Source organism: Sorex araneus, chromosome X (assembly GCF_027595985.1).
Source record: "Sorex araneus isolate mSorAra2 chromosome X, mSorAra2.pri, whole genome shotgun sequence".
NCBI lineage: Eukaryota > Metazoa > Chordata > Mammalia > Eulipotyphla > Soricidae > Sorex > Sorex araneus.
In genome coordinates this window covers 313043748-313187926 of record NC_073313.1, presented here as the reverse complement: position 1 = coordinate 313187926, position 144179 = coordinate 313043748, and the positions used below count along the sequence as shown (strand labels likewise).

Below are 144179 nucleotides of genomic sequence, written 5' to 3'. Positions count from 1 at the left end.
CATGGCGTATACAATATGCCTAAAACAGTAACTCCAAGTCTCACAATGAGCGACGTTACTGGTGCCCGCTTGAGCAAATCGATGAGCAATGGGATGACAGTGACAGTGATAGTGACAGTGACAGTGATTCACAAATAGTCTTATATCTGTATCTCAGTGGAGAAGAAGAGAACCAGAAAACTTTTTGTTGTTTTGGAATCACAGTAAATTAAAAAGTTATAAAGTTATAAACGGGGACGTCTCGTGTCTCTCTGGGCGCTTCGGCCTGTGCCCTCCTAGGGACCACGCAACGCGCTGTTCTGCATGGCCAACCCCCTCCAGCCACACGGAAGGTTTGCCTGAGTAAGTTCCATTTTCTGCTCAGGGCAGGCTGCCTGGGAGCGAGCACCAGGTTTGGTGTCCGAGGAAGAGGTCCTGCATGTAGCTTCCTCAGTACCAGGAGGTGACTGGCAGCTCCGCCAGGTCGAGGGGCAGGTATGTGAGCCCAGAGGGTTCAGGCTCTAGCTCCTGACAGGGCCCCTATAACACCTCACCCCTGGCCTCCCTTTTCAGGGGTCAGAAATGCCACAGAGGCAGCGCCATCTGGTGCCAGGATTGGGGATGACCGCAGGCCTCAGGGACCAGAGGCCCAAAGGCAGCAAGTGAGAAAGTGTGTGACTGTGAGCGGGTGAGAGAGTGTGGGAGCGTGTGTAAGAATTTGTGTGAAGGGGTGAGAGGGTGAGTGGGAGTGAGTGTACAAAAGTGTGTGGGGTATGAGAGTGTGTGAAAGGGTATGAGAGAGCCTGGGAGTGCGTGGTGTATTAATCTGTGAGAGGATATGCAGGAATGAGTGTGTTAGAGTGTGTGAGTGTGGTGTATGAGAGTGTGTAGTGTATGTATTTGTGGCGTGTGTGGTAATGTGTGGGCTGGAGCAATAGCACAGCGGCAGGGCGTTTGCCTTGCACACGGCCAACCTGGATTCAATTCCGCCACTCCTCTCGGAGAGCCTGGAAAGCTACCGAGAGTATTTCGCTCGCACAGCAGAGCCTGGCAAGCTACCTGTGGCGTATTCGATATGCCGAAAACAGTAACAAGTCTCACAATGGAGACGTTACTGGTGCCCGCTCGAGCAAATCAATGAGCAATGGGATGACAGTGACAGTGACCGTGAAAGTTATTTATAGCAACAGACTTGAAAAGCCTGGGGAAGATTTAGGACTGAGTTTGCTTTCCTGCCAAGAGCAATTCCTCAGTCAAGCTTGGGTTCCATGACCCCCCAAGAAATCTAGTGGCGAGGATCATCTCCGGTGCCAAGCAGGGCAAGTGGAATCCAGTTGCAGTTTAATGAGGAAAGCCTGGAGGGGCTGGTGAGGTGTGTGTCTGGTGAGGTGTAGGTGTATGATAATGTCTGTATCATGCAGGAGCTCATTTCAAACTTTCTTCAGTCTGAAATTTCCCTGAGATTTCCCCATTGAGATGAGGAGGGGAAGCAGTAGATTTCCTTCTCAAAGCCAGTTTCGAGAACTTCCCACGTCACATAAGCCACCCAGGAACCCGTGCACCTCTGCTGGTGGGGGTCAAGTCTCCCAAGGGTTCCCTACTCACTTTAATATCATGTAAAGGAATCTTATTTTGAGTTGTTGGAACTGGAAGTGCTTTGAGCTCACAGAACCAAAATTCAGTCTATTTTTGGTTTTAGACTTTGGTCTTTTTCTCGGACTAACTGTTGTCTCTCTACGGATCACTTATTTTTTCCATGCCTATGCTTATTGATCACCAAAAGAAAACTTGATACATGCAGCAGTCACTCTGGGTTAAAGGAGTTCAATTAAATCTCTTTATATTTCCTCAAAGAAATGACTATGTGAGTACAAATATGATTGATATAAAATATTAAATGAGATAGAAATTTTCTCAGTTTCTTTTTTGGACATCCAAATGTACCATAATCCTGTGCTATTTGAACTATTAGCTCTTAGGAATAATTACTAATTTTTTCTTTAATCACTTACTTATGTAACATCATAATTTCGAACATTTTCCTTGCACATAGTCACAAGTGCAACACTTTAAATTAAGAAATAATAAGCTTTGGGGGCTGGAGGGGTAGTACAGTGCATGGGGCACTTACCTTTCAGCCAGCCCAGGTTCAGCTCCCTACACCCCAAAATGTCCTAGCTCAGCAAAAGGTAATTCCTGACTGTAGAGCCAGGATAAAACCCTGAGCATAACTGGGTGTGGTTCAAAAGCCCAAAAGCAAAAAAAACCACAATAAATATAAAATTATTTTATTTATAAATATTAAGATCATTAATTTTGTATTAGAAATAAAAAGTCACCATCTTTTATTTATTGTCCAAAACTGAGGGAGGTCCTTTTCTCCTAGATATTGAAGATTTTTAGGGGAAAATACTAAATCTTAAAATTTCATATATAATTGACTATGAAAAATATAAACTCTAAAAGACTTATTGTCACGATTAATCTGATGACATTGTTTAATTATATACAAAATCCCTTTGCTATTTAATACTTGAAACAAAGCTAATATACATAATTCTATGAAACAAATGTCTATTTTTAAATAAAAGTTTCCCAGTGCTATAGGTGGGGAAATTTGAATTTAAACTTACATTTTCTATTCAGTTACTATAATTATTTACAGCTTAGTGTCTTTTCATGACGAACAAAGAGTCTTTTATTTCCCTTTAGATTAAACTATTCTTAAAAACCCTCTCATAAAAATCTTATATTTATCAGAAAAACATGTTCGTTTGTTTCTATAGAGGGATTATAGAAAATCAAATTCTGCTTGGCATTAAGTATGAACATTAATTTGGGCTTAATTATACCCAATTTCATCTTACCTTAAAGAACTTTGGTGTTTAGTTTATAAAATGAACCTTCTTATATTTGATGTATTTGATGTGTCTGAGATATAGAAAATACCTTATCATCCATATTAACACAAAGAAATGTGCAATGACTTTTTATCCTTGATAAAATGCTGCCTACCTTTGACAATTTTGTTTACTTTCATTTCACTTAGAAGATAATTATTTTCAGTCTTGACAAACCAATTCTTATGACAAACCATGAACTCTATTCCCATCTCTAGAGTCAATTCATTTTACACTGAGATTTGTTAAGTTTTATCCTCATATTTTCATTCACCGTTCTCTAGTTTCTCAGACTAACATTAATTAACTATACAGATTAGTTAATCTGTATAGTTAATTAATCAACTATACAGATTCTTTTAAGAGCTGCCATATGACTTTTTATAATTTTGAAATAATTTTGAATAAAGTCACCATAAAATTCACTCAAAATATAGCAACTAATGTGAAAAGAAATTTGCAGAACTTTAGCTCCATTATCATATTAAAAAATTTAGGTTAAAGTTCTATTCAATATACTTCTGGAAGTACTTGCAATAGCAATTAGGCAAGTAAAAGATACCAAGAGCATCCAGATCAGAAAGAAGAGTTCAAGCTCTCACTATTTGTGGATCACATAATATTATAATTAGAAAATCCTAAATAAAAAATAATCCTAGAAACAATAGATTTGTATAGCAAAGTAGCAGCCTTAAAAATTAATACATAAAAGTCCATGGCTTTTCTATACACAAATAATGAAAGAGCTATTTTAAAAGAATCCCATTCACAATTATGTTTTTGGAAATCAAGTGCACAGAATCAACTTAACTAAAGAGTTGAAAGATCTACACAAAGAAAACTGTATAACACTACTCGAAGAAATAAAGAGGACACGAGGAAATAGAAGCATATCTCCTGCTCATGAATTGGGAGGATTAATATCATCAAAATGACAATACTCCCAAATCATTGCACAGATTCAAAGCAGTTTCTCTAAGGAAAAATATCCATGAAAATTTTCAAATAAATAAATCAAACACTCCTGAAATTCCCCCACTCGACTGAATAGCTGAAGCAATACTTGGGAAAAAGAAGATGGAAGGCATCATTTTTTCAACCTGAAACTGTACTACAAAGTGGTACTAATTAAAACAGTATGGTAGTGGAATAAAGACAAACCCTCACCCCCTCACTCATCTGAAAGATATAATTTAAAAATATATATAGTATAGGAATATAACAGCCAAAGACAGAGACACAAGGGTCCAGGTGGACTGGTCAATCGTAGGAAGCATGCCACCAGGAAAAGGGGGTGTGCAGTTAGGACAGAGAAGAGACCACTATAATAACAATGATAGTTGGAAATATCATTCTAGATATAGACTGAGTGCTGAAAGGTGATAAAGTGATATGCATGATACTCTTCCAGTAACAGTATTGCAAACCACAGTGTCTAATAAGAAAATGAGAGAGGGGGTGAAAGAGAAAGGGAGGGAGAGAAGGATGGATGAAGAAGAGAGAGAGAGGGTGGGAGAGGGAGGGAGGGAGAGAAGGATGGAGGGAGGGAGAGAGAGACAGAGAGACAGAGAGAGAGAGAAAAGAAAGGTGTCTGCCATAGAGGTAGATTGTGGGGGCGGGGCAAGAGGGAGGAAAACTGGGGATATTGGTGGTGAGAAATGTTCAGAGTGCTGGAACAATGTATAACTGAAGCTAAGTCATGAATAATTTTGTTACTGTTTATCTCACAGTGATCCAATTAAAAAAAAAGACAAACTTCAGATCAATGTAATAGAGTTTTAATATCCTGAGTCAGATCTGCAGATGAGTTAATCTTCTATCAAGGAGCAAAATATATGAAGCAAGTTAAACAAATGATGTTGGAAAAAATGGTCAACTACATGAATAAAAAGAAAATAAAAGAAAGAAAAATAACTCAGACCTTTTCTAATGCTATGAGAAAAGTCAAATCAAAATGGATTGATATCAGGCCCAAATCCATAGGCATATAGAGGAAGACATAGGCAGGACTCTTTTTGACTTTGAAACTAAAGGCATCTTTAAAGGTAGAGCACTACCGACCAAGCAAGTGGAAATAAAGATAAGCAAATAGAAATGCATTCAATTAAGAAGCTGCAGCATTTTTTTGATGCTCAGGAATTTCTCCTCACTTTGTACGCAGGAATTAATCCTGTTTGTGCTCGGGGGATCATATAGGATGCTGGGAATCAAACCCAGGTTGGCTGCTTGCCAAGCAAACACTGTACCCATTTTGATTTGACTCGACCAAATTGATGAACAACAGGACAACAATGCTACAGGCAAATATTATAAACAGACTGATGAGAATAATACTATTACATGATTTCCTTAATAATAAAATGGCAGCATATTGAAGAATGCTTAAAAAGAAAGTTATGGTCTGCAGATGAAGTCTAAATTCATGACTTAAAAATTAGGATTATTGCTTATGTCAGTAGTGGGCAAATGAAAATTTGTAATTATAAATATGATTAAAGTATGTCATTATTCCTATTCCAAGTTATCAAATATTTTATATATTTTTAGAGAGTAAACTCATATACGGGCTGGAGCGATAGCACAGCAGGTAGAGAGTTTGCCTTGTACTTGCTGGGTTTGATTGCTCCGTCCCTCTCGGAGAGCCTGGCAAGCTACCCATGGTGTATTCAATATGCCAAAACCAGTAACAAGTCTCACAATGGAGACATTACTGGTGCCCGCTTGAGCAAATCGATGAGCAATGGGATGACAGTGATAGAGTGATACGGTGAAACTCATATACTAATGATAATAAGTCCTGAGGAGCATTTAAAGTATGCTTCAAAATTTTTAATAAAATACATTTAAATATCCAGACAATATTAAGTCCAGGGGGAGTCTATTCAGAGGAAACAGAAAAAACTTTCTATGTTGTGCTTAAAATTTTCCTTCTTTTCCTTACCTGTTAGGGAAATAACTATATTCGTATAGGCTGATCTTTGCCAGCTTTCTTGACCTCTAAAATGATACTCTCTTATCACTGTCACTGTATCACTGTCATCCCATTGTTCATCAATTTGCTCAAGCAGGCACCAGTAACGTCTCCATTGTGAGACTTGCTACTGATTTTGGCATATTGAATACACCACGGGCAGCTTGCCAGGCTCTGCCATGAGGGCAAGATACTCTCGAAAGCTTGCCGGGCTCTCTGAGAGGGGCAGAGGAATCAAACCCGGGTCGGGTTTATGCAAGGCAAATGCCCTATCCCCTGAGCTATCGCTCCAGCCCTCTCATACTCACAAATAAATCTTGGAAGAGAGTAACACACTGCAGAGATATTTCTCACTATGAGCTAGGCTGACTTCATCAAGGGCACCTTGGAGGGGGGCGGGTAAGTCCACCACCTGTCCCAACAGAGCCCTAGGAGGCAAAAACCTCTAGGCAACAATCAATCACCACCATGCTCATGGTCAATCGTAACAGGCTTGAGAATGAATCCACTGAAAAACCCAATTATGCGGGTTTTGTGACTGAAATTTCCAGGCTTGCATGGAGTTGGGCATGGGCACCCTCTCTGCATTTCCCTGTGCTTCTGGGAGACTGGCAGCCCAGTCACACACTGTTTCTGGGCATATAAACTCATGAATGGTCATGATACAGAGAGTCACAAATAATATTGGAAGAGAGGAACACACTGTAGAGATGCCTCTGCATCCCGAAATCACCATCCAGTTAAAAATTTTACTCCGGGTCTATCACCTATTTAAAATTTTAGAATCCTTTACTATGTAGCTGTTAGGAGAGATGAAGTCATGATATTTGCTTATAAATGGATAGACATGGAGAGTATCATGCTAAGTGAAATGAGTCAGAAAAAGAGGGACAGACATAGAAGGACTGCACTCATTTGTGGAGTATAGAATAGCATCACATGAGGCTGACACCCAAGCACAGTAGATATAAGGGCCAGGAGGATTGCCCCGTAGCTGGAAGACTGCTTCATGAGCGGAGGGGAGAAGGCAGATGCAATGGAGAAGGGATCACTAAGAAAATGATGGCTGGAGGAATCAGTTGGGATGGGAGATGTGTGCCGAAAGTAGATAATGGACCAAACATGATGACCTCTCATTGTCTGTGTTGCAAGACATAATACCCCAAAATAGAGAGAGAGTATGGGGAATATTGTATGCCATGGAGGCAGAGGGAGAGTGGGAAAGTGGGAGTATACCGGGATATTGGTGGTGGGGAATGTGCACTGGTGGAGGGATGGGTGTTTGATCATTGTGTGATTATAACCTAAACATGAAAGCTTATAACTATCTGATGGTGATTCAATAAAATTTTTAAAAAAGATCTTTCGGATTGTTTTTTTGGTTTCGATGTCATTAATTTCTGCACAAGACAAGGATGCCCACTCTCACCACTCCTCTTCAATATAGTACTGGAAGTAATTGCGATAGCTATTAGACAAGAAAAAGAGATTAAGGGCATCCAGATAGGAAAGGAAGAAATCAAACTCTCACTATTTGCAGACGACATGATACTATATCTAGAGAAGCCTAAAACCTCTACTAAGAAACTCTTAGAAACAATAGACTTATACAGTAAAGTTGCAGGCTACAAAATCAATACCCAAAAATCCATGGCCTTCATATATGCAAACAATGAGGCAGAGGAAAGGGACATGAAAAAAGCAATCCCATTCACAATCGTGCCCCAGAAAATCAAGTACCTCGGAATCAGCTTAACCAAGGAAGTAAAAGACCTTTACAAAGAAAACTACAAAACGCTACTCCATGAAATCAAAGAGAACATGAGGAAATGGAAACATATATCCTGCTCGTGGATAGGGAGAATCAATGTTGTCAAAATGGCAATACTCCCTAAAGCATTATACAGATTCAATGCGATCCCTATAAGTATACCCATGACATTCTTCAAAGAAATGGATCAAGCAATCCTAAAATTCATATGGAATAACAAACGTCCAAGGATAGCTAAAACAATTCTTGGGAAAAAGATGATGGGAGGCATCACCCTCCCCAACCTCAATCTTTACTACAAAGCAGTAACAATTAAAACAGCATGGTACTGGAACAAAGGCAGAGCCGTAGACCAATGGAACAGGGTGGAATATCCCTACACACAACCCCAAATGTATGATCATCTAATCTTTGATAAGGGAGCAAGAGATGTGAAGTGGAGCAAGGAAAGCCTCTTTAACAAATGGTGCTGGCACAACTGGACAACCACATGCAAAAAAATGGGTTTAGACCTTGACCTGACACCATGCACAAAAGTCAGATCAAAATGGATTAAAGACCTCAACATTAGACCACAAACCATAAGGTACATTGAAGACAAGGTCGGCGAAACCCTCCACGATATTGAAGATAAAGGTATCTTCAAAGGTGACACGGAACTAAGCAATCTAGTAAAAACAGAGATCAACAAATGGGACTACATTAAACTAAAAAGCTTCTGCACCGCAAGATATACAGTGACCAGAATACAAAGACTATCCACAGAATGGGAAAGGATATTTACACAATACCCATCAGATAAGGGGTTGATATCAATGGTATATAAAGCACTGGTTGAACTCTACAAAAAGAAAACATCCAACCCCATCAAAAAATGGGGCGAAGAACTGAACAGAAACTTTACCAAGGAAGAAATACGAATGGCCAAAAGGCACATGAAAAAGTGCTCTGAATCACTAATCATCAGAGAGATGCAGATCAAAACAACCATGAGATACCACCTCACACCACAGAGACTGGCACACATCCAAAAGAACAAAAGCAACCGCTGTTGGAGAGGATGTGGGGAGAAAGGGACCCTTCTACACTGCTGGTGGGAATGCCGGCTAGTTCAGCCCTTTTGGAAAACAGTATGGACGATTCTCAGAAAACTAGAGGTTGAGCTCCCATTTGACCCAGCAATACCACTGCTGGGAATATATCCCAGAGAGGCAAAAAAGTACAATCGAAACAACATCTGCACATGTATGTTCATCGCAGCACTGTTTACAATAGCCAGAATCTGGAAAAAAAACCCGAATGCCCCAAAACGGATGACTGGTTGAGGAAACTTTGGTACATCTATACAATGGAATACTATGCAGCTGTTAGAAAAAAGGAAGTCAAGAATTTTGTAGTTAAGTGGATGGGCATGAAAAGTTTCATGCTGAGTGAAATGAGTCAGAAAGAGAGAGACAGACATAGAAAGACTGCACTCATCTATGGTATATAGAATATCAGAGTGGGAGACTAATACCCAAGAACTGTAGAAATAAGTACCAGGAGGTTGACCCCATGGCTTCGCGGCTGGCCTCACGTTCCGGGGAAAGGGCAACTCAAAAGCGATCACCAACTACATTGTAGTTGAAGGCCATGTGGGGGAAGGGAGTTGCGGGCTGAATGAGGGCTAGAGACTGAGCACAGAGGCCACTCAACACCTTTATTGCAAACCACAACAGCTAATTAGAGAGAGAGAACAGAAGGGAATGCCCTGCCACAGTGGCAGGGTGGGGTGGGGGGGAGATGGGATTGGGGAGGGTGGGAGGGACACTGGGTTTACGGGTGGTGGAGAATGGGCACTGGTGAAGGGATGGGTTCCCGAACTTTGTATGAGGGAAGTATAAGCACAAAAGTGTATAAATCTGTAACTGTACCCTCACGGTGATTCTCTAATTAAAAATAAATAAATTATAAAAAAAAATTTAAAAAAGAAATAAAATATCATAGGCACTCCAAATTAAATAAAAAATAAAAAATTAGAATTCCTATAGCTGCATCTCATACTTTATGCCACTGATGTATCTAGAGTAGCACACTACATTTGATAGGGTGTAAAGTAGAAAGCAACCAATCTTGATTTTATATATTTATATATATACAATCATATATATATATATATATATAAACACAAGGCTCACCTGCATCTTATACAGGGGCTTAATGGCTCCAAGGTGAGATATAACAATTTTCACACACTTTCCTCTGAGAAAAAAAAATTAGATAACTTTTAGAGGATTATTTATAACAAGTAACACAAAAATAAATTATTTAGGATCTCTCACTGGGGCAGGCTTGGGTGGTGGTGGGAAAATTCAAAATAAAGGTGGTGGGAAGTTGTAATGGTTGTGGCATTGGTGTTGGAATATTGAATGTAATAAATTATTGTGAACAACTTTATAAAGATAAATGTCTTAAAAATGATCCTCTCTAGTTTTTTTCATGACTCATTACAATGTATTTTAGCTAAAAGCAAATTTCTTAGGGATTCTAAGAATCCACACTTTATTACTGTAAGGGGTTAAGGTAGAAGTGGGTACATATGAAAAACATGTCAAAACATTGAGAGGCTAATACATAACACTCGTTTTTGAGAATGTCTCAAAAAGAAAAATATATGTACTATATCTGAGAAGATAGACTTTGCTTCCCTACAGAGAAAAACTTCCCTACAAACATCACTTGCAGGGAGCCATTGTCCTGGGATCTGATGAGTAAACAGACACACAGAGATGCTCCAGTGGGTGGTCCAGCAGCTCATCCCATCCTCGAATCAATTCTGAAGACTTCTCAGAAGCATGATCTGTAGTTGCTTCTTCTTGCTTTGAATTTTTAAATCCATCAATTTATATACTAAGTTAAAGGTATGTCTGAGACACCAAAGACATTCTGTTTCTGAATTGTGATGTCTACACAAATGAACATTAAAATTGTGATAACGATAGACTGGACTCTAGCATAGATATATATTCTATAATTGTTATAGTCACTGAAGAGTAGTGAGCGCCAAGCCCTGCGCAGGCACTGAAGCGACCCGCTGCTCCCTGCACAGGTGAGGCGGCTGGTGGGAGTGCTCGGCGACCAGATCTAGGACCCTGAAGGTCCCCTTCCCAGCCAAGGCCCTTGTGGAGCACTTAATCGGGAGAAACTCCGCAAGCCCCAGGAAATCCAGAAGTGAGTGTCAAGTCCCGAGCAGGCACTGAAGTGACCTGCCGCTCCCTGCACAAGTAAAGTGGCCAGTAGCTGCAGTTATTTTTCCCTTTCCCAGCATTTTTACTCACAGTTCAGCCTCCATTACCTGATTCTGAAGAGGACATCCTGGCTATCCCAACCAAATTAGGCCAATAGTTCATTAGCCTATTCCAATCAAAATATTCCCCCAAAACATCAAAATAACAGTGAACACAAAGAATTGAACAATCCTAATGAAAAAGAACATATCCTCTGAAGCTACACTAATGCCCCACATAAGGCACAGAGGAGCATCGAAGAGGTAAAATTCTTAAAGGGGAAAAATGAGACTACCATTGATCTAGGCCATCTAGAATCCTCCCTTGCATCAAGAGGTGGTCACTAATAGTGAACTAAAGGGACCCACATTCATACTACAACAACAACAAGAAGAAATAGCACAGATCCCCTTCACAAGGAATTCACACAAATAAAATCTCTCAGACAAAGAATTCAGAGATGAAATGTTGAGGATGTTCAATAAACTCAAAGAAACGGTGGAACAGACATCCAGTAAATTAAAGGAGGACATGAAAGAAATAATGAAACGGACAGCCAAGAAAATACAGGAATAAATGCGAGCAGAAATATGAAAGCTACAAACAGAAGTGTCACTATAAAAGGATTCGGTAGATGAAATAAAAAAAAACCTCTCAACAGTAGAATGACTACAGCTGAAGACAGAACCAGTGAGCTTGAAGATGAGCTGCAGAAAGCATACAGGCAACAACATACAATGGGAAACCTCAAAATAGCTCTAGGGCAAGTCAGAGACCCAGGGGATGAACTCAAGAGAAACAACATAAGAATCATCAGAGTACCAGGAGGACAGGGAGACAACCCCAGTGAAAAAGCAACAGTTAAAGATATTGTGGAAACATTCACAGAGCTGAAGAATGCAGGCATCCAGATATAAGGACCAAAAGGGTACCAGCTAAAAGAGACCCTAATAAAAAGACTCCAAGACATATAATAATCAGAATGATGGATACCACGGATAGAGACACAATACTGAAAGCAGCAAGATCAAAGAAAGAAATCACATACAAAGGAGCACCTCTTGGATTTATAGCAGACTTATCAGAGGAAACCATTCAAGCCCAAAGTTAATGGTGGGATATAGTGAAAAAGCTCAATGAAATGAAGGTCTCACCAAGAATACTTTATTCAGCTGAACTGTCACTCGAGCTCAAAGGAATGATACACTATTTCATGGATAAACAACAACTCAGGAACTTCATAGGCTCAAAACCAAACTTAAAAGAAGGGCTAAAGGGCTACTGTAAGACAAGAAAAACCTCTACAAGCACAAAATCCTCTACAGAAAGATAGCACAAAACCCCATGACAACAATCTTTCTCAATGTCAATGATCTAAATGCACCAATTAAGAGACACAGAGTGTCAAAATGGATTGAAAAACTCAACCCAACATTCTGCTTCCTACAAGAAATGCATATGAAGATTCAGAGCAAAAACAGACTCAAAGTCAAAGGATGGAAAACAATCCTTCAAGCAAACAACTCCCTGAAAAGATCCGGGATAACCATACTAGTATCCAACAACATAGATTTCAGGCTGTAAAAGATTATATAGGACAGGAAAGCCATTTTTCAATAATAAGAGGATACGTACAACAGAAAGAAATCACACTCCTAACCATATATGCACCCAGTGAGGGACCAGCTAAATACTCAAAGTGACTACTAATAGACTTCAATGAGGACAGTGGTGGCAACACAATAGTAGTCAGAGACTTCAACACCTCCCTATCACCTCTTGATAGATCAACCAGACTAAAACTCAGCAAGGAAGTACCGGCTTTGAAGAAAGAAATGCAAGAGAGAAGGCTAATAGATGTATTCAGAGCCTTTCATTCCCCCCAAAACCTCCAGTGCACATGGAACATTCTTCAAGATAGAGCATGGGCTGGGTCACAAAACATACCTTAATAGAATCAGAATAATATAAATTGTATCAACTCTTTTTTTTGAACACGATGCACTGAAGATAGAAGTTAATCACACACAGAACAGAGAATCAAATAAAACACCTGGAAATTAAACAGTGCAATTTAATTTAACAATGAGTGGGTCAAAGAGGAAATCAAGAAAGAAATAAAAAGATACCTGGAAACAAATGAGAATGAAGACAGGAGCTACCAGAACTTATGGGATGCAGCTAAAGCTAAAGCAGTGTTGAAGGGAAAATTTATAGCTCTGCAAGAGTTTTTTAGGAAGGAAAAAAGGGCCCAAATAAATAACCTGACTTCACAGCTCAATATCTTAGAAAAAGCCTAAGAAAAGGAGACCAAACAAGCAGAAGGAAGGAAATAATAAAACTTACAGCAGAAATTAATGACATGGAAACCCAAAAAACTATCCAAAAAATCAATGAAACCAAGAGCTGGTTCTTAGAGAAAATAAACAAGGTTGATAAACCACTAGCAGGACTCACAAAGAAAGAGAAAGAGAACCCTAATAAACCAAATCAGAAATGAAAAAGGGGACATCACAACAGAAATCAAAGACATTCAAAAGATCATCAGAGATTATTTTGAAAGTCTGTATGCCACAAAACAAGAGAACCTAGAAGAAATGAAAAAATTTCTGGATTCCTATAACCTCCCAAGGCTGAGCCAAGAAGATCTGGAGTACCTGAATAGACCTATCACCATCAAGGAAATTAAAACAATAATTAAAAATCTTCCCAAAAATTAAATCTCAGGTCCAGATGGATTCACTAGCAAATACCTCCAAACATTTAAAGAGGACCTATTGCTAGTCCTTTTCAAGTTTTCCAGGAAATTGAAGAAATATAGACTAGCCAGTTTCTATCTAATACCAAAAGCAAACAGACACACCACCAAAAAAGAAAATTATAGGCTGATATCCCTGATGAACATGAATGCAAAGATCCTCAACAAAATATTAGCAAATAGAATCCAGCAATTCATCAAAAATTTCATACACCATTACCAAGTGGGATCAGCCCGGGGATGCAAGGACGGTTTAACATTCACAAATCAGTCAACATAAACCATCATATCAATAAAAGTAAGACAAAAGACCATATGTTTATATCAATAGATGCAGTGAAAGCATTTTACAATTCTTTCCAAATTCTCACTAAAATGCGAATTGAAGGAACTTTTCTCAATATAGTCAAAGCCATCTACCACAAACCCATGAGAAGCATTATCCTCAATGGGAAAAAAACTAAGAGCCTTCTCTCTAAGATCTGGGACAAGGCAAGGAGGCCCACTCTCACCACTACTATTCAATATAGTACTGAAAGTACTTGCCAAGGCAGTTAGGCAAGAAAAAGATATTAAGGACATCCAAATAGGAAAGGAAGAAATAAAACTCTCACTATCTGTAGATCACATGATATTATATTTGAAGAACTCTAAAGCCTCTACCTAGGAACTCTTAGAAACAGCAAACTTGTATATTAAAGACACATGTTATAAAAGAAATACCCAACAGTTCATGGCTTTCCTATACACAAATCATGAGAGAGAAGAAAGTGATAGGAAAAAGGAAATCCTGTTAACAATTATGCCTCAGAAAGTCTAGTACCTTGGAATCAGCTTAAAAGGAGGTAAAGGACTTGTACATAAAAAACTACAAAACACTACTTTAAGAAATAAAAGAGGACATGAGGAAATGGAAAAACATTCCCTGCTTATGAATTGGGAGAGTTAACATTGTTAAAATGGGAATACTCCCCAACATATTATACAGATTCAAATCGATTCCTACAAGGGTACCATGAAATTCTTCAAAGAAATGGATCAAACACTTCTGAAATTCATATGGAATAACAAACCCCCATGGATAGCTAAAGCAATTCTTGGGAAAAGGAGGATGGAAGGCAACACCTTCCCTAACCTCAAATGCTACAACGAAGCGCTAATAATTGAAACACCATGGTATTGGAACAAGGGCAGAGATGCAGACAAATGGAACAGGTTGAATATCCTTATATACACCCTCAAACACATGATCGTCTAATCTTTGATAAGGGAGCAAGAAATATGAAGTGGAGCAAGGAAAGCCTATTTAACAAATGGTGCTGGCAAAACTGGACAGCTACATCCAAAAAAATGGACCCAATCTCTATGTAACACAATGCACAAAAAATGGATTAAAGACCTTAACATAAGACCAGAATCCATAAATTGTGTTGAAGAAAAGATTGGTAAAACCCTCCATGTTATTGAAGCTAAAGTTATCTTCAAAGATGAATGCCACTGACCAAGCAAGTGAAACAGTGATAAACAAATGGGACTATCTTAAACAAAGAAGCTTCTGTACCTTTAAAGAAAACAGTGACCAGAATACAGGACAATCTTCAGAATGAGAAAGGATATTCACCCAATACCCATCTGATAAGGGGTTAATATCAAGGATATACAAGGTCCTGGTTGAACTCTGCAAGAATATAACATACAATCCCATTAGAAAATGTGGCAATGAAATGAACAGAAGCTTTCTCAAAGAAGAAAATTGAATGGCCAAAAGACACATGAAAAAATGCTCTTCATCACTAATCATCAGGGAGATGCAGATCAAAACAACAATGAGATATCATCTCACTCCACAGAGACTGGCACACATCCAAAAGAACAAAAGCAACTGGTGTTGGCGCGGATGTGTGGACAAGAAGACTCTCCTTCACTGCTGGTAGGAATGCCGACTGGTTCATCCTTTTTGGAAAACAATATGGATGTTTCTCAAAAAACTATAAATTGAGCTCCCATTTGACCCAGCAATATCACTTCTGGGAATATATCCCAGAGATGCAAAAAAGTACAGTAGAAATGACATGCACTGTATGTTTATTTCAGCACTATTTACAATAGCCAGAATTTGGAAAAAACCCGAGTCCTGAGAACAGATGACTGGTTAAGGAAACTTGGTACATCTACATGCTGGAATACTATGCAGCTATTAGAAAGGATGAAATCATGAAATTTGCATATAAGTGGATGAACATGGAGAGTATTATGCTAAGTGAAATGAGCCAGAAAGAGGGGGACAGACATAAAAGGACTGCACTCATTTGTGAAATATAAAGTAACATAATAGGAGACTAACACCTAAGGACAGTTAAAGATAGGGTCAGGAGGACGTCCTGATTTCATTTATAGCTGATTTCATGCACTGAATGAAAAGGTAGCTAGGATGAAGAGAGGAGCACAAAATAAATGATGGTTGGAGGGATTGCTCAGGATAGTAGATGCATGTTGAAAGTAGACTATGGACCAAACATGATGGCTGCTTCTTACCTGTATTGCAAACCATAACACCTAAAAGTACAGAGAGAATGCGGGGGATTGTGCCTGCCACAGAGGCAGGACTTGGGGATGGGTGGGGGTAGAGGGAGGTATACTGGGAACATTGGTGGTGGAGAATGGGCACTGGTGAAGGGGTGGGTACTTGAACATTGTTTGACTGAAATGCAATCATGGAAGTGTGTAAGTTTGTAAATGTATCTCATGATTATTCACTAAAATTTAAAAAAATTAAATTAAAAAAATTATAGTCACTGTAGGAGTAAAAAAGGTTGCTTTTTTTAAATAAGAGGATGGGAGTTCTAATATATATGTTTCTTTATGTGACCCTATTCTCACCAAAGTAATAGGAAGGATAGCAAACATTCATACATTTTTGAGTAAAAAGATAATTGTATACTTGCTTTTTTTTCTTTTTGGGTCACACTTGGCAATGCACAGGGGTTACTCCTGGCTCTGCATTCATAAATTACTCCTGGCGGTGCTCAGGGGACCATATGGGATGCTGGGAATCGAATCCGGGTCGGGTCGGCAGCGTGCAAGGCAAACGCCCTACTCTCTGGGCTATTGCTCCAGCCCCTGTATACTTGCTTTTAAATGAGTACTAAAACAATTTTCAAATGCCTTTCTCTCTAGTAGAGACTTTTTATTTTCTATATTGAGAGCAACTAAAGGTATTTTTTTCCTAGTACATTTTATTGTACGTTATCATCCATCAAAGTAAACACAAATTATAACATGCAACATAGGAGGAAACTAAAGGAGACACTGAATAATGCTTATGAAACACGTTTTTGCATCTAATAAGAAAAACAGTGCGTCATTAAGGTAGATTGAAGAGCATTATTTCCAGGCACTACGAACTTTCAAGAAAGAAAGGGAAAGATGAGGATACAAAAGCTTTGCTTTAAACTCAGTGTTTAAATCTGCAGTGTAATGTCATCCAAAGTCAAGTCTTCACTGTCATATATTAAGCACACTTCAATACTTCAATATGGTTATTTCTACTTACATTTATAGCTGAGGAATCATGTCCAGTACTATAGGATATATAAACATGGTCAGACTTCAAATTGTGTTGCATGAATGGTCATATTTCACAGTCTGATGCTGTAAAGAGACCTCTCTGGTACTTTGTTACTCAAAAAAAAAAAGAAGCAACAACAACGTGATTACATGCATTTTAATTTTTCAGAAGCGGTACATTCATCACTTAGCTCTCGTAAGACAGCTTGGTGGCACTTATAACATTTCAGCGTTTGGGTTGGAAATATAGTACAGCGGGTAGAATACTTGCCTTGCAGGTTTCCCACCCAAGTTCAATCCCTGGCACCATATCTGGTCACCCAAGTATCACCAGTAGTGATTCTTGAGCATGAAGCTAGGAGTATATCTGAAGACTGTCACCTGTGGCCCCCAAACTAACAAATTAGAGGATAAAAGAGTATTTCTATGTTTATAAGACTACATATTGCTATCCCAGAAGCTATGTCCAGTTGGGGGATGCATCAGCATCAGAAACTGATTATTCTTTCCACCCCAGCCTCATTCCTGCCTTTCCCTACATCCCCAACCAGACATAATTTCTATTTCATATGTGTCATCATCAATTCTAGGCTGAGATAAATGACTACAATTTCTTTCAATTTACCCTTACAAGCTATTGCTTGTCTTCTTGGTGGAGAGCCTGTCACACATTTCTTCCCATGAAACTGCCAATGAGCCCTATAGTTCCTGAGACTATTTTGTGTCATAAATAGCAGTCAATGAGCTTGTTAATATTTATGCTATACACCTCAGGTGTTAATGAGTGGCATGTTTAAATGGGAAAATTTCATTCTTTCGATCACAGATCACATTATTTCTGATACTTCTCACCACTTCAATGAGACCTTGTTGCAAGACCATCTTCTGCATTCTTTCTACTTCCTGTAACTTTATGTAATGCATATAATATCATGATAAATATGACTAAATAGTCCCCTACTGTCTTATCAAATCTATTAACAAACACATACTATGTCATAAAATGATTAAAGGGCATCTCCCCATGAGGAAGGTATATATTACCTCATATAGTGGATAATTGATTATAACACTTCAAGGCTCAGGAAGTGTTACTGAAAAAATGTCACAACCACTTTTGATAAGATATCATCTATGAAAAAGTTTGTCAATTTGTATTTTGTTTTCTTTGTTCTGTTTCTTCATTACGTTCCATATTTTAACACAAAATTCACTATTGTTGTTGGAGTTTCCTCCCAAGAAAGACAAATAATAACAAATAATAAACTCCAAATAATAACAGTGAGTTTTTGTTGAAATACTGAAGGTTATCAAAGTAGCAGCCATTTCTCTGGACTGTGAACTAAGCAACAGCCTCATGCCGGCCGAGGGGAGGAAATATCTCTCTTTCCCGGTTATTTCCCATTTTCAGGCAGAAACGCGGCATGGCGTCCACCATACTATGAGGCGTGGGAAGGGGGATGAGGGGGAAAAAAAAAGGAAAAGGAAAAAGAAAAAAAAGAGTTACGTACTTGGAGCAGTGGGGCTACATATCTCTTCATTCTCAACAATGGAAAACTAATTATCAAATGCTTCCTTGGTAGTAGGTCTGTCTTTCTTTGTTCTTTTTCTTTGCGTAAAACAGAGAACCCTTTTTTTAGACCATGAAATGCCTGTTGAAATAGTTCAGGAATAGTCTTTTTAAAGACATTTCAAATAAACATTTATTCTATATTATTTAGCTAGTGACTTTATGCCTGAGAAACTGTCTGAGACTTTGTATTTATTGGGAAGGCTCCTGAGCCTATGCATGCTCTGAAATTCTCCAAACATATGATCTTGGGGTGCTTCTAAGAACACCTGTTTCAAGTGTATAAACTAAGATTAGCATAGATTTGGGGAGATGCTCTAGACTGGAATTTCATTAAAATTTAGAACATAGCTTTTACATATATATACACATATGTATGCATATGAAAAGTATGCATATATAAAATTAAAACACTATGTTATATTCAATAATTAAACTTTTTATTAGCATAAAAATCATGATCAAATGCTCATCTTAGCAAGAAGTTCTAGTTTTGTGCCATTTTACACTACCATTTGGAAACTTATCATTTAGTTTCCTATTTGGTAAAAAGAGCATCCCAAATTAATAATTTATTCAGTTCTGATAAACTAAGTGGCCCTCTATATGTGTGTATATTTGGGGTAGAAAGGGTCTTTTCAAAACATACTTTATTGAGACAGATTTTGAAAAGAAAATATAAATGGGATGTGAATAAATGTCAGATATAAAATTATTTTCTAGGAATTTATGTCTGTATTTGTATTAAGATGATGATCATATACATATATATCCCTGATTGGTTCTTAATAAAGAGATTTTATATACATCTAAAATCATCCTAGTCAAACATTGGTCCACTAAGATCTCCTGAAGCCAACTCTTCCCCCAGCAGTCCTTTGACTAGAGAAACTCGTGTCATAAACAAAAATTATCTGAGCTAAGCACTTTAGTTTTTCTGATTTTTCTTCTTTTAGCAACTTATATACAGTTTGTTGTTAGGTTCTACAGTTTTTTAATTCCTAAACAACATAAGATTTGAAATATTTTATTCACCTGATCTATATTCTAGGTTTCATCAATTCTCATTCGGATCATTACAGTAATGTATTTTACCATGTGGATATAACAATCTGTTTTCTTTACATTGTCACTATGGATATCTGGTGTCACCAAGCTCCAGTACAAGATCACTCCTTAGAGAATCCTATAAAGTATCTGACACATCTGTTTCCCAACACATTCTTCATTTATCTAGTTTATTTCTAAAATTTTTATTTGAATCAATGTGATCTACACTAGCATTAATGATAGGGTTTTATGCATACAATAGTCCCAAACCAAACCCTCAATCAGTGTCCACTTCCCTCTACCATTTCTATGAACTTGGAATATCACCCTCTTAACATTATTATTTATTTCTAGAACTTGTCTGTTTCACAATCTCTCTTTTGTCTCCTAGACAGTGATTTGTGAAATTTATTCTCAATTTATAATTTATTTATCAAAGTTTTATAGCCTGAGCCTTTCCCAACAGACATATAATATTGGAGAAACTTCTAATATTCATGTTTTTAATGAAAATTTTGAATATAGTGTGCAATCTAAAATTAAACTGAATATGTAATTATTAGAGTACTACTATAGGGTCAGTTTTTCTGCAGAAAGCAGGATACACACAGAAAACAGAATACACAGGCATGAAGCATATTTTGGTATATACTTTAAAAAGTCTGTAAAACATATTTGCACTTATATTGTATCCCCAGTAAATGTGTAGGCTTTAATAGAATCCTTGTGATTCAGTTTATTCAAAAAATTGTATACAAAAGAGCAGGAACAATAGCATAGTGAGTAGGGCACCTGTCTTATAAGTGGTTCACTTGGGTTCAATCCTGAAGAACCAAATATGGTTCCCTGAGCAATGCCAGGAGTGATCCCTGAACTCAGTGCCAGAAGTAAGCCCCGAGCCATGCCAGTGTACTCCTCCCCACAAAAAGGTTGTATGCAGAAGAGCAAGAACAATACATTTCATTGTGCTAATCTCTCTCTCGGTGGTTGCAGCTGCCATTACACAAACAAGTGCTAATCCACAGGTACAAAAAAGTTGAGAAACACTGGCACCTCATTTAATTTAGAGCATTTAATTTTTGCTCTGTTTTGTTTTGTTGTTGTTTGGCTTTTGGGATCACAGCTGGAGATGTTCAGGGTTTATTCGTGGTTCTGCACTCAGGAGTTACTCCTGGCTCTGAGCTCAGGCTATGCACAGAGGGACCATATGGGATGCCAGGGATGGAACCCTGGTCAGTGGCGTGCAAAGCTGAAGCCCTCCCTGAAGTAGTAACACTATGGCCCCTAATTTAGAGCATTTCAAACCCTATATCATGAACTTTTGTCAGTCTACATCTCTATATGAAAGGGATTAGTTTATAGTAGAATTTATATCAATCTTATATCTCTCCTTCCTAAACATATCCAACTTAATCTTCCACATGTTCCATATTTATTCATTACACACACACACAGATCCACTAACAACAGCTGAACAGCTGTTTTTTAAATATATTTTATTCACATTCTTCTTTAATCTTCTCCTTATTTAATCTGAGGATCAAGTTAGCAACAACTTTTCATTGCATGACAAAGACAGCTCACAAACAGAAACATTTATTTGCTCAATTCCTATATACCTTGAGCACTTCTAATAAAATTGTGTTTGCATGGTTGAGTATAATTTTACCCTTTAATGAAGTTGGCTGAAATTGTAAATGAACAGTAACTTCATAAAATATGCTGCATATGACTAATTTCCAAAACTATTATCTTTATTCAAAGTAGTTAACTATATGTATTATTTATCCTAGATTTATATCATTGTGTGTAAACATTAGAGCAATTTTTTAGTCACTTTTCCTCTAATGACTCCATAAATCTGAATAGAAATTTATTTTGACACAAATTATAGTAAGTGAATAAAGTAGATAAGGGAGATTTTCTTTACCTGTCTTATTTATCTTTACCTTATGTTAATACTGGAGAGAAGAAACTGGAACTCATTTTCTGATATTACCCCTTATAAAATGTTTCTCATCTAGCAGTAGGCAGCTAGGATCAATTGGGAATAGCTTTTTATTTAATGAATCACCATTCCCTCTGCCAGAAACTTTTCTTTATAGCTTAGATTTCATTTTCTTTATTTCTTTATTTTTTGTTATCTGTTGAAGCAAGGTTAAGTGTTTAGAAGAGAGTGTTACAAATCTGACAGTAAGTAGCTTATGTTATTTGAAGCAATCTGTTTGTATGGAAGAAAAGATAACCCTTCAGGTGTAATTTTCATCACTGTTCATAGGCAGGATAGCACTAACTCTCTCCTAGTCATCTTTTCTCATTGCATTTTTCATCAGTTTTTCCATTCAGTGGGTGATCCAATTAGTGTCAGAGATGGAAGTTTTGACAGCATACAAACACAGGTGTGCTGCGATTGCTCTTCTTTCACTCTTATTTTGCCTTCTATCTAAAGAAATTACAGTGCATTCTCAATCATAGAAAAAAGAATCTGTCAGAATAATTGGGATGTCTTCTTTTGAAATATGAAGCCTTTGAATATGAAGGAAAAAGTATATGTTTTGCTAAGGCAAATATCCATAGCTTTGTCATTAAATTTAAAATTATAGTTAAATCAGTTATAAACATAATAAATACATTTTATCTTTCAGCAGTTATATCAAAGATCAAAGACCGGTGAGATTTGTCCTCTGACAACTAAGGACTTATTGATAAAGACAGAATACCATGAGCATCAATGAAATAGATATGAATGAAAACATGTAATGAATTTCATTAATGCTATAACAAATGTATATAATATACCAAACAGGTAATCTGGAGGAAGACAAGTGTTCTATTAAAGGTGATGAGAAAAACTTTTTTGGTGGAGGTGACATATTCAGATTAGGTAACAGGCACCAATGATATAAAAATATATATGGACAATTGTAGGATAACACTGGGTTTGTCCTTTCAGCCTTGCAGCAGGGTACTTAGTTTATCTTAAAGCAATGTCCTTTCTGTATGGACACAGGAAGACAGTTCATATTATGCTTTGTAACTTGGGAGCTGATTGACTCCAATAATATTTACTCCTGGGCATCTGCTTCCTTGACTCAGTTGCTCTTAGTTCCTAGCACCCCAAAAGCAGGGTCCTGACAAGGGACAGAATGGACCCAGAGCAAGCTGTGAGCTACCCTGGCATCAAAATGGGCCAGGCCAAAGTGCCACAATACTCAACTTTAAGTTGAGAGCATGGTCATAGAAAAATACTGTCATGATCTAAAAGTAATGATGAGACTAGGACCCTGCTGGGGTTAGAAAGACTAACCTGGCCTGAGGACTGTGGTCTGGAATATATAGTGAATCTCCTCAGGAAGAACCAAACTTTAAGTTAGATATATCTCTTACTGTGCTCATACAGAATGACATTGCTAGAAATATTAGAAGTAGATTTACTACAATTAATAAAGTGGATTACTAGCTGAGGAAGGAAGAAAGCAACACACCCTTGTTTGGATTTCACCCTTGAGTGGATCTCCTAGTAATCTGGAGTGATCTCCTTAGATGAGATTTTGTTAATCTCCTGGAGAAGTGGTCTTACCTCACTTTGTTGATCTGTTAATGTTCAGCCCACCTTTGTGTTACCGCCCTATGTGATTGCTATATAAACTAAGACTGTAATAGAAGTAGGGAGAAGACACAGAAGTGAGGGAGAAGAGGCAGAGGTAAGACAGAAGCAAGGAGAAGAGACAGAAGTGCAGAGAAGACACAGGGGGAGAGGTAAGACAGAAGCAAGAAGAGACAAAAGCGGAGAGAAGACACAGGCAAGACAGAAGACACAGAAGACACAGAAGCAGAGACAGAGAGAGGTTGGAAGAGACCAGAGGAGAGACTACAGAGACAGAGACAGAGATAGAGAGATGGACAGAAGAGAGCACAGCGGCACACACAGAAGCAGAGCACAAGGAGGAGCCATCCCCATCTGGTCTATACACAGTGGCTCAAGAGCACCAAATGTGAGCGGCAAGAGAGAGCACCTCCCCAAGAGCCCACGAACAACACAACACACACATATTGCACCCTTCTGCGCATGCACCTTTGTATATTTTACAGACAATAATCAGACACTGAAAAGTATAACACACTAAGAACTGTTAATTATTGAAAATAAACTGGTAGAAACATTATGAAATAGAATGAGTTAATAGTGATTTATATCATGTAGAATTTAAATCTCATTTTTTTCAGTTTCTTATTGATTTATAATTGTTTTACAATAATATTGAATTTCTAGTTAGCTTTGCTCATTTATGCTTATATAACACATGCCTAGCACCAGTGATTATCACACAACCAAAAAAGATCCCTCTAATCATTCATCTGAGTTCCTCACCACTCCCTCTCCTGTCACCATTATACTTTTCAACAATCTAGGTGTTAGTTTTCCAAGTGGTCAGTTAGTTTAGTTTAGTTGTTCATATTTTACATGTAAGTAAAACCACCAGTAACCATTTTCATCTTATTCAGTACAATTACCTCTCAACTTTCTCTATTAAGGATATTAGTTCTGAGTTTTCTATATTATGCATTTACAATATGGAGATAAGGTATGATTTTGTCTTTTTAATTACTAATTTATCACATTTACATTTACTGATTTTCACATACTGATACATCCTTTCATCCCTGAGATAAATTCCACTTGGTAATGGCATATGATGCATCATAGTTGTATTCTGTTCCTAGGTTTTATTGAGGATTTTGCATCCATGTTCATGGAAAGAAAACCTTTTGTTTGTCCTCAACATTATGTTTTAGAAGTGAGTTGTTTAAGGTCTTATTGTGTAGGAAAAGTTAAAAAGTTTCCCAATGTACCCATGATTTAGCAAATAGATTGCAGAATACGCTCTTACTACTAAAGCAACTAAACATACATCCTGTTGTAGGTAGCTAAACCAGGCAGCTATTTCTCCATCCTTCTGTATCAATATGTCTTCTTTGACTCTGTGCTACCAAGTGTTTGATATTTGAGTTACAATTTATCAACAAATGTGTCTTATGCTGAGATGAAGTTAAAGAAATATCAATAAATTTAAAAATGATTTTCCCAGAAAAGGATAATTTTCTAGAAACATCTGCATTAAAACATACAAATATTTAGAGACATTGTCAGATATAAATTGGAACTTGTTTATAATAAAATATTAGAGAAAGCCTTACTAATACTACTGTGAGTTTACAAAATATTTAATGAGTGCATTCTATCATCAATGGTTTTAATTGTATAAGTAAATATTGTAATTGCCTCTCATAAAATGCAACCAACATAAGAATAACAGTCATTATCTAAATTCATTTCATATTAGCTTGCCAGAAGATAGTCTATGATTCTTAGCTGTCTTAAATTCTATCTCATTTAAAATATAAATAATAAATAAATTCTCTGAAGGAAGCCAATAGACTGCCCAGATTGTACTCAAGTCTTGAGAAGAAATGAGATTTGAAAAATGATCCCACTTATGTGTAGCATATAAGGAAACAAAGAATAGCTATTGCCAACAAAAATTAGCTCTGGAACCATGGATCTTATATGATAAAATAGAGAAGGATGGGGCAAACTTGAATTGACATAAAGACAACTGTGGAAGATTTTTTGGCATTTGAGCATTTTGGTGATGGTGAAAGTACATCAAAAGAGCTTTGTACCCCCAAAGCACAACAATAAAAGTACTTCTTTTTCCCTTTCCCTTCTTAGTTTTTGGTGACAGGATTGATCCTAGGATATCACATGTGTCATACTAGTACTCTACTACTAGATGAGGCTTCCATACCAAATATCAATTTCAATTTCATTTTAATCTCCCTATGTGGTATCTGTTTGATTTATGAAAGTAAAATGCGAAATAAAATCTTTGTCTTTACAATTATTTAATATATATTACCTACCTTTATCTTTACATTTACTTAATATGTATTATCTTCTTCAGAAGATAATTTATGCAACAAATTATTCAAAATTTATTGGCCAAATAGATAACACTCAAACCTCAGTATACTCTTTTGAAAAAAAACTTTTCTGCTCTTTGGGTCACAGCCGGTGATGCACAGGGGTTACTCTGGCTCATGCAGTTAGGAATTACTCCTGACAGTGCTCGGGGAACCATATGGGATGCTGGGAATTAGAGCCGGTTTGGCTATGTGCAAGGCAAATGCCCTACCCGCGGTGCTATTGCTCCAGCCAGCCCTGAAAAGAACTATTAATATGGTGATATATATCCTGATTTTGCCATCATTCAATTCAGATAAATATCAATATTAGAAAACATAGTCACATAAATTATTATATCCTTTCTCTGCCTCTATTCTCTCTCTCTCTCCTTGAAATTTTCTATTCTCGACCAATCATTTGGTAGTCAACATGAACATATCCAAACATTCCCCTCTTAGCTATGTGCTAGGCATTGAGGAGAAAAGAGAAGAGTAAAATCTATCAAAGATTTTGGGCCACTTCTGTATTTATTATGATAATTTACTCTAGAGTAGTAGGTACTTATTTATGAATGAGAGACATAACTTATTACTTATTTATCACTTATTTATTTACTTACTGCTCCATCCTTATAAAAAAGGAGATCCTTTATTTTACCATTGTTCTTAAAGTTTTGTGGGTGCTGACAATAGAGATTCAGAGTCCTCAGAGTCCTGAAACACTGTTGAACTGGTATGTGGTTTACACCATCGGGACACTGTTTATGCTATCGATTTATGCTGATCTTCACTGTCCTGTGAAGATATTTCAACAGGAATGGGAAGCATGGAGCTAGGTTCTCGGTTGTAATGGCAAGGATATTTATGGAATGAATCTGGCTATTTAACTAAAGGAAGACACTGTGAGTTCTTGACAAGTCTTAAAATTTTTGTGGTGGGTGAAGCACAAATGTAACTTTGTAGGATCATCATCATCATATCCTATTGATCGTTGAATTTTCTCGAGCGGTCTCAGTAACGTCTCCATTAGCCTAGCCCTGAGATTTTAGAAGCCTCTCTTTACTTGTCCTTCCCAAGGACGCCACATTAAAGGCTCTTTCAGGGTCAGGGGAATGAGACCCAGCATTGTTACTGGTTTGGGCGTATGAATACACGATGGGGAGTTTGTGAGGCTCTCCCATGTGGGCAGGAAACTCTCGGTAGCTTCCCAGGTTCTCCCAGAGGGAGAGGTAGGCTATAAGATATTGAACGGCTGCAAAGTGGCTGCGTGCTTCAAGGAGCTTGGTTTTAAGTCTCTGGATGTTGGCCATTGATGGGATTACACGGCACTGGGGGCAGTCCCTGGGTGTGACTGTCTAGCTACTAGAAAATGGGAAATCTGGGTGGAAGAGGCCCAGTCTCAATCCAAGCAGGCTTGGAGGTCTCAGCCCCGGATCCCACACACCTGGGTTCTTCTGCCAGTACCTTCATGTGCAAGGCTCATCACGCATTGTAGGTTAGGCCATGCAATCCCAGTTTTATGGGTAAGGGTGGGGCAGGAAGCTCCTCTAAACCCTTGCTAGGGAAAATGTATCCCCAGGTGGGACTAGTGGTGATAGATGTTTTGTGGAATTAGTTTCCTATCTTACTTGATAACTTGCTTGATGTTATGTATCCAATAATTTTTTTCTCTGTTACTGTCTTAGCAGTAGTAAAGCAATTACATATGTGTGCATACACCTGGTGTAAATATTGTTTGAAGAAAACAGTTAAACATATTTCTTTCATGCATATACCATTATTCTTAATGAAGGGCAAAAATAAGCACTAGATTATTTTTTTTGACTTTTTGGGTCACACCTGGTGATGCACAGGGGTTACTCCTGGCTCTGCACTCAGGAATTAACTCCTGGCGGTTCTCAGGGGACCATATGGGATGCTGGGGATTGAACCCAGGTTGGCTGCATGCAAGGCAAATGCCCTACCCACTGTGCTATCGCTCCAGCCCCCTAAGCACTAGAATATTTGTTACATATTTTATTTATTTATTTATTTTTAATTTTTTATTGTGGAAAGTTACAAAGTTACAAAGTTTTCAGGTTTAAATCTCAGTTATACAATGCTCGAATACCCATCCCTTCACCAGTGCTCATATTCCACCACCAAGAATCCCAGTATAGCTCCACCCCACCCCCTCACACCCCAACCCCCCCCACGCCCCTAGCCCCCCCACCCTAAGCCCCCCCCTCCTGTGTAACTAATAAATTTCACTTTACTTTCACTTTGATTGCATACAATATTTCAACAAAACTCACTATTATTGTTTGGAGAGTCTCTCCCCTAAAGTCAGACGGTTCTCAGGGGACCATATGGGATGCTGGGGATTGAACCCAGGTTGGCTGCATGCAAGGCAAATGCCCTACCCACTGTGCTATCGCTCCAGCCCCCTAAGCACTAGAATATTTGTTACATATTTTAAAACCACACAGTATGGAAATTCTGTGTGTTTGAATGTTTGACAGGCCAGACATCTTTTCAATAGTTTTATTCTCCTATATTGTCCCTCTTACTAATGAGAATGGTAGTCTTTATAGGCCCTTAAAAGCATTTTCTGTCTTCACTCTGTTCATTTTGTATAATACTGATAGAGTGAAGAGAAGATTAACCCTAAATAGGGTCACAAAAAGTCAAGGAGAAACTTAAGTATTATGAACTCATTGGAATGATAGTTGTTTTTGCAGAAGTGCAACTCTTCACACTATTTTTGTGGCATCTAACCCTTTATGGTTGTTTTTGTGTTGTGCCCTTAGAATGGATTCGGTAAGAAGCAGCATTTAAATGTTTCTAAAATGACCTTTCTTCCACTAACAACAATTAATCAATGAAAATGATTTTATTTCATTATTTCCAGGTATTTTTAAAGCAGGTCTCCTTGAGAAAATGAGATTCTTTTGACAAAAAGCTAATTATCTTTCTCATAGACAGTAGGAAGCTGGATGAAAAACTATGTTCATGTCTCTAGCAAGTATTATAAATCAGGAAAGAAAAGCCTAGAGCCATTTTTTTGTAGTTTGTTATAATAGCTTTATTAGTTTAGTTGTATATTCTTAAAATTTTTAAACTATTTGTCTGCACTACTTTCTGTTCTCTACTGATACTCATAACTAGAACCTGATACACCATATCCTGCCATCAAAATGTTTCTTGACACATTTCAGTGTAACACTGGAAGTCTGATTCTTTTGCTGTTATAGGACTAATCAATCAGAGATGACAAATCAAAAAAGACCATTATCAGCAATACACCATAAGGCAGTTTAGAAGACAAGTATACAAGCTCTCTAAGTAGCCATCCAATACACTGTCCCACAAGGAGCAAATTTTAGAGCCTGGAAACATTTTCAGGGAAAGTGGTTTGTAGTTGTAGGTGAGCTATCTGAGTGATCAATAAATTTCTTTCCTGTGATATACCCCTGAGGCTCACTCCATCTTATCTGCAAATCTAAACCAAATGTTTCGGAGTAAATGTTTAACCTTTCCTTAGGCTTTTGGGAGAAGAACAAGATAAGCCAATACCCTGCCCAGAAAAGTTTCTGGTTTTTAATTTTAAATTCAACTCAAGTTTCTTTGTTCCCTTTGCACTAGTAAAGGGCAAATGAAAGAAATCTGTCAATCTGTTTTGCTTCCACTTTTGTATTTTTCTTTACTAATTTTTCACTGCATGTATTTTACTACAACTAGAAAAAGGTCAAGTTAGAGAACAATGGAGTTTGTGGTAAGTTAACAGGATAAAATGGTCTTTTCTATGTTAACTCATTCTAAGATTTGTGTTAAAAATACCCCTTGTACTCATCAAATCATTAAAAAAAAGCAAGAAAATAATTTTAAATTATGATAATAAGAAAACAACGGAGTTTTTGAGGTAAAAACCCATTTGGAATGCAGAATATAGTTTAGTCTGATAAAATATTATTTCTTAGCATAGAGCATTAAAGGCTATTAGATAAATTACATGTTGGATAAAACTGGAATGTTCAAATAAATTTAAATTATAATTTTTACATCACTATGTCAAAAGTATAGTGTGAGGCATTTACTTTTAACTTTTATACATAGTTTAACTATCAATTGAAAGTAAAATTTAAGTGGCTATTCTGATATTTTATAGACTAATTCATGCTATGCAAATTAAAAACTCAAAATCTTACCAAAAAATTTAAAAAGTGCCTAATATTTTGTAGTAACTCTGATATTTAATAAATGAAAATATTTAAACTATATTCTACAACTCCATAATTTGAAAGGGAAATACAACAGTACTTAAAGTACACATTAATGATAGAGGAGAAATTAATTCCTAGCAGGAAAAGTTCTCAGTCCTTTGAATGGGTTATTTATTTATTTATTTATTAAATTTTTTTTAATTTATTGAATCACCATGAGATAGTTACAAGCTTTCATGTTTGGGTTACAATCTCACAATGATCAAACACCCACCCCTCCATCAGTGTACATTCCCCACCACCAATATACTGGGTATACCCCTCCTTTCCTACTCTCCCCCTGCCTCCATGGCAGACAATATTCCCCATACTATTTCTCTACTTTTGGGCATTATAGCTTGCAACACAGACACTGAAAGGTCATCATACTTGGTCTATTACCTACTTTTGGCATGCATCTCCCATCCCAACTGGTTCCTCCAGCCATCATTTTCTTAGTGATCCCTTCTGTATTCCATCTGCCTTATCCCCTCCACTCAAGAAGCAGTCTTCCAGCTATGGGGCAATCCTCCTGGCCCGCATATCTACCATCCTTGGGTGTCAGACTCATGTGATGTTACCCTACACTCCACAAATGGGTGCAGTCCCTCTATGTCTGTCCCTCTCTTTCTGACTCATTTCACTTAGCATGATACTCTCCATTTATAAGCAAATATCATGATTTCATCTCTCCTAACAGCTGCATAGTATTCCATTGTGTAGATGCACCAAAGTTTCTTTAACCAGACATCTGTTCTCAGGCACTCAGGTCTTCTCCAGATTCTGGCTATTGTAAACAGTGCTGTAATGAATATATAGGTACAGATGTCATTTCTACTGTGCTCTTTTGCATCTTCGGGATATATTCCCAGAAGTGGTATTGCAGGGTCACATGGAATCTCAATTTCTAGGTTTTGAAAGACTGTCCATATTGTTTTCCAGAAAGGCTGGACCAGTCGGCATTCCCACCAACAGTGAAGTCCCTTTTTCCCCACATCCAAGCCAGCATTGGTTGCTTTTGTTCTTTTCAATGTGTGCCAGTCTCTGTGGTGTGAGATGATATCTCATTGTTGTTTTGATTTGCATTTGCATGTCCCTGATAACTAGCGATGTGGAGCATTTTTTCATGTGCCTTTTGGCCATTTTTATTTCTTTTTCGAGGAAATTTCTGTTCATTTCTTCTCGGTTGCCCGCTTTTGCCACTCCTATTCAATATAGTACTGGAAGTCCTGGCCATAGCAGTTAGACAAGAAAAAGATATCAAGGGCATACAGATAGGAAAGGAAGAGATCAAGTTATCACTATTTGCAGATGATATGATACTAGGAAAACCCTAACGACTCTACAGAAAAGCTCCTAGAAACAATAAGTCAATATAGTAAAGTGGCAGGCTACAAAATCAACACCCAAAAGTCCCTGGCTTTCTTATATACAAATAATGAAAGAGAAGAAAGAGATATTAAAAAACCAATCCCGTTCACAATAGTACCTCATAAAATCAAGTATCTTGGAATCAGCTTAACCAAAGAGGTGAAGGACCTATACTAGGAAAATTACAAAACACTACTTCAAGAAATAAAGGAGGACACTAGGAAATGGAGACACATCCCCTGCTCATGGATAGGGAGAATTAACATTATCAAAATGGCAATACTGACCAAAGTACTATACAAATTTAATGCAGACCCTATCAGGATACCCATGACATTTTTCAAAGAAATAGACAAAACACTCCTGAAATTTATATGGAACAATAAACCCCCACGAATAGCTAAAGTAATCCTTGGAAAAAAGAAGATGGGTGGCGTCACCTTCCCCAACTTCAAACTCTACTACTAAGCAGTAGTAATTAAAACAGCATGGTATTGGGATAAAAACAGATGTGCAGACCAATGGAACAGAGTTGAATTTCCTGTCACAGACCCCCAAATATATGGCCACTTACTCTTTGACAAAGGAGCAAGAAATGCAAAGTGGAACAAGGAAAGCCTCTTCAACAAATGGTGCTGGGAAAACTGGATAGCTACCTGCAAAAAAATGAACTCTGACCTCTGTCTAATGCCAGGCACAAAAGTCAGATCAAAGTGGATTAAAGACCTCAATATCAGACATGAATCTATAAGGTTCATAGAAGAAAATGTAGGAAGAACTCTCCTTGAATGGGTTATTTAAATAGCGTTTATCTCAGGGATTCCAAAAACGGGGTCATGCCATGAGTAATAAGCACTAAAATACTCAGAAAATTTGTAATAGAAGTTAGATTGAAATATGTGTAGAGTGAAATTCAAATGCTTCATACTGAATGAAGAAAATAAAAAAGGGAATCCTGCCTACATAATTCAAGGTCAATGAAGCAAATGAGATGAGGTATCAATATCAAATATAGCCCCAGCAGCCAAAAACCTCCAGAACCCAATCACAGCCATGCTTAGGGCTGGTCTCCACATGTTCATGATTAGCCCATCATGCATGAGAATGAATCTGCTAAAAAAACTTAGGTATGCAGCTCTTGTGACAGAAATCTCTAGGCTCTCATGGAGTTTGGAATGGGCAACCTCCCCCCATTTCCCTGTTTTTCCTGGAGACTAGAAATAATGTCCATGAACTGCCTCTTGCTCCATATAAGTTCATTAATGGCCATAATCCAGAAACTCACAAATAAATCTCAGAAGAGAGCCACAAGGTGCAGAGATTCTTCCAGATCCCAAAGTCATCCCCAATTGTATCACCCTATTTAAAATTTTAGAATCCCTGAAACGCGCAGCTACACTCATAGCCGCAAAAGATTTCATACTCTACTCCACTGATGTAGCAAGAGTAAGCAACATTTGATGGGGCAGTTGATCTCCATCCAAAGATAAGTAAATAAATATGAATCCACAGGGCTCAACATGTAACAACATGTTGTAATCTCTTATACAAGGACTTTGTGGCTCCAGGGTGAGATGCAACAATCTTCACACATTTTCCTCTAAAGAAACATTTTGAGAGCATTTTTAACAGAATACATAACAAGCCATATAAAATAACTTATTTAGGACCAAATTTTGGGGCAGACTTGGGTGGGGATGGGAAAATTTGAAATAATGGTGGAGGGAAGGTGTTATGGTGGTGGGATTGGTGTTAGAATATTAAATGTAATAAATTGTTGTGAACAACTTTATAAAAATAAATTAATATTGGGGAGAAAAAATATGAATTTTTTAAAATATTACCAAAAATTTGTGTAAGAATTAGATACTTTTAGACTCTACCATCTCATGGATACTTATAGGATTGAGTTGGTCAAAACAGACTTTTTAGTATCCAGTGATCAGGGCAGGTATATAGATCATAAACTGGAGATCACTGAAGATTAAAATGGAGATATCATTTTGTGGCATTCCTTAATTCTTGTTTTTTTTTAAAGGAATAAGCCCCAGGTCTTAGCAATGGCTGGTACTGAAATTTCACATTTGAATTAAAGATTATTAAACATAAAAGAAATTTTACATACAAAGCAGGATGAGATGGAAAAATACCTTGGTATGTAATAAGAAATACTAAGTTCAATTTTAGTCATCACTTGAATATTTTTAAATTTTCTTTTCTTTTAGGTACAGAATTTAAAAGGTCAAGTTATTCAGCTTTAAAGTTTTAACAGAAGCTAGTGTTTGACATTAAATAATAACATCAGATAAACACTATTTTACAACTGTATACCAGTCATTACACTTTACTCTTACTCAGGAAATGCTCAGGTAAAGAAGCTTATTTTCTTATTTTAAATTCTTCTTTCTCTTGTACCCTTCAGAGTCATTGCTAGTTTCTACAAAAGTGACTGGTATTTTTTGTCATCTTTGAAGAGTGAATGTCAAGAAAAATGATTTCTTTGTTTCAGAAGGAAGCAAATTATTACCAAATAAAATGCTATTGAATGAATAAATCACATGATTAGAAGAGTTTTTTATTATTAAAGTAAGAAGTGTCAGAAATTTGAAACATCATAGCAGATTAGTTTCTTGTCTTGCACAAAGTCAATCTGCCTCCAATTCCTGGCACCGCATGTGGTCTCCTGAGCCCTACCAGGAGTGATCCCTGAGCACAGAGTCAGGAGTAAGATTTGAGCAATGTGGGATTTAAGAAAAATAGCAATTAAGTGAGGAAGTAAGGGAGGGAGGAAAGAGAGAGAAAGAAAAAGGAAGGAAGAAAACAAGAAAGAAAACAATGAAATAGAAAAGAGGAAGGGATAAAGAGAGGAGGGAATAAAGAAGCAAAAAAGACAGATTTAAAAAAAAATAAATGGAGAAAGATCAATAACCCAAATAAAAGATTATGCACTACTTGGTGGAGAAACAGATAGGGTTGAACATCTCATTGTTTCAAAGTGTAAGTTTAAGAAGTTATGAAATGCCATATATACAAAATAGACTTGTATACAAGTTTGTTTTTATGGAAGTTGAGGATGCTTCTGCTAAAATAGGTAAATAAATAAAACCAAATAAATTGATCCCTGTCAAGACTGGGTTGATTTTTGAAGTGTAGTCAAACCATGGCTTAATTTGTGGGATGGATGGAGGTACCATACAGCTGAGTTAGAACTAATTGACAAATGTAAAGATGAAGTCAGCATAAAATTATGTGTCGGGTATTATGAATGCATCGGGTAAAGTAGAATCCAATTGTGGAAGACAGCTTAATGGTTCTTTGTTTAGGCCCCCACACCCAGTATTTCCCCAGTATATGAGATTTACTCCTGGCCCTATGCTCAGGAAAATTCTGGCAGGGTTGGGGAATTATATAGGGTTCTGGGGATCAAACTCAGGTTGACTACATGTAAGGCAAGCACCCTACCCACTGTACTATATCTCTAGTTTCTTCTGCAGTTTTGGAAGTACCAGTGTACTATTACCAATACAAACCCCTTAAATGTGGGGGACAGTGGTCAGCAGAATTTTTCCTAGAGCTCCCAAAATCCTACCTAATAAAGTGACCTAGATTAGGTTTGGAATTAGTATAGCAGTTAGGGTGCCTGCCAGTCTTCCTACCTTGGTTTGATCACCTGCATCATAAGATTTCCTGAGCATCGCTGGATATAGTCCTAGAGGGCCCCGGGAACGTGGTCTAGTCAAGATGACCCCAGCAATGCAGGGTCTGAGCAGCATTATATTCTTAGCAGTTCTCACTCTGAGCTGATGGCTCAATTGGCAGCTAATCACTTGTGGGGCTCCAGGTCCTAAGTGCTGCTTGGACTCCCTACCCCCCAATAATCTCCAAAAAAATTGGAGCGGCAGAGATAGTACAAGTCATGTGGCTGGCCTTAGTTCAAATCCACTGTACTATATATGGTTCCCCAAGTTCTGACAGGTGTGATTTCTGGTCATAGAACCAGGAGTGAACCCCAAGAAAGACTGGGTGTGGAGGCCTAAACAAGACTAAACTAAAGAAAAAGTAAATAAATGTATAAAATGCTTTATATGAAACTTTATGCTTCCAGATTTGACACAAATTCCAAAGCTAAGTTCCATCTTAGTTAAAAATTAAAAGCAAGCCCTGTATCCAAATACCAGTAATTCTATGGCTATATACAACAAGCTGTCGAGAGAACAGCTTGGATTCCATGGCATCCAAGTCTCTAGAGTTTGGGTGAGTTTTCTCTTACTCTACTATTGCAGGTAACTTATGTAAAATGGGGGAAAGAGAGGTCATATTATTATTATTTTTTGCTTTTTGGGTCACACCTGGCGATGCACAGGGGTTACTCCTGGCTCATGCACTCAGGAATTACTCCTGGCGGTGCTCAGGGGACCATACGGCATGCTGGGAATCGAACCCGGGTCGGCCGCGTGCAAGGCAAACGCCCTACCCGCTGTGCTATTGCTCCAGCCCCGAGAGGTCATATTTTTGAGAAGGGAGTCTATCACTTTCCTCTTTCCCACCTTGGTTATTCTGGAAAGTGCCTGTGTGGTATAGGGCTGATAAAAGCCTGCTGTAAGCACCTGCCCTGAACACCACTTATGTCTCATGAACCCCACACAGCAGTGATCAAGCAAGACCTGAATTCCACTCAATCTACACTGCATGTGAATTTATTCCCATCGCCCAATTTTTAGAAAAGTCTTTTCTGCGAGAGAAAGTAAAAGCCCTGGGATTCAGGCAGAAATGAGGCATACTGTTTGTAAGAAAAGAAAAATCAAGTTCTTTACAGGACTGTCACTTTTCCTCACAGAAAAGAATTTAAGGAAGAGAAAATGAGTGAAGTAAAATTGCTTTCTTGAGAGATTGCAAGCAAAAAGTGGGATAAACAGATTTAAAAGGCAGTAGAATCTTCAAGAGACAATAGGGCTAACCCACATCCCCCACCCCTCCCATCCCTGCTCTGTCCCATGTATGAAAGACTTGTTTTGGTGGTTCACCTTTATGTTCTGATCACAAAGTATTCCTGCTAAAGCATCTCTCTGTGGTTTATCCATCTCTGGGCCTATGTTGGCACCAGTTTAGAGTTTTGTCAGACCTTAATTCCTGTGTCCACGAAGTAAATCTAACCTTCATGTTTTTAACTGCATTAGGGGTAGTGACAAAGTAAATTACTTGAATCACTTCCTGAGAATTCATTGCCAGATCTACTTGGCCCCGCCCATCTATCTGCCTGCTTCACTGTTATTCCTGAAAAAAAAAAAAAGTCTACAGAATTAGCTAGAGACCTTTAGTTATTGCCTGTCACAACTTTCACAGGTCTGAATTCAATTTAGATTTCCATTCCTTTACATCTAACCTACATCATGCAAGAAACTGAGCTATACATTTTTACTATGTCTGACCTACAGAAATGTTTCTGATGTTTGAATTCTATATGTCAGGTTTATTTTTTAAATTTTATTACTATTCTATATTCTATACTCTGGTCACACAACTCAGTGAGAAAAATCTGTGTCATCTTCAAATCAAATCTTTAAATTTCTTTGAAAATCCCCTACACAGTCTTGAAGGGCCAACTGTCTAAAGCAGATTTTCCATGTTCACTTCGAGGAAGATTTATATATTGCTATCCAAGGCGATTTTAACATTTGAGCCTGCAATGCCCATGGAGGAGTATCTCAACATTGCACATTGTGAGCAGGCACAGAAACAAAGGTCTGTGAATTACTCCGTAACATAAATTTAGAGTGAGAACCACTTTTTCTCCAACAATTTCATGTGTTGTGTTTTACACAGCACCTAGCCCTGCATTACCATCTGTGAAAGGAAGGAAACGCAGCCACAGTTCCTATTCTGGGAGGGAATGCTTGTCAGCTCATCTGGTGTAGTCTGCTGCAATATGGGACACCAGTAGAATTTTAAATGCAGGATTTGTGACTGGCAGTTAGCATCCCAAGATCACATTGTCCTATCAATTGAGAGATAGCAGGGAGGGGCTATTACAGAAAAAGAGCCTTAATTAATAGTTTATTTAATTTATGCCATTCCCATTGTGTTATTTGGGATACTCAGCTCTTATCTTCTCTCTTCTCCATAGTCCTCACTCTCTTCTTCTTCTTCTTCTTCCTTCCACTTCTTTCTGTCTCTGTCTCTCTCTTCTTATTTTGCTTGTTTGCATGTCAAGGATCAATCCCAGAGCCTCATCCATGTGAGGTAGGCACTCTACTACTAAGAATAAGAATAAAGATTTGATTTGCTTTCTATTGCACACACATACACACACACACACCTCCTCACAATCACAGTCTTGTGCAGTAAAATGTGTTTGCTTTTTGAGAAAATCTCGTCTGTATAACTATGGGTAACCAAGGCTGGCTTGAGTTAGTAGAATTTTAGTTCTCATACTCAGAGATAAAAGGCATACAGTCAGTCAGGACAAACTAATGTCTGTATTCCAAAAGAGCTAAATTATTACTCAGTCTAAAGTTTTAGGGCTACATCAGTAAATGAGTGTGTCTTATTTTTCTTTCTCTTCTGTTTCCCCAATTTTTCTTTACATTTTGGGAAATGTCAAATAATTTTGATTTCCATTAATTTAAATTGTGGTATGAGAAACCACAAATTTTGAGTTAGGATTCCCACTTCAGTATAAATCTAACAGCACTGACCACCAAATCCTAGTGTTGTCTCATTTTCAAAATGCACCTCGCCTTCAACCATTCCTTCCATACACCCCACCATAATTTTAAGGTTTTTTTTGTGTGCATTTTATTTATTTTCCTTGGTTATTTATACTCTATCTAGTAACAAAAGTGCAGATACTTTTTCTTTACCTCCTGACCTATTTTTCTTGTAATCACTTTCCATTCCACTCCATTCATTTTGTAATACCTGAGAATCCACTCAGTATAAATACCAAGATATTCTTTTTTTGGTATTTTATATATACACTATATATACCAAAATCTTTTATTATTCTATATATAGCAGCAGCAGCAGCAGCATCCCGTTGGTCATCGATTTTCTCCAGCGGTCTCAGAAGCGTCTCCATTTGTCCTGGTCCTGAGATTTTAGAAGCCTCTTTTTACTCGTTCTTTCCAATGGTTTAGGTTGAGAGCATGTTTTGACTACTTTACAGTTGATGCAATGAAAATAGGGATGAAAACATTTATTCAAATTTGTATTTTAAAATTTATGTAATTATACTTTAATTATATAATTGCATAATATATTTATGTGATTGTATAATTATAAATATCTAGGAATGATATTAATTGATAACACAATAGTCTCATTCTTATTTTTTCAAGTCTTCATACAATTTTTTTTAATTTTAATTTTTAATAAAGATGTTGAAGATTATTTGTTTTATTCAAAACACCAATACCACTATCATTGCACCTTCCCACCAGCATCATTTCCAATTTTCCCAACCACCGCTTAAGTCTGCCTCTATAGCAGGTCCCAAATAATTTATTTTATTTTGCTTGTTATAAACAATTCGTTAAAAAAAACGAAAAACATTTCCTTAGAAGAAAGCGTGTGAAGATTATTGCATCTCACCATGGAGCCATTAAGCCATTGTATAAGAGATTACTAACATTTTGTTACAGGTTAAGCCTTGTGTGTTTAAACGTTTTAAATCAAGATCAGTTACCTTCTACTTTACATTTCATCCAATGTGGTGTGTTACTTCTGGCTTATAAGTTATATATTCTCAGCTGAATGTCCCAGGAATTCAAAATGGAGTGATACAGTAGGAGCTAAATTTTTAAATGGATGGTGAATTTGGGTGTCCCAAAGCAATCAGCCTGGCATGGGGTATGGAAGCATCTCTGCAACTTGCTGATCTCTTTTCAGATTTATATGAGTCTCTGGATTGTGGCTAGCTAATGAGCTTTTATGGCACCAGAGACAGTTCATGGATGTGACTGCCAGGCTTCTGGAAGAACAGGGAGATGGGGGAGGTAGTCCATTCTGGACTCCATGAAAGACTGGAGATTTCAGTCACAAAGCCTGCATACCAGAGTTTTTCAATGGATTAATTTCTGGAAGAGACTCATCCCAAGTTGTGGGTCTGGCCATAAGTATGGAGGCAATTGTGGAGTGTGGAATGTTTGTGACTGCCAGGACTCTGTTTGGCTGGGCTCATTCACCCCCTTCCCAACCCAGGATGTCCCAGACAACTCAGCCTGGTGCGCGGTCTGGAAGCATCTCTGTGAGTATCTGTACAATTTTTCATGGAGGTTTACCAATTCATACCCCCACCAAGAGTTTATGGCAGAAAGTCTCTTACCCTCATGCCTGGCTGTCTTCACCGGAGCCCCTTGGAGGGGGTGGGCTTCAGTTTCCCTCCCTGCTCCGAGCAGAGCCCCCGTAGCCGAAGACCTCTGGAGTCCAGGAACAGTCATGCTCAATGCCCTCTGCACACATTCAGACAAGCCTCATGCATGAAGGAACTGGCAGAGGAACCCAGGTGTGTGGGAGCTAGGGCTGAGATCTCCAAGTCTGCTTAGATCTGGACTGTGCCTCTTCTGCCCAGATCCTCCATTTTCCAGTAGCTAGGCAGTCACACCCAGGGACTGCCCCTGGTGCCTTTTAATCCCACCAACGGCCAACACCCAGAAACTATAAAACCAAGCTCCCGGAAGCATGCACTGACATCTTATAGCCTAGTTCTCCCTCTGGGAGAACCTGGAAAGCTACCAAGAGTTTCCTGCCTGCGTGGCAGAGCCTTGCAAACTCCCTGTGGCGTATTCATATGCCAAAACCAGTAGCAATGATGGGTCTCATTCCCCTGACCCTGAAAGAGCTGCCAATGCGGCACCATTGAAAAGGATGAGTAAAGAGAGGCTTCTAAAATCTCAGGGCTTGGACGAATGGAGACATTACTGAGACCGCTTGAGAAATTTGACAATCAACGGGATGATGATGATGATGATGATGATGATGATGACTGAGAGTTTATAAAGCTTACACTTTCTCCACTCACCGATATCGTTGTTTTCATTCATATTGGTAAAGGACATTCTCAGCAGAGTGAAATAATAGCTCATCATTCTAACTGCGTTTGCCAAAGAATATGTGATACTGTTGAGCAATAGTTTATTTGTGCATCTGTCTGCTTTCTTTGGATTATTGTATTCTGGTATTTTCCCCCATTTTTACTGTGCTGTTTTTTCTCCCATTGCTGTTAAATTGTATTCATTTGGAGGAGGGGAGGTGGGCCACATTAGACAGTGCGCTGGGCTTACTCTTGAGCCTGAGCTCAGGGATCATGCCTGACGTTGCTCAGAAGACCATGTGGGGTGCTGGGATTCAACCTGGGTGAGCTGTACATAAGGCAAGTACAATCTCTCTGTCCCCAAGTTGAATTCTTATAAACACATATACATATATGTGGCCTATAAACCTCATGTGTGATGTATGATAGGCAAATATTTTCTAATTAGTATGTTTCCTTTTGATTTGTAGCAGTTTTTTTCTGTGTACAAATATTTTAAAATTTGAAGCACACTAAGTTTGTCTTTGTTTTCCTTGCTTTGTGGGTTGCTTAACCAAGATAAAAGCTAGTGGTCTAAGTCCAGAAAAGTGTGTTCTTTTGTTTTGTCTTATTGTTTTGGGATTACACCTAGCCATGCTATGGGTTACTTCTGACTTTGTGCTTAGGGATCACTCCTGGATGGTTCAGGGGAACATATGGAGTGACAAGGATCTAATCCAGGTCAGTTGTAAAGCAAGGAAAGTGCCTTATCTGCTTTATTATCTCTCCAGCGCCCCCAGGAGAGAATCTCTTATGTTTAATTCTAAATATTTTATGGTTTCAGGGGCTGGAGCAATAGCACAGCGGGTAGGGCGTTTGCCTTGCACGCAGCTGACCCAGGTTCAAATCCCAGCATCCCATATGGTCCCCTGAGCACCGCCAGGTGTAATTCCTGAGTGCAGAGCCAGGAGTAACCCCTATGCATCGCCTGGTGTGACCCAAAAAGCAAAAAGTAAATAAATAAATAAATAAATATTTTATGGTTTCAGGTTTGCCTGTCTTTGATTCATTTTTAAAAAAATATTTTGAGGGGAGCTGGGGCCACCCAACAATGCTCAAGGTTTACTCCTCAATCTACACTCAAGATTCACTTATAGCAGGGTTCGGGGAAATATACGGGGTGCTGGGGATCAAAGCTCGGCCAGGTGTATGCAAGGCAAGCACCTTACCCACTGGAGACATCTCCAGCACCTGTTCTTGACCCATTTTAAGATTTTTATAATAGTTTCTGAGTTCTCATTATATTTCATTGGTCTGTATGTTTGGAACATATGTTTATGTTCTAAATACTATCTAAAGTCAAAGACCACAATGCCTGCATATGTTAAATTTTCTTTCAGAATTGCTAGAACTACTCAGTATTTCTGTGCTTTTTTTGTACAGATTATAAGACTGATTTACAAAAGTATTAATTTGAAAATATGTATGTTTATTGCAGTGCTGTTTACAACAGACATGCTCTGAATACCAATGTCCAATGACAGATTGCTAAATAGAAAAATGTAGTATACAAAATTGGAATACTACTTAGCCGTAAGAAAAAAGATGAAATCTTGCCTTTTTTCTAGAACTTAGATTTAACTAGTGTTTGTTATATTAAATGAAATAATGCAGAAAGAGAAGGACAAATAAGATGATCTCACTCATATATGGTATACAAAGAAAGGAAATGAACTACATCAAATGAATCAAACTTTTATGGCTCTTACAAAGAGCTGAGATTGCCAAGGCAGGGGAGACAATAAAGATTATTAAGTGATATAAAGACACCAGTTGTAAAAAAAAAAAAAGGACATTAATGATCTTTGGCACTTTGGTGGTGTCAGAAGTGCATAAATACATACAGTAAAAGCATAGTACCCCTGTAAATAATGTTACCTCAAAGATGCAATTTTTAAAAGATTAAGGAATGCTGACATCGGTGGTGGGATTGGTGTTGGAGCATTGTATGTCTGAAATTCAACTATAAGTAGCTCTGTAAATCCATACCACTTTAATAAAAATTAATTTCAGAAAAAAATTTAAAAAATAATGCTATAAACCACATCGACAAAAGGAAAACTTAAAATTGCATGCTCGTATCAATATAAAGTGAGAAATCACACCGTTTGAGACATATATGATATAAACTCAGTACATTTGGAAAATAAGGAATATTTCTCAACAACGGTAATGAAAACCCAAATCTTTATAATATAATTGAAAGGAATGAAATGCAATACTCTCATCCTCCTAAAACATTATCCCATGGGCCACCAGCAGGTCAACCTGAACCTGCAGAGTGAGTGCATCAGCAGCCTGATGGTGCCTTCAGGCTTCCTCATAGTCCAAAATTGCCACTGTGCCTCTGGCCAGACCCTAACAATTTAGACCAAGTGTCCTGAGAAATTAAACGGCTAAATGTTAAATATGTGGGAGCCACATCCACAACCACCTCTGGCTCAGCTACTCAAGCTCATTTATTGGCCTTGCTTCAGAGACCTATAAATAAATCTCAAAAAATATCAAAATTTGCAGTTAGTCTCATACTCATTCAATGCTGAACAGACCAGGGTAAATAGGAGGGAGGCAGGTTACCCTGGCCCCTGCCCAAGCAGAGCTCCTTGCTTCCACAATCTCAAAGCACTGCCATGCCCACAGTCTGACATCACCTCAGGATGGACCTCAGAGAGAAATAATCTGCTGAAAATTCAAGTATGTGGGTTTTGTGACAGCAGAATCTCCTGTCCCCACTCCAGGCTGTCTTCAGATGGGGATGGGGGCAGATTGAGTTTCCCTCCCTTGCCCAAGCAGAACACCAGCAGCTAAAAACCTCCAGAACCCAGCCACAGCCATGTTCAAGGCCACTTTCCACATGCTTGGATGAGCCTCACCCATGTATGAACTGGCAGAGGAGCCCAGGCTGTCTTCACCAGGCCTCCTCTGTGGGGAACTGGCAGAAGAACCCAGGTATGCAGGACCCATAGCTGAGATCTCGAAGCCTGCTTGGATCAGGACTGGGCCTCCTCTACTCAGGTCCCCCATTTTCCAGTAGCTTGGCAGTCACACCCACAAACTACCCTTGGTGCCATGTAATCTCATCAATGGCCAAGATCCAGAGACTATAAAACAAAGATCCCTGAAGAGAGTGACACAGAATGTCCTGGAGCCTCCATCCCTCTTGAAAGCCTGGCAAGCTACCGAGAGTATCCTGCCCATACAGCAAAGCCTGGCAAGCTGATATGCCAAAAACAGTAACAATAATGGGCCTCACTCCCTTGACCCTGAAAGAGCCCCCTATATGGCGGCATTGGGAAGGACAAGTAAGGTGAGGCTGCTAAAACGGTTTGATGCTCTTCGTATTCCTGGAACAAGCAGATGCCATTAGGCTACACTAGCACGTGACAGGGACAAATGGAGATGTTACTGGCACCTGCTTGAGAAAATCGATGAGCAATGGGACAACAGGTGATGGGTTTTGTGACTGAAATCTCCAGGCTTCCTTGGGGTTGGGATGGGCTACCTCCCCCAACCTCCCTGTACTTCTAGAAATGTCAGCAGTTACGACCACACCCCAAAGATGCCACCCAGTTAAAAAACTACTCTAGCACTACCTTCCTGATCAAAATACTGCATTTTATGAACAATGACCTCTTAGCACCTGTATTGAAAACCATAATGAACCAAAGGAAAAAGGAGAGAAAGAAGAAAAGTACCTGTCATAAAGGGAGGCTGAGGGTGGAGAGTGGGGTGTTGGAGGATGTTGTGAGAAAAACAAGGGACATTTGTGGTGGAAAATTTACACTGGTGGAGGGATGGGTATTGGATGATTGCATGACTGAAACCCAATCATGAACAGCTTTTTAATGTCTACCTCATGGATAGTCAATAAAAAGTTTAAATAATAAAGTAATGTGGAATTCATGCTTGCTTAATTAAGTCAGCTTAATCAGTGACTGAATAAATAGCAGTACTCTTACATTTAAGAAATATATACTCCCCCAAAATATCAAAATCCTAAGGATCAAATATATATAGATATGTACATATACACATACATATATGTATATCATCTTCCTGGATGAGCAGATGCCATTGGACTACACTAGCATGTGACAGGGACAAATGGAGACATTACTAGTGCCCACTTAAGCAAATTGATGAGCAATGGAATGACAAGTGACACAAGTGATACACACACACACATATAAAACAATTGCAAGAAATAGGACACAGGAAATGGAACAACATTCCATAGTCATGAATTTGAAGAATTAACATTTACAAAAGTACATTATATACAAAATATCATACAGATTCAAAGCAGTTCCCATCAAAATTCCATGACATTATTCAAGAACATAGAAAGAACTCTGCAAAAATTTATATAGAATCACAAAACTCCCTGAATAGTCAAAGCTGTTCTGAGAAACAGCAGTAAAAGTAAACCATATAAAACTTGAGTTCTGAGTCCTGATAGAATTCTGCAAGTGCAAACATCAGGGATGGTTGGAAAGGTTTATGAAAGAAGGCAATGAGAGCGAGAGTAACAAGGAACCCATCTTAGGAGGAGAAGACAGGATCCACAATTTTCAGACAGAGACATCTTCAAAATATCTTCTTTTCTTACTTGTTTCCCCTACAGAAAAAAAAGGGCCCAAATTATGGAGATTCATAAGTGTTGGTTCTCTCCACATAGATCCTTCTTTACAAGAGGGTAAAGCAGACACCTGCAGGTAAACATGTGAACAAGAACAAGAATGAGAATATGCAGGAGAATCATAAAATCATGTCTTATTACTTCTAGTTGCAAGGAAGTTTCTTTAGAGTTCTTATCTTCAAATAGATTTCCAACATCTTTTGCCAGAAAATGACTTATTACGGTATTTTACCCACACCAAAGACTGCAACTACACACAACAGTGGTATATAATTTTTATATTTGTCTGCAATATCTCCTAAGCAGACTTACAGTTAAACTGTGCCACAAATTAAAAATTAATTTGCTGTATATGGATAGAATTCACCACTGGGGACTTTAGTACATTTTTAGCATTCCCTCTGTACATGTTCGCCCTTATTCAGGATTACTCACAGGACTGTTACCCAACCCAGCCACCAATACACACTCTTGTCTAATGATTGCCAAGTAGTAAAAAGAAACCAGAAGTCATTATAGAGTGTTTGTAAAAGGTAAGTTACAACATTTTTCCTTGCCTGTAAGAATGAGACAGGACCTAATGAGCATCATTATAACCTCATCCAGTGTCCCTAGATATTATTCAATGTCACTGATGTCACTGGACAATCGATGATAATTAGTGCAGGTCTACACTTAAACAGTCAGATGCGGGAACTCAATGAGAACTAGTCTAGACATACACTACCTACAGCTAAGAGCTATAAAAACTCATGCTACACATCAGCTATTGCTCGTTTCTGCCTTTTTTGTTGTTTGTTTGTTTTGGGGTGACACTTGCTCCTGTTTCTGCATTCAAGGATTGCTCCTGAAGGGCTCAGAGAAGCACATGGGGTAATGGAAATCAAATCTAGTCAGCCACGTGCAAGGCAAATACCCTATCTGCTGTACTCTCACTTCAGTCAGATCACTTTGTGTTTTACTGTTTCTCAAATAAAGGTTTACAGTTCCACCATTGTTTGGAAGGTTTATACTTCTCAACTTAATCTGCTAATTGTCTAAACATTTCAGTTTTTACTGTTAAATACAACTACATTTCAACCAAACTGTACTATCAGGCTTTCTGTTTTTCATTTCAGAATGTGAGTGACTACTTTGTTATTATAAAAACCACCGTATAATCAATCTAGCCCTAAGTTGTTTTTTTTTTTTAAAGTGATGTACTGTTACTCTAAATGCAAATGTAAAGGCTCTACAGGAGTACATAAACATTGCATTTTATCAGGGCTTAATCACCATCTCAGCCATTCTGTCAGAGAAACTAGCACCCTTAAAGAAGATGGAAAGGAAGCTTTGTGTCAAAATAAATATCAAAGGAATGAATACTGAGAATATATGTAATAATACATCTTGATTTTCCTTCCAAAAATGGGATCCCCACCTTGTCCTGCCATGGGTATTGAAACATTTACAAAGCAGAATTCACTGCCAAATGCAAAATTAATTAAACTACTGATGCTTTAGAACCTGTGAAAGTATATGTTAAAAGATATATGTGTATCTCCAGAAACTAGTGCACTAGTACACTTGAAAAAAAAAAACATATGATGAATGGATGATAAAACTAAGAATAATTATTTTTTGTCTTTTATAATTCTATTTTGTTGCTTTTAAACGTTTTGCCTTTTACATTAGATTCTAGATATTTATTGCTATTAATATAAACCTAAGTCTTATGCACTTTCTGTAAGCCTGCTACTCAAATCTTTACATAAATATCAAATTTTCACCTTCTATGTTACAGAGAAAATAGAGGCTATGAACTTCCCAATTTGTCACATTGCTATAATCTCACTTCAAAGAGATATATCTTTTCTCTTTGAGAATATTTTCCACTTGCTAGACAGATTGCATTGCCAAATCATGTGTGAGAAATGAGGTCTTGAAGTTTGCTACAACTTAGATGGAAATGGAAGATGCATTAAGCAAAATGAATCAGAGGAAGAAGGACAAATGCTGGATAATCTCACTCATCTGTGAAATGGACAGACTAGACAAGGTAATATTCCATTTTGAATAGTGTTAAACCCTTGGCTTTGAATTACAAAAATTATTAATAAACAGCGAGAAAAGTGGTGCGGGTGAATGAATATTGTGGCAGAGGTTGCATAAAACAGTAGTGGGGTGTAATGTACACCCTGGTGTTGGTGAGTGCAGTAATTTTAGAAATAGTGATTATGGATTTTAGCACTGTTATAATAATATTAACAGAATTGTAGTGTTTTTTAAAATTAAAATACAACACCTTGGTAGCTTCATGAGCTCCCAGTTCGATAGTATCAAACACTATTACAAAAATAAGACTGTAAGATAACATATAGAGTATCAACAAGCATGGCTTGGGCCAGAGCAACAAAATAAACGGGATAAAAGTAAAGAAAGGCATTTTTGTAGCAAAATAAACTAGCACATGTATAATAAAGCAATTTAATATTTGGGAAAATAATTTTTCACTGCTTATTGTGTATCTGACAAATGGTTAATATTTTAAAATACGTAACACTCACAAAACTTAGCAATAAATAAGCAAGCAATTCAAGAATAAAAATTAAATAGACCTGAATATCTAACTCTTTGAAGAAGTCACATAGATTGACTTGTTCATCAAAACCATGGTCTCCCTTGAATACATATCTTGCTGTTTTGTTGTACCAGGGTTTTTGGGTCACAGCATGAATGGACACAGAGTCAGAGAGACAGTAATGCAAGTGCAAAGTTATTCCAGTTAACTGGGGTCAACTATCTTACCCCAAAGTGGTCTCTTGATAGCGACCTCGACCTCCAAGTACAAGCAGTTTATATAGGTTCCAAGGTTGAGCAAGCACTGTGATAGCAGTGACCAAGCAACATTCATCAGCTATTAGTCGACATTTGATAACAGTTAGTCAGTTTCTGGTTGTTCAAAAAATGGTCTTAGTAGCAGTTAGTTTGTGGTTGTTCCAAAAAATGGACATAGTGACCCCTCATGACTAGTCAGATAATCTAGCAGTTCCTTACCAGAAACTGCAAGTTCAGTTTCTGGGAACCAGAAACTTAGGCCTAGTCAAAACTTAATGTTAGCTGCAAGCCTGTCATGGCTGCATTCTGGCTCTAGGTCTGGTTTGTGGGTACCTAACAGTTTGTCTGTATGTATCCTTGCTTCTTTGCTTTTCTACTCTGGAGAGAAATGCTCTCTTGAATATGTACTTCTTTCTCTCTTCTCACATCTTTTAAAATAAGTTGCAATAAAAATATTTTGCATCATAAAAATAAAAAAGAAGAGGAGACATATAGATAGTTCACAGGTTCAAGCAATGCACCTCAATATCTCCTATTATAAAGAAATTAAAATAAACATTCAATGAATTTTAGTTTCTACCAGTGAAATGAATCTATATCAAGAGATTGAAAATTACAAAGGTCGTGAGACTGAAGAAAATAGAGCCCTTTTACACTGAAGCTGAGAATGTAACTGGTAATAACTCTATGAAAAATGATTTTAAGATTCATTAAAAAGAATTAAATGAAATTAAATGAAACATCTCAACAATGCCATTCTTTATAATTTTGTGATATACATTAAAACAGTCACCTAAGAAGATATCTGTACCTTATATTCATAGCAACATTACTTAAATATACAAAAAGATATAATCAAATAAACTTTATGACTTTTTAAAGAAGTTGTGGTATATGTACACAATAAAATACTACCTTGATATTAAAAATGATGAAATCATGCCTTTGGGAGGAAAATGGTGATATTTGAAGTTTTATGTTATGTGACATAAATAAGTAAAATGTAATTACTTAGTGGTTTTAATCATATGTAAAATATGCAAATGAATTGTAAAAAATAATTCTTAAACTTGTGAAAACTCTGGTGCTTAACTGAGGAGAAAGAAAGGGATGTGTAATAGTAATGGGCAGAAATTTTATTTTTATAGTGAGATAATGCTTCATCTCTTGTAATGTGTGGGTAAGTCTTACATGCATATAAAAGTGTGACATTATATCTGAAATTCCATATTACTATAAGGCAAAAGTCCCTGTCCTATTTTATTGCTAAGTTTAGGATTAAGCCTGACAGAATTAGACCTCAGAGTTAATGAGAGAGCACAAGGTGGGGAAAATGGTTGTTTATTTTGTGGAGTGATATGAAAAGGCATCTGGTAGAGATTTTAAATAAATAAGCTTTAAAATTATCTTATAGAAAATTGGGTAGTTGAAAATGCAAGAGTTTCCTTTCATCTCTCTGCACTTCCACTTTCCTGACAGTCAAACCCATGAATCGTCTCTAGGCACCATTTAAGCGCATTAATGACCATGATCCAGACTCACAAATGAATCTCGGAAGAGAGCAACATGTGGAGAGATGTCTCCCAACCCTGCACCAGACTGATCTCATCCAGGCACCAGGGAGGGGCCATGTGTGTCCCTTAACCTGCCCCAAGAGAACCAGGGCAGCTGTAAACCTCCAGAACCCAGTAGCGGCCACGCTCACAGCTGATCTTCATAGGCTCGTCCCAAGCCCCCAACGCATGAGATTGAACCCACTGAAAATCTCAGGTAGGCAGCACTTGTGACTGAACTCGCCAGGCTTCTGGAGTTGGAAATGGGTCCCTCTTCCCATCTCCGTGTGCTTCCACTTTACTGGAAGTCACTCCCACAAACTGCCTCTGGGTGCCATTTAAGCACATTAATGTCCATGATCCAAACACCCACAAGTAAATCCAACAAGAGAGCAACATGCTTCAGAGATGGCTCTGGACTCCCAAATCATCATCCAGTTAAAAAAAATTTTTAACTCCAGGGGCTGGAGTGATAGCACAGTGGGTAGGGCGTTTGCCTTGCATGTGGTCGACCTGGGTTTGATTCCCAGCATCCCATATGGTCCCCTGAGCACTGCCAGGAGTAATTCCTGAGTGCAGAGCCATGAGCAACCCCGTACATCGCCAGGTGTGACCCAAAAAGCAAAATAAAAAAAAATTAAGTCCAGTTATGCACTGTCTTCCCACTGTTCATCAATTTGCTGGAGCGGGCTCTCCAAGAGGGATGTAGGAATCAAACCCGAGTTGGCGGCATGCAAGACAAACACCCTACCTGCTGTACTATAGCTCCAGTCCAACTCCAGTTCTAGCATCCTATAATAATTTTAGAATTCCAGGAACTCACACCTGCTTTTGAGGATGCACAACAGCTCATTATGCCACTGATATATCAAGAGTAGCGCACCACATTTGATGGGGTATAAGGTAGAAGACAACCAATCTTGATTTTATATATATATGGACTGGAGTGATAGCATAGAGGGTAGAGCATTTGCCTTGCACATGGCCGACCCAGGTTGGATTCCTCCGTCCCTCTCCGAGATCCTAGCAAGCTACCGAGAGTATCTTGCCTGCATGGCTCTCTGTGGAGTATTCAATATGCCAAAAACAGAAACACCAAGTCTCATAATGGAGACATTACTGGTGCCTGCTCCAGCGAATTGATGAGCAATGGGACGACAGTGATACAGTGATACAGATATTAGCACACAAGACTCAAACTCTAACAACATATTAATGATCTCTAACACAGGGGCTTAATGGTTCCAAAATGAGATACAATCATTCTCATATATTTTCTTCTAAGGCAAACTTTTTCGATAATTTTAACAAATTATTCATAACAAACAACACAAAATAAATTATGTAGCATCTGCCTTTGAGGCACCACCTTGCATGATAGTGGGAAAATTCGAAATAATGGTGGGAAGGTGTAAATGGTGGTGGGATTGGTGTTGAAATATTGAATGTAATCAATTACTGTAAACAACTCTTTGAAAATAAACTGCATCACCATATCCCTGCCATCCCATTGTTCATCAATTTACTGAATTGATGCTGGTAAAGTGTCCACTTTTTTCAGCCCTGATATTTTAGCGGCCTATCCTTGTCTTTCCCAATGTTCAAAGGCTCTTTCAGGGTCAAGGGAATGAGACCTGTTATTGTTACTGTTTTTGGCCTATCGAATATGTCTTTGGGAGTTTTCCAAGCTCTGCCTTGCAGGCAGAATACTCTTGGTAGCTTGATGGGCTCTCTGAGATACATTTCTGTTAGGGTGCGGATTGAGATCTCCCTTTAATGACAAAGAGACTCCAGAGACTGCAAACAGCAAGCAGGGTTTATTGTAAGACTGGCTAGCCAGGGTCGAGCCACCTATGTGGACATGCAGGTCCAGCAGTTTGGACAAGACCCTGAGCTTCTCCAAAGGAGATCTTATATAGGCCTTCACCGGCTGTTACAGCAGAGCCCGCGCATTTCATAGCCAATAGATTTGTATCAACATATACTTTTCTAACCAATCCATTTAGAAGGACATCACTCCTTAGCCTATAGTTTTAGAGATCAGAATCTGCATCAGTGCTTAGGAATGTCCTGGTTTTTAGGGCAGTCATGGGTCTTGTGACATCTGGTTATCTGGTCTGACCAGCACCCTTCTCGTGACTTGCAACTTGGGGTGCCTGTATCCGAGTTCCTTGCTCAAGGGCAGAAAAACCAGTTATTTTGTGATGTGGGCTCCTGTAAAAAAAGTCTTGAGAAAGCTAAATTAATTCCTGTGGTCTGTTCTGGGCCTGTTCCTCATAATTTCTATTTTTTTTTTTCCTCTATGATGATGTGTCTGTCATGCAGCTGCAACAGGAATATGTTCACTATGTGTGAGGTTCGGCGTGCAGCATGTGAAAAGCGGCCTGGCAGTTGGGGAGTGGAGGTCGGCTGCTGGGGCTGGGTCTTTTGGGGTGGGGAGGGCTCTCACCCGCCCCCCTCTGGGGCATCCTGAATGAAAATAGTCTGGTGGCATGGTTATGGGGACCTCCTTTTATGCTCCCTTCTGGGAGAAGCAACTGTGAATTCTGGAGAGTGGCTGATGAGATTATCTGGTGCTGGCAGGAGGTGACTAATAGGTGTGATCCCTGGGTCACTAGAGACTGGGGGAAGCAGGCAGAGGATCTCTGCTCCGGGGTCCCATTGAACCCAGAGTCCAAGATCACAAAGTTCCACATTACCTGGGTTCCGTTGGACTTCCCTCATGCGTGAAAATAAAATAAAATAAAATAAAATAAAATAAAATGAGAATGAAAAGAAAATTCAGGAGTTTCAAATTTGCTTGAAGGCACAAATACCCTATCTGAGGGAACTTAGTGAGTTCTCAAAATAGTTATTCTGTATTAATAAAGCTAAGAAACAAAGCCAAAGTAAAACGAACCATAGAATAAAGTGTAAGGCCATAGAAATAAAGATGTAATATTTAAAAAGGGAATGAATAGCTAGTGAATTGATTACAAATACTAGTAGAAGGAAGAGAAACTCAGCAACATGACAGGAGGCGAATTAAATTTGTTCTAGAAGATATCTTAATGGCTTGTGTTTTTTTAAACGGAGCCAAATTTTGTTTTCAGTTTCTTTGAGAGGAGAAACAAAAAATACACAGTTTTTTTTAAAAAATTATAAATAGACAAGCATATATACCAGATTTTCTAAAGCAAATGTTTGTATGATGAGCCCCAGGAGTCAGCCAAGTCCTGCCAACAAAATTTCTCAGGTGTCTGTCATGTGTATATTTCTGCTTCTTTTTTTTTAGACCTTGAAACATTTATAAAAAAGAGCTAATATTTTAATATCTTACCAGAATAAACCTTGTAGAGGGTTGTCTTATTTTGGTGTAGAATTATTCTATATCATATTAATTCTCTGGGTTTAATTAAGAAATTAATCTGCAAAAATGGAGAGGTAGCACATTGGGTAAGGTACTGGCCGTGCGTGTTCCTGACCTGGGTTTGAATCCTGTTCCCTTAGGGTTTCCACAAGCACCACCTGGAGTGACACCTGACTGCAGAGCCAAAAGTAAGTCCTGACCATTGCTGGGTGTGGCCCCCTGTTGTACAGATATTCGTTCGCAAGAGAGAAATTATTTTTCACAGAGGGCCTGGTTTTGCTCAGATCCTGTGACAAAGTAGAGGGTCCTGAAATCTTTTATTACCATCCTGCCCTTCCATACACACCTCTAAAGGGATCTATACAGTGAAGTCCTCAATAAAGTTACAGGAAGAACATTGAGGCATTAAGGCATACATTGTTTTATTATGTCCCCAAGCCAGTTATTTTCAACCTCCCTGAGAGGGCCACAAGCACCTGGGGTTTGCATATCAAAGACACATTGAGTCTGCCTTTCTGTGATAAAAGGAAGGCTGACTCTTTCAGTTTACTAAGATTTAAGTTATTTACTGAAGGCAGTTTAAAGAAAGAGATGTTCAGCCTCATCCAAACCAATCTGGACACATGAGTAACCTCATCCATTTTCATGGGTCTCTGTGTTTCTACTCGTTTGTGGGACAGTCTACAGGGCTCATTCTGACCATCTAGGCCGGCCCCAGCAACCCCCAAACAACAATGGAATTAATTTGAAAGGAGAAGAATGGCAGAGTTCCATTCATGTATATCTTTTCTGTCTGACTGATGGTAGGTACTTCCTCAGCTTTCTTCTGTCTCAAGATTTGGATGCATGGTCCAAGCCGAGATAAGCAGAGAGTTACTAGAAAATTGGCGTTGAAGCTTTGAGGATCTCAGTGACAGGAAAAAAATATTGGAAGCATCATGAAACTGTTATAGATGAGAGGAGAGGCTTCCCCAAAGAAGTATATCTCCTAAATGTCTGGCAAAATTACTTTCTAGGTTATTTAACTCCCAGCTATCTTGCCAAGTGTTGCAAATGTCTTATATTAGATGAGAAGCGAATGGGGTAGCCTTAAGAAAATAGTGCCACCATCCTCTGGTTGGCCCATTCTAGTCGCCTGGAGAGATTATTTGGAGGGTTTCAATTAGCAAATGGTAGAGAGGTGGATTGTGAAAGTTGTGAATACATATATATATATATATATATATATATATATACATACATACATACATATATATTATATTACTATACAACTGTAAAGAATGATGAAATCATATAATCAGTTACAATTGGATGGAACTGGAATACATATTAGGTGAAGTGATCCAGAATAAGGTCAAACACAGTATCATCTCATGTATGTATAATAACTGGATGAGGGAATTCAGTGTATTATAAGGGGATGCCTAGATCATCCTTGACCCCAGAGTACAGTGAGGGGAAAGGAAGAAAAGGAAAAAGATATGGCAAAAGTAAGAAGAGGTGGGAGGGAAGCAACAAAGGGGGAGAGGTCAAGGACCTCAGATATATTAGTGCTGTAGCGAGTGTATAGTTCTGGAAGTTCTGTATAATCAAACCAAGGAGTCAGCAACACTGGAGACATGAGATCAAATATAGAACAATCAAACTTTAAAATGTGCCTGTCAAGGTGGCAGCATTGGGGTGTCAAAGGGAACCAGGTAACATTGGTGAAGGGTAAACCATGGTTCTTTAATAAAACTTGAAAATAAAATAAATACATGTAAGTATATAAAATATGGATGATTTATTCAAATTTATTGTTGTGTCAAGCTACTTAAAATATTCAAAATGTTAAAGTAGACAAAATATTCAGAAACAGAAGAATATCTCACCTGATTAGTAATAGCACTGTAGCACTGTCCTCCCGTTTTTCATATATTTGCTCGAGCAGGCACTAGTAACGTCTCCATTGTGAGACTTGTTGTCACTGTTTTTGGCATATTGAATACACCATGGGTAGCTTGCCAGGCTCTGCCATGGGGGCGGGATACTCTCAGTAGCCTGCCGGCCTCTCCGAGAGGGGCGGAGCAATCGAACCCTGGTCAGCTGCGTGCAAGGCAAACACCCTACCCGCTCTGCTATCGTTCCAGTCCAGAAGAAAGCAATACAAAAATAATTTAAAAGCATAGTAATATGATTTCAACATGTAATATGATGTTCTGGAAAAAATAAAACTGGAAACATGGAAACACTAAAGTGATTGTTGCCTTTAGGAGTAAGGAGATGAAGGGATGAGTGAGATGGGTATAGATTATTAGGGGAGTAATAGAACTCTCTACAACACTACGATGGAGCTGTGATTAGACATTTGCCCAATTTTAACGAGTGATTCTGAAATTTTCTGTGTGATTTGAACTAAAATATTACCTTTGCCTTTCGAACCTTGCCTGTCATTAAAGGATAGTTGTGAAACAACTGGCCAAGACAAGAACATCAACCCACCTACCAGCAAACCATGGATTAAGGATGGAAAGAACCTTTGCTAAAAGTGTGGAGGAAAGTCTGTGATCTGGAAACACAGTCGAATTCATGTGAAAAAGTTTCCTTAGTGATCTGAGAGCAAAATCCTTAACATGTAATCTCTTACGAAGGAACCAAGGTAAAAGTGTAGATGCAGGTATGTTGGATATTGACCCTAAGTGTTTTAGGCTTCATCAGCGAGTTGCCCTTTTCTCCTCCCAGAGAATATTACAGTGTTCTTGTGAGCATCCCTTACCCACTGAGTTTATCTCTGACCTTTCCTTTGTGTTTTACCTCTCTTTGCCACAGTTCCTCAAGTCAGTCTTTGTACTTATAAGCCAAAACTTTCTGGTGATTCTGGATGGTGTATTTGTAGTGAATTACTGGATTTTCTTCTTCCCCTAAAGCCTTTTCATATTTTACTATAGAGCAATGTTCTTTGCTTAAACACAGAAAGACCATTGATGCTATGCTCCTAATATCTGTAAGTTGATTGACTCTGAAATATATCTACTCCTGGGTATCTATCATAATTACTTAAATCAGGCTCCGGTTGCTTATGTTCCTAACACCTCAAAAGGGAGGCTGTCATGGGACTGGCTTAGACCTAGGGCGAGTGGTGAAGCCAACATCTAAATGGAACAGTCTAGAAAGCATAAATTCATGGTCTTGATGCAAGCTGTTTTGACTTAAGAAACAGGACCCCCTGGGAAAAGACAAGCTGATCTGGCCTGAGGACTTAGTGTGGAATTTACAGTAAAAGCCTTGCTTGCTCTCACAGCCCAGAAAACTGTTTAAGAATCTGTAGCTCTTACTGTGTTAATACTTCCAAATAACTGCAAGTATTAATAAGAAGTAAGCTTAGTTTTAATATGTACAACTTAGGGAAAGAGGAAAAAATATAGATGTCCTTAGGAGACAAAGTGTCTCCTTGAGTTAATCTCCCCAAAAGAATTGCCTCTACCAAAATGTTTTACCTGTGTAAATGATCAACCACACCTTCATGCAGTCCTGTACCTTGAATCCCTTCAGATGTGCTATAAGTATGCTCTCAACTCTGCATTAAATGGGCCATTTTCACCAATGGTCTGTGGTGCCCCATCTCTTTATTCTGCTGAGGAGATCTGGGAAGGATGGGGAGGCGGCTCTCGGCCACTAAATACGTGCATCGCAGCACCCTCACTGTTTTTTGAACACACAGAAGTATGTACCGTTTCCCCTTATTTTTTTCTCTTACAATTGTTTTTCTGGAGTTACATTTTTTTTAAATTTTGTTTTGGGGCCACACTGGATAGTACTCAGAGCTTACTCCTGGCCCTGTACTCAGGGATCACTTCTGGATCACTTAGGGATAAGAACATAGGGATGCTGGAGATCAAATCGGGGTGCTTGGGTGCAAGGCAGGTGCCCTACCTGCTGTGCAATAGCACAGGACCCAGCAAGAGAGAGCTACATTATTAGTACTTCAGATTAGATAGCTGGATCCCTATAGTCTTATAATTGTATTCCTGCCTCTGGCTTCCCAAAAGTTTGTAAATCTTCTAACCTCTTGACATTAACTTGGAAACACTTTGATAACAGAAAGTTCTTTTACCATGCCTTTCTTGAAACTCTGCTTGGAAGCTAAGAGGAGTTAAAATGCTGTATGGCTGGCAGATTGTGTTATGCTGTTTGAAATTATCTTCCCCATTAGCTCATTTGTTTTCAGAGAACATCACTGAAACCCATGAACAAAAAGGCTATAAAACCCTTGATGCAAAATAATGTCTAGCCAGACAAAATGACAGATTACCTTTCTCTGTTAGACAGAGAAGCTATTGTCACTGAGACAAGACTGTTTTGATATCTCCAAAAGGGAAAAAGAAGTAAAAAAATAACTTTATACTTAGCATCATAAGATACTTAACATCATAAGTGCTTAAGTGTTTTTCTTTCACAATATAAGTGACTAGACGCTAGTTTTTTGTTGTTGTTGTATTCCAGACAAACTTAGGCTTAGCCTTGACTTTTTCCCTTCATTTTTCTTTTTATTTTAGCAAATAATGAAGTCAGATGCTACTGTTGTTTTCCAGTTTACTTTTTTCCACCACTCAGCATCTGGACTTTTATTTTTTGTTCTTATATAATTAACATGTTCTATATGATCAACATGTTCAGAATAGAAAAATGAGTGGTCCCAACTTTAAATTTTCAGATAACTGCTTAAATATAGTTTTGTTTTGTTTTATCTGGTGCCCACACCCAGGAGTTTCAGGGCTTACTCCTGCCTCTGTGTTCAGGGATCACTCTTTGCACGCCTTAAAGACCATGTGGGGTGTGGAGGATTGAACATGGTCTACAGCATGCAAGACAAGCAGCCCCCTCCTGTTATGTTCTCATTCCAGCCCTAGGTAACTGCTCTTCATCATCATCATCATCATCATCATTCTCCCATGATCGTTGGATTTCTCCAGTGGTCTCAGTAACATCTCCATTCATCCAAGCCCTGAGATTTTAGAAGCCTCTCTTTACTCACCCTTTCCAATAACTACTCTTAAAAAAAACAACAACAACAACAGAAGGCCCAAAGAGAGTCCAGGAGTTAAGCCCCATGGCTTGCAAGTGGCGAGACCCAGTTTTTGTTGAGGGCCACAGACACAGTGGATAGGTTTTCTGGCTGTGCACTCAGGGATCACTCCGAGGAGGCTTGGTGACCATATGTGGTGCTGGGGATCCATATCCAGGGCAAAGCCAGACACTCCCCTGTACCGGCCCCCAAATTATTGTCATTCCAGCCCCCATGTTGGCATTCTTAATGGAGGGGGGAAATGGCAAAAATAAAGGTTTTCTTTTTGGAGTGGAGTGATAGCACAGCAGGCAGGGCGTTTGCCTTGCACATGGCCGACCTGGCTCATTTCCTCCGTCCCACTCGGAGAGTCCGGAGAGCTACTGAGGGTATTCCACCTGCACAGCAGAGCCTGGCAAGCTCCCCGTGGCATATTCGTTAGAACAAAAACCAGTAACAACAAGTCTCATAATGGAGATGTTACTGGTGCCCGCTCAAGCAAATCGATGAACAACAGGATGACAGTGCTACTTAGCATCATACATAAGTATAGTCTTTTCAGTTAATAGAGTTCACAAATGTCTCTTAAGCATAAAAAAAGTGCTTAAGATGATTGAGAATTGCTAATTTTGGAGAGCTGCTTAATGGGAACTAGGACTTACAATGGAAGGACAGTTGGGGATAATATAGGTCTTTCTTGAAATTAGTGGGTTTTTTATGTTATATTTATTTATATATATTCTTTTAATTTTATTGAATCACCATGAGATAGTTGTTACAAGCTTTCATGTTTGGGTTACAATCACACAATGATTAAATACTCATCCCTCCACCAGTGCACATTCCCCACCACCAATATCCCGGGTATACCCCCCTTTCCCACCCTCCCCCTGCCTCCATGGCAGACAATATTCCCCATAATCTCTCTCTCTTTGGGGCATTATGGCTTGCAACACAGACACCGAGAGGTCATCATGTTTGGTCCATTATCTACTTTCAGCACGCATATCCCATCCTGACTGATGCCTCCAGCCATTATTTTCTTAGTGATCTAGTGGGTTTTTTTTAGAAGGTGGGGCACACCTAGCTGTGTCCAGGGCTTGAATCACACTCTGCACTGAGGTCTTTTCTGGTGGAGTGTGGGAGATCATATGTAGTGTTGGGAATACAGCTTGGGTTGGCTAGATGCAAGAAAAGAGCCCTGACCACTGTACTATATTTATAGCCTATGTATATATGGGTTATAACAATATATGTATATATTTAATATGTTGTATATAAATGAATATCAATATATTGTATATATAATATATGCATACATACATATATGTACCTACCTTTACGATATATATATAAATAAATGTATACATTTAATATATTATATATAAATTTTGTATACAATATACAATTCATACAATATAAAAAATTGTATGAATCATATATATTAAATGATATTAAATATGTTATGCAAGTATGTATATTGAATATTACATATATATTTAATATGAAGAACAGAAAGACTTCCAGGTTTTTACCTTCAGAACAATTAAGATAAAGACACCCATTTTCTTGATCAGGGTAGCAAAATATAAGTGGATAAATTTGTAGCCTAGATAGTGGTATTTTTTCCCTTTTATTTTCCTCCCTTCCACTCCAATTTTATTTCATAATAATCTGAATCATGTCCTGATCAGATGAGATAGAATTTCCCTTGAGTGTACTTAAAGCTGCCAGGAATATGATTCCTTTTATCTTTTACATTTTTTGGAAGGGAGAGTATGTAGGTCAAAACCCACTGTGCTTAGGGTTTAACCCTGACTCCACGCTCAGGGAAGAGTCCTGGAAGTGTCCAGAGGACCATACGTGGTGTCAGAATTGAACAGGGTTTGGCTTCATAAAATACAAATACCTTACCAACTGTACAATCTCTCTAATCCTTTTAAAGTATGTCTCGAATGTTTAATCAGGAGTCATCACACTCTTGTGAATCCCTATCAAAATCCTATCACACTGTTGCATATTCTCAATCCATTTCTGATACAAAAGGTTAATCATATTAAATGCCTATAGTAAATTTTCCTGTTTCTTTTTACTTTTTTGCCATGCTAAGATCTGTAATAGGCTTTTTATACAGGAGTCCTAAGACCCAGTTGCTCTAGGTATGGGAGACAGTACTTTCAGTTGCCATGCTTTGAGTCAATATCATCATAGAAATAGTTGGGGCCCTCCATTAACTACATATGACCTTTTTTGTTCTTTCTGTAAAGGCATTCTACCTTTTGAAGTGACATTTATAGTTTGCATGTGTACTCATTATTTCTAAATTTCAAAAAGTAGAAGTACTTTTTTTTGTCTTTGTCTGGGAAGCAGATGTGCCATTGTTAAGAGAGTGGGAGTACAATTCTTTGTTCCAATGGTAGAAGAGAAATATGAATAAATTCCCTTATATATGGAACATAAAAGAATAAACAAACAATGGAGCTGCCTCTGAAGAAAGAGATTCAGGAATTGAAAAGTTGGGAATGCAGACTAGAAGAATTTAAGACTGGTGCTTGTATTAGGACCCTGAATGCTCTCTATTCAGCTGTCTCATTTTCTGTCTTGTCTTATTCTCTCTTTTGATAGGAGGAAAGGATTTGAGAAGATGGTTTAACAACCTCAAAACTAGAGTAGTTTGTCAGGAGGTTATAAGGCATTTTATTATGCCTTTTATTTCTCTTTTATCTTTTTTAAATGAAATATTTAGTCATGTTTCTGAAAAGTTCAGTTAAAATACATGACAAAGGAATTCAGTTTATATATCCCATCCACTGAAACTGAGATCATAAATTCAAACCTGGAAGCTGAGTTTTTGAGGCTATGTTTTCTTTTGACAGATCTTTTCCTATTTATTTTAAACATTTATCTCCTTCTGTGTAAAATTTTATTTTACAAAAAAAAAAAAACTAAAAAAGAACTGATGGCAGACATTGAATATGGATGCTCTTCCATCAGGAATAATAAAATTACAAGTGATACTGAAAGTTATACTGATAAGTGATTTCACTGCGTGAATTCCTCTCTCTAACTATCTTATCCCAAACATCCTAATTGGCTCTGAAAAGATATTCTGAGAACAGATATTGTGCATTATATTGACTGGCCTTACATAGTGGTTAAACCACACTTGGATTTTTCATGTGTCTCTTATATTTTCCAAATAGGGAACAGGTTATTTACTTAAAAGTAAAATACAGTATTGGAAACAGTTTTGCTTTGTCTGTTAGTTTTCACATTTTTAGTCACTCACAATATTATTATTATCTACAGCTCCCAGGAAGCCAAAGGAATGAGTTCAGACTCCTGTAAACTATTCTTTCATATTGATCTCTAAAAACCTATTGCTGTGATGTGGTCAAAGTACAGATAGATTATTTAATACATTTTTTATGGTACAAATATGAGAGGCAAGTTCCTTTCATTGACAATTGATAGCTGATGATGGCATATACATGAAAATCAAAGAAATGCCATATAGTAAATAAAAGTACCACTTACAGTGCTGTTGTACACTTACCATATCAACAAATTAGAATAATAATGCTAAATTGTAGTAAAATAAAACCTCATACACGGGAGCTATGTAGGAGCGAGCAGTTCCTGAGTATTAACGGGTGTGACATAGAAGTGAAGCAACAGAAATTTCTTCTATCTAAACTTTACAAATTTCCGTGAAAATAAAGTTAAAAATCTTAAACAGGTTTTTAATTTTCAACTTTCTATTTATGATCCTAATAAATTCTCAAATTATTCATGATTTTAAATTTGGCTTCAATGGGTGGACACTCATGAAAATTGATCTGTTATCTTTGGATTTCTTCAGAAGTTTGTGCCTCTTTAAAACAATAAATATTATTGAAAGCATAATTGTCTTTACTGGCTATTTATTGATTTGAAAAATATGCTAAGTAGTGGTCACAAAAGTTTATCCATTTTTAACAGCACTTCATGTTAGAAAACATAGATGAAAATAAGTTGCTTTTTTCATCAGGTGTATTCACATACTTATGTGGCTGAGAATCTGAAAAAAAAATAAGCAAGTGGTATGAGTCTTTTAAAGATGGTATAAAGTATTTTCTCCAACATTTCCCATCCCTAATAGCTATAACATATTTATACAGGAAGTGAATGCTTAACTATTCTAGGTTAATTTCTTAACAGAAGAATTCAGGATACATATGCTTGGATGTGTGCTTGAATGAATTGCTTACTCATCCTAACCTTGCTATGCCATTGATAGAAAAGGAATAAGAAATAAGAAGTTAGGTGATTCTATGCATAACTAAGCTCTGATGAATAAGCATTTAGTAAGACAGGGTGCTCTCACAAAGATTTGAAATGACTTATGCTAATGCGTGATTTGTATAGCTGAAAGGAAGCAAAATGGAGACACAGGTTTTCTGAAACCCCTTTAATTAAAAGTGAGCACTCAGTGACTCTAAGCCTCCAGGAAAAATAAAAATGAAACAGTAGAACTTCATAGTGACTGCTGGTAGAATTCTGCTATAACATTTTTAATTCCATGAAAAGCAAGAAAAAGAGATATGGAGTGGAAAAAAATATTTGTATATTTATAGACATATTGAGCATATTTTGATGACTTACTTTTTGACTATGATTTATAGATAAAGGTTACTGTCACTGTCATCTTGTTGCTCATTGATTTGATCAAGCAGGTACAAGTAACATCTCCATTGTAGACTTGTTGTTACTGTTTTTGGCATATCCAATACACCACGGTTAGCTTGTCAGGCTCTGCCATCCAGGCAAGATACTCTCGTAGCTTGCCAGGCTCTCCGAGAGTGGCGGAGGAATACGCTGTAGATAAAGGTAATATTTAAAATATATTAATAACAGCTACTTACTTGGTGATTATATTCATGTGTGCTAGTTAGGAGTCATTAAAAGGGAAGTGATCATCCTTGACCCAGTTTATAGTAAGGACAGAGGGGAAGAAATCAAGGGAGGTAGCTGGAAGAAGTGGGCAGGAGGTTAAAAAATGGGTAAGAGGCAAGGGCCTTGGTTATATTGGTGGTGTAGAGCAATGGTACAATTCTATCTCCCTACACAGAGTCAACAATACTGAAATTTGAAGATCCAAACCACAGCAACCAAACTTAAAAATGTGCCTTGTCAAAGAGGAAGAGTGGAGAAGTGAGTGGAAGGGAACTCGGGGACACTGGTAAAAAGAATTTGACACTGGTGGTGGGAATGGTACTGGATCATAGTTTGCCTAAAATTCAACTATAAATTACTTTATTAGTCAAGGTGTTTCAATTAAAATAAAAATTAAATAGGAGGGAAGTGATAAAATACTAGATAACATATATTTTGAACAGCATTATATTCAAAAGCCTATTTACTCTTTTTTAAAAAAAATCACTGTGAGATACACTTACAAAGCTTTCTTGCTTGAGTTTCAGTCATACAATGATTGAATACCCATCCCTCCACCAGTTCACAGTTTCTCCCACCAATATCCCCAGTATTCCCCACTCCCACCCTAACCCTACCCCTGTCTCTATGAAAGATAATTTCTCCCATATTCTCTCTCTACTTTGGGGCATTATGGTTTGCAACACAGATACTGAGAGGCTATCACGTTTGGTCCTTTATCTACTTTCGGCACACACCTCCCATCTCGAACAATCCCTCCAGCCTGGATATTAATCCCTTTTTAGATAGGCATTGGGTAAACATTTTTCCCCATTCTGTGGGCTCTCTCTGTATTTTGGTCATTGTTACCTTTGAGGTACAGAAACTTCTAAGTTTAATGTAGTCCCATTTGTTTATGTTTGTTTCCACTTGCTAGGTCAGTGGTATTTCATCTTTAAAGATGCTTTAAGCTTCTATGTCATAGAGTGTTCTGCCTACATTTTCCTCCATGTGCCTTTTGGATTCAGGTCTAATATTGAGATCTTCAGTCCACTTTGTTTTAACTTTTGTGCCTGGCATTAGACAGAGGTCTTTTTTTTGCAGGTAACTATCCAGTTTTCCCAGCACCACTTGTAGAAGATTTCTTTGTTTTACTTCACATTTCTTGCTCCTTTGTCAAAGATTAAGTGATAATATATTTGAGAGTCTGTGAGAGAATATTCAACTTTGTTTCTTTGGTCTGCAGATCTGTTTCAAGCCCAATACCATGCTGTTTTAATAACTACTGTTTTGTAGTACAGTTTGAAGTTGAGGAAGGTGATGTCACCCATCTTCTTTTTCCCAAGGATTGCTTTTTAGATATTCATGGACATCTATTGTTACATATGAATTTGAGAAGTGTTTTGTCTATTTCTTTGAAGAATGTCATGGATATCCTGATAGGGACCGCATTAAATCTGTATAGTGCTTTGGGGACTATTGCCATTTTGATAATGTTAATTCTCCCTATCCATGAGCAGAGGATGTGTCTCCATTTTCTAGTGTCGTCTTTTATTCCTTGAAGTAGTGTTTTGTAATTTTCTTTGAATAGGTCCTTCACATCTTTATTTAAGTTGATTCTGATGTACTTGATTTTTACTATTGTGAATGGGATTTTTTAAAAAATCTCTTTATTCTCTTTCATTATTTGTATATAGGAAAGCCATGGACTTTAGGGTATTGATTTTTCAGCCTACCACTTTACTATACAAACATTTTTTCTAGGAGCTTTTTTGTAGAATCTTTAGGAATTTCTAAGTATATCATCGTGTAGTCCACAAATTGTAATAGCTTGTTTTTTATTTATGTGGGACAAAACCCCTAATGTTTCAGGCTAGTACTAGATCAGTTGAGTATCTCCTTTTTTAATTCCCCACCACCCAAACAGGTGGTGGGGAAGAGAAAGATACAATCATCAAGCTCCAGTCCAGAGTTAGAAACTGCTCAGCAGACCTTTGGCAGGAATGGAGGATCTAAAAGGTAGCTGTGGTAGACAGGCAACAGAAAGTTCTCCTTCTGGGCTCTTTAACTCCCATACCCTCACTTGTAACACTATAAAATATTTAAAATATAGACTAATTTGTTTTTCAATCACCTAACTGCCTTCAACTGCACCTTCATAGCCATAACAAAAGACAGAAGGCCAGGGATAACTCTGAGTGTTAAAGTGCATGCCTCACATGTGGTAGGCCCTGGTTCAATCTGAAACTCCTTAAAAGAGGATTTGCACATCAAAGTCAGTGTCACAGGCAAAATATTCAACATGCATAAGCATAAAATATTTAGGCAATAGTTACAAAACATAAGCAGGAGTCCTCAAAGAAATTCTCCAGGCAGAAGTAAGAACATATAACTAATAGAGAAAACAGAGAATGAAGAGTAAACATGTAAATTTAAATACAAATAGACCAAAAGAAACCTGCACAAAACAATAATAATAATAAAGACAGAGAATCTCAAGCAAAAAGATTCAAGTTCAAGATACAAAAGAAAAGAAAAAGAAAGAGAAAGTTACACGAATACATGGAATTCTTCAAAAGAGATATTTTGGAGAGATATTTTGAAAAATCTTAATAGATGTGTTTGATTAAGAAGAGTTCCATGAATGAAATACAGTCTATCATGGAAGACTTAGTAAGAGACTCAATTTCACAAAGAAAAGAACTGAAGATATTGAAGATGAAAGCATAGCAATGACTCAAATGAATGAGAGAAAAAAGTTTTGGGAAAAGAAAGAAAAACTACAAAAATCTCAGACTCCACTAGTTAGGTAAAAATCAGAGTCATAAAAGTGATAGAAGGTGATGAGACAAAAGAAACTAGAGAGCATATTTAAATAAATAATGTCTGTGAGAGGCCTGAATCTAAGGAAGAACTAAGCAAAGATGTCCAGGAAATAGTATTCAGCTACCATTATGTCACAGATAGTTGGAAATGATCACTCTGAATAAGAACTGTGTCCCGAAAGTAGGTAAAAGGAAGAAACATTATAACCTCTCAGTATCTGTATTGAAAACCATAAAGGCCAGGAGAGAGAGAGAGAGAGAGAGAGAGAGAGAGAGAGAGAAGGTGCTTCTCATAGAGTAGAGGCAGAGGCAGACTTCGGCGGGAATGGGGGATGGGGTGGAAGATGTGGGGAGAGAAACTGGGAACATTGATGGTAGGAAATCTACACTAGTGAAGGGATGAGTGTTGGAACAGTGTATGACTGAAACCTGATCATGAACAACTGTGAACAACTTTGTAACTGCATACCTCATGGTGATTCAATAATTAATTAAAAATATAGTACCCAGTTGTTTAAATCCAAAATTACCTATACCAGGTCCCTCAGCATTTTTATTCCTGCATTCAATCCATTTTAAATGAAATATAAAGTAACAGAATGGGAGACTAACACCCAAGAACAGCAGAGATAAGTACCAGGAGGATTACTCCACAGCTTAGAAGCCGGCCTTGCATGCTGCGGAAAAAGGCAGCTCAGATAGAGAAGAAACCACCAAGTAAAGGGTGCTGGGAGGGCCCATTTGGGATGGGAGATTCGTACTGAAAGTAGACTCTAGTCTGAACATGATGGCCACTTAATACCTCTACTGCAAGCCATAATTCCCAAAAGTATAGAGAGAGCAAAAGGGAATGCCCTGCCACAGAGGCAGAGTGGGGTGGGGTGGAGGGGACAGGGTGGGAGTGGTGGGAAGAATGCTGGGACCATTGGCCGTGGAAAATGGGCACTGGTGGAGGGATGGGCACTCGACCACTGCATTAACTGAAATGCAAGCATGAACGTTTGTAAATCTGTAACTGTACCTCACAGTGATTAACTAATAAATTTTTTTTTAAAAAAAGTGTAATGGCAACCACAACTCAAACTTTCTGAGTATATCTGTCCATAGTCAGGAGTCAATATTTTGACTCAGTCCTCCCAAGATGATACTAGGAAGGATTTGTGAGATCAGAAACTACAGGGCAGTTTTGCTAAAGCAGAGCAACAGGCCATGCCAGTGGTAGTCCATGTGTTCAAAATCTACAGTGTATCACCGACATATCTCATGTACAGGAAGTCTGGTCCACACATGGGGAACATTTCTTCCCAAGTATTGAGGTTTACTTACCCTGACAGCCAGTGGGCACCGCATGCTTCAGATCTGCACTGTTGCTGGAATAAGTGTGCATTTCCAAATCCTTACTTTGTGCAGCGTGGAGCATGAATGCTGTAAGCAGCCCCTGCCTCTGCATAAGAACTATAACGAGGAGCAGGACCCAGTGGGGAAGCAATGGATTCTGCCTTCTCTTCGACTTTTAGAACAACTGTTCCTTCCAAGGAGCCTGGGTCCAGGAATCGAAGCAGCCAGAGGAGATCAACAAGGTGGGTGGTGCATAATATAGCAACATTTGGGCCACATACAATTTTTTGGCTTGATTGTAGATGCCCTTCTGCCGTCTATAGATCTTATTGATCTATTTGATCTTTCCTACATCCATGAGCTGTTTTATGACTCTTCTTTTTCAGGAGCCCGGGGGATCCTAGGGCCCCCAGGGGTCCCCACTGCTCTCAGGGTTTGTCTCAGCAGTTTGTCTCAGCTTCTCTCTCACAGCAAGGGTCTTTAGAGTTTGCTGCTCTATCTCTCTGTTGCTGCCCTCCTTTCTCTACTGCAGCATTTAACCTGCTCTCCCAGGATCTCTGCCTCAGGTTCTCTTTACAGTTTCTCAGAGTTGCAGCTTTGCTCATTGTTTCTTTGTGCTTCGCTGCCCCTCTCTGTCCACCCTTAGAGGTTTACAGCTCTGAACTCTTTGGGTACTGAAGGTTCGTCCCAGTGGGTAGCAGACCTGACAATACCTCTGGCAGCATCTCTAGTTAACTCATTGCTTGTCCCACAATTGTAGAGCACTCACTTATAGGAGAGGGAACGAAAGAACTCTTTACCTACAGATGCTTAAACGGTCACATATTCAAGTGCTCATGCACTTCTAGTATTGCTGAGTTACTTCCAAGCAATATAATGTGCTGGTATCTTGACTACATTAAGGATTCGATTTCATGCTGGGGCCCCAAACACATTGACTCTTTAAGACCGAAGGTCTAGCGTTGGTGTGAAGAAAAGCCTAGCACTTACCATAAGCCACGGGTGGGCAAGTCGGAAAATGTCTGTAAGTGGATATATAGTTCTAACTTCTGAAAAAAGAAATGAAATTGTTAGCGAACCTATGCACCGGCTGCATTCTATATCCTCCCAAACCTGTATTGATAATGTCTGTGTTTAGGAAAACTAAATGTTATAACAAAACTATCAGATGGCAGAATTGGGCTCACTGAACTTGGAATCTGTCTGGAAGCATCTAAACTCAAAGCACCTGGAAATCCTACAGCTTGTATTTTTATGTTAACACTTTAATTAGTTTCCTTGTTCATAGCTACACTTGCCCAAGTCACCATTTTTCATCTAAAACTAGGGTCCAAGACAATTTACCCATGATAAGTAGGTAATTTTTAATACTTGATGTCATAATTTACCTCGAACTTACAAACCATATCCCTGCTAAGCAGAGGAAGACTGACAATGCAAGCATCCAAATGCACAGATTTTACTGAATTTAGGGTCTGGAACGATAGTTCAAAAGCTTGGAATGGATGCTTTGCATGCAAGAGGCCAGGGTACAATCCCTGATACCACATGGTCCCTTGAATACTACCAGCAGCTGCTTTTAAGAATTGACCTGAAGTTACCTTAAACATTATTAAGTACTGCCAGTAAAAATATTTTTTTTCAACTTCTTTGAAAAAAATTTACAATACTTAATAAAATGTAAAACCACATGTCAATTGACCCTGTAATCACATATCAATTCTACTTCTGAAATTTATATCATTATTCACCATATCATTCACCATAATGATATGATTTTCTGCTTATATCAAACATGCACTTTCAAGAATGTCCATTGCAGTGTTTTTTTTTACAGAAAAATTTTAAAGTAAACTGTTTCCATCAGAGGAGAATGAACATAAAAGAACAGTAAAATCTTTTTTTTATAGAAAACTGGCTTGGTGTTGATGTGAGGATTTTATAGTCTTCATTCCAGTCACTGTAAATACCCATTTGTTACACTGCACAAATATCAGGATGGTTGAATACAAAATGTCTTTCCTGAAATGCCTGGGAATTTTATTATATGTGGTATTCTCTTTCTAAAATTAAAAAATACAGTAAATACTGAAATAAATATGACTCTAGGATTTTTAACAAAAAATGCAAGCCTGTTTGCACAGTTACTGAAAAATGTGTGATAAAAAAAATAATACATGGTGCTGGGCAAGATGGTTAATACAGGGAGTAGGGCACTTGCCTTGCATGTGGCCAACCCAGGTTAAACCCCTAACACCATCTATGGTGCCCTGAATAATGCCAGGAGTAATATTTGAGCACATAGCCAGGAATAATCCCTGAGCACAGCTGGTATATAACCCCCCCCCGCCCCTGCCAAATATATTGTGATGATAAAAACATCACCAGGTGTACTGTAAGAGGAGGTCAAAGTTCCCTTTTCCTACTGATGAGAGTGGTTCTGTTTCACCTGTCCCTGTCCTTTATTCTAAAGGTACCTCGGATTTCTTAGGCTCTCTTAAACCAAGGGAGCTTATATTTTCTCAAGGCCGTTTTTTAGGAAAGTGTACCCCAGTACTCCTGGTTTACAGGAGACTGAGAGATAATAATAGGTTGTGCCAGGGCAAAGTCAAAGCAATCCTAAATAACCAAACACTTCTGAGAGAAATGGCAGCCTAACTGGGGATACAACATTGTTTGATTTATTGAATTAACATAAAAGACCCTCACTTAACTGTGGGGAGCAAATGGGAATCCTCTCATACTTCCTAGCAACCCAAGCACAAAGAAACAATGTTCCTATAAAACTCCTATCAAAAAAGGGCCACAGTTTGACTCAGTGCTATGCTCAGTTATCCCCAGCTGGGGTGTTCTCCTCTCTTCTCAATTTTGTTAACTCTGAGTCTGAACATCTTAATTACTCAATATGTTCAATTCTGAAATGTTGATTAACCTAGGATTTGTGGACAAACACAGAAACCCACAGCACTGCTCTTGTATAATTGTTCTATGACAAAATACAAAGATACGTATATATTTGTATGCATAAAAGGTATACAAAATATATATGTATCTTTGATATAGATATATACTCAAAATGTATATAAAGTTCTTTTGATAAATGCATATACATTTATAAATATTAAAATATTTGTTAAATAGACTGGAGTGATAGCACAGCAGGTAGGGCGTTTGCCTTATATGCAGCTGACCCAGGTTTGATTCCTCCATCCCTCTAGGAGAGCCCAGCAAGCTACCAAGAGTATCTTGCCTGCGCCCAAGGCAGGGCCTGGCAAGCTACCCATAGTGTGGCATATTTAATATACGAAAAACAGAAACAACAAGTCTCACAATGGAGACACTACTGGTACCCTCTCATGCAAATCAATGAGAAACAGGATGACAGTGACAGTGACAGATTTGTAAAATAAATGAAACTTAACTATGTTGTCTTATTCTGGGAATTGTGTTGAACCCTGTCCTTTTTCTCTGCCTAAATATCTACACAATTTTTGTGAGGAGCAAGTAACAGGGTCCTTGTTAGAGGAAGATGGGTACATTAGTGATGGGTATGTGATGCGATGCTATTATATGTATGAGAAACCATTGTTGATTGTATTGTAAGCCACGGAATTGCAATCAATAATCTTTTTAAAAAATGTAATGCACGCTGAGTGCTTATATTGTATAAATCAATGTTAGTACTCAAAACCTCTTTGTATTAATAAAACTGTAACATGTACTCTTTTTTTTTTTGCTTTTGGTCACACCCAGCGATGCACAGGGGTTACTTCTGGCTCATGCCGTCAGTAATTACTCCTGGCAGTGCTAGGGGAACCATATGGGATGTTGGCAATCTAATCCGGGTAAACTGTGTGCAAGGCAAACGCCCTACCTGCTGTGCTATAAGTCCAGCCCCTGTAACATGTCCTTTCAATACAAATTAATAGGATTAATGGTTTTAATTTGAATTAAGAGATAGGAGTTTAATACTATAAAATACTGAATGAGGCTAAATTGAAGAATGCATCTTTTATTCATATATGCAGATCTCATAGTATAACACTGTTAAGTAAGTGTCTATTAGTGTTTGTATTAGAAAAAGATTCATAAACCAAGGAAAGAGGAGAAAAATAATAAAAAATTGTTGAGTATCTTTTTTACATCGTCATAGATATTTCTGATCATAAAGTAATGAATGTAACAAGTTTTAAGTATTCCTAAAGATCTGTCTGTAGTCAAAAGTCATCATCCAATATTAATGCAAATAATTTGAAAACAAATTTTCATGAAGAAATGTAGAATGAAATATTATTCTAAATACATTGTATGATGGCAATGTAACTATAGTCTTAAAGGTCATACTTCAAATATTCAACTAAGTTACAGGTAGTACAAGAAAAAGGTATAATGAGTTATAGTGCTCAAATTATTTACTAAAACTTCATTGTACATAATGGTAGTGTAGTAGGTAAATTTTCTTAAACACAAAGAGAACCCTGGGGCTGAAGTGATAGTATAGTGGATAGGGCATTTGCCTTGCAAGCATGAAGCTGACCTGGGTTTGATATCCGGCATCCCATATGTTCCCCCGAGCACTACCAGGAGTAATTCCTGAGTGCAGAGCCATGAGTAATACCTGGACATCACCAGGTGTGACCCACCCAATTAATTAATTAGTTAATTAATTAATTTTAATTAGTTAAATTAATTAATTTTAAATTGCAAAGAAAACCCAAATAAAATAAGTGCAAAAGAAAGAAAATGTAAGATTTAAGAAATTAAAGAATGTCAATGTGAAAGATACAATATTTGTTGAGGCTCTCTTCTGTATTATAGATTTAGTTTCTCAGATTATGTCTTCCAATTTCAATCCTAAATGTACATTATATATATGCATATAATGCCTATGATAGAAATCTGATGTTGATATTTCTCTCTGTGACAACTAATTGTAGTGTATAAACCTGTTTTTAAAGTAGAAAATTTCTGCTGTGTGTTTTTGAGCCCCCAGATATATTCCCAAAAGTGGTATTTCTGAGTCAAATGGGAGCTCAAGTTCTAGTTTTTTGAGAAATGTCCATATTGTTTTCCAAAAAGGCTGGACCAGTTGGCATTCCCACCAGCAGTGAAGGAGAGTCCCTTTCTCCTCACTTCTGAACCAACACCGTTTGCTTTTGCACATTCGGATGTGTGACAGTCTCTGTGGTGTGAGATGATATCTCATTGTTGTTTTGATCTGCATCTCCCTGGTTATTAATGATGAAGAGAATTTTTTCATGTACCTTTCGGCCATTCCAATTTGTTCTTTGAGAAAGTTTCCGTTCATTTCTTTGGGTGGGTTGGGGGGGATGATGAGATGGAACCTGGGGACACTGGTGCTAAGAATTGTGCACTGGTGGATGGATGGGTGTTGGAATTCTATATAACTGAAATCCAACCATGAACATTTTTGTAATATAGTATCTCACAGTGATTCAATGAACATGTTAAAAAACTGAAAAAGTAGAAAATTTCATTTTGAATGGAAAAATAACTATTAAGACATTTTATGAATAGTCAAGAGCAATGGAAGGGGTTAAAAATGTTTATAATACTCTTAAATGTGTCAGTGTTCAACTTATATTTAGATTGTGTCAGAAATGACACATAAAATTTTATATACACATTGAACTGCTTAGGAGTAAAGTGGCATGGTGCTTCCAAAAACATTTATTAAAAATACATATTTATATATGTACACTTTGAATAGATATATGTCCAAAAATGAGTCACAGGTAGGAAAAATTTAAACAATAAATAAGAGTTTATGGGCATCTCTTATTTATTTCTAGCAATTTTTATATTTAAAATTATATCAATCAAATGTTACTAAAAACAAATGAATGCAATTGTATCTGGAGTAGGATTGCACATCATATCCAGCTGTACTCAGGGATTACTCCTGGCTCTGTGCTCCAAAATCATTCCTGATGGTGCTCAGGGAAACTTAAGCAGTGCTGAGGACTTAACTGGGGACAGCCATCACAATTTTAAATCAAGAGACTAGAGTGGATCACCAAGGGAATTAATGTTTGGTTTTTTTTTTTAAGTAAATAGATTTTATTTAGAGGCTTTTGAGGGAAGGAGGAAGAGATCAGTGAGAGAGAGAATAGTGAAAATAACACGCTCAAGAGAGAACTTGGGCTTCTCCAAGGGTGGAGGAAGCCCCTACACATAACTGAGCTTTAGACACAAAAGTATGGAAGCATAAAAGTACACATCTCAAGAAGGGAGATGCGGGTGACACATGTGCTTGAGCAACACATGGGCTCGGGCAGCATATGCGCCGGGAATTAATGTTTATAGCAAAGAGAAGACATCTAAGGGAATTACCCAGACTTGAAATGATGGGAAAACAGTGAGAAATTAATGAATAAGGAAATATTGAGATGGACCAGGGAAAGAGTAGAGGGTTAAAGGCACTTACCTTTTACATAACCAATCCCATTTTATTCTGGGCACCATGTATGTCTCCCAAGTATTACCAGAAGTGACCCGTGAACATACAGCTAGAAATAAGTCCTAAGAATCACTCAGCACATGCTGAACCCACTCAACCCCTTCTTTGTCCCCACAATAAATAAATAAACACCAGAAAATAATTTTTTCTATCCCTATTAATAGCAATTCTCCCAGTTGTTTAAAATCAATGCATTGTTATCCCCCCTCTTTAATGCACATAAAAATCCCATCAACAGTCAACATCCAGAGACTTAAAAGCAAGCTCTCAGAAGAGAGTGATACAGAGAGTCTCTTGCCCGCATGCCTGGCTGTCTTCCCTGGGCCCCTTGGAAGGGATGGGCTCCAGCTTCCCTCCCCACCCCAAGCAGAGCGCCCAGCATCGGAAGACCACAGGAACCTAGCTACAGCCATGCCCAAGGTCCTTCTCCACACTTTCGGACATGCTTCATGCATGAAGGTACCGGCAGAGGAACCCAGGTGTGTGTAATCCCATCGAGGTCAACATCCAGAGACTTAAAAGCAAGCTCTCAGAAGCGTGCGGCCACAGGGGCAGCTCTATATCTTTAGCCTACTTCTCCCTCTGGGAGAAACTGGCAATCTTCTGAGAGTTTCCTGCCCCCATGGGACAGCCTTGCAAGCCCCCCATGGTGTATTCATATGCAAAATCCAGTAACAAGCTGGATCTCATTCCCCTGACCCTGAAGAGTCCCCAGTGCAACATCCTTAGGAGGGCCCAGTCGAAATAGACTTCTAAGATGTCAGGGAAAGGACGAAATGAGATGTTACTGAGCCCGCCCGAGAAATCGGTGATTAACTGGATATTGTGATTTTGTGATTGTGAAAAATCTTACTAAAATAAGGTTGAAAAGCTAGAGAGTGTTCACAAATATACCTGCATATATTTCAAATTGCAGGGTCCAACACACATATCATCTTCCCAAAAAAGAGACCCTCCCTTAAGAAACTGATCAACAAGTGGTGTCAGAGCAAGTAGGAGACTATAAAATTTTATCCCTTATGACTCCCTTGCCCTTTCTGCTCTGCAGTTCCCCACACACTACACCAGCCACCCTTAGAGAATGAAGTATTTTAATAGTGTTATTTTATATTTAGTATTTTTAAAAATATAATGCTAACAATTTATTCCTTTTAAAAAAATTGGGGGGTTGCTATGATACTGTCTCCAAATGAAAAATTAAGAATAAACTGTCTAGGGCTTACTCCTAGATATGTGCTCAGGATAACTTGGGGAACAATAATACCATGTCAGGGAACAAAAACAGGTTGGACAAATGGAAAGCAAGTGTTTTACACTTATACATTTTTCCCATTCCTGCTTTTTTTTAATTTTAATTTTTTAAAAGACATTAGTTGCATTTTTGGTTATATTGTTTAACAGTCCTGATCGCCTCTAGCACCTCCCCTATGAAATTAAATTGGGCCAAGAGGGAAGGCAGTAGCAACATTCTGTTGTGGTTATACTTTGCTGATTCCTGGACTCCCACACATCCATTATCAATAAAAATAGCACAGGATTTCAATTTATATTCTTAATTTTTAACTTGATAAAGGATCTGAGTGTTTGGGAATTGGGAAGAAGTTTGGGCAGATGAAAATAGGCATAGTGTCTAAAAAAATAGGAAGTAAAGACATTGTTGAATCTGTATTTAAGATTCAGCTGAAATATTTTTGCATAATTAAATATGAATTGCTGCAAGTGTTACACATTTTAGTCCTTTAAAATCATTAAAATAGCAACTATCTACCAGAACACCAGGAACAAATTAACAAGGTTTCTTGGTCCCTCGTTGCTTACTTGGCAGAAATTCTGCCTTGAAGGTCAGGAGTCTCTAGTGACAGATAGAGATTATGCTAAATGAATTGTAACTTTGATTTCTTTTTTCTAGGTTTTGTTTTGTGTCTTGTCCAAATCAAGAAACGTTAAAATTATGAAAATAATACAGTCTATAAAATAACAGTTCTAATGAGAAAGACATAAACATATATGTTTGAGCACATGCATGAAAAATGTTTTTCACATTTCTTCTGGGAATTTCTGAAGCAGTGTTGTAAACTTTTTATTTGGATAGGCCAATCCATGAGCTTGTGTTTCATACAGTAGTTTTAGTCTTGTGCCGCACCTTCCAATTTACCAGGTAAGATGCATATTTCAAAAAGAAATGCAGGAAGCTGAATGTGCATTAGAAATGTGAGGCTGGAGGAGGCTGAAAAACTCCTTTGGTAATTAGCTTAACTTACCTAAGGCACATTTGCAGGTAGGATGCTCATGCTGATAACCCAGCACTACACTAGATTGACATAAGCTATTTCTCTAATTATGGAATTTTCCTATTTCTCAGTTTTTGAAGTGTCTGCAAGCTATTTTACTACTCTACATAAAACCGCATCATAGTTGTAGATATTTTTTTTTCAGTCTGGAAAAAAAATAAAATTTTTTTTAACCAAAAGGTACATACATTTCCATTTCAGACCATAGGGTTCTTCTCATCATCTTGTACCAAAATTAACTTCACTTAAATATGTGCAAATAGAATGCTTTATGTGAGATCATTGAAGCTGCACAGTTGGCTCAATGACAGAAAAAAGCAAGGATGAAATGCAATGTGTAATACATGCAATATATGTAAAATATGCAATTCTGTAATATACTTCATGTCTTATTTACCTACTGCTTTTGACTTTTGATTTCCTGATTTTTAGGGTACTATGATATAGACAGATAGGTAATAGATATCAAAGATATCAAAAAACAATTGGTCCATCTTTATTAATTTCCACAGTACGTTAAACCAATGAACCACATTGTGACCATCATCTTCTACATGACTAATGGTCTGTTGTACTTGTGTTATCATGTCCTGGCTATTGAAAATTTAGGGCAAGAAATAAAATGAAAATAGAGGAATATAGACAGTTTTTATAGGTAACTGAAAAAGTTGCCATAGCATAAAAGGAAGTTTCCGAGAATGAAAAATTCTGTGAGACCAGGAGGGCATCTTTTCTAATATGATTTTCTAATTATGTGAGGTGACACAGCACATCTCTATCTTCAGGGTCTATCATTAACGTCTAGACAAAGGCAGGCAGGACATTAATATGGCTAACACATGGCCATTTGTGCCATCAGTACTGAGCTCATGACATACCATTTATCTTTATTCGCAGGCTAAAAAGTTTCTCCCTTTTCCTATTTTTACCCTGTCTGTTTTTCCCTGTCTCTGTTTATTTATTATAAATTATCCCCACTTAGCAATAAGCTTCAGCAACTGTTGGGGGATGCTTAGAATGGGCCATCAAGTCAAGTCACAGGTAGAACTTCTTAGGAGGGCCTGTGAAGGGGTCCTGTGTCAAAATCAAGTGGAATGTCTGTTTGGGGACATTTAAATCAAATATGCAAGGTAAAGGACTCCAAACATGAAAAGAAAGTTTTACTAAGATACCTAGGAAGCCTTAATCAGATACTAAAGATAGAAATAGAAGTATAAATACTAGGCATGAGAAATTGCAAGACCTAAAGCCCCACTTGAGGGCTCCCATCTCTAAAGTAGTCTGTGTAGTACATCTGGTCATTTTGTTGGTGGTAACTAACACGTCCAGTAACTAGAGTATTTACCTTTTTGAGCCATTTGGCTTGGGATGCATGACAGGGGTGTTGATATTCCTTTAGAAAATATTGAAGGGAGATGAGAGATAGATCATAAATTTTCATTATCTTATAGAAGAGGAATTTTTATTGAGGAAAATATAGAAAAACAAGGTCATTATTTAAAGACTATAACCAAAACCTGATTATTTGATACTAAATCCACATTTTCCAAGAGATGTGGCTGATTTTACTTTTGGGTTTTAATTAGAAATTCTAGTATGCCTGGTAGAACTATAATCTGACTTCCACAAAAGACCTATTACTGACATGAAGCACTGTTTTATTTCTGCCTTTGTATTACTGTGATAAATTAATGTGTGTGTACATAGCAATTCATTTGCATATAAACAGTAAGGAATGAATTAATAATACATATTTATTATATGTGTTATTTTAGATTGAGTCAAATTAGAGCTAGGTGGGCTGGAGCAATAGCACAGCAGATAGGGCATTTGCCTTGCTTGTGGCCGACCCAGGTTCAATTCCTCCGCCCCACTTGGAGAATCTGGCAAGCTATGGAGAGTATCTTGCCAGAGCCTGGCAAGCTCCCCGCAGCATATTTGATATGCCAAAAATAGTACAACAAGTCTCACAATGGAGATGTTACTAGCAAATTGATGAGCAACGGGGTGACAGTGATACAGTGATACAGTATTTTTTAAGGAGCATTTTGTTTTGTTTCCCAAATAAAGGCCTCAGGTCAGTCTGTTTTGGATTACTTGAACTCTTACTTTGGAGAAGAGAGAAGCATCCTTTTTCTAATCTTGTTCATGGGAGTTAATTAAAGACATTGTCCTTATATAAATATATTTTTGAGTACTAGGCTGTCTCATGTCATAGCCAGAATGGCATAATAGTTTGTTTCAAGTTCACAACCTCTATCAGAATTCATACGGGCTATAAGGAGTACCATAGGTCAGAAGTTTAGCTCAAGTGAGGGGAGATGGGTGGGAATCAGTGCCCAGTATTCCTGCAAATTTCAGCCCAAGCCTCTCCTGCCTCATTCTTAGTAAAATCACAACTAGTCTCTAGTAATATTGCCTTTAACTCTGTCACCACAAACTCAAAGCAGATGGAGTCTATTGTATACTTATATCCAGCTCTGATCCCATATGTGCTCAACTTCCACATGCCTCATTAGATTCGGTGTGTAGATAAACCTCTCAACTCTCTACTAAGCTGATTCTTTCGTATTCATCACAATATATTCAGGAGTAATGTTCTTCCACCTGCATTAAAGAAACAACCTTTTACTTCGGGCTGAATTTTATGCCTTTGTTTTGTCTGGCCTTTATTATTATTGCCATTATCATGCAGAAGTGACATTGCCTATATCCTTGCTATTATGGACCCTTCAAACACAGAATGTGTAATTTTATTGCCCTCATGTTGTGCATCGTGATAGAAAATAGTAGTTAATAAAAAGTTGAGTGAATAAAGAAAGCTAATATGAAACAAGCACAAATTTCAATTCCAGTGAGGGAAAAAAACCCACATCTCTTATTTCCTCCGTCTAAATTCATAAAAGTTTCTGATGCATATGCCACCATTGAATTAGGGAGAAGAGATAATGATTAGAATTTGTCATGCACACCAAAGCAAAGTTTCAAGAGCCAAGAGCTTTAGTATTTGATGATGCCCCATGGAGAGGCAACACCCTGAAAAGAATGCAGGTGATAAGTGCTTGATGGAAAAAGGCAATTGAAGTCCCTAAGAGAAGGTTATTGAGAGCTAATCGAAGATGCTAAAATGAAATACATTTGAAACATGAGGGTAGGAAGAGGTACTGTATCTGTCAGATTTGTTCTTCTATCGTTCAGTTTTAGTAATTAAAGAAGGTCATCAATAAAAGTAAAATATTATTTACTCAAATTTTTAAGATGATTCCAGAACCTCTCTAACTTGCTATTAAAGCTGTATTCTATTTGAGAACATTTCAGGATGAAATAGTACTATGTTGGGAAAACATTGTTCCAATCATATCCCGATTCTTCAGTTTAGGATGTGCCAGAGATGGCTGTGCTAAGATAAAGCTGGCATCACTAGAAGATACATGTTAAAAATCAAGCACAGTAAAAATGTCTGAAAACAATCTCTGAACTAAGAAAAATAGTGTAAACTAAAGCGTTAATCAACTGGGGCCAAATCACCCTCTTTTGGCCCCCAGATCATTCCCTCTGAATTTTGGATATCTTCTGTTGGCATGTCTTTTGTTTTCCCATGCTCTTAGATGTTATGTTCACCACTGATGAGGATTAGGCTAGAGCAGGCTGTTTTTGTCCAGATGGTACTGTTGGCTGCTATTCTTCAGCAGGTGTATACTGGAATGTTGTTCCCAATGCAGGTGTGATTAGCTCCCAAATTTAATTTTAGTTTTAATTTTGACCCTACATGGCAGTATTCAGAGCATAATCCTAACTCTGTGCTCATGGATCACTCTTAGTGGGGCTCAGGGCATCATTTGGGGTGCTGGGGATGGAACTAGGGTCAGCTGAATACAAGACAAGAGCCTTACTCCTCTGTACCGTTGCTTTAGCCCTGTGCTCCCACATTTCAATGTTTTTGTTTGTTTTGTGCGGCTATGCTAATATCTGAGTAGACCCCATAGGTTTAGGGATTGAAGTGTAGATTTGCAGTTGTCAGGAGTAATTGGGGTACATGGTCACATGCAAAGTCTCTGGGAACTGCACTTGAACTTCAGAAGATACCGTCTGAGCTGCACTGTGCTTGGAATCTCAGGGGCTGGGATCAGTGCAGCTAGACACAGCTGAATGTCCCCGTGCTGGTACCTGGGAAAAGTTCCCAGAGGGGTATTGTCCCTGAGTTTGTTTTGTGTGTCTCTCCTTAAGTTTCCTGATTTGGGTATAAGATGATGATCAGAATGGGAAAACTCTGACTATCATTGTTTCTATCAACTCTGCTTTCCCATCCACACTTTCTTCTGCATCTCCTGTAATTTGAATATAATTCCTCTTAAAGTTTTCCCATAAATTCCTTATTTTTACATTTATTTGTTTTTCCTTTTTCGATGGCTTCATATCCCTTAGCACACTGATTCATTCCCCAGATTCTGTAATCTGCTCTCAGATCCTTCTTATTAGTTTACATACTAAGTTCCTCAGTTTGATTATTTCAGACTGATGCTTTATCAAACTTACTTATTATAATTTGAATCCTTTGTTTACACTAGTGTTTACTTCTATAATTATCTCAAAACCACTATAATGTCCAAGACCCCTCACCAGTGTATCCTCCTCATCCTCTCTCCCTTCTGTTTCCTTCTCTCTTCCACAATGAGTTTACTACAGATAAGTGAACACTTGATATTTTTCCTTCTTGCACTCACTTACTTCACTGAACATTATATGCTCCAGTTCTGTTCATATTGCAGTGTGCTTCATAATTTTATCCTTTCTCTGACTGCGGTGTATCATCCCATTGTGTATCTATGCCATGCCATCTTCATCCTTTTGCCTGTCATGGAACATGTGAGTTGTTTGCTATTTTGACTATAGTACTAAACACGGCAATGAACATATATGTTTCTTTTTGAATATGTAGTTTTATGTTTTGGGCATGGATATCAAAAAGTGGAATAATTGGATCATATAGTAACTCCACTCTTAGTTCTGTGTGAAATCCCTACACTATTTTAAATATTGTCTGAATCCAATAGAATATTTATCAGTAGTTAATGAGTTATTTTCTTGCTACATAGCTGCCAACACTGGTTGTTTCCCATCTTCTTGATATTCATCATTCTTTCTGGTCTGAGATGTTACCCCATTGTTTTTTTATTTGGATTTCCCTAATAATAAGTAACAGTGGATTGTAAACATATGCTTTTTTTGTATGTTCCTTTCTCAAGATTTTTTATGGGGTTATTGGTGTTTTTGTTGCTGAACTTTGTGAGTTTTTGATATATCCTTGATATTAGGCTTTTATGATAAGATGTACTGCATGCCAATATCTTCTTCTATTCACTCAGTAGGGTGTTTTTCAATGTATTAGTCCAAATTTCTTTTGACATGCAAAAACTTTTTATTTTGAAGCAGTCCTTTGTGTTTCTTTGTATGTTTCCATTATATTTGCAAATGGAATCATGTATCTGTAAACATCTTTGAGGTACTGGATTCTTCTGTTTATATATTCCTCAAGTATGTTATGGTTTTGCAACTTAGTGGCATAGAGTTTTTTTAATAATCTTGTGTTATTTTTATATTATTGAGATGTTTTATAATTTCTCCCATTTGGATGTTCTGGGGTTTTCTCTGATTTATTTTAATTAACTCTTTTTTTTTTTTTAGTTTTTTTTTCTTTTTTTTTTTTTGGAGTTTATTTATTTATTTATTTATTTATTTATTTATTTTGCTTTGTTTTTGGGTCACACCCAGCGATGCACAGGAGTTACTCCTGGCTCTTCACTCAGGAATTACCCCTGGCGGTGCTCAGGGGACCATATGGGATGCTGGGATTAGAACCCGGGTCGGCCGCATGCAAAGCAAACGCCCTACCCGCTGTGCTATCGCTCCAACCCCTTTATTTTAGTTTTTTACTCATTGTGAATGTAGCAAAAGTTTATCAATCTTAATTTTTTAAAAAAAATCTTTGTTGTTTTTATGGAATTTTGTATTCACAAGAACAATTTTCAGTTTCCATAGTTGAATTTTTTCTCCCATTTTTTGATGGCTAATTTCTATTTATTTAACATTATTTCCTGAAAGAAAAGTCTATTTTTGAAACTTTCTGAATATTTGAGTTTTGCTCTATCGCAAGTCTGTCATGAAAAATGTTCCGTGTACACTAGAGAAAAAAAGTGTCTTCAGCTATATGAAGGTGAAAGACAAAGTTACCAAGGAGAAAAAATATCCCTTGTTTGAAAACATGGGTTTAAATTGAGGCTTGGTTGATATTTTAAAAATTCTTTTATAATTTGTTTTTAAGTGAAAAGTGGCACTGTCTACCTTTTTCTAACACACTGACTATTCTTAAACAGCAAAAAAAGAATATCTTCCATTCTTTGTGTATGGCATAATAATTTGGAGTTTGAAATACAGAAAATACAAGTTCTTATCCTGCTGTTTTCACAACAAACCAGATGTGAGACTGAGAGTTAATTGACTTTCTTGAGTTTCAGCCAGCTTAAGTTTAAAATAACAAGTGGGATCAAATGAGATTGGGCTTGTTCATAGTGGTATAGCAGCAGACATAAAATGACTCCATTCATTTGTGAAATATAATACCCAAGGACAGTAGAGACAAGGGCCAGGAATATTACTCCATGGTTGGAAGCCTGCCTCAAGATCTGGGAGAGAAGGTAGCTGGTATAGAGAAGGGATCACTAAGTCAATGATGGTTGGAGGGATCACTCGGGATGGGATCTGTGTGCTGAAGGTAGATAAAGGACCAAACATGATGGCCCCTAAGTATCTGTATTCTATATTGCAAGCCATAAGGTCCAAAAGTAGAGAGAGAGTAAGAAGGAAATTGTCTGCCATAGAAGTAGGGAATGGAGTGCAGTGGGGGTGGCAGGAGGGATACTGGGGACATTGGTGGTGGAAAATATGCAATGGTGGAGGTATGGGTCTTCAATCATGGTATGACTGAAGCTCATTCATGAAATCTTTGTAACTGTATCTCATGGTGACTCAATAGTTAAGAAAATAAATAAAATAACAAGTGTATTCTCAGTATCCTCCAGACCTTTCCCTCACAAAGGCGCATGTTTGTGTGTGTGTGTGTGCGTGTGTGTGTTTTCAAGGAAGTGTTCTGTTCACTAAGGCCACACAAAATTCTATTTTGTCACACCATTAAGTCTGTGACACAAAAAATCCATGAAGTTAAGGATCTGAAACCTAATCATCTGATATAACTTGACCTTGAGCTGAGCTGATTCTACAGACTGATAACTATAATTTAGACCATGAAGAAATATTCTATATTGCACGGTATTGTCCAACACAGTCTGGATCAGATTTTTAAAAACATTTCAGTCAATTAAGAGAACTCCTAAACAATGCTAAAAGAACACACCTTTTAAATGAAAAATAAAAATCTCTCAATGAATATCTGAAATCTAATTTTAAACTTGAACAGGCACAATTTTGACAGAAAAATATTTAAATAAAGAGAATGGATCAAATATAAAAGGGTACAGTGATTAAAGCAAATTATGCACTGAAAAAGACATTCAAGAAACGCCTATATACACATACATATATACATAAATGCACATACAGTAAATTCTCAATATATACCAGTTGTTGATACTGTCTTAAATTGCATTTTATTAATTTTATATCATATGAGGATGTATTATTTTAACTCCACACTCATAATTAGTTATTTGTTGAATAATACAAACACATAGCTAGGACTAAGAATTTTCAAATTTTTGTGTTGACAACTTGAATAAAAAAAAGAAGAAAATAAACTTCAAAATTAAATTCTTTGCTGCCCAACTGATTATAGAATTCAATATTCACTAGCTAAGTGTTAGTTTATTGACAATTAATTATAAGTTATACATGATATACATAGATTTAGTTTATTTATTTTTTGGTATTAGTGTCACACTCAATCATGCTTAGGGTTTTTACTTGCTCTGCACTCAGCTATCACACTTGGCAGTGCTTGGGGTCCTACATGCCATGCTGATTAGCCTCATGCAAAGCAAATGCCCTACCCACTGTACTATCACTTTGCCTCCAAACATAATATACATAGATTTTAATAAACATAATACATATTAGACCCTCCCAAAGTTCCATAACAATCCCCAAGACTCATACATATTTTATAGAATGAAAAACAATCCGTATTCACATAATGTAATATCACTGTATAATAATTGTGTCTGATGACATGTTTTATTCTCTGCAGAATGCTGCATTTTCTGTATTTTTTTTCAGTTGTTTGAGTTCACTCTATCGTTTTTGTCCTTTTGTCTTGTTGTGTTTGGGCATCACTCCCAGCAGTTCTCTAGGCTTATTCCTGGCTCTGCACTCACTGGTCACTCCTGGTGGGTTGGGGATTGAACCCGGGTTGGCATGTGCAAGGCTAGCTCCCTACACTCTACACTATTGCTCCAGTCCCTTACTTTTTTGTTTTCCAATCTGTCCTATCCTATTCTAACATATTGTCTCTCAGTTACTTCTCATGTTTTTTGTTTTTTTTTTGGCTATTCTAAAGCACTAAGACAAATTAGCCCTAGAGCTGCATGGGTGCTGCTGTTTTCATCAGCTATGGCAACTAAACCCTAGTTCACATTCCTGCTGTCTTCTGCCTTATATAAGTGCCACATATCCCTGAAAACTTCAATAAAGTTCATCACTGTCACTGTCATCCTGTTGCTCATCGATTTGCTGGAGAGGGCACCAGTAACGTCTCCATTGTGAGACTTGTTACTGTTTTTGGCATATCGAATACACCACGGTTAGCTTGCCAGGCTTTGCTATGCAGGTGGGATACTCTCGGTAGCTTGCTGGGCTCTCTGAGAAGGATGGAGGAATTGAACCAGGTCGGCCGCATGCAATGCAAATGCCTTACCTGCTGTGCTATCGCTCCAAGTTTAATGAACACTTAAATCTGAAAATGTTATGACCCTATTCTTCAGACACTAGGAGCTACTTAAACTTTTAGTACGAAAATAAGGTTTTTGGATATTTGAGTTATAGTTCACTAGATAACTGACTGTCAATCTACTTATAGTTTATTTGCAGGTAATTTATTTCATTTTATTTTATTTTTTCAAAAGAGTTTTAGATTATAATTTTATCCCTGAGTTAAAATAAGAAAATTAGGGATGACTCTAGAAAAGAAAGCAAAGCTTTATTTTACTCCAATTCAGTTAAAAATGTTTCTCTTTCATAGAAGGAAATGAACTCCACCCCCAAATAATCTTGTACAATAATGTGATGCAATAAAACAGAGACTTGGGTGCCAACATGGCTTTTTCTTTGTTTCCACTCAATTTTCCAGCATCAAATCAAAGTACCAACTTGGCTGTGAGCAGATTTGCTTCCCAGCTTGGATATAAAATGACTCATTAAGAGATAACCAGTTTACCCAGAAATGCTTCTAATTTGGGTTGCATAATTACAATTTTTATATATTTTACTTTCATAAAGTAGTTCACAATAGTTCATTGCAGATAATATTCAAACACCAATCCCACTACTGTGCACCTTCCCACCACAATAAAAGGGAAGTGTGTGAAGGTTGTTGTATTTCATTCTGGAGCCATTTAAACCTGTACATAAGAGAATATAAGCAAGTATATTAAAACCAAGCAAGTGTGTGCTGCTTTTTGACATAAATGGACTAGAATATAAGAGCTTGAGCTCTAGGAAATTCTGCATCACTCTCTTCCAGGAGCTTTGGTTTATAGTCTCTGCGTCTTGGCCACTGATGAGATTACATGATGCAGGGGGGCAGTTTGTGAGTGTGACTGCCAAGCTACTGGAAAACTGGGGAACTTGGAGGAGGAGGTCCAGTTCCAATACAGGTGGGCTTGGAGATCTCAGTCATGGGTTTCACATACCTGGGTTTTTCTGCTGGTTCCCACTTGGGTGAGGCTTGTACAAGATTGTGGAGGCTGGCCATGAGCATGGCAACAGTTGGGTTCTGGAGATATTCGGCTGCCAGGGTTCTGCTTGGAGCAGGGAAAGATATTCAACCTGCCCTCCTCTGAGGTGCCTCGGTGACAACAGCCTGGTGTGGAGTCGGGGCATTCTGACCCAAGTTGCATAATTAAAGTGTTCACTACTGAATAAATATTTTTTTAATTTATTTTATTGAATCACCAAGTGGAAAGTTACAAAGTTCTCAGGCTTATATCTCAGTTATACAATGCTCAAACACCCATCCCTTCACCAGTGCCCATATTCCACCACCAATAAAAACAAAAACAAAACAAAAACAAAACAAAAAAAACAGTATACATCCCACCCTCACCCCCCAACCCCCCATGCGTGAGTGATAATTTCACTTCTTTTATTCTTTACCTTGATTACATTCCAGATTTCAACACACAACTCACTATTGTTGGAGTTTCAAAACAGACTCACTATTTTTGTTGGAATTTATCCCCCAAGAATACAGCTCTATTGACAAGGAAATATTTGATAATAAGTTTTCCACTGATGAGAATGAAGAGATAAAACCGCGGCTACCGCGGCCGCGTGGTTTACAATTTCTGTATTATAGTAATTAAGTCCGCGGAAATTTAAGTTGGAAAATGAATCATTTCCCTTCCTGGAACAGCATGTAGCAAAAGCTTAGTTCACAGTCTCCATACATGGTTGCAAGCACTTGCTGGAACCCCAAATCCTAAAGCTGTCTCTGGTTCCCGCTTGTTCCACATCCACCGGCTGTGCAGAGGCATGGGCACCCGGGCCGAAACTCGGCCAGAGCCGAGCACCATCCCCGGCTGGGACAGCCCCGGTATCCCCTGAATAAATCTTTATAGCCAACAGGATGCTTTGGCTAAAGAGTGTATTGGCCTAGTATTGAAGTGAGATTCCCATTACAGAAACCATGATACAGACATCAGGCTTTGGGCAGATAACAGGAAGATGGGTTATAGTAAGCAGTAATTGTTTAATATTTATGATCATTTTCTTCTTAATTTTATTTTTTAAGTATACAGCACTGCAGAGCCTGGCAAGCTTCCCATGGTATATTCAATAAGCCAAAAGCATTAACAATGATGTGTCTCATTCCCCTGAAAGAGTCTCCAATGCGGCACTGTTGAGAAGGACGAGTAAAGAGAGGCTGCTAAAATCTCAGGGCTAGGACAAATGGAGACATTACATTTGCTCACGCAAATCAATGAACAATGGGATGACAGTGAAGTATACAGCACTCTCTCCTTTGATGTAGAGAATAAAAAATCAGTGATATAGGAGTGGGGCAGGGCATGAGGCAGGATTAGATTATAAAAGAGTGGTCCTGGGGCCAGAGCAACAGTACAGCACGTAGGGCTCTTTCCTTGCACAGGGCAGAACTGGGCTTGACCCCAGGAATCTCAAGTGGTCTACTGAACATTACCAAGAGTAATTCCTGAGTACAGAGCCAGGAGCAACACCTGAACATCACTGGGTGATAAATCTAACAAGGAAAAAATAAAGAAAGAGGTTCTGAAGAAAGAAATTATAGGCATTTGAAGATTAAGTGTCACAACAATGTCATGACTACTTTCAATTGTCCCCTCTCAAAATACAAGAACCTTTATACCTTTCCCTTCCTTCTATCCTTTCAAATAAATTTTCTTCTGAATTTGGCTACCAGGCACTGTCTTCTGCTTCAAATTTTGCCTGCTTCAGGACAAAAGCCAGGATTGAATTTTCAAACCCAAAATTCAGGAAAGCTTCCACTTGACTGGTTCTAGGGAGAGAAGAGCATAGCAGGGATGTCCCTGGGGACAGCTGCTTTGTGACTGACAGAATAGCAAATAACTGTCTGGATAGTTTTGGTTTAGAGTCATCACCTGGTTGGTGTTAACTTGGGCCTTTTCAGTTGGTTTGCTCTCTTCTACCTGAATAAAATTTCCTTTCAAAAAATCACTCATTCTTTCCATTCTCAAGTTTCTGCTGTGATCTTGGAGCACCAACTACCTCTGCAACCCCCTCCTCCCCCACCTCCATGATCTATGCTTTCTTCTCTGAGACTAAAACTACTTTGTCTATGCAATGTCAAGGGTTTTGGCTTTCCTTTCCCTTTTATTCCAGCACCAACCATTATAAAATGCAGACATATAATCCCATGGGTTATGAATTAGTTGGAAATACCTGAGACACATTATTTATTCTTCCTTTTTTGGAAAGGATTTTTCTCCATGGAGTCTATTTCTGTGTGAATGACCTAGATTCTCAAAAATTAGAATTTATTTCCTGTTCAGTTAAGAATCTTGCAGACCTGAACTGAAGTATTTAGGATTTCAAATAAATTCTATGAAGACGCCTGAAGCAACAACAACATAAAGACAAGAAGTATAATAGTGATTTTCTAGACATTTTATATCAGCTATAATCCCTTTTAGTAAGTGAGTATGCCTTTGAGAGATAGATAACTGATGAATTAAATATAGGGATTACTGCTGCTTACTGACAACAGAAAGGTCACCATGAGAAACAAAATACAGGAAGAATTCTGCAGACTCTGGGTTTAAAGGACATACTGTATATCAGAGGATGCCCACTTAAAAAATTAAAGAATAGAATTGAAAGGACGGTTACCAGAGAATAGAAACTACATAAAGAAAAAGGCCAAGAAATGTGCAAGGTGTTCCCTTCAAGTGTTCAGAAGAATAGTAATCATGCAAATAGGCCAGTGGATTCTAACTTTAAGTTATTGCGACAGCACATAGATTAGCATGCCAACACCGGATTTCTTCAGTGTTACAGCTTTTTATTTTATAGCTCATATAAATAATTTTTGTGAGCTAGTTCTTCAATGTAATCTGTAGTAGTGACTTTTCCTTGCCATCTGTTTTGCATCATCCCTCTGCTCTGTTCATCTTTGCTCTATGTCTGCTCACTACCTTCTCTGTCTCTGTGTCATCTCTTAATTATCTGCCCATCTTCTCCTCTATACAGTGACGTGTGTTTATATATACTACAGATACCCAGCCCTTAGCTGATTCTGCAGTCTGTTTGGTTAAGCTTCATGCAAATGTGGTTTGGTGGATGGTCAATCTGATCTCATTTGTTTGTTTTGTGAAAACAAACTTTTGTGGAATGATCAGTCAGAGGTCCTGATGATCTGACTTGTTCTTCCTCACTTTCTTTATAACATTCTTCTTTCAAGAGTGGCTATGCAAATTGCTTTTAGGTATAACCAAATATGCATCTTCTGAACCTACTTTCTGACAGAAAGGAATACTGATTTTCTTCTAGAGCACTTAAGACATTCCTCACTTTCCTTTCTTAGGGAGTGACAAAGGGGGTTTTAGACAGCAAATAATCAAATTCTGAGCTGATTGGTCAAACATGCCATGGTGCTGAACAAAGCAGTTAGTAGTAGAATACTTTGAGGTATTTTGGAATCTGGGAAATAATTTGACTATGTGATTAAAGGCAAACATCAGGTGTTCTAAAAATGTCAGTAAAACAGTGGAGGATATCTTTCTACCAAGGTGGTATCACATATCCATGAGTGAAAGTAGACTAAATGCAAGAATGAGGTGATCCTTACAAGTTGGAAGATGAGGAGCCAGAGAGATTGTACAGCAGGTAGGGTGTTTGCCTTGCATGCAGCCAACCCGGGTTAGGTCCCTAGCATCACATATGGTCTCCCAAGCACTGCCAGGAGTAATTCCTGAGTGCAGAGTCAGTACTAACCCCTAAATATTGCCAGTATGACCCAAAAGGAAAAGAAAGAAGATGAAGTCATTGCTCATATTATTACCAGAAATTTTAAAGAGGTACTGTAGGCCTTTCAGATGTTCGTATTGGCATACTTTTTCTTTGTAACTTGGGTTCTCATGCTTCTAGCATTAGGGACCAATCCAAGTCTTTACCTGAGAGTTATATATCCAGCTCAGGATCCCAGGAAACTTATTGACTATAGGAGTAGAAAGAAGGACTAGAAACTATAAACTTTCTAAACAGTTTATAATTCAGGTGAATGTGGTCCTTCTTGGTAAGTTTTAATTAATACCCACATATCTAGAGCTAAAGAGGTCCCAAGAGGATACTTTCTTAGTGCAGAATATAACAGCACAAATACCACAGCGAAAAGATATATTCTATGGGCCTGACCAGGTGAGATTGTGTCTCCAGAGAATAGCCTTGAAGAATTAGACTGGCAACCAATGGTATATCTCCCACCAACCTGAGGGTGTTAAAGTAAGTACAGAGATCCACTGAGCTTTGCTGATGCAAATTCACAGCAGATACTGCGTCTCAGTCATAGTGTATTCAGACTCTCACCAAGCCAAGATGTGACACAAAATGTCTGAAAAAAACAACGTCATATATTACATAAGCAAGTTGCCTCTGTCTCTCATGGGTCATGATACCACTCCCTGGTGGGTGTTTTGTTTTAACTTAGTAGTATGTTGTAGAAAATCATACAAAAAATGACGCTCCAAGGTGAGACCAAGAGCTGCTTGCTCATGAGTGAACACTGAAGTACAGAGCCAAGAATCACCTGTGCATGGATAAACACCAAGTGGTGATGTTTTGAACTGCTGGACCATAAACACCTCTGGGTAGAGTTATGATCCATTGCACTTAACTAAGAATAGTAACATAAGGTATAGAATAAATGAACAGCCAAGTGCAGGTCTAAGACCTTTGTATCATGAATAAGAACCCAGAGGTGTGGTATAGAACACATAATTTAATTTATTTAAACTCAAACTTCCACTATAAGCAATAGCAGAGACAATGGACCAATTCAGACCAGTTGATTAAAAAGGAATGAAATATACAATGACTACTCTGAGTGCTGGATGGTTCAGCCATTTTAGGAAACATTCCACATGATGAATATAGGAGGGGGGTTAACCTATGAAGGTTTTGTTGACTGTGTAGTGAAGTGTAGAGTAATAGCCAAGGTGAGAAAATACCCAGAGTGAAAACACTCAGATAGGAATGAAATGTGTGTAATGTTTCAAAAAAAGAAATGTACACATAGAAGATGGAGTTCTCTATTTCATAGGTCCTGTGTGAATGTATACTGAACTTAAAGATGGACTCCTTAGTTTTATGTTCAAGTATGGTATGTATCTTCAAGTGTAGTCATGTGGCTCTAGAAGATCAATGGCCACCATAAAGAGCTAGGTCCTGTGTCATCTGAATAGCCATAAGAGAGGAGCGTTCATTTTGGTTTATCTTTGAGCAGTTTGCCTGACATTTGGGCACTCGGTATGTTGCAGCATATCTGTCGAACTACTTCAGGATTTTATGAATAGCGTATAAAATGAGCATGCTGACCTCCAGATGTCTTCAGTGTTACAGGTCTCTATTTTATAGCTTGTGTAAGTATGCATCTATGGGCAAATTATTTTGTTATCTTTTGCATCTGCTTCTTTGTCTTTCTCTTCTCACCATCTGCCCCTCACCATACGTACTGTCCATCTTCACAATCCCTTTTCTTGACGTCTGTGTTTCCCTTCCATCTGCTTCATCTGTTCTTAGCTGTCTATCATTTTGTCCCATTATACTGAGATCTTTGCTGTTTCTGCTCTCTGATTGGCTGAGTCTTTTGCAGATGAGGTTTGTGGGATGACCCAATGAGTTGTATATGCCATGTACACGTGTGGTTTTGTGGGATGACTAATTGGAGATCTTAAAAGTATGGCTTTCCCCACCTCACTCTGAGTTTCAAAGAAAGCATGGGGGCATGCATGGGACTAGAGCATTAGGTGACCAAAAACCACTCTCCTGTGGCCCATGGCAATGGATGGACAAAGGACTTGGGGAACAGAGAAACAGGACCACAGGCTGGTCATTAGACAGTTTATTTCTCTCTCCTACCCAGTGTAGTCTGATATCTCCCCTTACAACACAATCATTGTCGTAATTTTGGTCATAGGTCCAATCATCATAGCTCTCTCATCTTCGTCCTTATAATCCTCCTTAACTTTGTTATCATCTTTCTTGCAGACCTCCTCATTATCTTCTCCTAGTCCTAGTTCTCAAAAGTTCCCTTACAGCATAGTTATATAGGAATCATGAGAGGTGGGGATATATGGGGTTGAACATTGTCATAACAATAATCAGAGGTAAAGTCACTCCTTCAGGGGAAGTTCTAGGAGATAAACTCAAGGACAAAATCTCATCTGAGGTTCAGCACTCCAGGTTACTAGGAGATCTACTCCTAGATCCAGTAGGAGATCCATCTAGGGTGTATTACCTTCTCTTTTCCTCAGCTAGTAATCTATTTAAACAATCATAGTAAATTTACTTCTTATAATATTTCTAGCGATGTCATTTTCTATGAACACAGGAAGTAATGTATTAAGCTTAAAGGTTGGCTCTTCCTGGGCATATCCCAGACTTCAGTCTTGGGCCAGGTCAGTGTTTCCTAACCCTACAAGCGTCCTTATTCAATTAATTCTTTTTGGGTCATGACAGAGTTTGTCTCATGACCATGCTATTAGATTACTATACTTCTATGGCACTTAGCTTGCCCCTTTCCGATGCCAGGGGACCTTACTGTTTGTCCTGCGTCCATCAAGACCCGTTACCGAGACCCTGCTTTTGGAGTACTAGGAACTAAGGTCAACTGAGGCTTAAGTCAAGTAAATATGGATGGATGCCCAGGAGTAAATAGTATTTAGAGTCAATTAACTCCCATGTTACAAAAGTGTAGCATCAACTATCTTTCTGTGTCTATACAAAAAGCCCATTCTAAACCATGCAAGTGACAGAAAGGAAGGAGAAAAGCAATATAAGATTATTAGTGCTTGATGGAATTGGTTATATCTCAAGAGCACTGTCGAGGGAGTAACTCAATAAACCTAAGCTCCCTGTGGAAGGAGCAAGGACAAACCAATGGTACCCAACAATTCCCCCTTATCTTTTGCAAAACACAAAATATTGCATTTCAACCCACCCCTGAGCAGTATTTGCTATAAAGTGTCCAATCATTGCTCAATATTAGGATTGATAGTAGCTTGCACTGTCTGAGGTGGTGAGAGTCATTTTGCCACGTTTTGATGAAATTATGCATCTTGATGAGGCTTGAAGAACAGTTCCTGCAACAGCAGTGGTAGTGATCACAGCAGTGTGTCTCAATAGAGCTACGATCAGGCGTCTAACAAATTGTCATGGATGATGGAGTGGTCGTGTAAAGGAGCTAGAGGCCTTTTTCTGCAGATCCTCTGATGGTGACTCCTGATTTCCTTGTGGCTTCCAGCTGAAATTGGGTTGGTGGGCTGGAGTTTGGAGGGTTGAGGAGTCTCTGGTGGTCTGGAGCCTGAGTCAGGTGGATGAATTCAACTCCTGACGAGACATAGTGGAATCCAAAGTTTCGTTGTGGGGTTGTTTTGTTGTGGGGTTGTTTCGTTTTGTCATCTATTGTAACAAAAGCATAGCCTTTTCCCTGAATAGGGGGTTTTCCTGCTACCCACTCTTTGTCAGTTTTAATCCAAATTTTAACCCAGAATTAATTGTGCCCTGAACCTGTGCACCTTTGTGAAAATGCATCTCAGCTGCTGTGTAGGGCTGTCCTGGAGGTAAATTTAAAAAGTTTAAAGAGACTCATTTCACTCAACATGATACTTTCCATGTTGATCCACTTATATGCAAATTTCATGACTTCATGCTTTCTAACAGCTGCATAGTATTCCATTGTGTAGATGTACCAAACAGACATAGAAAGATTGCACTCATATGTGGAATATAATGTAGCAAAGAGGTACGAGCTAGCAGTGATGCAACTTCTGGCAGAAGTTTATCTGGACTCAGTTACTAAAATACTAAATACAGAAATCCAAAACCTCATGGCCACTATTGTGGCCACACAACCTCATATCTCTTCATTCTCAGCAATGGAAAACAAATTATCAAATGCTTCCTTTCCAACAGGTCTGACTTTGGGCGGCAGGGAACAATAATAGTGAGTTTTTTGTTGAAATATTGAATGTAATCAAAGTAAAGAGAAAGCAAAGTGAAATTTATCAGCTACACAGGAAGGGTAGGGGGCTGGGGGTGGGGGGGTGGGGGGAGGTTTACTGTGGTTCTTGGTGGTGGAATATGTGAAGGGATGGGTGTTTGAGAATTGTGTAACTGAGACTTGAGCCTAAAAGCTTTGTAACTTTCCACATGGTGATTCAATAAAAAAATTTAAAAAATTTAAAAAGTTTAAAGAGAATAATGTCAAGGACAAGGAGTCATGTGGGGCATACCTCCTTTTTGTTTTTTAATAAATGTATTTTGAGGGTTCTCTGGGCATGCTCAACTCTGCCTTGTCATTGTGGGTTACAAGGGATTCCGGTAATTTGTTTAACTTACCATTCATCACAGAAAGCTAGAAAAGCTTTACTGGTATAGCCTTGTCCATTGTCAGTTTTCATAGCAGAGAAAACGCCATGACAGAAGAATATTGTAGTAAAAAGGAACAAACTGCTTTGGTTCTCTCAGAAGACATGGGAACAGCCAGTTCATAGGAAGCAAGAATAAGTAAGGTATTTTTGGGAAAGAATGTGGCATGCGTAGCATCCATTTACCACAATCCATTGGTCTGTAGGCCTCAGGGATTAGCTCCAGCCACATGGGAGATGCAGTGTAAAGGAATACAGATAGAGCAAGCACGGACAATATGTCTGGCTTCTCACGTTGGGATATGGTGGTGAACATGAAGGCGATGGGCGTTCATGTATTAAGGCCTGTTGCAATTTCCCAGCCAAGGTAAAAAATCATGCTGCCAAGAAATCAGCAGCTTTATTTCCCTGAGTCACAGATCCAGGAAGACCAGAATGAGATCTGATATGAGTAATAAAAACAGGTTCAGAGTGCTTTTGTAAGAGAGACTGTAGCTCCTGAAGCAACTGTTGAACTATAGGGTTTGGGGCATTGAGAGAAGCCATCACGATACCAGGGAAGAGACCGACCACATAAGCTGAGTCCAAGACTATATTAGCAGGCCCTGGCACATGGGAGAGTAGATAAACTGCGCGTTCCCCCGAAGATCTCTCCGGCCCGCGGGGAGACAACAGTGGAAAGCGCTCCTAATTGGGTGGGTTCTGTGAGCGGTCCTGACCTGAAATAAAACTAGTGAGGATAATAAATAGGGGGCCCAAGACGACACATGCCGATCAAGGGCAACTTTATTAACAGCCATGCTGGTTTTATACTTTTCTTAGCAGTGGGTTGGTACATAAGTTGTCAATCATCAGGGAAGTGTCTTCTCAGACCAAATAAGGAAAGGTTCGGGGCGTTATGTGGTGGGCTTACAACATTCTCCAAGAGTAGGTTGAGAAATAGTGGGGAGAGGAAGGCAAGGGTTTATCTGGCAGGAGCATCTGTCAGGAGGAATGCACAAGGCTTTTAGTGTAGAGGAAGGCATTCTACTTTACGGGCTTTTTGGAATTTTCTGGTTTGTCCAGGGTAAAGGTTTCGGGGTCCTCTTTAGTTCAGGGTCCTGAGCAGTCCCCAACAATAAACCAAAGTGGCAAGTTCCATAAGCTGGGCAGAGGTATAGTTAGTGTTTACTGTTGTAGTTAGGAACTGTCTGTCAGTCTGTCAGTCCCACATTTCCCTGAGGCAGAGCCAACAATGTAGTATACCAGAGCATCAGGAATAGAGCAGGAGCAAATGATGGAGGAAATGACAAATGGAATTCTTTTGAAAAAAATCCCAAGTTTTTCCTGCTGAATAATGGGAGGAAAGTTCTCCCGAAAAATCAGCCAAAGCTAAAGCTCTTTGCAAGACATCACTGAGGGGCAGGATGGAGGTAATTTTTTTCACAGGGACAGGGAGAACAATGATATGGGGATCAAACCCCAGCATAGCAAGGGCTTACAGTCCTCCTTTATTTCTAAGTCTAGCTATTAACTGGAGATAGGGCACAAGAGACTCTTTGTTATGCAAATAGACATTCTATCCAGCCTGAAAGCTGTGCCAGTACAGCACTGGGTGACTGGGGAGTATCAAAAAGCAGAAGCCATAATTTTTCTCCTGGAGTAAACTGAGCAAGATGGGATTTTTGGAGGCGGTCTAGAAAAAAAAAAATCTGGATTTTTTTTTTAATTGAATCATCATGTGGAAAGTTACAGAGCTTTCAGTCTAAGTCTCCAATATACAATGCTCAATACCCATCCCATGACCAGTGCACATTTTCCACCATCAGGAGCCCCAGTATACCTTCCCCCCACCCCCACCCCCACCCCCTGCCTGTGTAGCTGATAGTTTTCACTTTACTTTGATTACCTTCAATATTTCAAAAAAAAACTCACTATTATTGTTTGGAGTTTCCCCCCAAAGTCAGACCTGCTAAAAAGGAACCGTTTCACATTGCTGACAATTAAGAGCTATGAGGTCTTGCGGCCGCGACAGCCGACCTCATATCTCTTGTTTGGATTTCTTGGTTTTGGATTTCTGTATAAAGTCCAGGGAAAATTCTGCCTGAAATTGCATCACTGCAAGCTTTTACTTCCCTTTTAAGGGAGTTCATAAGATGGAAAAGCCTGGAGAGAGAAACCTTCCCTACTGGCGCCGCATGGGGCAGTGGCTCAGTTCACAGTCTAGATGCATTTCTGCGAGGTGCTGGTGTCCAAAGTAGTTTAGTTGGCCTCTGGGATCATGCTCATGCAGCAGCGGAAAGGCCACACACGTATGGCCACTGTGCTTAAATCTCAGCAGAGGGTGGGGCCGGTACCTCCCCACATCTCTCGCCCCATGCGGCACCAGGGGGGAAGGATTTCTCTCTCTTTCCTCTTCCTTTCCGGGCACAGCATGGTGATCACCACTTTTTGAGCACAAAATGGAGGTACCAACTGGCAGCCACAGGATGCGGGGGAGATCCTGGGGGTGGGTGGTACCGGCCCCGCTCTCTGCCGAGATTTAAGCGCAGAGGCCACACGTGTGTGGCCTTTCCGCTGCTGCACAAGCATGATCCCAGAGGCCAACTAAACTACTTTGGACACCAGCAGCTCGCAGAAAAATCTGATTTCTTTCTGAGCCTCAGAAGTTAGCTGCCTAGAACTGTCCAGGGCAGAGTCGCCTAAAAGGCTCAGGAATAGATTGCAGAGGTCTGAGTTGGAATGCAGAGAGGGGCGAACCCAGTCAATGTTTTTAGCAGTTTTTGAAAGTGATTGAGGGTTTTAAGTTTATCCTGGTGAATAGAAATTTTTTGAGGTCACACAGTGGAACGCTCAAGAACGTAATCTAAGTATTCATATGGAGACAGCATCTGGATTTTTTTCTGTAGCTATTTGTAAGCCAGCTACTGGTAGTCGAGTTATAACTTGCTCATTCAGTCTTTGGAGATCTCCATCATTAGAACATGCAAGCAAAATATCATCCCTACAATGAACAACTTAAGCCTGAGGAAACAACATGAGAAAGGCACAAAATCCAGTCAACAAAATATCGACACATGGTGGGGAAATTGGTCATTCCCTTAGGTAGAACAGTCCGTTGATAATCGCATAGTTGTGCAATTATTAAGGGAGGGGAAACAAAATGCAATGCAAAATGCTTACGATCATCTGGGTGGATGGGAATGTTGTAAAAACAATCTTTTAAATCAATGGCAACCAGTTGCCAATCCTTAGAAATAATAGCAGGGGAAGGAAGGCTGGGCTGAAGAGCCTCCATGGGAACCATCATCGTGGAATTAGCATTTCACAGATCAATCAGCAAACGCCACTTGTCTGATTTCTTTTGGATAACAAAGACAGGGGAATTCCATTCTGAAAATGAAGTTTCAATATGTCCCAACTTCAGTTGTTCTACTAAGGATTCTAACACCTTCAGATTTTCATTATTAAGGAGCCACTGGCTGGGGGGCACACAGGATCATGAGATTTCCACTGAATATGGAGGAATGTTGGCTGTAAAGACACAGCAGCTCCAACTGAAAAAGAGGGTGACCTCAGGATAGGAGGCCGCAGGGGGAAGTGGAGTGGGAATCCTAATCTCCTCTTGCCATTGTTCAAGTAGATCTCGTCCCCATAAGTTTAGAAGTATGGGTGCTACATAGGACTGGAAAGTGGCTGTGATGCCCTCAGTTAAAACGTCTGGCACTCTGCCTGACAGAGGAAGAAGGCATCATGCCTACTCCATGCAGATAGGGTATTCCCTGCACGGCCCAGTTATGGGACCAATATTGGGTAGAGATGATAGAGACATTGTCCCCTGAGTTAATCACACAATCACATGCACACAATATTCCGTTAATCACCGATTTCTTGGGCAGGCTCAGTAACATTTCATTTTGTCCTTTTCCTGAGATCTTAGAAGTCTATTTCGACTTGGCCCTCCTAATGATGTTGCACTGGGGGCTCTTCAGGGTCAGGGAAATGAGATCCAGCTTGTTACTGGATTTTGCATATGAATACACCACGGGGAGCTCGCAAGGCTGTCCCATGGAGGCAGGAAACTCTCAGAAGATTGCCAGTTTCTCCTAGAGGGAGAAGTAGGTTAAAGATACCGCTTCTGAGAGCTTGCTTTTAAGTCTCTCTCTGGATTTTGGCTGTTGATGGGATTACACACACCTGGGTTCCTCTGCTGGTACCTTCATGCATGAGGCCTATCCGAATGTGTAGAGAGGGGCCTTCAGCATGGCTGCAGCTAGGTTCCGGTGGTCTTTGGTTGCCAGGAGCTCTGCTCGGGGTGGGGAGGGAAGCTGGAGCCCATCCCCTCCAAGGGGACCCGGGGAAGACAGCCAGGCGTGGGGCAAGAGACTCTCTGCCCGAGTTAATCATTCCCTTAAATTTTTTTCCCATGGATCTCAAGAGTTACAAGTGGGTGATTGCCTTTCCTAAGAAGGGTGATATAGGCAATCAAAGAATTACTGCTGCCAAAACCTCCCATCCTAGGGAGAGTGGATTGACCTGGCACAACAAAGGGAAGTAAGAGAAGCTGAACCATGTGCTCTCCCTTATCAAACGTCCAAACAACTGGCACCTTAATAACAATGACTATTTCACCAGAATAATCTAATCAGAATCTATGATCCCAGTATGAACAGTAATTCCCTTAATAGTCAAACTGCTTCTCCCTCAGAGTAAGCCTACAGTGCCCCTTGGGATTGGTCTCTTTATACCAGATTTTAATTTGTAGGGACACTGGGCAGGGGTTATAGTAACTTTATCAGGGCAGGGAATATCTAATGTAGCACTCCCTGCCATGGCTGGCTGCAGTGAATCTACTGATTGGAGCTGGGGAACTCAATGCTAGGAAGAGGGCTGCAGTCCGGAATGTCCCTTGGTTAAACAAGGACTTGGCTTGGCCCCCTTGCTGGTTTCTTAATATTGGGTAACCAATAAAATTGAATCTGGCATGGCAGTCCCTGGCCCAGTGGCTTCCCCTCTTAACACCAGGGACAGGACCTGGGAGGTGCTTTACTCTTATATCACGCACATAGTGTGGGTGGTACCTTCAAAGAAACAGGGGGTTCCCTGCAATCCTTTAGTAAGTGACCTGATTTCCCACAGTTGAAAGATTTATTCTGAGCTTGCCTCTGCACTGCATAGAATTCAACAGCATTCATCTGCGCCTGTTGTGTAATAGAACCAATATTATGACAAACCTTCATATACCCCATTATGTCTTCCTTCTTATGAATGGGGCACAAAATAGCCTGGCAATCCTCATTAGCATTTTCAAAAGCTCATTGTTTCGACAGGTTTTGCTGAGTCACTTTGCACTCAATCTGTCTATCAACCACATCCATCAATCCCCCTATAAAGTCTGCATATGGTTCCGAGACCCCAGGAATAATTTTTGTATACCTTCGCTTAAATTCTGCATCTGCATCGGGGCTGGAGCAATAGCACAGCGGGTAGACGTCTGCCATGCACGCGGCCAACCCAGGTTGGAATCCCAGCATCTCATGTGGTCCCCTGAGCACCGCCAGAGATAATTCCTGAGTGCATGAGCCAGGAGTGACCCCTGTGCATCACCGGGTGTGGCCCAAAAAGCAAAATAAATAAATAAATAAATAAATAAATAAATAAATAAATTCTGCATCTGCATCAATCTTCTCCCAAGCTCACAGGGCTGCCTCATGGACATAATCAAAAACAGCATGAGTCGTGCCATTTCCCTTCACGTATTAACGTGGGTCGTGACTATTTCCTTCACGTATTAACATCTCATAAATCAATTTAATTTTTTGTCTGAAAAATTTTGTCTAGAATGACCTAAGTCATAAAGTTTTGCCTCGGCCTCAGCACTGAACCACATCCTCCATTTCATGTATTGAGAAGGGCTTAAGCACATTTTAGTGACCCTGTGAAAGTCTTGGGGTACCCAATAGGTTTTTCTACTCCATCTTATAAGATATTCCTTACAGTACAGAGCTGTAGGTCTGTATAAAGCACAGGCCTTTTTTTAAAATTTATTTTTTATTATTAATTAGTGAGTCACTGTGAGGGTACAGTAACAGATTTACACATTTTCATACTTGAGTTTCCCTCATACAATGTTCGAGCACCCCTTCCTCTGCCAGTGTCCATTCTCCACCACAGTGAACCCAGTATCCCTCCCACCTCCCAATCCCATCCCCCCCCCGCCCTCCCCCCCTCTGTGGCAGGAAATTCCCTTTTGTTTTTTTCTCTCTCTCTCCTTTTGGTGTTGTGGTCCACAATAGGGGTATTGAGTGTCCATCGTGTTCGATCTATAGTCTACTTTCAGCATCCATCTCCCCTCGTGAGCGGGTCCTCCAACCAGAGCTTACTTGATGTTCCCTTCTCTGTCTGAACTGCCTTTTCCCCCAGCATGTGAGGCCAGCTTCCAAGCCATGGAGCCAACCTCCTGGTACTTATTTCTACTATTCTTGGGTGTTAGTCTCCTACTCTGTTATTTTGTATTCCACAGATGAGCTCAATCTTTCTATGTCTGTCTCTCTCTTTCTGACTCATTTCGCTTAGCATGATACTTTCCATGTTGATCCACTTATATGCAAAATTCATTACTTCATCTTTTCTAACAGCTGCCTTTTTCAAATGGCTGAATAAACTCATTTTTAACTCTTGATAATGAGTTAAAAAATGAGTTAAAAATGGATAAAGATGGAGGCTGCTTCTCTCCAGCTGGACTGGGCAATTAAGAGCATCTTTCGAGTGACCTATAGGCTACTTGGCTGAGAAGCAGGAAGACTTCTCTACTGAGCCACTCTCAGACTCAGAATCCAAGAAAGTGGTATCAGGTTCATCATCCACATCACTTACATCTGATGTACTGGAAGTGGAGCTATATAGAAGAGACGGGGGTCTTTCCAGTTTGACATCAGTAGGGAACATTACTTAGCCAGCATCAGAAATATTTTTACTTTGAGAGCGCGTTTCCTACTGGAAACACATTGAGTATCTTTCGGGACTTGGGTATGGGAGAAGATGAGAGCTCTTATCCCTAATATTATCCTCCTCAACTGTACTTCTCCAAAACTGAAGAATAGAATTAAAAATCTCCTGTGTAACCAAGAATTCTTTGGGGATCTTAGTTCAATCCTTGATGTCATGTAGATACTTTTAATTTCTTTCCAAACCTTGGTCTCTAGAGTCCCTTCGTCCAGGAACCACGGGCTTATTTTATACACCAATTTATAGCAGGCCTGGAGTTGTTCTCTGGAAATGCAGTCTCCTGGATCCCCTGTTCAGCAGGAGAGATACTGAATCAAATTCATAAATGGCTTGGCCCGTTCAATCTGGCTCGAGAAACACTGGAAGAGCCTAGGGAGGCCCAGATTCTGTCCCATCTTAGTGGGGTATATGGCTAGGATTCTAACTCCCAGTACCCTAAAAAAATCTACTATCCCACTCTCATCTGAGTGGGGGGTACAGCTAGGACTTTTAAGTCCCCAGCAACCTGAAAATTTGTTCTCCCACTCATCTCTGTCAGTGGGGGTCCACCGACACAGTCCTTACCTTTAGATGCCCACTATTTGGTGGTTCAGGCACAGGTACAGGGACACCAGTTGTGAATTTAAAAAAATAAAAAAGAAGAAGAAGAAAAAGGAGAAGAAGCACTGGCGTGCAGGGTACTCAAGAATTCTATGGTCCAGAACTGTTCCCCTCACCAACCCATGGACCAGGGTAATGGAGAAACAAGGGAACTGGGCCGCAGGCTGGTTGGTAGTTGGTTTATTTCTCTCTCCTCCCCAATGTAGTCCAAACTCTTCCCTTACAGCACAATCATAATTATAGTTTCGGTAATAGTCCCAGTCATCATAGTTCCCTCATCCTCTTCTTATAGTCCTTATCTTCGTTATATTCTTCTTCATTACCTTCTCCTCGTTATAGTTCTCAAATTTTCCTTTCTTCCCCTTATAGCATAGTTATATAGCAATTATGAACACCTCAGTTCCTTGTATAATGATCAAGGCTTAAAAATGACTATTTATAAAGGTTGGGGAACACTACTAAAAATGCTATGAAGATGGGCATAGAGCTGTTCTCAGCATCCCCATACTTTATGGGTCACCCAATAAGAAGACATTTCTTTCAGTTATGGGAATTAATTAGTCCAAATCCAAATAGAATATTGGTCCTGAAAAGAAATCTTAAAATCAAGAAACAAATAGAATTGTTTGCCATCCCAAAATGTTTAATGTATGCCAAAACAGATTTTGAGAACAGCTATCACAGGCCTGGAGTGATAGCATAGTGGGTGGGGTGTTTGCCATGCATGCGGCCGACCCAGGTTCAATTCCTCTGTCTGTCTTGGAGAGCCTGGAAAACTACTGAGAGTATCCTACCTGCATGGCAGAGCCTGGCAAGCTACCCGTGGTGTTTTCGATATGCCAAAAACAGTAACAAGTTTCACTATGGAGACGTTACTGGTGCCTGCTCGAGCAAATCGATGAACAACAGGATGGCAGTGCTACAGTGCAGTGCTGTCATCCTGTTGTTCATTGATTTACTGGAGCGGGCCTCAGTAACATCTCCATTCGTTCCAACCCTGAGATTTTAGCAGCCTCTCCTTACTCATTTTTCCCAACAATTGGAGACTCTTTTCAGGGTCAGGGAAATGAGACTTGTTATTGTTACTGTATTTGCCATATCGGATATGCCCTGGGGAGCTTGCCAGGCTCTTCCATGCGGGTGGGATGCTCTCAGTAGCTTGCTGGCTCTCCGAGAGGCATATAATATATATATATATGTCTATGCAAATATATATATATATATTTCCCTTTATGATGATGCGTGGTGCAGCTGCTTCACAGCTGTGCAGTACAGGAATATGTTCACCCATGCATGAGGCTCAGCCGGAGATGTGGAATGTGGCCTGGAGCATGGCAGTGGTGGGGTAGTGGAGGTCGGCTGGTGGGGCTGAGTCCCTTGGGGTGGGGAGGCTCTCTCCCCCACCCCTCTGGGGCACCCCTCGTGTGGAGTCCAGTGGCCTGGTTATGGGAGCCTCATTTTATGCTACCTTTGGGGAGGAGCAGCTGTGAGTTGTAGAGGGTGGCCAATGAGGAAATTTTCTGGCGCTGGCAGAGGTGGTTTGTGGGTGTGACCTCTGGGTCACTGGAGATTGGGGAAGCAGGTAGAGGATCTCTGCTCCTGGGTCCCGTTGAGCCCAGAGTCCAAGATCATAAAGTTCTGCATTACCTGGGTGGGAATTTTAGTGGTAACAAATTGGTCACAGTGTCCCTGTGAAAGCGATGATTTAGGTGGTAAGGTAAGAGCAGGACGGCACTTTTCTTCCAGATTCGCATTCTCTTCTATGTTTCACAAAAAACTACTGTTAAATTATTGAATCCATTGTGTATTTGCTAAAAGGCAGAGGTGCTCATTTCTCTCATCCCCTGTGTTCGGTCTCTGCTTCCCCCACCCTGGGGAGGCCAATGGCGATGGGCAGGTGAAGGAAGGAGCGAGGGCCAGGCTGGTCAGTATGAATTGAGTTTATTCCAATCTCCTCTCCATTCTCCTCTGATTCTCCTTCTGCTCTCTCTCTCTCTCTCTCTTTCTCTCTCTCTCTCTCTTTCTCTCTCTCTCTCTCTCTCTCTCTCTGGATCCCCCCTCATTCTCCTTCTGGCTTCCCCCTCCCTTGATCCCCCTTCATTCTTCTTCTCGCTCCTCAGAAGCCAGAAATTTTAAAAATAGAAATTTTAAAATAGCCACACAAAATAAATTGAAATTCACGGGGGCTGAAATTCAAATGTTTTCAGATATGTAAAAGCGGATAATTATATTCAAAATTATCAGTTGAATCAAATTGGGATTGAAACTAACAATAAAATAATGAAAACATATTAATACCTAATAAACTGACAAATGAGATAAGGAGATCAGTCAAAGTTAACAAAGGAGAAAAAAATCTAAGAGAAAATAAAGAAATAAAGGTAAAAATATAAAGCAAAAATCAAGGTTATTGGTTGAATGTATAACATATCACTATCAAAATGTCATGAAGTTTAAGTGCTAGAGATTATATTGAATTCCAAAACCAAAAGCCAACTATAGCTTGACTGTAGGATAACATAGCCTCAGGTAGTTTAGGTTTATTGTGTTACTCTCGATACAGTGATCCCATTCCTCTTTGTTTATTTGTAGCTTCTTTCTTAGTGTTCTGTTGACTTGCAAATACTGTTTTTCTCTTCTCCTTGAGTCCTTTGCATAGTTTATTCAAAGCCATGTCCTTTTTGTATGGACACAGGAAGACTTAGCAAATGTCATGCTTTTGTAACCTGGGAGCCATTTGACTCTACATCATATTTTCCTCCTGGGCATCTGTTCTCCCAACCTAAGCCTTAGCTGCCCTTACTTCCTAGCACCCCCAAAAGCAGGGTCCCGATGAGGGATGGGACAGACCCAGGGCAAGCGGTGAGTTGTGTGCTACCCTGGCATCGAGATGGGTCTGGCCAAAGTGCCTAATGCTTAACTATAAGTTAAGAGCTTGATCATGGATAAATGTTCTCATGATCCAAACAATGATAGCTAGATTTGGACCCTGCTAGGGTTAGGAATGAATAATCTGGCCTGAGTGCTGTAGTTGAGTCTGGCAAGATGTTCCCAGGAGAGCTGCCTTGCAAGCCTCAATGTATCTCTTGCTATGTCCATACAAAAATAACTAGTATTAAGATGTTAATGAGTGATTGGACTAAGCAAAGGAGAAAAACACCTTAAGAGTCAGGAAGGGCTTTGGGATGCCAGGTCCTCAGGAAGGGCTTTCTTATGATGATTTTGCTACCTGGCTGTGTGTAGCCTAGGGGAAAGGGGGAGAGAGAAAGAGGGAGGAGAGAGACAAGAGAATCCAGAGATGCTGCAGTAGATCCAGAAAGAGGACGCAGCTAAGAGTGTGGGAGATGAGAAAGATGGAAGATTGAATAAACGGTAACTAATCAGCAACCAGCTTGGTCCTCGTTCTTCCTTTCATCGCACACCCTTGGCCAACGGCCATCCCGATCCAGTCCATACACAGAGGTTCCAGAGCACCGAAAATGGGCGGTGAGACAGAGCTGCCCGGAGAGCCCGAGAGTGCTCACACCCGTCAGCGAGCCTTAGTTTTTTACACTTGACTATACTTTTCAAAGTGTGTCACTGTCACTGTCATCCTGTTGCTCATCAATTTGTTCGAGCAGGCACCAGTAATGTCTCTCATTGAGAGACTTATTTTTACTGTTTTTGAGTATAGTCCATACAAAGGTTATACACTTCAAACTATAGACAATTACCTCATAATGTTTATCAGAAAACCAAATGTAATATTAATATAGAACAAGAAAGATTTTAAACCAAAAACATTACCAGGTACAGAATAATTATATGAATAACTCTTCATATAATTATGAATAATTAAGAGAAAATGATTACTGCAAATGGTTTCACACAAAAACATTTAAAAATAAATTAAGGAAAACTGATAAAACTTGAAGGAGAGAGAGACAAATCTATTAAGATATTTGAAGATTGCATCAATCTGCATTCAATAATTGATCAAATAGAAAATTAGTAAGTTTATGAGACAACAATAGAGACATATTTTATTTAAATGCACATAAAATATCCTAAGAAAGATGATCTCTTGGGACCTAACCAACACATTGGAATATAAATATCTCAAGATGTAAAAACTATGTTTTCTAAACAGAATAAACTATAATAAAAATTAATGCTAGAAATTCACTGAAAAATACCAAATATTCACAAATAAAATAATGTGCATCTAAAACTTGATGAATCACAAAGAAATCGAGAAAAATTGAAATGCATGTCAAACTAAATAAAAATAAGATATCAATATTTATAAAATATCAACCTTCGCACAGAATTTAGAAATCTTTTAGATTAATTACCATGACTTACACCTTGTAAAAGTTTATTAAAGTAAATGTAGGGGCCCAGGGAAATAATATAGAGATTAAAGCACTTGCTTTAATGTTTACAACAAAGATTTGAGCATTGGCATCATATATGGTCTCCCACCAACAGGTATTGTCTCTGAGCATTACCACGTGTGATGTCCCTGAAAAACCTAAATGCAACTATAGGAAATAAAATAATAAGCATTAGAGATGAGTGAATAAAAAGCAATTTTTTCTATATTTTCAAAAGAGAAACATCAATTACTAAAAATGCTGATTCTTTGAAAAATATTTAAAAAGATCAATTTTTACCCAGACTGATAGCACAGGTCACAAAAGAATAAAGTCTTAAGTAACTAAAATCAGAAAGGAAGCAAGTGGTAATAAAGAGATTTTAAGTGTATTAAAAGAAATTCAAAGGAATGTGTAAGCAATTTTGTGTACCCATTAATTTGACAACTAAAGTGAAATAAACTCACTTTTTAAAATATATAAATTACCAAATATAAAATAATAATTACATTTTGCATCTACTAGAGAAGAAATGGTAGTTATCAATTTTCCAAGCACCAAAAGACTTCCAGACCCAGTTGGCTTCATTGGTCTGCCAAATACTTAGGAAAGCAATAATGCCATTCTATCAACTTTCTACCAATTTGTGACACTACAAGAAAAAACTCATCCCAATTAATTTTATTATAAAATGATTTCAAAATAAAACAAAGCTACAGAAAAATACCTTTTATGAATGTAATAATAAAAATTCTAGACAAATTTCTGGAGTTGAAAGATAGCACAGGGATTAGCATAAACCAGACCCAGTTCTATTCCCAACATTAGATAACCCATCCTTCCCCCAAATACTGATAGGTATAGCCTTGGAGCCCTCTGACCAATATCAGAGTGGTCCTGGTGGTTCCCAGCACCATAGGATCTAAACAGCACTTCATTCTATTGCCTCAAAGTCAACTGCCAACCCAGTTGGCCAGAATTCACCGTTAGGCGCCTCATGAGCACCACTTGAGGCCAATAACATGCGATAAGGCACAGAACAAATGTTTCCTCAAAGAAGAAATTTAGATGACTAAAAGAAAAATGAAAAATTATTTATCATTATAGATTATAAAGAAAGTGCCAATCAAATGGTCTATTTCAAAAAGTCCAGAAAAAAAGACAGTTTTGGTGGGAAAGTAACAAAACAGGGACTCACTTTCATGTTTTTGGCACTGTTACCTTTCTTGGGCTCTATGGAAAACAGTATAGAGACTTAATCAAAATATTAAAAACAAAACCGCAAATTTTAAAAAAATCACTCCTTGTTCTCTATAAGAACACAAAAACATTAATTGAAAATTAGTTTCACAAATAGGCCCTTTTACATTATTTATAATAGTAAAAAAATCTGGAAACAAGTCAAGTGGCAGCAGATCAGTGGATAAGAAAGCTGTGGTATATAAATATACTGGAATATTTTCAATATATTCAGCCACAACAAAATATTATATCTTGTTAAACTTGAATGGAGTGGGGTTTCTCATATTAAGTGAACCCAAAAGGAGAAATACAAATACTGGATGATCTCATTTACATGTGGATTATGAATAAGTAAAGGAAGGAAATAATAGTGATCAATGAAAGCAAGCCCTGATTCTGTAAACAGAATTGAGCCTGTGAGCAGGGGTTGAAGTGACAGACAGTACAGCAGGTAGTATGACTAGCCTTGCATGTTACTGATCAGCATTCAATTCCCGGCACTACTATGGTTTCCCGAGACTACCAGGAGTGATCGGTGAGTGCAGTCAGGAGTAAACCCTGAGTGGAGTATACAACTGGGTGTACATCTCCCACATCGCCACCTGCCCCATCCCACCCCCAGCAGCAAACACCACAGAAAAGAAGGAATCTAGGGTCAGTTGCTGCAGGTCAGTGAGACACAACTCAAATTGATTTCAGCAAATTGGGTGTCTCTGGAGCAGTACTTTTTGGGAGTAAGCCACTGCCTCTTAGTGGAACAAACATTTCTTGAGAAAGAACAAAAGCAGTTTTGTACCAAGAAGGAGGTACTAGGTATGGGAACAGAAAAGCAGGGAAACTAAAAACTATTCCTAAGATTAATGTGGAAGCCAATATTAATGTCTATTTTCAAAGGAGACTCAGGCAGTATGCAGGCTAAAGATCACAGACAATGAGACAGTGCTTTGCAAGTGATCTTAGTTCTCTCGGATCACTCCGGTGCTCTTTGAAGTGGTCGGTGACTGCTTTGACCATGCCGTGTCTCCAACAGTCAGCGGTTGAGGGATATTGGCACTTTGGTGGTGGGTGTGGTGCATAAATAATATATGCCTAAAACATTAATACTAATACAATTTTAAAATAGACCATATTAACAAAACAAAAATGAAAATTAGTGTCCAGAGCCCAGAGCGATAGTACAACAGGTAGGACTTGCAAGCAGCAAACCCAGATTGGATCACTGGCATCCCAAATGGTCTCCTAAGCACCACCAGGAGTAATTCCTGAGTGCAGTGTCAGGAGTAACCCCTGAGCATCGCCGTGTGTGACCCAAAAAGCCAAACCAAAACAAACAGAAAAACTCAAACCAAAAATCATGGAATAATGTCAATGTGTAAAAAATAGTGAATTAGAAATAAAAGGAAAATTTCTTAGGTAACAAGGGGTATCTCTTACACACCTACAACTAACATTGTATGGTAGAATACTGAAACTTTTCTTCCTAAAGTGAGGAGCAAGACCAGGGGAAAACATATTCAGCTTAGAAAAGAAGTGAGATACTATTCACGGGTGATAGGATAGCCTGTGTAGAAAATATCATGAAATACACTTGAATTAAAAACATTAAGTTAGTGGGGCAAGAGAGATAGTACAGGGGCAGAGCAATTGCTTTGCATGCAAAGGACCCTTATTGAATCCCTGGCAACCAATATAGTCCCCTGAGCCCAGCCAGAAATGATCCCTTGGTGCAGAGCCAGGACTAAGTGCTGAGGACTGACCTGTGTGAAGCCCCAGAAAGCCATCAGACTGGCGCAGCAGAAGCGTGCTGGGCCCATAACCCAGAGGTTGATGGATCAAAACCCATCCTCTGCTATCGGGACACCAGAAAATGAATAATTAAAAAGTAGGTTTACTAAGACTGCAGAATATAATTTGTTTTTATTATTACTAGTTTAAAAATTAAAATAAAATGTTGATAAATTTTATGTAAATAACATTTAGGAAAAAAATGGTTAAGATGTAGAAGAACTATAAAATGTACTTAAAGAAACAAAAATTAATACAGAAATACCCAGATTGGGGGTCAAAAGACGTCATTGTTAATTAGCCACAATCTGGAAAAAAATGGAGTGCCCAAAAACAGATGTCTGGTTAAAGAAATTTTGGTACATCTACACAGTGGAATACTATGCAGCTGGTAGAAAACATGAAGTCGTGAAATTTGCATATAAGTGGATCAACATGGAAAGTATCATGCTGAGTGAAATGAGTCAGAAAGAAAGAGACAGACATAGAAAGATTGCACTCATATGTGGAATATAAAGTAGGAGAGAGGTACGAGCTTGCAATGATGCAACTTCTGGCAGAAATTTCTCTGGACTTCGTTACTAAAATACTAAAATACAGAAATCCAAAATCTCAAAGCCGCTATTGTGGCCACATGACCTCATATCTCTTCATTCTCAGCAATGGAAAACAAATTATCAAATGCTTCTTTCCCAGCAGGTCTGACTTGGGGCGGGAGGGAAACTCCAAACAATAATAGTGAGTTTTTTGTTGAAAAATTGAATGTAATCAAAGTAAAGAGAAAGTAAAGTGAAATTTGTCAGCTACACAGGCGGGGTGGGGGACTGGGGGGGTTGCGGGGTGGGGTGAGGAGGTTTACTGTGGTTCTTGGTGGTGGAATATGTGCACTGGTGAAGGGCTGGGTGTTCGAGCATTGTATAACTGAGACTTAAGCCTGAAAGCTTGGTAACTTTCCACAATTAAATAAATAAATGAATAAATAAATAAATAAATATAAGACTTCATTGTTAAGATGCCAATTCTCTCCCCTCCAATGTATCTATTGATTTGAAAAAAAAGTATATGCTATTCAAAATCCCAGCAAATATTTGGAGAAGGTGAAAGCTTATAAAATTTAAATTAAAGGATTAAAGGACCTGGAATAGCAAAACAACTTTGAGCAAGCAGAACAGATGGGGCTACTTCTAGTATAACCATATTTTAATACTTATTGCAGAATTTCAATAATCAAAAATATTGGTGTTGATATAAAAGAGGCAGATAAATAAAAGTGACTAGAGATTATGCGTTCAAAAATAAATACCAGACTGGAGATATAGCATTAGGTAAGGCAGTCACCTTGCATGCAATTTATCCCAGTTCTATCCCCAGAACTGCATACAGTCCCCCAAGCACTGAGAAAACTTAAGAGTAAGCTCTGAGTACCACATAGTATGAACCCTCACTGTATCACTGTATCACTGTCATCCCATTGATCATTGATTTGCTTGAGCGGAGCCAGTAATGTCTCCATTCATCCTAGCCCTGAGATTTTAGTAGCTTCTCTTTACTTTTTCTTCCCAATGGTGCCACATTGGAGGTTCTTTCAGGGTCAGGGGAATGAGACCCATTATTATTGGCATATGTTTGGCATATGAATTGTTGGCATTGTTTGGTATATGAATACGCCATGGAGAGCTTCCCAGGCTCTCCCCTGTGTGGACAGTAAACTCTTGGTAGCTTGCCAGGTTCTCCAAGAGGGAGAACTAGGCTATCAGATGTCTGGAGATGTCTGGGAGCTTGGTTTTATAGTCTCTGGATGTTGGCCCTTGATGGGATTACATGGGCGACAGGGATGGTCTCTGGGTGTGACTTCCTAGCTACTGGAAAATGGGGAATCTGGGTGAAAGAGGCCCAGTCCTGATACAAGCAGCCTTGGAGATCTCGGCCCTGGGTCCTGCACATCTGGGTTCCTCTGCTGGTTCCTTCATGCATAAGGCTCATCCAAACCTTCACCCCACAAAAAAAATTTTTTTAACAAAAGTGTAAAGATATCTCAATGCAGGAAAAAATACTTTGTAGCAAGCAGTAACAGAAAGCAAAATGTTTAATTCCTACCTCGAACTGAAGTTCATATGTTGGAAGCTAATCTATATGCGATAAAGGTACTTAGGGGCCAGAACCTCTTGGAAGTAATTAGGTCATGGGAAAAGATTAGTATACTCATGAAAGAGATTCTAGAAAGATATATGCTCTAGACTTTAGAGTGAGATCTATTATTTATTATGAGATCTATTATTTTTAGATGTTCTGAAAAGTAGCCTGGAAATTCAGTAGATACAGTCTCAGTTTTCATTTTGAGGATTTGTCAACTCTTTTTTGTTGTTTTTGGCAGTTCCTAACCCTCACACATGCAATAAACATTATTCTACCACTGAGCTATAGGCCTGGCCATTGTTCTTTATTTGTATATATATTTTAAGAAACATAAAAATAGGAGCCTGAGAGATAGTACAGTAGTCAGAATGGTTGCCTTGCACCATAGTCCCTCACACACTGTCAGAATGATTCTGGAATACAGAGCTAGGAGTAAACCCTAAGACCCAACCTGAAAACAACAACAAAAAGAAAAGTAAATCTAATTTGGATTCTAGGTGCAATTTTATTTTGATAAAAAGTCTATGTGAAAACTCAATGTGCTGTTGGTAAAATTAAACATTCGGGAATATTAAAATCAAGACAATGAAAGTATACATTTAATATATGCAACAAATGATAACAATATGTCAATAGAGGAATTTAACCAAATTTTTACTTGGTCAAGAAGCTGAATGCATATTGATTACTCAATCATTTATTTCTGGAAAATTCCCACTGAAATGCAGATTTTTCTACTTACCCCAAATCCTATGTCATTAAGTGTACATTGTGGTGCAGATGATGTGAATCTCTGTTCCTTCATGATTCCCCGGTTCTTCAATATTTTCAAGAATGAAAATCATTGTATCACTGTCATCCCATTGCTCATTGATTTGTTCAAGCAGGCACCAGTAATGTCTCCATTGTGAGATTTGTTGTTACTGTTTATGGTATCTCGAATATGCCACCAGTAGATTCCCAGGCTCTACCATGCGGGCAGAATACTCTTGGTCGCTTGCTGGGCTTTCCGAGAGGGATCGAGGAATCGAACCTGGGTCTGCTGTGGCGTGCAAGGCAAACGCCCTACCTACTGTGCTATCGGTCCAGCCCAAGAATGAAAATACTGAGTGAAAAATATGCACAGACTGAGAAAGTAAAAACGTTTATTGGAAAGTAGAAGAGAAAGGAAAAGGTGTGGGGAGGAACTTAGTACAAGGCTAAATTAACTATGCCTCTCTCTATGAGGTTTTTAATAAGAAATCGGGTCTTTCATTTACAGGGAATGCAGGGAAGTTAAAGTTAAGTTAATACACGGAAGTTAAAGTTAAGAGTTGGGCCAGAGTGATAGTATAGCGGGTAGGGCGTTTGCCTTGCACGTGTTTGTCCTGGGTTCAATCCCTGGCATCCCATATGGTCCCCCTAGCAACACCAGGAGTAATTCCCTGAGTGCAGAACCAGGAGTAACCCCTAAGCAACTCTGGGTGTGACCCAAAAAGAAAAAAAAATTAAGGGTTTTCCCCATGACTCTTTTTAAATGTATATTGGGCTCTTGGAAGTGTTACAGAAGATGCAAGGACCTAATAGATCATTTTCTGGCCATTTGTCTTAGGTATTTCCCATTATCTTAATCTCCCTGTGAACCTCAGCTGTAAGGCAGAATCTTACGGTGGACAATTGTTAACTTCCTTGTTTACTAGAAAGAGTCCAGGAATTTCAGGATATCAAAAATGTAGAGTGGGGGCAGTCAGAAGCGAGACTGTGCACAGCAGCTGGCAAGGGTAAACTGAGGCTACTTCTTTCAACTTGAAATTTAATTCTATTGATCCTTCTATCATGTTCTCCTTCCATATCTACATAGAGTGTCTTTATATAAAACTCAAATGTTTGTAACTTTTTGTTCTAAAGAAAAGTTAGCTGGATTTTGTTAGAAAGGTGAGATTATTTACTTAGTCAAGCAGCATTCAACATTTAGATAGGTACAGATAAAGAAAACTAATTCCAAAGAAGGATGTGGATTTTTACCAAATGTCACCTCCCACACACGCTTATGGATTTCTGATATCTGCCTTTTTCATCAGTCTATTGTCCCTCTTCCTCACAATGGTCAGATGGTCCTCAAGGGCTTGTAATGGATAGGAGATTTGCATCTTTGAGGGATATGGTGGGCTAGACATTAAAGAATTCATTGGACAAGGTCACGGAGATGAACAGGGTCAGTGGTGAAGCTGCTTCTGTAGTATATTCTGTAATTCCCGGTCAGAGGAAATGGAGATGTATTTGGCCTTCATCTCCTGCTAGATCTGCAAAGGTATATTAATTACCATAAGACCTAGCTAAAACTCTCTACAATTTTCTCTCTAATTATTCTTTTTACTCCATTATTAATGAAGACATTTAAGAACTATATTATCAAGTACATTTTCTACTGTGAGAAAATATTTGCTTTTTTTCAGGGTTAACTTTTTTCTCTTTTCAGATTTAGTTCTCTTATTACTACACAAGTCTTGCTCACAGGCCTATGCCACTCACACATGTTACAGGTACTGTTGGGCAAATAATGATTTTGCTTGTCAGTGAAATGGGCTCCTGTCTGCCTTTGAGATATTTCCCTCTCAGCTTTAAGAGGCAATGTCAAAAAACAGAAATTCCTGGACCATTGATGCTGATGGTGAACCCATTTAATAGTCATTAATTAAGGAAAGGCATGAATGTCTGTAATCTAGAATCTTTATGTTTCTTTCTTTCTTTAAAGCTGAGCTGAACGGGCCCACATTCACTCGTATATGGGCTTATATTTCAACAGCAACTGTGCTTAAACAGTGATTTAGCCCTACATATAACTGTACACTTAGAAAAATAGGCTTTCTTAGTTCAATAAAACTTCTTTAATATTTTCCCCGGTTGAACTGAAATTTCTCTCTAATATTAGGAGAGACATCCAGAGAATCCAGATCCACGCAATACAGAATTCTTTTTTACTCCCTCCATACTATAAAAGATATTATCACTTTGCTTTAGCTTTTAATATCACATAAATTTTAAAAGCAGCAAAAGCCTACACCAGGAAATAAATTTGTTTGTGTAAGTGGAATTGATTTGGAATTTAGCCATGATCCATTAAAAACAGAACAATAAATATTTTACCTTATCTTTTGTTTGGGGGCTACATCCAAATTTCCTCAGGGATTACACCTGGCTCTGTGCTCAGGGATTACTATTAGTGGGGCTTGGTGAAACCATATGCAGTTGCAGGTATCAAACCTAGATCAGCTCAGGCAAAGTAAACACCTTTCGACTGCACTGTTTTTCTGGTCCCTGAAACAAGTCATCTTGCAAGTATTCTTTTTTAAAAAAAAAATTTATTGAATCACCGTGAGATAGATACAAGCTTTCATGTTTGGGTTACAATCACACAATGATCAAACACCCATCCCTCCACCAGTGCACATTCCCCACCATCAATATCCTGGCTATACCCCCCCCTTTCCCACCCTCCCCTGTGATGTCCAAAAGTAGAGACAGTATGGGGAATATTGTAAGTATTCTTTATTTGAAGAAAATATACTCTGATTTTATTAACTCATTAACCTAGAAGGCAAAACTTTGGAGAATTAGTGTTTTACCTGTATAACAACATGTTTAAATGATTTTAAGCTAGCACTGTAGCACTGTCGTCCCATTGTTCATCGATTTGCTCGAGCGGGCACCAGCAACGTCTCCATTGTGAGACTTGTTGTCACTGTCTTTGGCATATCGAATATGCCACGGGCAGCTTACCAGGCTCTGACATTAATTTTAAGTTAATGGATATAAAATAATGATCAAGCCCGCCCAGATGAGATCCGGAGCAGCTGCACACAAAACGGCCCCACTGCTCCTTCAAGACTATGATCCGGGAGGTCTACTAACCACTTTTGGCACCCAGCAGTTTCTTATAGAAATGCATCCAGACTGTGAACTGAGCTACAACCCCATGCCGCCCCGGGTGGGGAAAGGTTTTCTCTCTCGACCTTTTCTTTTGGCTGGAGTGGCAGCAGCAGCGGCCGTTGCACCCATGTGGCAACCACCATCTTCTAGAACCCAGAGATATGAGATTGCAGTGACATTGCGCGCAGGAGATCTTGGGACGGGGGTGTTACCGGCATACCCTCCGCCAGGACAAGATCTGGAGCAGCCGCACACGAAACTGTGAACTCAGCTAAAATATCAGAAATCCAACGACTGTGCGAGCTCATATATACTTCATTTTCAGCAATGGAAAACAAATCATCAAATGATACCTTTTCAGCAGGTTTGATTGTTGGGGGAAAATTCTAAATAATAGTAGTTTTCTGTTGAAATATTGAATGTATTCAAAGTATAGAGAGAATAAAGTGAAGATCATTTGCCACATAGGTGAGGGGATGGGAGGGGGGCGTATACTGGGGTTCTTGATGGCAAAACATGTGCACTGGTGAAGGGATGGGGGTCTGATCATAGAGTGACTGAGACTTGAACCTGAAAGCTTTGTAACTTTTTTCATGGTGGTTCAATAAAAAAAGAATTTTTTAATTACATAAATAAAATGATGATCAAAAACAAAACCCCTACAACTTAGCCACTTAAACTTTTTTCTTTGTTTAGGGATCTTCAATGTTCAAACATTTACTGTACTTTCTAATCTCTCCTTATATTTTATTCTGTCACAGGATCTGATTAACAGATAGGGGAAGCAGAGCACAGAGGAGAAATTAAAGATAAACACAGAGGAATGGGAGTGCCCTGGGAGCACTGTGATAGGTTAATTCAATAAACCTAAGCTCTTTCAGGCAGAAAAGAAAGGACAAACCAATGTTAAACCTAAAATGTTTAGAAATATGGGGCCGGAGCGATAGCACAGCGGGTATGGTGTTTGCCTTGCATGCGGTCGACCCGGGTTCGATCCCCGGCATCCCATATGGTCCCCCAAGCACCGCCAGGAGTAATTCCTGAGTGCAGAGCCAGGAGTAACCCCTGAGCATCGCTGGGTGTGACCAAAAAAGCAAAAACAACAACAACAACAACAACAACAACAACAAAATGTTTAGAAATATAATCCAACATCTGATGATAAGTGTAATGTTATATTTTACAAAATTAAAAAATAATTTTAAAAAGTGATGATTTAAGCTTATTTCATAAAACATGCTTCAGAGCCATGATAGTAAGTGACTCCTGGTGACAGTAAATGGCTTTCTTCTGGGTACTTCCTTCTTGGGAATAAGAAGCACTATATCAAATACTGTAGTAAACTCAAAAACAGATGCCAGCACCAGCAAGCTTATGAATCATTGTTTTCTGTGTGTTATTTGGCTTTCCTATCAATAAATTATAAAACAAATATTACCAACAAAAGAAAATAAAATTAGAAGTCTGCATGCAAGCGAGGAACTTATCTTTTTACTAGAACCCAACAAGTTAGCATTTGTTAACAAAAAAGAAAGTCTCCCTTTTGCATTCAGGGAAAAATTTGGATTCTAGGACATGAAGTATATGGCAGGTAGTTGTTTGCTTATGGGAGTCAGCCATACAGCACTCTGGCTGGTGCCTGCCAGCCGTAACCTAGATATGAACAGTCAGAATCTTATGTTCAAGCTCAAAATTAGCAGTCACAGAGGACATGAGGGTCTGGGTGTCTAATATAGAACCTCAAGTGGTTTTTTTGTCAGTTCTGCTGAAAGAGGGATTAAGCTTTTAGTCATGCAGCGTGGTTAATAATTGGCTACAGGCATTCTATCCTAACTTGGTTCAATATTTGCAAAAAACAACTGTCAGCAAATATTAGGAACTGTTTACTGTCACGGAAAAAAAAAAGTACTGCCAGTTTTTTTCTCTCTTTCTACCTAAAAGAAAAGAACTGGTGTGCCATTATTACAATTCCTGAGGGATGTTCATAAGTTTCTTTTGACTATTAGTGAATAGTGAGTTCTCTCCAAGGAAGGTATAACAGGATTCCATGTAGAGAATAGCAACAGTCCTAGAGCGTGACTGGTGTTGGTTCTACCCAGAATTTACCATTCTTTCTGACTAACCTATAGAAGTTATTCGGAATTTGAATGTTGGTTAACAAGTCTCACATGCCTTAACTATAATCTGTAATTCCAATATAAGTGAATTTGTGAATGAATTTGGATTGAGATAACCAGCATGGTTTCTAATGTCAACTTCTTCTTCTTCTTCTTCTTCTTCTTCTTCTTTTTTTTTTTTTTGCTTTTTGGATCACACCTGGTGATGCAAAGAGGGTTATTCCTGGCTCTGCACTCAGGAATTACTCCTGGCAGTGCTCAGGGGATCATATGGGATGCTGGGGTCAGCCGCATGGAAGGCAAATGCCCTACCTGCTGTATTATCACTCCAGCCCCCAAAACTTCTTTTGTTGTAGTATCTCTCCCTAAATTTACTTCATGACATGCAATTGAAAAACCTAGTTATGTATCAAATCATCTAAAATTTTGTCTGCTGCTTGTAATGTAATTAACTTAATGTGGTGTCTTGTGGTTCCATCCAAGTTGCAATAGATTTAAAGATTTTATATTTTATAAGTTTCATAATATTTTGTTATATAAAATATACGTGTAAATAATATATATATGTTATTGGACATTCATGTTGTTTCTATAATCCAGCAACTGTACTCAGAATGACAATGAACACTTACTGTCATTTTTTTTCTTATGAAAGTGTTTGTATATGTAGATCAAAGGGGTAGATCAAGAAGTTGAATCATTGGGTCACATGGCAGTTCTATTCTTGATTTTTTGAGATGTTGCCACACTGTTTCCTGAAGAGGCTGGATTTGAGGATTTCCCCAATGGTTAATTAAGGACCATTTTTCAACAAATCTCAACCAACACTGTTTGCTGAGAGGGTGGGGGTATACATACTATAGCTGGTGATGCTCAGGGCTTACTTCTGGGTCTGCAATAAGGGATCACTCCAGACTGTGCTCAGGGGACCATATGCAATGTTGACCCAGGGTCTGGTACATGCAAGGCTAGGCCATTAAGAGCTGTAAAATCTATCTGGCCCTGTTTGTAGTCTTTTAAAATATATGTTATACATGTGTAATATGTGCAATTCTCACTAGTGTGAGATGATGTCTCATTGTCATTTTAATTTGCACTTACCTTATAGTAAGTGATTATGCGCACATTTTTTCATATATCTACTGGTTATCTCTATGTATTTTCAGGGAAATACATTTTTTCTCTCCATTTTTTATGAATTATTGATTCTTTGCTCTTCTTCGTAATCGTGGGTTATTTGTATTGATGGAAGAAATTGACATGATTTATAGATAAGCTATGAAATTGAACCAATAAATATTAAAGAATACAATGGAATACTATGCAGCTGTTAGAAAAAATGAAGTCATGAACTTTCCATATAAGTGGATCAACATGGAAAGTATCATGCTAAGTGAAATGAGTCAGAAAGAAAGAGACAGACATAGAAAGATTGCACTCATCTGTGGAATATAAAATAACAGAGTAGGAGACTAACATCCAAGAATAGTAAAAATAAGTACCAGGAGGTTGGCTCCATGGCTTGGAAGCTGGCTCACATACTGGGGAAAAGGCGGCTCAGATAGAGAAGGGAACACCAAATAAAATGTGTTTGGAGGCTTAGCAAGGGAAGGATGATGCATGCTGAAAGTAGACTAGAGACTTAACAGGATGGCCACTCAACACCCCTATTGCAAACCACAACACCCAATTGGAGAGAGAGAAAAAAAGGGAAATACCCTGCCCCAGAGGCAGGGTGGGGTGGGGGAAGATGGGATTGGGAGGTGGGAGGGATGCTGGGTTTATTGGTGGTGGAGAATGGGCACTGGTGAAGGGATGAGTTCTCGAGCATTGTATGAGGGAAACATAAGGATGAAAATGCATAAATCTGTAACTATACCCTCACGGTGATTCACTAATTAAAAAATAAATTAATTAAAAAAATTACTACAGCCTGGCTGCTAGAGAGACATTACAGGGGATAAAGTGCTTGCCTTGCACAAAACCCTGGTTAAATGTCAGGTTTGATCCCAGACACTGCATATGATCTCCTGAGTAATGCCAATAGTGATGCAAAGGATGTATGCACATAATTATTCATTGCAGCACTTTGTACAATAGCTAGTATTTAGAATAAACCGACATATTCAATGATAGCTATGTGGATCAAGATGATGTGGTATATATATACACAATGGAATACTATCTAACTGCGAGAATGAAGAAATAATGAAATTTACTGCAATGTGGATGGAACTAAATGGTATCATATTAAATGAATTATGCCAGAAGATGGACAAATATAGGATGATATCACTTATATGTGGTGTCTACAACTCAAACAGGGAATGCAAACACCCTTGGCTCCATAGTATAGAGAGGAGAAAGAAATAAATTGAGTGATGGAGGGGAAGAAGAGACAGAGTATCAGCAATGGGGGACAGGGGTCAAGGGGATTTATGGACATCAGTGATATAAAGGAATGATATAGCTAAATATCCAAATCACAAGTCAACAATACTGACATCATGAAACCCCAACTTCAACAACCAGACAGGGGGTTGGGGGTGACAACTTGGGAACACTGGTAGAGGGAAGTTGATGCTGATAGTGGGATCTGTGTTCGGACACTGTATGATTAAAAAGTCAACTATGAATACTTTGTAAATCATGGTACTTTAATAAAATAAAAATATTTTTAGGAGTTTTTCTCAACATTTTTATGTCTATGGCTTTCTTTTGACATGCTTCCTTCTTGTGTTTTCCCTGTCTAACAAAATCAAACACTTTTTTTCTGCCATGGGCCCCATTTATATAATTTCCATCTTTGACCTCCTTGAATTATGTTGGACAAGATATCATGTGTCCCTCTGTTGAGAAACACTGCATTAAACCTTTAGATAAGACCATGGCGGCCTAGGCCAAGGCATACCTAAGTTATGGGCTATAAAAGCTATGTAAAATCATGTTTATTAAGATTTTAACTATCAAATTTTGGGGTGACTTGTCATTTAGCAATATATAACTAATATATCTGGGCACATCACTGACTTTCTTGTATATCCATCAATTTCTATGACACAAAAAGCCTCAAAACAGGTGAGTTCTTTTCACCCTTTCTCTTCTAGCAATTATATTTGTATAATGTCTTAGCAGTGAATAAGTCTCATGTGTTATTGGACATGGAGAAAAGTTAGCTCATTTCCTTAGTTAATTTTCTATAAAACTTAGCTGACATATGTGCTGAGAACTAGAGAGAGAGTCACAGCGAGAGGAAGAGAAAAAGATACATGATAGAAACTTCTGTTTAAAAGGTGTGAGTTCAGAAAGTCTGGGCACGCAAAACTCATGCGCTGGTGGCCCAGAACTGCCTCGCCAGGCAGACCGATGGTGACAGACAAATGGAGGGCAGAGGAATGGAATAAGAGGGCCTCAGGGATTTTGGTAGTCAAGGACATTTTTTCTTCTTTCTCTCCTTTCTCACTTCTCTCTTACAGTGTAGTTACATAAAAATCATCAAGAGTGGGGGTACACATAGCTGGAGTTGAACATTATCATAACAATAAACCGGTGTAAAGCCCCTTCTTTAGGGGAAATACTTGTAGGAGATAACTCAAGGACAAAAATCTCATCTGGGAGTTCAGCACTCTAGATTACTAGGAGATCCACTCAAGGGTCTCCATCTAAAAGCATATTGCTTTCTCCATTCCCTTAACTAGTAATCCATTTAAATAATCATATTGGACACTTATATTTCTAATCATGTTATATGAACACAGTAAGAGATATATTAAGCTTGAAGATTGGCTCTTCCTGAGGACATCTCGCTATATATCTCAGGCTACAGTCCTCAGTCCTTAGTCTTTCCTTACCCTACCAGGGTCCTTATTCAGTTACTTTTTTTGGGGTCATGACAGAGTTTGTTCCATGATCACAATCTTAACATATACTTCTTATAGTGCTTAGCTTGTCCCTTTACAACACTGGGGTAGCTTACAGCTTGTCCTGGATCCATCCTGGATCCATCCTTGTCCCTCTTCAGAACGCTCCTTTTGAGGCTGTTAGGAAGTGAGATGGACTGAGGCTTTAGTTAAGTAAATATGCTGGATGTCCAGGAGTAAATACTAGTTGGAGTCAATTAACTCATGTTATAAAAGCATGATCAACTGTCTTACCGTTTCTATACAAAAAGTACATTGCTAAACTATGTGAAGGACATGAAAGAAAGAAAAAAGCAATATAGGATTATTAGTGCCTGATGGAATTGGGTGTGCTTCAGAAACACAGTTGTGGGAGTAACTCATTAAACCTAAGCTCCCTGCAGGAGGAGCAAGGACAAACCAATGTTATCCAACATAAAGGCAACTGTGTTAAGTAATATACACATTGTATATTCCATCAAGTAAATACAAGTCTGAAATTTAAAAAGAAAATATTTCTTTTCTATATATTCCTAATGTTGAAGTTTGTGTAATTTTACACATCTAATAAACTCACAAGCCAAGTCCAGTATGTTCTATTTATTTACCATTCATTTTCAGAAGGACTGCTAAATGAGAATTCTCCTTTTTAAAAATGTAACTCCCACTAGCATTTTCTGAGCACATACTTTGTAACAGAAATGGAATTAGAAATTATGCACACATCATTTCACCAACATTATTTTAAAAAAATATTAGGCAGAGTTAAGGGGAATAAGATATGTAAAAATAATTTTAGCCAAAGGTGTATATGTCAAAGTATTTAAAATATTTTTAGAAAGTCCAATGGAATAAAATTTCATGTATAATATAAATGCACCATAAACTTAGCTATCCACTAAAGTAAAATATTAGTTTTATGCCCATTTACTTTCAATAAATTGAGTTTCCTGGTGTCTAAGTGCATGATTTTAATAGGTTCTAGTTTTACATTTTTTCTACAAATGTATTATACTTGTAATCTTTATGAAATAGGAATTAAACAAAAATTTAAACTGACAAATATAGTTGCATTTTTAATTGATTTTTTTCACTGGCAACATTTCTAGCAAAAATGTAGCTACAATGAGTCATGTGATATTCTATGCTACTGTTGGCGATACCATCATTCACTGATTCTATGACAAGAACTTTTTTGTTTTTTTATTTCTCAATTTTGAATATATATTATAATAAATGTCATTTCACAGCTAAATTGGCACCATTATTTTCTTTTTAGTGATACATGACAATGTTTTATAAAAATTATGGCATTTTAAATTAAGATATGGTTTCTACCTACTTATATCACGTATGAAAATAATGCCATACTGCCTACTCTAACTAGATAAATGCTGAGAACTCCCCACAATTTGAATCTCTTGAAGCCTGAGTTTTCCCACTACGGGGAACCTGTTTCTACACCTTTAGGGAATAGACCCATAGAGTGTGGCTGTGATCCAAACAAAGGTGATCTGTAGTGCTTGGGATGTGCCCCAGAACTGTGCTATGAATTGAAAACAGCAACACTTTCCTCTGTACCTTTGCAGAGATCCTGGACTAAAACTTCCTGATGCTTTTACCAGGGACAGGGCAAGAAGAAAGTGTCCATTTCTTGGTAAAGCTGAACTATGTGACCCCCATGGCTGGCTTATGTGAGGCAGAGAGGAAAGAGATGGCCACTTCCTCCCTATCTACCTCTGCCACCCTGAGACCACCTGGGAAGTCTAGGATTGACAAAGTCTGTGATGAGCCCCTACGTGCCATGGGCCAGAGCTCCGCCAGCCTCACAAGATGGCTATCAAGCCACACTGACATCTGCTTGGTCTTGTAGGCGCAGGCGTTGATCCCTACCACCCAATTTCTCAGGTAGCCATGGACTCAGGTTGGAGCAAGGACTTGCTCTTTTCAGGAAAGTCAGTCAATCCCAGGCCTTACGTGGGTTCTTGTCTTGCCTTGCAGAAAAGAATTTCAGGAGTAGATGAGCACTGAAGTAAAACAGATTTTATTTGGTGAGTTTTAGGAAGGGGAGGAGCGTGGGAAAGTGAGAGAGTAGAGTAATACGCTCAAGAGAGAATGGGGACTTCTCCCTACACACACACCAGCCTCAGATAGGAGAGCATGAAAGGACACACCTCAAGAGAAGAGATGAGGGTTCTATTTGTGCTTGGGCTCCACTTGGGTTCAGCCACATGGGCACAAGCAGCACATGGGCTCAGACAGCATATGCATGCCCTTCCCTTATTCAAGGTGGTGTTAGAAGTACAGCCATTTTCGGCGTGAATCAAAGTGCAGCCATTTTAGTTGTTAGTAGTTATTTTGTTATTCTGCATGATGATGTAACTGACAGCTGAACTGGGCATGAACCTGAGACCACATCTGGGAAAGAGAACAGAACGAACAAAATTTACAGTGTTTGCAGATATTGCCAGCCAATCAGTAAAGAGAAGGAATCTAGTGTTAGGCCAGGCATGGAAGGAATAGAACAAAGGGGCACCCACAGGTGGCCTAACCAATCAGCTTACAGGGAATTAGAAAGAAAGAACAATATAGTTTTAAGGTACTATATAGTTTTAAGGTACTTAAACCCTTAAGGTTTAGTAGTTTTAAGGTACTTAAACCCTTAAAACTTAAAAATATAGTTTTAAGGTACTTAAACCCTTCCCTGCAGTTGGTGGGGGTCACACCCCATTTGTACTTTCTGTAGGGTGTGGCCCTGGCCAGTCAGTCTATAACAAATTTCTATCTACCTCCCCCCGCTCTGTCTGTAACAAATCTCTTTAAGAAAATCCTTGAACTCCTCACGGGTGCCTTGTGTTCAATACGTGGACGCTAACAGTGGTTTTTATAGAGATTCTCCAAGGCACCTCATGGCTTTCTGGGGAGTTCTGGCTAGGAAAAAGTCCACTGCTAGGGTTGTTTCCCAGAGGGAAGAGTTGGGAGTGGTCTTCATGAAACTCCTTTCCTTGCACTTTGTCCTTTGTTCCTGCTGGATCTTCTCTCGGAGATGGGTCTAGCCTTCTCTGGTTTGGGCTAGCTGAGGGTTAATAAGATTAAAGGAAGAAATTGAGGGTTCTCAAGTAATTTCCTACAGGCCCTTTCTGTAGGGAGGGGTCCAGTCTCTTCCAGTTCTGCTGCTGGAGAAAGTCTTATCAGATCTTCCTTTCTATATCCACAAAATGGGTCAAACTTATGACTGGTGGCTTTATTACTTCCCAGAAATTCCACTGCCATGATGTGGGGAGGGGCTTCTCTGATCTACCGACCTATATAAAATCCATTACCTGATTTAGAGAGCAGAGTAACCAGAAATTAACAGACTCACTGAGTCTCTGCGCAAGCCTTTGAACTCTCTTCCTGACATAGAACTCTTGCTGGCATGTCTCTTATCAGTCATATAAGTGATCTGCAATTTCCAACTGTCTGAGTAGGGTTAAACCTGAAAGTAGCTTGTATCTCCATTCTTGGAGACCATATCCAAGGTGGGACTTATAGCCATCATGCTTTTTGAGTCACCCCCAAGCTTAAGTAAAAATAACTTGACAGAGTACAGAAATTCCACATTATAGCAGCTGTACCTTTTGAAATCATTTTTATTTTAGAGCAAGCAACAAATCTTCACCTTCTGTACAAATACACATCTCATAATCATCTTTGTACAAATGGAGGCAAAATTTGCGAGAGACCCATTTGAAATTATTATCTTTGTATAACAATATGTCCTGAATTTGCTGCTGTCTTAGTAAACTTTGGGGCAAAATCAAGTACAATTGTTGCAATAGTAAGACTTGCAGTGATCAGTTTTCCTCTTAGAGCAAAGACCCAAATTACCTGCTTCTTTGCACCAATGAAGGCGAACTTCTTTATATTCTTTGCAAGGTCAAATCCTAATTTGGCCAATTTCTTCGCTAGAGCGAAACCCAAAGTGGTCCCATTCTTGCACATGTGGTTCCTTTCTTTCTTCTGTTGCCAGAAGCATTAGGGTGCAAATGCAACATATCTTTAGGTTAGTAACATTCTCTTTAATGGTCCGTATTCCCTGAATAAAGGTTTTCTTTATTTCCTGGACAAAATGCATCTGCTCTCTTTCCCAAGGACCTTAACATGGTACAAAACCGAGTAGAACGTTAGGGCCATTGTCAAAAGAATTTCTTCCAGGATGAAACCAATTTTATCTTTCAGCATTTAATTGGCTTTTCTAATGGAGAGTAGCTGCTTGATCAGGGAAAGAAGTACTGTTTGCTGTGGAAAAGACTGAACAGACGTCAAATAGAATGACAGAATAAACTTGAGTTCTAGTTTCCATCTACTTAGCCAGTGCCATTTTGCCCATACCATAGGTTTGACCCAAAATGCAATCAAGTGTGGCTCCAAAATCCAAATATTAGCCTGGAATTAGTGTTCTATTTGAATAATGAAATCTTATAATTAAATACCTAGGCTGTCTTAGACTAATGCTCAGGTCTATCACTTGAGTGGTATAGACAGCATTCTCAGGAGGGTTTTGATTTTTTTTTGGCTTATTAAGTTGGTAAGAAATATTGATGTGGACAAACAGATATATAAAGAAAGGATGTGAAGAGAAGCAATCTGTCAATCCCATGGGTTTTGCTTGAATGCACACAGGAATTTTGGAGGCACTTACCTCTTGTCCAAGAACGGTATGGGACTGGATATTGCTCCTAGAAATGCCCACCACATAAAGCCAGGTCCAGCAGGAAAACCAGCACAGCCTCAGATTTCCATTCTACTCACCCTGGACTGGTGTTCTGAAGTTGGCTGTAGACTCTTGTAGTTCTACAAGCTCACATAAGCCAGCCATGGGGGTCACCTATTTCAGTTTTATTATAGAACTGTTGATCATTCCTTCCTGGTTGTCAAATATGTTAGCATGCAAACTACTCTCTTCTGGGTTCCTGGGAGATGTTGAATAGCAGCACACAGACCACCACAGAGCTTTTGTGTTAGAGTTCATGCTGTTATCAAGAGTCTAACAGCAGCCTCTCCACATTACAGATAGCAAACTCCAGCAACTCCTGTGTTTAGCAATGTATGTCTATGCTTATGTGTTCAACTATCCCTGCCTCTCTGCTATTTCTATTGTGTCATGTGATATTTAAACCAGGTTACAAACTTCCATCAATCTGATTGGTTATGCCTTATGAGGGCTTGGAACTCTGAACAATCTGATCCATTATAAAACATTGCCTGGATAAAGACCAAACAATTCACCTCTTATTCAGATGAAATACATCAAGGTGTCTGCCTCTTTACTTCCACTATAACACTGTGTTCAGTTACAAGTGTTCTTTTTCTTCTTATGTATTTTGTTAAACTGTTCTTGGAAAATAATTTCTTTATGTAATAAATGGACTGGAGCGATAGCACAGCGGGTAGGGCTTTTGCCTTGCATGCAACCGACCTGGGTTCGATTCCTCCACCCCCCTCAGAGAGCCCGGCAAGCTACCGAGAGTATCTCACTTGCACGGCAGAGCCTGGCAAGCTACCCGTGGCGTGGAGTATTCAATATGTCAAAAACAATAATGGGCTTCGTTCCCCTGACCCTGAACAAGACAGACAAATGGAGACGTTGCTGGTGCCCGCTCAAGCAAATCAATGAGCAACAGGGATGACAGGTGTGATACAGGTGATTTTGTAGTTGAGATAAAATGTTTCTTTAAGTTAAGACTTGAAAAGTCTTTTTCTTCAAAAAGAAGTAACTTCCTGAAATAATATGTAAAACTGCGGCCAGAGAAATAGAACATGGGTTAGAGTTTGCTGTGACCCCAGTTCAACCCCTGCATGTGGCCTGATCTCCTACCTAATCCCTTCATAAAAAGAATGTTAAACCCATTTTTTTGCATGTGGTTGTCAAGTTGTGCCAGCACCATTTGTTAAAGAGACTTTCCTTGCTCCACTTCACATCTCTTGCACCTTTATCAAAGATTAGATGATCATACATTTGAGGTTGTGTGTGGGGATATTCCACCCTGTTCCATTGGTCTGCAGTTCTGCTTTTGTTCCAGTACCATGCTGTTTTAATTGTTACCGCTGTGTAGTAGAGTTTAAGGTTGGGGAGGGTGATGCCTCCCATCATCTTTTTCCCAAGAATTGTTTTAGCTATCCGTGGGCGTTTATTGTTCCATATAAATTTCAGGATTGCTTGCTCCGTTTCTTTGAAGAATGACATGGGTATCCCTATAGGGATTGCGTTAAATCTGTATAATGCTTTTGGGAGTATTGCCATTTTGACAATGTTTATTCTCCCTATCCATGAGCAGGGGATATTTTTCCGTTTCCTCATGTCCTCTTTTATTTCATGGAGTAGAGTTATATAGTTTTCTTTGTAGAGGTCCTTTACTTCTTTAGTTAAGCTGATTCCAAGGTATTTGATTTTCTGGGGCACAATTGTGAACGGGATTGCTTTTTTCATGTCCCTTTCCTCTGTCTCATTGTTTGCATATAGGAAGGCCAAGCAAGGAAAGTCTCTTTAACAAATGGTGCTGGCACAACTGGACAACCACATGCAAAAAAATGGGCTTAGAACTCGATCTGACACCATGCACAAAAGTCAGATCAAAATGGATTAAAGACCTCAACATCAGACCACAAACCATAAGGTACATTGAAGACAAGGTAGGCAAAACCCTCCAGGATATTGAAGATAAAGGTATCTTCAAAGATGACACGGAACTAAGCAATCTAGTAAAAACAGAGATCAACAAATCGGACTACATTAAACTAAAAAGCTTCTGCACCGCAAAATATACAGCGACCAGAATACAAAGACTATCTACAGAATGGGAAAGGATATTTACACAATACCCATCAGATAAGGGGTTGATATCAAGGGTATATAAAGCACTGGTTGAACTCTACATGAAGAAAACATCCAACCCCATCAAAAAATGGGGCAAAGAAATGAACAGAAACTTTACCAAGGAAGAGATACGAATGGCCATAAGACACATGAAAAAGTGCTCTACATCACTAATCATCAGAGAGATGCAGATAAAAACAACCATGATATACCACCTCACACCACAGAGGCTAGCACACATCCAAAAGAACAAAAGCAACCGCTGTTGGAGAGGATGTGGGGAGAAAGGGACCCTTCTACACTGCTCGTGGGAATGTCGGCTAGTTCAGCCCTTTTGGAAAACAATATGGATGATTCTCAACAAACTAGAGGTTGAGCTCCCATTTGACCCAGCAATACTACTGCTGGGAATATATCCCAGAAAAGCCAAAAAGTATAGTAGAAATGACATCTGCACTTATATGTTCATCGCAGCACTGTTTACAATAGCCAGAATCTGGAAAAAATCCGAGTGCCCTAGAACAGATGACTGGTTGAAGAAACTCTGGTACATCTATACAATGGAATACTATGCAGCTGTTAGAAAAAATGAGGTCATGACATTTGCATATAAGTGGATCAACATGGAAAGTATTATGCTAAGTGAAATGAGTCAGAAAGAGAGAGACAGACATAGGAAGATTGCACTCATCTGTGGACTATAGAATAATAGACTATAAGACTAACATCCAAGAATAGTATAAATAAGTGCCAGGAGGTTGTCTCCATGGCTTGGAGGCTGGTCTCTCATTCTGGGCAACTCAGAGAAGGGAACACCAAGTAAAATGTGATTGGAGGTCATGTGGGGGAAAGATGATGCGGGCCCAATATAGACTAGAGACTGAACACAATGGCCACTCAACACCTTTATTGCAAACCACAACACCTAATCAGAAAGAGAGAACAAAAGGGAATACCCTGCCATAGTGGCAGTGTGGGGTGGGGAGAGACAGGACTGGGGAGAGGGGGGAGGGATGTTGGGTTTACTGGTGGTGGAGAATGGGCACTGGTGAAGGGATGGGTTATCAAACTTTGTAAGGGAGAAACATGAGCACAAAAATGTATAAATCTGTAACTGTACCCTCACGTTAACTCACTAATTAAAAATAAACTATTAAATTAAAAAAAATGTTAAAAACTCAAGACAGAGACCATAGTTCAGAGGTTATAGTACTTGCCTTGCACATGGCTGAGGCTTACGCGTGGTTCAAATCCTGGCATTGCATAAGGTTCTCCTGAGCACAGAGCCAGATGTGGCCCCTGAGCCCCACTGGGTGTGATCCCAAAAGTAACAAACAAAAAAACCCACAAAAAACAAACAAAAAACATTTAGAATGAAGTTAATTTGTTTTTATTGACTTAAGCTTGTTTATGAACCTTTCCTGATTTATTATATTTGATCATTATTAATGTCATGCAGGCATATAAGTATCAACCCATGGTATTTGTTGAATACAAGCAGTGAAAACAAGTTTAATGTGAATTTTTTAGTATTTTAGATATGTTTATTTTGTTTAACAGAGCTTATTTTACATTTTAACCAGCCCCCAGAGTAAAAAGGTACAAATGACAGCAGGCTTGGGATTTGATTAATTTCATTTTGTGGTTTAAATTAAGAATTAATCTATTTTTCTCCTGATAAATATGCAAAGAAGATTATGAAGCGAAACTTGGTTTTCTCATGTTTTTAAATCCACCAAATTTCTTATTATTTTTTTGAAAGAGCTGTTGAAGAGGCTTGCATTTTCAATAAATTTTTATTCACATTGTTAACATCCTTGGAACAAATGTATAAGTCATGAAAGTCTTTCTATAAGCTACTTGATATTGATTATTGTGCCCTTAAAGGTAACAATAATGGTTTTAAATTTATAATCTACAACTCTGTAGTCATCAGTCAGTTATCATTTCTTATCTATTACAGCACCTCTTCTAAAGTCTTATTAATCGCCGAGCCCAAGACACCCTCCACAAAAACAATGAACTCAAAGAAAAATAATGACAACAATAGTAAGAGAATAAAGTTGGCATCTATAGGATACCCTCATTATATAGTAAATAGACTGCTAAGACTTCACTTGGATGTTTCTCCTCAAAATCTATACCAAAAAAATGATGTTATTTTACAATTTGCCAGTGAGAATTCTGAAACCCAAAAGATAAAGCAAAATTCAACCTTCTCAATTACTTCTGACATGATGCAACTGATGCATATAAAATTTCAGAACATTGTGAATTTAATGTGGATTAGTAAAGTGATTCTGCCAGAAAGAGCTAAGATCACTCATATACTAGTTTTATACTAGTCACAAAAGTATGACAATAGATTAGGTCAGTTTCATGGAGGATAGTCTTGTCTTCTCAGTTTAGGTTCAAATATGAAGTACTAAAGTGGGTTGTGTTTCATTTTATTAAAAAGAGCCCATAGAAGATGTTTAATTTTTTAGACAGGGCTTGTTAAACATTTTCCATGCTTGACCCACTCACTTATGCCCAAGAAATTTTTACAAGACCCACGTATACAAAATAAGCATACAAGCATACAAGTTTGCTGCTAAGAAATCATACAACATAATGGTTAATAACAACTCTACAGTCAACCCCATAGTTAAAATGCTGACTCAGTCATTATATACAGAATGTACTTTATTTGCCCAACACCTCACTCAGATTCCTGTGGACAATGATTCCATTATAAATACTCCCAAGCAAATGTAAGAGCACCCTTAAAAAATCCCAAACATAGCTCAATTTTTTTAAAACATTTGTATTATGTAGTCACTTGCAGGATGTAACAATTTTAGCCCATCTCTTCAAATTTCCTTTTCCTGTTTGTTCTATCTCCTGCAATGAACTTCTCCATCATCATCACTACTTCCCCACTCGGGACAGTTTGTCAATGCTCTAAGACTCTTTTTTTTCATAGTAATCAAATATCATGGACTGGCGCAATAGCACAACAGGTAGGGTGTTTGCCTTGCATGCAGCCGATCTGGGTTCGATTGCTCCATCCCTCTCAGAGAACCCGGCAAGCTACTGAGAGTATCCCACCTGCATGGCGAACCTGGCAAGATACCCATGGCATATATGCCAAAACAGATATGCAAAAACAGTAACAACAAGTCTCATAATGGAGACGTTACTGGTGCCCACTGGAGCAAATTGATGAACAATGGGACGACAGTGCTACAGTGCAAGCAAATACCACATTAGACTCTCTTTCCATATCTTTGTTTTCGTTGGGGCTACATTCAGTGGTACTCAAGGTTACTCCTTGCTCTGCTCTCTGGAATCATTCCTGTTGGGGTTTGGAGGATCATATGGGGTGTTGGACATGGAACCTGTGTTGATGACATACAAAATAAGTACCTATCTGTACTATTGTTCCAGCCCTACACTTTCCATATTTTAGCGCAAATGCATTTCTAACATAATTTCAGGCAGTATTCCAAGGAATAAGGGATTGATTTCAGATAACCTTGATTCAGTCTATAAAGTGGTCAACCCTTTAAAAATTTTTTTACTTTGTAAAAAATTGAAAATATATATTTAAAATATATTTCTAAAACATAGTTTTTATATTTGTTAACTTAGAGAATGTCTATTGAGTGTTATCCTCATTAAGCTTACTTCTCCTAGGTATTATTATTAAACAGTAAAGCATTAGGGGGTGCAAAGGATCAGAAGTCAAAAGGCAAGTGAGAAAAAAGGGGGAAGTGAGTATTCTTTTTTTTTTTCTGAGAAGTATACCCAACCTGCACCCAGGAGTTTCTGAGGCCGCTTTCAAGGGTACTCATACAGCCTAATCCGTTAGTTCAATGCTATGGCATGAAATATCTGGAGTCAGGGATCATCAGGACCAATTTGGAGGTGCTCAAAAAACTGATGGGATCACTTAGCTGGGGGGCTAGCTAATCAATTAGCAAACATGCAGATAGTGAAAAAGAAAAAAAAAATCCCTTCCACAGTTGTGCCTCAGAAGAGCAAGTGCCTAGGAATTAGCTTAACAAAAGATGTGAAATACTTATACAAAGAAAACTATAAAACACTACTAAAGAAAATGAAAGAGAACACGAGGAAATGGAAATACATTCCTGTTGGATAACATTGTGTTGCCCTTGCTCCTCCTGCAGGAAGTTTAGGTTTATTGAGTTATTTCCACAACAGTGGTCCCAAAACACACCCAATTCCATCAAGCATTGATAATGCTATATTGCTTTCCTCTTTCCTTTATGTCATTTACATGGTTTAGCAATGTCCTTTGTGTATAGACACAGGAAGACAGTTAATGCCATGCTTTGTAACATGGAAGTTAATTGATTCAAGATAATATTTACTCCTGTGCATCCATCATATTTACTTGATTTAAGCCTCAATTGGCCTAAAACCCCAAAAGAAGGGTCCCAATGAGGGACAAGGATGGACCCGAGGCAAGCTGTAAACTACGCTGCCATCAAAAAGGGACAAGCTAAGTGCCATAAGAAGTATAATAAGTTAAGAGCGCAGGAACAAACTCTGTCATAACCCAAAAAGTAGTAACTGAATAAGGGCCCTGATGGGGTTGGGAAAGACTAACCTGGTCTGAGGACTGTAGTCTGAGATATATAGCAAGATGTCCCCAGGAAGAGCCAACCTTTAAACTTAATATATTTCTTTCAGTGTTCGTACAAAATGACATTGCTAGAAATATTATGAGAAGTAAATTTATTATAATTGTTTAAATGGATTACTAGTTAAGGATTACTAGTTAATACACCCTAGATGGATTCCTACCCTTGAGCTGATCTCCTAGTAATCTAGAGTGCCTAACCCACAGATGAGATCTTGCCCTTGAATTAATCTAGAACTTCCCCTGAAGGAATGACTTTACATCTGTTTGTTGTTATGACAATGTTCAATCCCACCTATATGTACCCCCACCCTTCATGATTTCTATGTAGCTATGCAGTAAGGGGAGAGAGGGGACTACAAGGATGATGAGGGAGAGAGAGAAATTATTATGCTGCAAAGGGAAGAGAACTTGGCTAAAATCAAGGGACGAGAAGGGATTACAATGGGGAAAAGAAGAGAATTTATTATGTTGCAAAGGAAGGGGTTGAACTGTGCTCGGAAGAGAGAAGGAGAAATTACTATACTGTAAGGGGAGAGATAGAACTACACTGGGGAAGAGAGGGAAATGAACTGACTACCAACCAACTTGGGGCCCTGTTTCTCCATTTCGCCCCTTCTTCTTCCATCTGTTGCCGTAGGCCCACTAGAGTAACAGTTCTCGGCCACTGAACACTCTCTTCCCTGGCATCCACGCTTCTTAGAAACTCACACATTCCTTGCTCATGACTCAGGAGGACTAAGATTGTCAAGATGGTAATACTCTCAAACTTTATACATACTCCGTGCAAATCAGGGTCCAATTAAATTCATCAAGAATCATTTCATTGTGAGAGAAGACTATCCAGAAGTTCAGCACATATAAGTCTGTCCCCTGTCTCTTCCCTTGATGAACTGGTAGACAAGCTCCACAGAAAACACTGAAAGGCCCCTGACATAGTTGATCCACTACAATACTTGATTAAGGGGTAGAATAAGTTGGACTCAAAAGTTCACTTTGCAGAAGCAGTATCAGTGATGGGGAACTCTCTGGAGCTCAAAGACAAATAATCAGGCAGTAGTGGATCCTTAGTTATCTATTTTTGAGGATTTCTCAAGAAAATGAGGAGAGCTTTTCACTATAGCACCTCTCTCTACCACTCTGTTCTCCCTTTAACACTAACTAGGAAAGGCAGTCCCAAATAGTAGGAAAGCAGAAGCAATGTCTGGGAGGACAGATTGCACACATGGCAAAGAAATTGAGAAAAAGAGAAAAGCCATGGTATAGAGCAGAAAGAGACTGCATGAGATGCCCTGGAAACAAACAAGATAATTATGTCACGTTATATGATTTTTCACATGGCCCTGGAGGTGTTGTTTCCCATATATCATAGTTAAAGTTTGTCCTGTACTACGTAAATCATGCTTTCATGATAAGAGTGTTGTCATAAACTAAGCTCATAATATAGGAAGAGCATATAGTCAAAGAGAGTTTCAAGGGCTCACTGTGATGGTCTGGGAGATAGTACAGAGGTTAGGGAGCACTCAGTTAATATTCCTTGGTGCCACATGATGCTCCCAGCATTAAAGAGTACCTCACAACTACTGGAGGGTGGTCTAGGTATCCCACCACTGCATGGCAGAGAAGCAGCATATCCTCATACCCTGAAAATGAAATCACAAGCCCATTTAGCCAAGAATCACCAGCCAGTTGAACTTCAAGGTCTCCTAAGCACTGCTTGGTAGCCACCTGCGTCTGCCACCCCACCCTCCACACAAATACACACACACGCACACCCACACACATATATATACACATACACACATACATAAATGTTTTTACTGTGAATTAGAAAAGCTCTTATATAAAATGAAAATATTCTCCCAGGTGAGGACAGAGAATTGATGAGCTGCACAATTATAAGAGAAGAAAGCAGTTGTCATACTTCAAGAGACTTTTCTTTTCCCCTTTGGACCCAATCCCAACAAATCCTTTTGCCAGATAAAACTCTGAAGGAAAGAAAGCAGAATTTCAGCTGGCTGTTCAAAACTGTTCTCTCCCCAGTCAGAACCAAGACAGAAATGTCAAGACTTTTTACATTCTGAGAACTGACTAAAAGCCAAACATATTCTGGGTTTATTCAGTATGAGGGGGTGTGAGGAAGAAAAAGCACATTCACCAATATAAAAGAAACCAGATAAAAGCATTTTCAATTCAGAATTTAAAATATTAACCTTACTGATTTCCCAGGAGAACCTTCAGAAAAAAATAAGCAGGTTGAATTTTGAGCAAATCTACAGTGATATATTGCAATCGGTATCCTCCATGTGTCATAGTATTTTTTTCCCCCTGTACAACGCCTAGTGACTAAGAAAAAGCTAACATAGAGGCTTGTAAATGTTCACTTATGTCCTTCCCCTCTTCTAGTTCATTTCCCTTCCATATTTTTAGGACTAATTTTTAGTCATTGAAAGGAAGGGGAGTAAAAAGAGAGCTCTAGAAAATAAATCACATTGATGTGAACATGTCTTGACTAGATCATTTCTGGGTCTAGCTCATCTACAGTGTATTACAAAGTAAGTAAAATCAGTGAACATCTATGTAGGTTTTAAAGAGAAATTTATACTAAATGTCATGTTAGAATTTTGGGAGAGAGGGAAATGCCCGGTGGAATCAATGGAAACAATGACATCTCATCTGTGGTAAATTATGGAATATTCTAAAATGTATTTAGGTAGGTTCTTTTATTTAGAAATATAGAAACCTCTATAATTAGAATGGGGACATGTAAATTGAGAAAATCAAATAGCATTTATTTGAGCCAAAAGCTAAGTAGCTAAGCACAAGTCTAGCTAGAGAGCAGGAGAGAGAGACCTTCTTTTCAACTCCCTTATTCTCTCTCTTGCTTGTTAACTCTTTCGGTTTTTAAATACAGGACTCTTCTGGATGTGTATGACAGGTTTTTGAACAGCATTTTCTCAGATCAATTATAAAAGGTAAACCTAGAAGATGCTATGGGATCCACATTGTCATTTCTGAAGGAAAAACCATCAATAGGGATCAGAAAGGCAAATGCTCTTCCGGGATACCCAGGAAAGTTCCCTGTTCTAACTCTTCGGACATGATGCAGCTCAAACTCCCCTCAAAAGAACTGTTTTTCTACTAAGGAAAGCCCAACAAGAAAAAAGCACTGCATATTTATCCCTTACGGATATTCCAAATGTGATCTTAGAAAGTATTCCCAAGCTTACTAGAGGGGAGACAAGAGTGGAGTGAGGATTGAAGGGGTTACTCTGAGATAATAGGAGGAAATTAGACCCACTGGTGGTGTTGGAGTATTTTATGCATGTAACGTATCATTAGCATCATTGCTAATTATGTTGACTAAAATAAAATTTAAAAGCAAATTATCCTCAAAACAAATGTAATCAAATATCTACTTTGAGCTTCCTCCTTTCCTATTGCCACTATATTCCCAACCCTTTAAATTTTTTTCTTTCTTTGATGTATGTTATTTCCTCTAGTGTTTTGTGGTCTCCGTGGTGATGATGGTTTAGTAAAATGGAAAGGATAGTTTGAACAATCAGAAATCCTAGGACTGCAGTTAGAATAGTAAGTTCAGCAACAGCGCATATTTGCAAATACAGACTGACTCACAGGCTGGCCCAATTGCCTTAATTGCTTGATTATACCAAAGAGCAAATTGATGCCCAGAAAGGTTTTAGTTCAAAACAAATACTTTTTTACTGAGAGTTCATGAAACTGAAATAGTTGCATCATTTAATCTAAAATTCCATTGCAGGTGGGTGCAATGAAGAAAACCAGGACAGTAGCTGGGGAAACGGAAAGAAACATAAAGGAATTTTAGTCTGAAAAAAAGCTATTAAGATGACCAGTTATATAAGTAAAGTGCAAATGTCATCCTTCAAATGGAGAAGGAAATTCATGGATCATTTGGTCATATTTGGTCATATTTGTGTTATTCCTGACTCAATTAAGAAGACCTATTGGTAAAATGACAATAGCTGAACAAAAGAATGAAGGAAAATATAGATATGTAAATTTCCGGCTCATCACAAATAGTAAAGAAATTGCCTTTACAATGGGAATACAAGAGAAAAGCAGACAATTCACTCAGTCTTCGGAAAACTGGGAGCACCTACATAGTTTCATTTTGTTTCAGTTCTCTATAGGATTAACTAATAGCATAATTGTCAAATATCTTGCCACTGTAGTTGGTTATCTTGTGGTCAGTTGTCCTTTCCTAGATCTGTCTCACCCTCACTATCTCACAAGTGCACATGCAGAGCTTCTGGGGGATTACAACCAAAGTAGAAGAATGCTTTCATAAATGTCTCCAGCTCTGGGTTGAATTGTTTTGGCTGGTCAAGAAATGACAAGATCGGATTACAGAATTAACGCAAGTACTCAATGATTCCTCTGCCCCTCTTAGAGAGCCTGGCAAGCTACCGAGAACATTTGACCCTCATGGCAGAGCCTGGCAAGCTCCCCATGGCGTATTTGATATGCCAAAAACAGTAACAACAAGTCTCACAATGGAGACGTTACCGGTGCCCACTCGAGCAAATTGATGAGCAACAGGATGATAGTGATACAGTGATACTCAAGGATTTAAATCATGTCAAATAAAAAGGTACAATGATCTCGAAACAGGAAAAGGATATTGAAGGACCACAGAGCATTCCCTTGTTACCTGGTGCTGGAGAAATCATTAATATGGATAACAATATAAAGTTTGATCATGTTACTTTAGTAACAACAAATGGAGACGTCTTGATCCTAGACCTTAACTTTGAAGTTTGGTCTGGGGCCAATTTTCTAATTTGTTGTCCAAATAGAGTGGAAAGAGTTCACTTTTTCATGTTCTTGATTAATTATGGCGTCTTTTGGGAGACTATCTGACTAACCCAGAGAGAGGGAAATTATTTTATGTTCCTAAGAGACCATATATGCCCTTGGAAATCTCCTAGACCAAGTGCTTTAACCAGATGTTAGAGAAGATCAGAAAAAGAAAGAGATATCCTGTCTAGCCCCAAAGGAATACTTTGACAATGTCCAGTTGGGTCATATCCTTGAATGTGAAGTAGGCTGGGATAGTGTTCAAGACTGGATAGATGTACTCAGTGGTGGAGAAAAACAAAGGTTGGAGATGGCAAGATTATTATATCATAAACCTTAGTTTGCAATTTTGGATGAATGCACAAGTGCCTTGAGTGTAGACCTGGAAAGCTACTTTTATGATCACTGTCGGAAGGTTAACATCACCCTCTTCACTGTGTTACAAAGAAAATCTCTTTTGAAAGACCGTGGGTACTGCCTTCATATGGATGGCAGAGGCAACTATGAATTCAAACAGAAAACAGAAGATACAGTTGGGTTTAGCTCTTAGGATCCAGAAAATTGTACTTGTTTTGATGAAATAAAACACTTAGAAATTATGGCATTCATTGTAAAATGAAGTTGAGCTTGTTTATTTTTGTTGTTGTTGTTTTAAGCAAAGCAACAAATTAACCCAACATAAACTAATCAAGAACAGTGGTTAGAACATTTGATATTATATAGGATGTTGCTAAATGTGTATATATTGACTTAGTTATTAATATGTACTAAGAATGTCCCTATTCTTGTGGTTAAAAACCTGTATAAATTAAATTGGCCTTAAATCAGTGCAGTCTGATTCATCCTGGCATGTAAACCATTTGAAGTCAGCTGATTTGACTTTTATGGTTCTTTTCCTTCAATGAAGAACCCTATTTAAAACTGGGCTCATCAGTTGTTCTGTCTTAACGTGATAGTCGTGAGTTTCATTTACTTGTATACCTTGATGTGGGAAATAAGAATACCATAGTGTATTATCAAAATGTACAAAATCATCACATAATAGCATTTAGCACAAATAACAGATTCCTTTATCTGTCACAGTTATACTCATTCCTTGTATATGTCTTGGGGTACATTTGACTCCAGGAAAGCCATTTGGATTTTTTTAGGCTAAATAATAAATGTCAATCTCTGCCCAAAAATAATTAATTAATTAAAATAAAAATTTGCTGTCTAAGCTCTCAGACAGCCTGTGAAGGCTCTAGACCCCAGCAACAAATTCATAAGGATGCTTCTGTTCTCCTGGCCCAGTCCGTTTTTCCCTCCCCACTTCTTTTTTCAGTTGTGCTCTCTTGCCCACTACAATTTCATTCTAGTGACTTTCATTTTACAGATTGGCCAAATTGATGCAGAGCACCTTGCCACACTGACAAAACTGCAATATTTTGCCTCAACAGTGTTTTTATCCTGATTACTTTCGCATATTCACTATGGAGAAATCCAAAAAGAGAAGAAAACATGGCATGGTGGGAAACTGGAAACAGGCATGCACATGTATGCTAGGACTAGAAACAGTGATTTTCAAAATGGGGTTCCTCTTAGTTACTAAAATACTAAAACCAGAAATCTAAAATCCTCGCAGCCACTATTGTGGCCGCTCAACCTCATATCTCTTCATTCTCAGCAATGGAAAACAAATTATCAAATGCTTCCTTTTCAGCAGGTCCGACTTTGTGGGGGAGAAACTCTAAACAACAATAGTCACTTTTTTGTTGAAAAATTGAATGTAATCAAAGTAAAGTGAAAGTAAAGTGAAATTTATCAGTTACACAGGTGGGGTGGGGGGCTGGGCAGGTGGGGGGGGTGGGAGGTATACTGTGATTCTTGGTGGTGGAATATGTGCACTGGTGAAGGGACGGGTGTTCAAGCATTGTATATCTGAGACTTAAACCTGAAAGCTTTGTAACTTTCCACATGGTGATTCAATAAAAGAAAATAAATTAGAAAAAAACCAAAAAACAAAATGCGGTTCCTGACGAAGCATATTATCAAAGGAAAAACCAGTAGAAATGTGGATTCCTGAGTCTTACTCTAAATCTGTGGAATTAGACATTCTAATTGGAGAAGTCAGCAACCTCTACATTCATAGGGCATTTCATGTAATTTCCCAGTTCACTAGCCTAAAGTAATAGGTTTTTTTGTGTTGTTGTTTTGTATTTTGAGCCACATCTTGCTGTGCTCAGGGATTATTCTTGGCCAGTGCTGGAGGACCATGTACAGTGCCAAAGACTGAAGCAGGGTCAGTTACATGGTACAAGGCAAACACCTTGACCTCTCTTCTGTTTCTCCAGGCTCACCCCCGCAAAAAGAAAAATATCTTTCATAGGGAGCCACAGGAAAAACTTCTCCCGCTTCGACCAATCAAATTGTAGTTTGTTTCATTTCACCTTTTTTCTTATAATTGTCTCTCCTTGAAACTATCATGGTGGTCTTCTACATACCCTCTAAGAGAGCCTTTGATTCTGAGAGTCTTTGTTTTCCAACCTGGGAGAAACTCAGCATCCTACAACCCTACACATAAATTGCTCACTTAAAATGTATTTTAAATAAAGCATGTTATAAATGCATAACAGTTGCAATGTATTTTCTTTTCATCTTCATTAGAGTGGATTCATTCAAGTTAAAAGGAAAAAATGCAAGACAAATAGAATATATGAGAAAGAGTAGATAAAGTGGATAGTAAAAGGCAGAAATTTTAGAATGTCACATATAATAAGTTCCATTGTTGTAGGAAGAAACATTCTAAAATTCGGAGCTAATAGTGTAATAAGCTGTCTTAAGTAAGAAGTATTTCAAATATGTATAGTAGAAGATAAATATGATTTGGCAGTCAAGATAAAAACCCATGGATGGGGAAAATGGCAAATAGCAGTATGGTAAGAACGATTAGAATAGGCTGAACACTTCCAATTTGGTTAAGTAATGACTACACTGAATGTAAGATTGGAGGAAGAGATAACAGGATATCAATTTATCTAGAGTGATAATATCAAAGATACAATGTGTAAATAGTGTTATATTTAGTGATCTTTTAAAAATATAAATTCTATTCATTTAATGAGAATAAGAATTTTTCAATGAAATAACTATGAAAATACAAGGTATTATCAATCTCTTCTTGGCATTTTGCTAGTGATGGGCAAAATGACAAGATGAAGACCCATGTTAAGAATGCATGGCTAACACAAAGGAGGGAGTATTACAAGTCAGCACTGCTTCACAATCACCAGACTCTTAAATCACTATTTAATACCCTGATATACCTCATGTGGCTGCTAAGTAATAAGCAAGCATAAAACACTTGGTTAATATAAATAATTAACTGGAAAGCAATTATAGGCCATTTAGAAAACAATCTGTCTTTATTAATGTAAAAGAGTTTAGATGAGTAGGTTTCTATAAAATCAAATACTTATTTTCATTCTTGATATTGCTGGTGTATTTGCTCCAATTATTTTTAAATCACAGGGCAACTGGAGGATTTGGGGTGACTGAGTTACAGTATGTTATTCAGATATTTTAGTAATTTGTCATTTAGTTTACATCTCCCCCCATATCTTTATTTTGTGTGGAATGGTAAAGTTATAAAGCCATCCAGATTTCTAGAGTTGGATTATTTTCCTTTAGAGGCAATTTAAAATGGAAATTTTTCTTTTTTTTCTTTTTTTTATATAATTTTATTTTATTGAATCACCATGTGGAAAATTACAATGCTTTCAGGCTTAAGTCTTAGTCATACAATGCTGAAACAACCATCCCTTCACCAGTGCCCATATCCCACCACCGAAAAAAAAGCCACAGTACACCTTCCATCCCACCCACCCCCCCGCAACCCCCTCCGCCTTGTAACTGATAAATTTCACTTTACTTTCTATTTACTTTGGTTACATTCAATATTTCAACACAAACCTCACCATTATAGTTAGGAGCACCCCACTAGAGTCAGACCTGTTGTGAAGAGAAATGGTTTTGTATTTCTGTGCTTTAACAACTAAGTCCAGGGAGATTTCTTCCGGATATTGGATCATTGCAAGCTTGTAAACCCCATCTGTGGTCGTCATAATATGGCGTCCCCACGCCCTTCATCCCCGGGAAGGGACAGGCGAGAGAGAGAGAAATACCTTCCCCCTCCTGGGCGGGCATGGGGTCGCGGCTTGGTTCTCAGGCTGGAGACATTCTGCAAGTAGCTGCCCGTGGTGAAATTGGTTCAGCTGGGTCTGGATTCACGCTCATGCAGCCGCGGAGGAGCCGCACGCGCGTGTGGCCCCCCAGGTCACATCTCAGCAGCGGCAGGAGAAGCCGGTGCCTCCCACCTTCCCAAGAGCACCCTCGCATCCTTTTGCTGCAGTTTTTGCAGAAAAATCCCATCTGTGGTCGTCATAATATGGCGTCCCCATGCCCTTCATCCCCGGGAAGGGACAGGCGAGAGAGAGAGAGAGAGAGAGAGAGAGAGAGAGAGAGAGAGAGAGAGAGAGAAATACCTTTCCCCTCCTGGGCAGGCACGGGGTCACGGCTTAGTTCTCAGGCTGGAGACATTCTGCAAGTAGCTGCCCGTGTTGAAATTGGTTCAGCTGGGTCTGGATTCATGCTCGTGCAGCTGCGGAGGGGCCGCACGCGCGTGTGGCCCCCTGGGTCACATCTCAGCAGCGGCAGGAGGGAGGGGCCGGTGCCTCCCCTAAAAAGGAAACTTTTAAAAATATGATCTGGAGGTCCCATGAACCCGCCAATTGTTTGAAAAGTTATTGTTCGAAGTAAATTTAAAACTATCCATGTCAGCCGCACACAAAACGGCCCCTCTGCTCCTTAAGGACTATGATCCGGGAGGTCTACTAACCCATTTTGGCACCCAGCGGATTCTTATAGATATGCATCTAGACTGTGACTGAGCTAAAATATCAGAAATCCAAAACCGCCGCGAGAGCTCATATAATCTTCTTTCTCAGCAATGAAAAACTGAAGCAGAGTATCTCTTGTCTTTCTAAATACTTTCCCTCCTCTGTGCATCTTGGTAGTACTCTATTTTGGAGAATAACATGCCTTATTTTTTTTAAGCATACCTTATTCTAATGCATGGTATAAAGTTACCTGTCTGCCTAGACTTTACCTACTACATATATTTTTCTCCTTTCATATTCAGAGTCTAAGATATAGATTTGACATATTGCTATAAACATATTTATATTTCTTTGTTGTCTGAAGTGACTACTTCACTTTAATGCTGACTAGACCAAAATCAATCCTCATTAACATGTACTGTGTCATGGAGTTAGCTACATGCTAATATGGATATTACGAATTCTTCACCAAATGTTTATGAAGTAATGTTTATGAAACAATACAGCAGGCATTGTTCAGGGCCTACAGATAAAACTTCTGCCATTGTAGAGCCTATATTCTGTTGCCATTGCAGAGCCTGTATTCTAGTGCGGAGATGGATAGAAAAGACATCTGCTAGTTTTTCCATTAGCTCTGTCAAATCTACTCTTCACCCTCTTCTCACTATTTCTGCTCTTGGTTATGGAACATAGATGGAGTGATTCGATAAGTTATTTTGTCTCAGGTTTACAGTGAGTTTGATTAATGGGAAGCCAAGGCAATAGAATGAAAGAAAAGAACATAGAGTATTTATTTCTTCAGCTTCCTCTGCCACACTACATTCATCTCATCAGCTATTGTTACTGTTTGACAAGTCTCTTTTTGTCAACTCTATGTTAAACACATTCTCCCTGGGTTCTGACAATCACTAGATCTATGTCTGACTATAATGCAGTCCACAGCTTGTAAATAATTCTCTTTAAATAATCTTATAGTTTATTCATTTGGATATGCTATTTACTGCTAAGATCCTGACTAGTGCGATATGAATAAATAGTTACATTTTTGCCTGGTAGAAATCAGCATTGCAAATTCAAAATGAAGCAAAACAGGGTGTAGTTAGCATGTGGAAATGACAGAGGGAAGTGAGCTGTGTAATTGTGATGTATTAGCAATATAAGTAATAAGGTTAAAGAAGCCACCTCATTGATATAAGAATGTTCAACTATGTGGATATTACCAATACTTTAAAATTCTACTTATTATATTTTTGTAGGAAAATCTACTATGTTGATATGTTAAATGACTCAATAGTCAAGAACACTGTAGCACTGCACTGTCACTGTCGTCTGTTGTTCATCGATTTGCTCGAGTGGACACCAGTAACATCTCCATTGTGAGACTTGTTGTTATTGTTTCTAGCATATTGAATACGTCATGGATAGCTTGCCAGACTCTGCTGTGCAGGCGAGATATTCTTGGTAGCTTGCCGGGATCGCAGAGAGGGGTGGAGGAATCAAACCCATGTTGGCCGTGTGCAAGGAAAATGTCCTACCCGCTGTGCTATCGCTCCAGTCCAGTCAAGAACAATGAGAACAAAAACTAACAAATCTAAGACTGGTCAGAAAATAAAAATAAATAAAAATTTTTAAAAAATCAGTAGGCAAAGGTGACTACTGGAGTGTTCCCTCAACTTAATTATGCACTCATTGTAATACTTTTCATAATACAAATCAAACCCATCATGACTATTTACACTTATCATGGAAACCCTCTGAAACATGTTAAGAATCATGTGGGATCTTGGAGCTGGAGCGATAGCACAGCGGGTAGGGCTCGATTC

General features: G+C 38.6%; 1 pseudogene; it reads left to right on the top strand.

Moving 5' to 3' along the window:
- Nucleotides 1–66970: 66970 nt before the first annotated feature.
- On the top strand, nucleotides 66971–138029 carry LOC101539371 (ATP-binding cassette sub-family D member 3-like; annotated as a pseudogene).
- Nucleotides 138030–144179: the final 6150 nt, after the last annotated feature.